The 144,179-nt window shown below is 38.8% G+C and overlaps 4 protein-coding genes across 9 annotated transcripts in view; 2 read left to right on the plus strand and 2 right to left on the minus strand.

Moving 5' to 3' along the window:
* Nucleotides 1-396: 396 nt before the first annotated feature.
* LOC137657695 (glucose dehydrogenase [FAD, quinone]-like) lies at nucleotides 397-52,548 on the plus strand. 4 transcript variants are annotated; one of them, XM_068392097.1, is made up of 13 exons: nucleotides 397-549; nucleotides 1,256-1,458; nucleotides 2,859-3,048; nucleotides 9,026-9,160; nucleotides 11,707-11,828; nucleotides 12,036-12,092; nucleotides 12,327-12,440; nucleotides 19,124-19,280; nucleotides 28,097-28,254; nucleotides 31,913-32,090; nucleotides 37,106-37,179; nucleotides 45,988-46,139; nucleotides 51,252-52,548. In XM_068392097.1, exons 1-13 carry the CDS (start codon nucleotides 417-419, stop codon nucleotides 51,400-51,402), a joined length of 1,824 nt encoding a protein of 607 aa, XP_068248198.1. In that variant the 5' UTR covers nucleotides 397-416; the 3' UTR covers nucleotides 51,403-52,548. The 4 variants fall into 4 exon arrangements, with proteins under 4 accessions (XP_068248198.1, XP_068248199.1, XP_068248201.1 ...); XM_068392098.1 differs by lacking the exons at nucleotides 397-549; nucleotides 1,256-1,458; nucleotides 2,859-3,048 and adding an exon at nucleotides 4,150-4,221; XM_068392100.1 differs by lacking the exons at nucleotides 397-549; nucleotides 1,256-1,458; nucleotides 2,859-3,048 and adding an exon at nucleotides 4,394-4,449.
* Nucleotides 52,549-57,262: 4,714 nt separating this feature from the next.
* Nucleotides 57,263-81,977, minus strand: Cyt-c1 (Cytochrome c1). The gene is made up of 7 exons (XM_068392102.1): nucleotides 81,841-81,977; nucleotides 75,150-75,200; nucleotides 68,497-68,664; nucleotides 66,390-66,503; nucleotides 65,932-66,096; nucleotides 58,349-58,477; nucleotides 57,263-57,863 (listed from the first exon to the last, which is right to left on the minus strand). The coding sequence occupies exons 1-7, from the start codon at nucleotides 81,910-81,912 to the stop codon at nucleotides 57,639-57,641; spliced, it is 924 nt and encodes a 307-aa protein (XP_068248203.1). The 5' UTR covers nucleotides 81,913-81,977; the 3' UTR covers nucleotides 57,263-57,638.
* A 953-nt stretch (nucleotides 81,978-82,930) lies between these two features.
* Nucleotides 82,931-105,678, plus strand: tral (trailer hitch). 3 transcript variants are annotated; one of them, XM_068392103.1, is made up of 7 exons: nucleotides 82,931-83,156; nucleotides 92,325-92,497; nucleotides 97,593-97,923; nucleotides 102,412-102,550; nucleotides 103,053-103,532; nucleotides 104,078-104,230; nucleotides 104,357-105,678. In XM_068392103.1, the coding sequence occupies exons 1-7, from the start codon at nucleotides 83,036-83,038 to the stop codon at nucleotides 104,472-104,474; spliced, it is 1,515 nt and encodes a 504-aa protein (XP_068248204.1). In that variant the 5' UTR covers nucleotides 82,931-83,035; the 3' UTR covers nucleotides 104,475-105,678. The 3 variants fall into 3 exon arrangements, with proteins under 3 accessions (XP_068248204.1, XP_068248206.1, XP_068248207.1); XM_068392105.1 differs by having other exon boundaries at nucleotides 97,593-97,767; XM_068392106.1 differs by having other exon boundaries at nucleotides 97,593-97,665.
* Nucleotides 105,679-108,965: 3,287 nt separating this feature from the next.
* Nucleotides 108,966-144,179, minus strand: part of LOC137657699 (alpha-mannosidase 2C1-like) — a 45,155-nt gene continuing 9,941 nt past the window's right edge. Inside the window, exons 7-18 of the mRNA XM_068392107.1 lie at nucleotides 144,058-144,179; nucleotides 141,495-141,643; nucleotides 131,079-131,234; nucleotides 129,754-129,987; nucleotides 129,440-129,609; nucleotides 128,732-128,938; nucleotides 127,571-127,809; nucleotides 126,853-127,157; nucleotides 123,485-123,660; nucleotides 119,677-119,758; nucleotides 114,210-114,341; nucleotides 108,966-109,508 (exon numbers count right to left, since the gene is read on the minus strand). The exon at nucleotides 144,058-144,179 is cut by the window's right edge and continues 136 nt beyond it. Coding sequence (XP_068248208.1) covers nucleotides 109,331-109,508; nucleotides 114,210-114,341; nucleotides 119,677-119,758; nucleotides 123,485-123,660; nucleotides 126,853-127,157; nucleotides 127,571-127,809; nucleotides 128,732-128,938; nucleotides 129,440-129,609; nucleotides 129,754-129,987; nucleotides 131,079-131,234; nucleotides 141,495-141,643; nucleotides 144,058-144,179 — 2,150 coding nt within the window. The 3' untranslated portion in view covers nucleotides 108,966-109,330. The remainder of the gene's footprint in view (nucleotides 109,509-114,209; nucleotides 114,342-119,676; nucleotides 119,759-123,484; nucleotides 123,661-126,852; nucleotides 127,158-127,570; nucleotides 127,810-128,731; nucleotides 128,939-129,439; nucleotides 129,610-129,753; nucleotides 129,988-131,078; nucleotides 131,235-141,494; nucleotides 141,644-144,057) is intronic.

Raw genomic sequence — 144,179 nt, forward strand, 5'->3', positions numbered from 1 at the left:
AATGGAATATGTAAGGTTTTTTTTTTTTTTTTTTTTTTTTTTACATTAAGAATGTTGAGAATGATCGTTTTCATTTTTTTTTCTTTTTTGTTGAAAAAAAATCATGTTTTATTAATGCCTATTTTATTAAATAAAAATTTCCATTCCAAGTTTTTCCTATTATATTTTTTCTCTGCAAAAGGAGTGGCAAGCATTACTTTCACTTTCACTCAAAAAAATGCAAAACGGAAAAATTCGTTTATACATATACAACCTTTATTCTTTAGTTACTTCTTCCAATAAAAAACAAGTTTTCTTATCTCTTCCTTTTTTTTTACAATTTACTTTCCCGTTTGTTACAGGAAAGCCAGTGATACCGCTGAGCAGATAATAAGAGAGAGATAACTATTTCGAGACGCATCGAAGGAACCAAAACAATGACTTCCAGCATCCTGCGATTGATCCCCATTTATCTCATGAGGATCCTCTTGGCCGCCATCTTGAAAGACACCGGCACACATGATTATGATGCGTCGAACTACTTAGCCTCCCAGTACGATTTTATAATAGGTGAGGAGATTTATACTGCTTCTGAATTCCATTTTGGAGCATCCTGCTTCTCAAACTAGGGTTGTAGCTTAGCTACTACTACTACTACTACTACTACTACTACTACTACTACTACTACTACTAATAATAATAATAATAATAATAATAATAATAATAATAATAATAATAATAATAATAATAATAATAATAATAATAATAATAATCGTCATCTTGTTATCAATCCTTTTCCGTAGATGGTTAGTCTTAGGTGCTACTTTCCTATTTATTATTATTATTATTATTATTATTATTATTAGTAGTAGTAGTAGTAGTAGTAGTAGTAGTAGTAGTAGTAGTAGTAGTAGTAGTGCTGCTATTTTTATAATCATAATTTTGTAGTTGTTGTGGTGGTGGTGGTGGATTTTGTTGTAGTTTTGTGGCTGTTTTTTGTTACTATTAATACCATCCTATTATTTGATTTTAACTCATGAAATTTTATAAATATGTCACTGCACTGACTTAATGTCCTTGACTTCATATCCCTCTGCAAACTTATGTTAACAGCGTAACTCCATAGGCCTATTCTCTTCCTTCGCTTTACCAAAGCTTTCCTTCCAACAATCCTTTCTCCTATCGATACTTGTGCTGATTATTTCTTCTTATCCTTCCTCCAACTCCTAAAAGTCCTCCTGACCCAAATATTATTACATTAAACTTAACATTCCAGTTGGGTCTGGAGCGGGCGGGGGCGTCTTGGCCTCCCGCCTATCAGAAGTGGCCGGATGGAAAGTTCTCCTGCTGGAGGCTGGAGGAGTCCCGCCCGCCGAAAGTTATGTCCCTGCCCTTAACCTAGCCCTGATTAACGGGGAGGCCGATTGGAACTATTTGACTACGCCGCAGAAATATTCGTTGAAAGGGTTTAAGAATAATGTGAGTATTGAAGGTTGGGGGAAAGTGTGAACTATGAATATGATCAAGTTTGTTACTTTTTATAAGAAAGGTATTTAGAATATTGTCTTCAAATATGAATATTAATATAGAAAACACTAAGAATAACAGAATCAGTAGAACTTCAAAAGTTCAAAGTTGGAGCAAATGCTTTTTTGTTGACCAGGCGGATATGAGTCTTTTTATAGTTTATATATGACATATTTGTTTTGACGTTGTTAATAGTTTATATATGACATGTCTGTTTTGTCATTGTTACTTATTTTAGAATGATTTATTGTTAATTTGTTCTCTTCATTTATTTATATCCTTATTTCCTTTCCTCACTGGGCTATTTTTCCCTGTTGGAGCCCCTGGGCTTATAGCATCTTGCTTTTCCAACTAGGGTTGTAGCTTGGATAGTAATAATAATAATAATAATAATGGGTCCCTGGAGATTGCAAAAGAATCTGGGTAAGGAAGAAAAGACGATGGATTGACGAACTTAGAATATTTGTGGGTATAAACTGGCATAGAAAGAACATAAACAGACGCAAGTGGGAGGACATGTCTGAGGCCCTTGTCCTGCAGTGGAATAGTAACGGCTGATGATGATGGCGATTAATATTGATTTATATATTACATCACATATCAATGTGCTTGAATTTAAGGCAGACACAGAAGTCAAAAACAGATGTACAGTAGACATAAAAGAGCAATGATGGAACAGCGAAGTTAGGACCATTGTCTTTCACAGGTATTAAAATTATTTTACAAAATTTTAGTATTTTGATATTTTGCGTTATTCACAAAGGAAGCATTTTGCTTTTTAGCTAATCAAGTAATTCCTACAGATCATGTATTTTCTATAAATGATACACAGAGAAATTCCCATTTATTTCAAGACCTCTTGCTTTTTTTCAACCTTATGGAGTTTTGAAAATTAAAATAAAATAATTTACGTCAGTAGGAAACAAAATCACGTTCATTTTCATTGTCAAAAAAAAAAAAAAAAAAAAAAAAGCTTGTATCCCGCTAGTTTAGATTAATTTAGGTGTTATATTTATTTTCTATCTTTGGATAATTCTGCTATCTTCACTACGACCCAATAATTAATATCCCTGCAGTGATTAGCATTTCAAAATTAATTAATTTGTATTGTCAGTCGATTTATTCAGTTTTCACAACCTTTCTTTTGCAACATTTATTGTTATTTCCAACCCCGACTTCTGTTTTATTCCAATAGTAATCATAACCATGTACTTGCCATGCGTGAATTTTCATACATACTTCATTTTATCTTTCTCATGTACCAGTTTTATTCCAAACGTAATCGTAGCCATATACATGCAATACGTAAATTTCCCTACACACTTCTTTTTTTATCTTTTTTCATGTACCAGGCCGCCCCGTTTCCCCTTGGGCGTGCACTGGGTGGAGGTACAACGATAAATTTCATGATGTACGTTCGAGGGAACAGGAGAGACTACGACAACTGGGAGGCTCTGGGCAATCCCGGATGGGGTTACGATGTCGCCTTGAAGTATTTTAAAAAGGCTGAGGACTACAGAGGCACTCGAAACAAGGACACTGGTAACGTATATTTTTAACTATTATCACAAAAGGCTTTTATTTTCTCAGAACTTTTGTAAAGAGAGAGAGAGAGAGAGAGAGAGAGAGAGAGAGAGAGAGAGAGAGAGAGAGAGAGAGAGAGAGAGAGAGAGAGAGAGTTTACTTTTACTTTCCACAAACTTTAAAAAAAAATATTCCAAAGCAAAAAAAAAATATGTTGGCTTATACGAAATAGTCCGTTGTTTTTTACAACCCTCAGAAAAGTATAAAAACGATTAGCTCTTTTTTTCTTAAATACGGATTCAGTCAGAAATAAAATCTGGAAAAAAATGTAGTGAAATTCATTGATCGGCAACAGGTACTTTGGTAAATATGAAGGTCCCTTAAATTGGATAACGCAGTCGAACTATTCAAGCTGTGATGTGCAATTATAAATAGACCTCTAGATATAAAAGGGTAGGCCTATTTAATCTTGCAACACAACGGATTATAAAAAAAATCCTCATTGCTACCATTCTTTTTTCCTCTAGTATTCAATGAAATAATTTTAATCCTATTCTGGTTAGTTTATAATAAATTACCCCCGTAGTGGTTTTTTATATTTATTTTCAACATTTAATTACCTTTCATTTTTACAATTTCTGCTATACTTAAAATTATTGGGACTGCTTTATTTTTAGTTGCTTTGTCGGAATTATAGTAATGGGTCATATCCTATAACAAAATATACTTAAAATTATAAGGAATGATTGATCATACAGCGGCTTAATACAATATGATCATACATTATAATATTTGAATAATGAAAGCCGTTTCCACTCACATCAGAAATTTCAGACGCACGAATCAATTTCAAGATTAAGATAAAAATTAATACAAGTGAAAATAAAAACGGAAAATTGTCCGGAGTACACGAATATATCGCTGGGTCTTGGCCATGCTCGGAACTTGACCTTTTTGACCTTTTGTTGAACCATCCTTGATTCGTGACGCGTGGGTAACACCAAACCTGTTTAGAGTCCTTGATTCATGACGTGTAAATTCAGTGTTGCCAGATATAGAGATTCATCCCTATATTTAGGGATTTTGGGTGTCTGATTGGGATATTCTGTACATATTTCTATGAAGAAGAAACAAAGATGAGTAAACCTTTATATTGTTGCAATAAGTTTGCTTGCACTTACATGAAGTATAGTGAGTAATTTCTACATTAGTAAAACCGACAGGATCAGAATAAAATGTATTTCTGGAAATTGGGATTTATTAGTTGTTTTGGGGATTTTTTATCATGAGATTTGGGGATTTTTACACTAACCCATCTGGCAACACTAATTCTAGTTGTGTGACTTCACTGAAAAGGAATTAAGGTATTTACTAAGGTTACTTCACTTGTATCTTGGGAGCTATGCGTGTTTCAGTTAAGTATGTTTGTATTCAGTTATTTTTTTCAGTCTTAGCACAGTATTAGTTAATTGTATTGCTGAAGAATGCTTAAAGCATGGTTGCAAGATAGACAGGTGATCTTTTCGACTTTCAAACTTGCTCCATCGATAGGGTAGTAGGGTACCTGATCTGCCTAAACCTGCAAGGTTACCTTGACCCAGATGTCAGTGGACCCTCTGTTATTCACTTTCATTAGATCTAAAAATAGCTGCTGAGAGATCCTTCAGATTTGCGTGATGTTGGCGTTAAATGGTACTTTAATTCCTAGCCAAATGCCTAAACTTTTCCTACTCGCAATCTTTTGTTGTATGCACTTTCTGACGATGATTGGGGCTAAACACCTGTTTGAGTTTTAGGACAATTATTGGGGAACCCAGGCGGAAGCCGGCTTTTTTGGGGGGAAATAGCAAAAAACGAATGATTTGCAGCAATACTAGTGTTCAGAAATCAAAATGAACGTAAGGTAACCAGTTGGAAAAAATATTTGGTTCATGTAAGTGGATAAAAATTATCACAAAATTCTGATTCGCTTCATGTCTTTCTAATGGGGTTTGCTCCGTTGTGGCTTGCTTCGCTCGCAGATCAATGTAATCTCTTTGCTCCAATGTTCTGACAAGCGGTACATGGATGTGTTGCGCACGCCAACCCCGTGGGTCACTATTTCGACGATTTTTTTTTTTACTTTCACATGAGCAACAATAGAACTAGTGAACAGGTTTCTGCTTGAACATTCAGTGCTTCCAAAAAGTGTAAAATGTTCCAAGGTAAGTGCCATGGCAGTATTATTACGCCAAAATACTCGCTCACGTGGTGAAACGGTCTGTTGCCAGAACATAGAAGTAATAAGATATTGTTTAATCGCAAGCTAAGCGAGCATACGGTAGAGCAAAAACCAATAAATCATCAGCGCAATCTAGTAAGGAGGTATTTGTAATATGCATACTGCTACGAAATAGTATAAAAAAATAAAAAATTGTTTTCTGTGTGTGGAAGTCTGGCTAACTAAAGATCCACGTTTCATTACTATTACTCGATTTTGATTACTAACCTTATTACAATGACTGGAATATTTAGGTTAGAAAACTAATCTTGTTTTACCCGTTTTTTTGCATTCTCCCACCCAAAAACCCTGATTTCTCACTGGAATTTGATTTTTGTAGTTATCCAGGGGGCACTGTATCTCTAAATCTGATTTGTGGCAGAATTATAGGTCGAATTCGTTGAAAACACGCCATTTAGTTAAAAAAATATATTTTTATATCAAATGTCTGAGATTGGCAGAAACTGTAATTTTACCATTCTTTGTTCATGTTGCTATTATCACGATGAGTATCTCTTAGTTTTTATGTTTTTTTTCCTACGTTAGTTAACTCCTCCCCTTTGCACACTGACAATGTTCACCTAAATGCACAGTAGGTCCACCTACTGAGCTCAGTGCTTCAATGGAAATATTGTACATACTGTACTCCAAATGCATGACTATTGGCTTCTTAGAATTTGGCAGGCTTTTTACATGATTCGTATGTCCATAACATGCATGTGTACCAATTCCTAATGCTTCTCTTTCCCGTTTTGACCAATCTTTACTTCAAATTTTCCATTCAGAATCCAGATGTATTTCAATTACTCCTTTTAGTTGTTTTTTTTTCTTGAAATTCGTTAATCAGTGCACTTTAGTGGTTGATTTTCAAATTAAATATCTTCAAATTATGGCCTCATTTTGCAATAGCTGTGAATATATCCCCACACAAAGCCATTAGACTATTTTTAACTACTGTTTAGTAACGATGAAGAAACTTTGATATTTCTACATAATCACGGAATGATTCCATCAGAAAGGCTTCCAAATCATGCAGTCTATGTACAGATCGACATTACTGTACTTGCAGTATCACAGTATGTACAGATCGACATTACTGTACTTGCAGTATCACATTATGTGCAGATCGACATTACTGTACTTGCAGTATCACATTATGTGCAGATCGACATTACTGTACTTGCAGTATCACATTATGTGCAGATCGACATTACTGTACTTGCAGTATCACATTATGTGCAGATCGACATTACTGTACTTGCAGTATCACATTATGTGCAGATCGACATTACTGTACTTGCAGTATCACAGTAAAGTTAGAAAGCCCAAAACTAAGAAGCATGACCAGTGCACTTTCTCTGTGAGTGATTAGAAGGATACTTTTGTGGATATGTACCATTTTGACACAGAAATCATTTTTGCGACCTTATGGCTACAGAAAAGTTTTACACAATAGGACATTTCCTGGAACATACATTTGGGTTCTGAAGTGACTGTTAATTGGAGGAGTTTTTGTTCTGAGGGAATTGAAAATTTTTGGAAAAATGAGCAACCAATCAGAGGTCCGAACATTGTGTAGAAATTGATGAGTCAATGTTTGGCAAGTCTAAGTACAGATGTGGCAGGGAAATTTCTGATGTGTATGTTTTTGGATTACTCAGACTATTAATATTAGACAATACGGCTAAGGATACGGCTTTCCAAAGGGGGGGTTGCAGTAGGGCAAAGCCTCCCCCCCCCCCATGTTAGTTAAGGATGTGCCTCTTCTATTAGGTTAGGTGGCATTCTTGATTTTGTTTCCCCTTTTTAAATCTTACCATGTAAAAGATTGAGCTGTCTTTATTCAAAAGAAAACAAAGCTTAAAAGACGGACATAGATACTGTACAAGTAAGCCTCACTTATAGCTACAAGTTTTTCTATTGCATTATTGAATAGAAATGTTCATTCCACTTCCTCTATACAAGGGGGGGGGGATGGATGTTTTCAGGCAAACACTTTTATTTGTATATGCCTTACTTGACACCTGCTTGCGATTATCTTTAGCAATATCCTTGGTTGCCTAGCTTGTGAATCCGGTAGTACTATCAACCCTGGATCACGATGTGTCTAGGATGCTATTTTCCGCACCTAATCAGGTGTGAACTTAGCTCTCCCTGAATTTTAGCCAGCCAGTTTGGTAATAGGGGCTCCCTTCCACTTATAAATGAGCCTCCCATTAAAGGACAAAGGTTTGTACTGTAACAAATCACAAATTTGAAGCAGAATTTTTCTTAACTATACAAACCTGAATCCTTTAACAGGACTTCCTACCTTCACCTCCCCCAAAAGACCCAGCTGCAATCAGCGTAACTGTTCAGTGCACTGGCAAGGGGAACCAGAGCTTCCCCACCACCTGCTGGTAGTTAATTACCGGCCACTGCTGACACCTTGTTATAAGTTTTAACTGCAGAGTTCTATAGCTGTACCAAGTCATTCTCCTACTAAGGGACTCTGGTATTTGTTTTATTCTTGAATATTTAGTGCTTTTGACACATTATACAACATTAACACCACATATCTTCCAAATCTTTCCTTTTTCATCCGGGGCTCCTTCCTCCTCCCCAAAAATCTTAATGAATCTAACAACAGATACAAGATTTAGTACGAGGTTCTATCTCGCAGCACATCAAGTATTTTTGATTGGCAACGAAGTAAAGTACTGTGGTTTTTACCATGGTTAGTGTAAACCACTAATCATGATATTTACTGACATGCTCCTAACAATAATGGCCAACCTCAGTGAGAAAGTAGAGTTTTCTATTAGGAATACTGAAAAGTTAATCTTAACAAGAATGGTGAAATATGTTAAGGGCAGGGGAAGCATTAGAAAGAATTTAGTTGCTATAATTGCTATTTGGTCATCACGGCTATTTTAGATAAATTACAAGACATTTCCTGTATAAACACATTAGCTCTTGACAAAAGCTAATCTGAATTAGGAGATGGAGGATATTGCTTGCTCTGTTACCCTTTAATTTTTGTCAAAAAGTAATCCAGTATATTTCAATTGATATTTCTAACCTAAACAAATCTCTTGCTCTTCATCCTACTGATGTAAGTAAATATCGTGATCATATAAGAAAGCTAAAGTAATACCGAATGATTTATGTACAGTAGGTTTAATTAAATGGAGGAGTTGAAGGTGTAATCTGTTTTTGTACAGTTGTTTTAAAGTACATAAGTATTTTGGGCTCTTAACCTCCATCTGGTGCTTAATTCATCATTTTACTTTCCAAAGGTATGATACATGTATATGTAGCCTACTGGATTTCAAGTTAGAATATAACGTGGAATATGCCTATTTTCCCATTACAGTATAAGTTAGGTAACAAGTTATATAAGATATTACAAATTCACTATTTTAAATCTCAATTCCTTGTGATTGGGCACTACTCCTTCACTGTATGATGGGAACATGGTAGAATGGTTATGCGAGAGGACAAATTTAATTTTGTAACTTTAATTGAAGTTGTGAAGTTGACACTTTTTAATTGAAAGCATAGATTTCAGTTCAAAAATCCTGTTCGTCCTAATGATGCAGCAATGTTAGAAATACTGTATTAGAAAAGTTTATGACATTAGCTGTGTTTTAATACTGTAATGTATTTTACTTGTCACTTTTACTGGATGATTGAAATTTTAATAAGAAACTGTTGCTTTTAATGTATATAGAGCTGTTATTTTTTTTTCTGCAGTGGACTACCATGGAAAAGGAGGCCCTCTTGTTGTGGATGATAAAAGATGGTGGACTCCCCTGCTAAATGGGTTCTTGAAAGCTGGCCAGCATCTAGGTTACAATATAATTGATCCAAATGGACCCGAACAGATAGGTAAATTCTTGGACTTTTGTTTTCTTTACTGATTTGTTCCTATGTAGCATACAAACCCCTGTTCTTGAATTAGGGAGAGTGATTTACCACGAACTGGAGTTGGTCATTAAAGTTGGATAATAAGCCTTTTCCAGCTGATGAAGGTGTGGAGCAAGTAACCCCACCCCATTTCCAGCCGGAGAACCTTCACTTTTGATTCCACCACTGTTGTGAATGTATGTACTGACAGCGCCTGTCAAAAAATTTCCTATTTTCAGGAAGTGAATGGTGATTGTTAGTGATTGAATGGAAACAAAATGTTTTTTGGGCAGAGGAAGATGATAAACTGTTGTAGTTCAACTCCCCCCCCCCCCTTGTATCATTTGTAGAGAGGGCAGGACTGTTCGTTGACATCCCAGTACGTTGAGTGTTGGTCTTAGCCTCCTGTGTAGTGGCAGTCGTATGCCCTGAAGGGGAAGCAGCATACAAAGCTTACATCGGTATCCGACTGGGCAACGCCCAAGAAGAGACAGGAAGTCTTTCACTGCTTCACTCGATAGGTGGTGAGACTGCTGCTGCTACCCCTGTGCATACGACCTTAAGATTGGTCCTTGGTCAGCACGCTTCAGGAGGTTGGAACCTTTAGATCTAAAATAGCAAGCTTTTCAGGTTTCGCTGGTGTGTGGGACACCTACAGTTTGTCGAACAGCTTCGGAGGCAGGAAACTTCACCCATGACCATGCAGGCTGTTGATGATGAGTTTGACCTGAGGAACTCAGGTCTTTCTTGGGTCTTTAAGCTACGCTCTCCATGACTTCATTAAGGGAGTTGGTAGGTAGGGCTACTTCTCCCAAGGTAGCCCCTGTGCAAGTGTCTCGACTGTCCCCGGTGACCCCAGTGGTGAGGAGTGTCGGGGTTCCCCAGTGTCAGGAAATGCGGTGGTTCCCCCCTAAGCCTAAGAAGGCAGGTAAGACTAGTAAGGTAGCTCTTGGCGTGACAGCTAAGTCTATTAAGGTAGCTCCCGGCCCAGCAGGTAAGAGGGTGGCATCGTGAGCCGTGGCCCCCCACAGGTGACTGGAAAGGGGAAAAAAAGTAAAGGTGAGTGTTACCATTCTCCTTGTGGTTACCCTGATCCCTGGCAGAGACCCAGTGATTCCCACCCTTTCCCTTGTCTGTCTCCCAGACCCTTTTTCCAGGGCATCCGTAGATGGTTCCTTCTCCCTCAGTATCAGTGATTGCGCCTCCGGTCCTGTTTGTTGTGGGGCCTTATGAGTGTGCCTTCCCCTCACTCTGTGGCGGTGTGCCCTGTTGAAGTGGGTCTTGTAGCAACCTGTAGGGTTTCTACCCCTGGTGGGAGCAATGTCGTCAATAGTCACTCAGACCTTCTGACAGCTCTGCTTTCAGAGACACGAAGAGAAAAAAATGCATCCTCCTCCTCCTCCTCGGGAAGTGTTTTCCACATAGAACCCAGAGCAGTTACCTGTCCGATATGTCATCGCTTGTGTGGTTACCCTAGGTGGAAAGTGACACTAACCAATTGAGTAAGACCTTCTATCAAGTGGTCTGGCGGATACATGCCATTTTCTTCCCTCCTCCTTCCCTCCTCCAATTAATGACCCCTTTTCATCCAGTCAATGACCTAAGGACATCTAGGGTTTTTTTTTAGGTCTTCACCCAAGCAAGAAGCAGCTTACCAGTTGAGACTAACAGAAATATTGGTGTGTGGTACGTGGAACACTTATTTTCACCTCGGAAAGCAAGGAGGTTGGACACCTGACAAACCCATTTATGATAAATTGGCCTAGAAGGATGGCACCTTCCAAGCCCCAAGGATTCCTCTCTTTCAAGGGGGTAGCCTGTGCAGAGGTACATCTAGTTAGCTGACAAGGATAACTCCTTGTTAAGAATTCCCTAGTTGGATAGCCTGTGTCGAGACATTTCATTCTCGCTTTTCTCTTGAATGACTGAGAATAGATGCCAGGAGAGTAGGCTTTTCCTTAGTGTTCCTTCTCAAGGCCTGGTGTCTAGTAGGATTCCCCCCACCTCCTTTCTATTTGTCTCCCATTGAAAAGGACGAGGGTTTGTATTCGTATCGGAACAAATCGGAAATTTTAATGTGATTTTTCTTAAGTTTGAGTCCATTTAAGGTTTACTGCCCACCTCATCTTCCCTGCAAACCCTAGGCTGGGACTTTCAGAAGCCGATTTGGGCTATGCTGGAGAACGGCCTAATCCCCCTTCTCTCTCACACTCACAGAGGATGCTTTGTTTTTCTTCCAGCTGGGTCAGTGGAGCTGGACTTGATCATATTTAAAATTAAGTATTATTCCACTTTTGATCTATTTCACAACTGTAAATGAAATAAAGAATATACTGATAATTTTAACAAATTATCAAGTAAAATATTAAGCAATTTATGCCTCGTGGAAGAATTGAAAGGTAATGAGGTATGTTATGACAGAATCACCTGGTATTTCCAAAATTTGTCAAGCTTGATACCCATATAGATTTCCGATTCCCGTATATTTAAACACTAAGCCTCTTTTTAACCACCACTATTATTTACAGGTTTCTCAGTGGCAGACATTACTCACAGAGATGGAATAAGAGGATCTGTAGCAGTATCCTACATTAGACCTGCTTCCAATAGACCAAACTTACATGTGGCATTTAATGCCTATGTCACTCAGGTAAGATAGTACTGTACAGTATTTTAAGATATGTTTTTTTGTAATTTTAAGGTTTATTTTGAGATTATCAATTCCTGGGTAACTATTAGAGGGAAATGGCCTAGTGTAGAAAAAAAAAAAAATTAAATTGAAGATTTTGAGAAATCTACCATTATGTAGCATATTCGTGTATATTTGGATGAACTTCAACATCTCTCATATTCATAGGTCCTGTTTGATGAGAATAAAAGAGCAATTGGAGTCCGCTTTGAACAAAATGGAAAGGTGAGTGAGATTCATTCTAATTAAGGCAGGAGGTTTTGACTAACATCTCCCCTGTATCTTTAAATTTTGTTTGCATCAGTTGTATTCCTGACTTTTCAAGACAGTGAGATAAATGTATTTGTCAATAAAAGTTTTGGAACTTAAAACTGGAATTCAGCTCTTTTTACTATGTTTGGTTTATAAATAGGGTTTGATTTACAATTTGATGAATGTTCTTGAAAAACCATCCAACAGCTTCGTACTGTTCTTGCTCGCCGAGAAGTGATTTTATCTGCTGGAGCTGTTGCGTCGCCTCATATATTGCTGCTGTCAGGGGTGGGCCCAATTAAGCATCTAAGAGAGCATAAGGTTTGTTGAAGCTCCCTTGAATTTAAACACAGTATACTGTACATTCTGTAAAATTATAACCACAATTGATATAGTGTGCTTTTGTGCATATTTTGAAATTTTATATTTGACAAATTTGTATTTTTAAATATTTAACTTAGCCGGTGAATATATAATAGCTGCAACTCTGCGGCTCGACAGAAAACACACTCAAAAAACTCGCGAGTGATCGCTATGAAGGTTGCGGGTGTGCCCACCAGCGCCAACTGTCGGCCAGATACCACTCTTGCATGTAAACAAACCCTTCAATTCTTCTCTGTCGACGTTGACGACAAGACGTATTCGTACTCGCTGTAGAACCTGGAGTTTTCTCAACATATTTGGTGAAGTACTTTATTTTGGTTTGAGCTTTCGCAGTGCAGGTGTTTTTTCCTCAACATAAGCTCTTGAACTCTTTATTGAATCAGATTATTTGTCGATGACTTGGATTGTTTTTGGAATTTTCTTTTGACTAATTCAAAATGGCTGACCCTTCTCAAGTACCTAGATTTCGGAAGTGTAATGCTAGGGACTGTAATAGGCGTCTTCCAAAGGCTTCTCTCGACCCACATACTGTTTGTTCCAATTGTCGGGGTAAAACCTGTCAATTGGGAGATCGGTGTGAGGAATGCGTGGGCCTTTCGGAATTCGATTGGCTCGAATACGATAAATATGCACGTAGGCTAGAGAGAGATAGGGTAAGGAGGAGTTCATCTAGGTCTGTAGATTTTTCCTCTCCACATGCCCCTGAACCTAATCCTTCCCCTGTAGTGGTTGTTCCTAACCCCCCTTCTAGCACTCAGGAACCATCTATGCAAGACATGTTACGTGCTATTCATGCCTTGGGGGAAAGAGTTGAAGCGTTAGCAACTGATCGTAATCAACTCATGGCTGACGTGAAGGAACTTAAGTGTCATAGTGCCACGGCGGAAAGTGGGAAAGTGATTAGTGCGCAAAGTGTTGTGAACAGTGTTGCGACCGAGGGTTCGTTTGTTCGTGCCTGTCGTTCACCTAGTCCGGGACCTCTTGCAAGCTCCCAAGCCCAGGGGAGAAGTAATGTCGTACGACTTATGGGTTCGAGAGGCCTTGATCAGCGAACAGACGTTCCCTCTATGGTATCAGGCGTATCTCACCAAGATCGCCCCTACCATAAGACGAGAGAGCCTATTTTCTCCTCGTCTTCCGAAGGCTTTTCCCGCAAGAAACCGTGAAGCAAGGTTTCAAGGCCTCTTAAACGGAAGTCAGTCCCTTCAGGACAGGTCCAACGTCCTGGATGTAGTCATTGGGACAGTTCGGACCCGTTGCAGTCATCGGATGACTGCTCACCGCCTAAGCAAGGCAAAGTTGTGCCGTCTCAGACGCTAACCCCGTCGGTTACCGCACCCATTCCCGTGGACCCAAAATGGGTTATACTGCAGGACATGCAGTCTAAGCTTGCCTCCCTTATGGAAGACTACAATGCCGATAAGGTTTCCGTTGAGCCTAGCCGTTTATCTCATCGAGATCCTGGCCTTCAGCCACCCAAACGTTCATTTGTGCGTCCTGTTGACGCTGGTGTAGCCAAGTCACGTCAAGCAGTTGGTTTAGAACCACACTCGATGCGGTCTCGTGTGGATTTTCAGCCGCATTTGGACGTTAGGCAACTTGCTGATGCGCCTGTTGACGTTCAGGACGTTCGCCAACCATCGGAGTTGACTTGTTTTGACGCTGAGCGTCAACATCCGCAGTCTAGAGTTGTTTTGACTGCTCAGACTAGGCGGTCTATGCAGTCTCGGGTGGACGCTGTGCGTCCTCACGCACCTGTTGTTGTTGACAGTTCACAGACTGTCATGCAGTTACAGGACGCTGCGTCCTGGTCCGCCACTTATGCACCAGTGCGGGTGGACGCTGCGTGTCAAGCATTGCCAACCCCTTTGCTTGTTTCTCATCAGTTGTCAGATGAGGAACCTTCGGATGAAGACGTTGCTGACCCTCAGCCTGAGGATCATCCTTCAGATATTGATGAACCAAGAACAGTTCCGCCATCTATGGACTTTAAGAAAGTCATGCTAATTTTTAAAGAGTTGTTTCCCGAACCCTTCGTCTCTGTTGCTCCTCGTTCGCCGCCGTCTGAGTTTGTTTTAGGCGTACCTGCTGACATGCCAGCCTTTACAAAACTTGTACTCTCTCGCTCGTCCAAGAGAGCTTTACGGCTTTTAGGCGATTGGTTGGAAACCAAGAGGAGTTTGGGGAAGACGGCCTTTGCCTTCCCCCATCTAAACTCTCGTCTAGATCGAGCGTCTGGTATGCCACGGGAGAAGTTCTCGGCTTGGGAGTCCCTGCCTCTGCCCAGGGCGACTTCTCAAGCCTTGTAGACTCTCCCCGCCGTCTAGCCATGAGACGCTCGAAGATTAGTTGGTCATCCTCGGACCTTGACCATCTGCTGAAAGGCATTTTTAGAGCTTTTGAAGTTTTCAACTTCCTTGACTGGTGTTTGGGAGCCTTAAGTAGGAAAATCTCATCGGCTGATAGAGATGTCTCCTTACTCATTATGTCCTGCATGGATAAAGCCATCCGCGATGGATCCAATGAGCTCTCCTCTTTTACTTCAGGAGTCCTTAAGAAGCGAGAGTCTCTTTGCTCTTTTCTGTCGGCAGGAGTTACTCCCTGTCAAAGATCTGAGCTACTCTTTGCTCCCTTATCGAAGTTTTTGTTCCCTGAACTTTTGGTTAAGGACATAGCTTTGTCACTCGTGCAGAAGGACACCCATGACTTGGTAGCGTCCTCTGCTCGCAAAGGGACTCCTTCGACTTCCTTTTCTGCAAGACCAAGGATAGACACTCCGGCGTCCAGGTTTATTCCGCCCTTTCGTGGCAGAGCTCCCAGCAGGGGAAGTACTCGTGCCGAGGGAAAGAGAGGAAAGAGGAAAGGAGCCAAGTCCTCATGTGGCAGTCTGATTGCCCGCAGCTTCAGACAGCAGTAGGTGCCAGACTCAAGAACTTCTGGCGAGCCTGGGAGAAGAGAGGCGCAGACCAACAGTCTCTGAGGTTGCTCAGAGAGGGGTACAAAATTCCATTTGTACACAAACCTCCTCTAGCGACTTCCCCCATCGATCTCTCTCCCAATTACCGAGAGGAATCAAAGAGACAAGCCCTGAAACTAGAAGTGTCTCTTTTGCTAGAGAAGGGAGCGGTGGTGAAAGTCTCGGACCTTCAATCACCGGGGTTTTACAACCGCCTCTTCCTAGTACCGAAGAAGACAGGAGGTTGGAGACCGGTGCTAGACGTCAGTGCTCTGAACGTCTTTGTCACAAAGACAAAGTTTACCATGGAGACCACGAAATCAGTCTTAGCAGCGGTCAGAAAGGGAGACTGGATGGTCTCTCTCGACCTAAGAGACGCATACTTCCATATCCCCATTCACTCAGATTCCCAACCTTTTCTGAGGTTTGTTTTCGACAATGTGGTGTACCAGTTTCGGGCCCTGTGCTTTGGCCTAAGTCCTGCTCCTCTCGTGTTTACGAGGCTTATGAGGAATGTGGCAAAATTCCTCCATTTATCGGGAATCCGAGCCTCCCTGTACTTGGACGACTGGCTTCTCAGAGCCTCGTCCAGTCATCGCTGTCTGAAGGATCTGCATTGGACATTGGATCTGACCAAGGAATTGGGACTTTTGGTCAACATGGAAAAGTCCCAGCTGATTCCATCCCAAACTATACTGTATTTAGGGATGGAGATTCGCAGTCCAGTTTTTCGGGCTTTTCCGTCTGCCCCCCGAATAGATGAAGCCCTGCTCGTAATCCAACGGATGTTGAAGAGAGAACGTTGCTCAGTCAGGAATTGGATGAGTCTAGTAGGAACTCTATCATCCCTGGAGCAGTTTGTCTCGCTAGGAAGGCTACACCTTCGACCTCTCCAGTTCCATCTAGCTTTTCACTGGAAAAAGGACATGACGCTAGAGGCGGTCTCAATCCCGATTTCCGAAACAGTAAAGGCATGCCTGAATTGGTGGAAAGACAATATCAGTCTAAGAGAGGGACTTTCCCTAGCAGTTCAGAACCCAAACCACGTTCTATTCTCAGACGCATCGGATTTGGGTTGGGGTGCGACCCTGGACGGTCGGGAATGCTCAGGTCTGTGGACCTCAAGTCAGAGGAGCATGCACATCAACGGCAAGAAGCTTTTGGCAGTCCACCTGGCCTTGATGAACTTCGAGAGTCTCCTTCGAAACAAAGTGGTGGAGATCAACTCGGACAATACCACAGCCTTGGCATACATTTCCAAGCAAGGAGGCACCCACTCCCTGACACTGTACGAGATCGCAAGGGACCTGCTCATTTGGTCAAGAGATCGAGGCATCTCCCTGGTAACGAGGTTTATCCAGGGCGACTTGAACGTCTTAGCAGATTGCCTCAGTCGAAAGGGTCAGGTAATCCCTACAGAATGGACCCTCCACAAGGACGTGTGCAAGAGGCTTTGGGCGACTTGGGGTTAACCCACCATAGACCTCTTTGCAACCTCGATGACCAAGAGGCTTCCAATCTATTGCTCTCCAGTCCCAGACCCAGCAGCAATACATATAGACGCTTTTCTTCTAGATTGGTCTCATCTAGACCTATATGCATTCCCACCATTCAAGATTGTCAACAAGGTACTGCAGAAGTTCGCCTCTCACGAAGGGACAAGGTTGACGTTAGTTGCTCCCCTCTGGCCCGCGAGAGAATGGTTCACCGAGGTACTTCGATGGCTGGTAGACTTTCCAAGAAGTCTTTCTCTAAGAGTAGACATGTTACGTCAGCCCCACGTAAAAAAGGTACACCAAGGCCTCCACGCTCTTCGTCTGACTGCCTTCAGACTATCGAAAGACACTCTAGGGCTAGAGGCTTTTCGAAGGAGGCAGCCAGTGCGATTGCAAGAGCGAGGAGAGCTTCTACCATTAGAGTATACCAATCGAAGTGGGAAATCTTCCGAGACTGGTGCAAGTCAGTATCTGTATCCTCGTCCAGTACCTCTGTAGCCCAAATCGCTGATTTTCTCTTATACCTGAGAAAGGTTCGCTCCCTTTCAGCTTCCACGATCAAGGGCTACAGGAGCATGTTGGCTTCGGTCTTCCGGCATAGAGGCTTAGATCTTTCCAACGATAAAGATCTACAAGATCTCCTCAAGTCTTTTGAGACTTCTAAGGAACGTCGTTTGGCTACTCCTGGATGGAACTTAGACGTGGTCCTAAGGTTCCTCATGTCAGACAGGTTTGAGCCTTTACATTCAGCCTCCCTGAAGGATCTCACTCTTAAGACTCTTTTCCTGGTGTGCTTGGCCTCGGCTAAAAGAGTCAGTGAGCTTCATGCCTTCAGCAAGAACATCGGTTTTTCGACAGAAAAAGCCACTTGTTCTCTTCAACTTGGTTTCCTGGCCAAGAATGAACTGCCTTCTCGTCCTTGGCCTAAATCTTTTGATATTCCTTGCTTATCAGAGATCGTAGGCAACGAACTAGAGAGAGTATTATGTCCCGTTAGAGCTCTTAAGTTCTATTTAGCTCGTACTAAGCCTTTACGAGGTAAATCTTAAGCGTTATGGCGTTCGGTTAAGAAACCATCCTTACCTATGTCAAAGAATGCTTTGTCACATTTTATCAGATTTTTAATACGAGAAGCCCATTCCCACTTGAGTGAGGAAGACCGATCTTTGCTTAAGGTTAAGACACACGAGATTAGAGCTATAGCAACCTCCGTGGCCTTCAAGCAAAATAGATCTCTGCAAAGTATCATGGACGCGACCTTTTGGAGAAGCAAGTCAGTGTTCGCGTCATTTTACTTGAAAGATGTCCAGACTCTTTACGAGGACTGCTACACAGTGGGTCCATTCGTAGCAGCGAGTGCAGTAGTGGGTGAGGGTTCTACCACTACACTTCCCTAATTCCAATATCATTTTTAATCTGTCTCTTGAAATGTTTTTAATATTGTTTTATGGGTTGTACTGAAGGCTAAGAAGCCTTTCACATCCTGGTTGATTTGGCGGGTGGTCAGTCATTTCTTGAGAGCGCCCAGATTAGGGGTTTGATGAGGTCCTGTTGTATGGGTTGCAGCCCTTGATACTTCAGCTCCTGGGAGTCTTTCAGCATCCTAAGAGGATCGCTGGGCTCCGTGAGGAAGACAGACTTACAAGGCAGAGTAATCGTCTAAGTCAACTTCCTTACCAGGTACCTATATATTTTGGTTTTGTTATATTGATAACTGTCAAAAAAACTCTTAGCTTATACGCTGTAAACTTAATTAACTCTGGTCTCTACCCACCGCCTTGGGTGTGAATCAGCTATTATATATTCACCGGCTAAGTTAAATATTTAAAAATGATATTTTAATTATAAAATAAATTTTTGAATATACTTACCCGGTGAATATATGAATTAAAGACCCTCCCTTCCTCCCCAATAGAGACGCAGCGGGACGAGAAGAATTGAAGGGTTTGTTTACATGCAAGAGTGGTATCTGGCCGACAGTTGGCGCTGGTGGGCACACCCGCAACCTTCATAGCGATCGCTCGCGAGTTTTTTGAGTGTGTTTTCTGTCGAGCCGCAGAGTTGCAGATATATATTCACCGGGTAAGTATATTCAAAAATTTATTTTATAATTAAAATATCATATTGAAAAAAAAGTGACAATAAAAAGCTTTCATAATTAATTTCAGATACCAGTTGTTGTAGATCTTCCAGGCGTTGGTCAAAATTTTCAGGACCACCCATCTGTGTATGGACTAACATGGACCGTTTCAAAGTCAGCTTCCTCTAGTTTCTTCAACCTTATTAATCCAGCACATGTTCTGCAATATTTTCAGGACAAACAAGGTATGTACACATTTTTTTACACATAGGCACGTGAGTAATTTGAGAACAGTTTCAAGTAGTAGCGGCTTGTGTATAGGCACTGTGGAACTGCAGCGCCCCCTATTTTTATAAAAGAAAAAAAATTCTTTACTTCTCTCCCTATACTGGCAAATTACTTTATCCTTAAAGGGACTGTCCACTAAGCTATTTGACATAACTTTAAAAAATCGAAAATTATTTTGTTTCTATGTATGCAGAAATATATCGTACATGCTCTTCAGAAGTTTCAGCCTATTATTTTTACAAATAATGAAGATAGAGCAGTCTTTAGATTATGTCATCCTTACTGCGTCGTCTGCGTGACTGAATTCGACATAATCATCTTTGTGGGTTTATTTTTGCATATATTTAGTGATTTTTTTCCCTTATGTTTCGAAATATCGTAACGTCTGGCTGAAGGTATTGGTAGAGGGTAGGCGAACGCAAAATACGATCTACGAGAAGACCAACCAGAGTTTCCAAAGGCATATAGGAATTAAGATGCATTTGTGCTTGTTTACTTGCAGTTCATATGTACATTGTTTTCACAATGTCCTCGTTGACTTTATAGCAAGGCCAATGTTACCCAAGGTCAAAGAAAGAACAAAAAGTAAGCAGAGAGCAACAAAAAAGAACCAAGAAGAGAGGGAAACATGAAAAAGAATACAAAGCTGGAACATTCTAACTATAACTCTGGCAACAATCAGAGGCCACTGGCAACTCATGACACTTTTACACCAAGTGTATTTGTAAACTTAGGGTTTCAATACCTCGTTTAGCGAGCCCTCGTGTAGGAATAAACAATTATTAAGTACAAAGTAAGGGTATCATGTTTTGTTTTTGGTTTTTTTCTTTTTGAGAAAAAAACGCAAAAATTTATAGCAAATCTTTGAGAGGCCATAACTCATAAACATACTTATTCACACTTGGGTACATTTTTCTTACTTATTTAATTGTTCAATTTTAGAGAGAAAGAAATAATTGAGGATTAAAAATCCCACAATTTTGTGTAATAGGATTTTTGTTTTTCTCTTTTTTCATGGTTATTTTACATTAGACAAAGAAAATAAAGAAAAAATTCATTAAAAAAAAAGAAAAAGGAAAATCTGTCGCACACAATTATTCAATTTATAAAGAAGTTTTGATGATATGATTTTCAATACAATTAGTGTTATATTAGTGGAGAAAAATGTACCAGAATTTTTTTTTAAAAAATCATGATTTTTGCTAGTAAATCAGTTTTGGTCAAATAACTTGAAATTTTTATATGATGAAGGTATTATATACATCTAAAAAATATAGAAAATGTGTATTTTGAATCATTAGAAAAAAAATAAGCATAGTGGACAGTCCCTTTAAGCTTAATATCAGTAGCCATCCTTCATTTTACAGTATATAAAATAAAAAAAAATAAAATCTTTGCATGGAACTGTGCACTTCATAGTTCCAGCTGGGCGGGGTTTAGCTGTTGAGCACATGCGCACAGGAAGCTGTACTACTTGAGGCTGAGAGGGAGGGAGAGCACTGTTGACCCCACAGTGTTAATCTAAGTGCGTCTAAAAGGTATTCTTTTTTATTCCACGGGGTTTGTGCTAGAAAGCCATATACCATATTCTTGAATGTGATAAAATGTGGAATTAGGTTATTATCCTACTTCCACCTATTCTATTTTGATAATTTTTTTTAGTTTTTATTCCATTATTTTGATAATTCCCATGACTACATCCGAAGCAGAACGCTGCATTTCAACACTGAAACCAACCAAAAAAATTTCTAATAAACACTTGAATTCGGAAAGACAAAATGCATTAGCATCGCTTTCAATGAGTAAAAAAAAAATTCCTCTTTTCATCCAGAGGTTGAAAAGAAAATAATTAATCTTTTTCCTGCAAATTAAAATAAGGAGGATGGATTTAATTTTTAGATGAATTTATCAAGCATGTACTAATGATTTAAGTTATAGTAATTTTAAAGTTTTTTTCTTTTAGGATTCTATAAATTTTGAATGAATTTTCCTAATTTTTTTTTTTTTACACACACACACACACACACACACTTAAAATAAGGCTACAAATTTTCTGGAGCAGCACCCCCACTCATTTTAGTCTTGAGCTGCCACTAGTACCAAAGTTTTTAAAGGGTCCATATCAAATAAAAATTCTAAAATGTGTAGAAAGATACCATAATCTAATCCAATAGAATATATGGAAAACTTATCCTAGAGGTGAAAACCTGTATGAGATCAGGAAAATTTCACAGCATTGATTAGAAGGTAATAAAGTCATTGAGCTGGAAGATGATAAATTCTAGCCATTTTACCATACATGAACAAGGCATATTTTTTCTTTTATAATGTACTTTCTATCCAATTTTATTTTTATTAGACTTGCTAATATTTATTTTTAGATTTTTAAATATTAAACTTAGCCGGTGAATATATACATAGCTTACGTCTCCGACGGTCGACAGATTCCAAAAACTCGCGAGCGATCGCCATGATGGTTGCTGGGTGTGACCACCAGCGCCGACTATCGGCCAGATACCGCATATATTTCTCCAGGAATTCAGTTCTTCTCTGTCGAGTGAAATGACAACATTGATTCCGCTCGCACTTAGCCTCAAAGTTTTCAACTAATTTGTGAAGTACTTTTTTCATGGTTTTATGGCTTTCGCTGTGTTGGATTATTCTCAAGCAATACGATCTTCAAAAGGAAATTCTTTTGAAAGGAGAGAAATTTTTTTTTTTTTTTACCCTTGCTTTTTTAATCTCTGGATTTTCCATAGAGAGAAGATGGTTGACCCTTCCCTCAGTGTACGGAAGTGTGTTAAAGGCTTTTAGTTTTTAGTAATTATTTTATCACTTTATAAATTATTGTTGATATTTATAGATTTACCTCTATTTTTTTATATCTCACCCGCCTTTATTAGGCCTCTTCGATTCTCTTTCCATTTATACTCGACACCGTGATAAATTTTATATTTTTTTTCATAAGCGACCTATGCCTATTCTTTGTAGGCGGTACTGTCTTGGAAAACTAAGTTAAACAACGTTGAGCCCATTCAACTTTTATATTTTATATTTGTTTAGATTGATGAGAAAGTGCGAAAAACATGTTCAGTGTTGCGGAGAGTTCGTCTGTTCGTGCTTGTCGCTTGCCTAGTCCGAGACCTCTTTCAGGCTCCCCTACCCATGGGAGAAGGAATGTCGTAGGACCTAAAGGAGCGAGAGGCTTTAACCAACGAACAGACGTTCCCTCAAAGGTATCAGACGTTGCTCCTCAAGCACGTCTTTGCCATAAGACAGGAGAGACTATGTTCTCCTCGTCTTCCGATGACTCGTTTTTTAAAAAAAATCTTGGCATAAGGTTTCGAAACCGTTGAAACGTAAATTAGTTCCTTCAGAACAAGATCAACGTCCTAGCTGTAGTCATCATGAGAGTCCCGTTCATAGCGATGACGTTCATGTACAGACGTTCCTCACATCACGATCTATTCCGAGTGCGGTTGATCCGAAGTTAAGTGTTTTGCAAGATATGCAGTTAAAGCTTTGTTCTTTAATGAAAGCTTACGATCCTGTTCCTGTGCGAAAGGATCCTTTGCTTGTTGCACGTCACGGTTCTGGAATACGTGATTCAGGTCTTCAACCTTCTAAACGAGATTTGTTACGTCACGCTGACGTTATCCCTAGTGTCAGCTATGCTGTTAAACGAGATGCAGAGCATAAATCTCAATGTAACTTTGATTGGCAGTCAGTTATGTCGAGTCATAACTTTGATCAGCAGTCACTGCAGTTCCGCCGAGTCATAACTTTGATCAGCAGTCACTGCAGTTCCGCCGAGACTTTGAACGTCAGCCACCGCAGTCACAACGTGACGTTGAGCTACAGACACTGCAGACACGACGTGACGTTGAGCGGCAGACACCGCAGACACGACGTGACGTCGAGCGTCAGTCACCGAAGTCACGATATAGCATCGAACAGCAGTCACCGCTGTTACTACGTGACATTGAACGTCGGTCACTTCAGTCACGACGTATAGTAGAATAACATTCTCTGCAGTCACAACGTGACATCGACCCTCCAACTTTAACTTCTGTTCATATACAAGTTGATGTAGCCTGTCAGGCTTTACCTTCACGTCATTCTGAATATAAATCTCCTTCTCGCAAGCCTTTAGATTTATCAGATGATGTGCCTTGTGAAGAAGTTGATGACCCTCTTTCAACTATTGTACCTTTGGAGATTCATTCAGAAGAGGAGGACCCTTGGGTTGTCCAACAATCCCTTGTTTAAAAAAAAAAAAAAAAAAAATTATGAATTTCTTTAAGGAAATTTTTTTTTCCTAATCATTTTGTAACGGCTGCTCCACGTTCTCTGCCGTCTGAGTTTACTCTTGGCATGACTTTCTTCAACTCCTACATATACGAAGTTAGTTCTCTCTCGTTCTTCAAGAGACCCATGCACTTACTGGGAAACTGGTTGGAATCCAGAAGTTTAGGAAAGTCTGCTTTTGCTTTTCCTCCTTCTAAATTAGCTTCTCGCTCGAGCGTCTGGTATGACACAGGAGAAGTTCTCGGCTTGGGAGTACCTGCCTCTTCCCAGGAAGACTTCTCAAGCCTAGTGGACTCGCCTCGTCGTCTAGCCATGAGACGCTCCAAGATTTTATGGTCTTCTTCAGAGCTAGACCATCTCCTGAAAGGAGTTTTTTCGAGTGTTTGAAGTATTTAATTTTTTGGATTGGTCCCTGGGAGCCTTAAGTAAGAAGGTCTCTCCAGCGGACAATGATATTGCTGTACAAATTATGTCATGCATGAACAACGCCATAAAGGATGGCTCCAATGAACTGGCAGCCACGTTCACTGCAGGAATACTTAAGATGTAAGTGCACTCAATGTGTTCATTGTCAAGACAAAGTTCACGACGGAGACTACCAAATCTGTCTTGGCAGCAGTAAGGGAAGGCGACTGGATGGTCTCTCTCGACCTTCAGGATGCATACTTCCACATCGCGATTCATCCAAACTTTCAACAATATCTGAGGTTTGTGGACGGGAAAGTAGTGTACCCATTCCGAGCACTGTGCTTCGGCCTCAGTCCTGCTCCTCTTGTTTTTACAAGGCTCATGCGAAATGTAGCAAGCTTTCTACATTTTTCAGGGATCAGAGCCTCCTTTTATTTTGACGATTGGCTAATCCGGGTGCCGTCTTTAAATCGCTGTCTGGAGAACCTCAAATGGACATTAGACCTAACCAAGGAGCTAGATCTCATAGTGAACGTAGAGAAGTCGTAACTTACTCCATCCCAGACTATTCTTTATTTGGGGATGGAGATAGTGTCGAATTTTTCGGGCTTTTTCGTCTCCCACAAGAATGGAACAAGCTCTGTTAAAAGTCCGTCACTTGCAAGAGAAAAACAGTTGCTCAGTAAGAGTTTGAACGAGCCTCGTGGGAACTCTTTCATCGCTGGAGCAGTTTATCTCTCTGGGGAGACTCAACCTTTGCCCTCTCCAATTTCACATAAACCATTGGAACAATGAGAAGGGCTTAGAGAGTATCTCTATCCCAATCTCCAACTCTGTCAAGCCATGTCTGACTTGGTGGGACAGCAACGTCAGACTTCGAGACGGTCTTTCTCTTGTGATCAAGAACCCAAACCATGTGTTGTATTCAGATACATCGGATTTGGGTTGGGGAGCGCCACTGGACAATCTGGAATGCTCGGGTCTTTGGTCCACGGATCAGAAGAAACTCCATATAAGGCAAGAAACATCTCTCTTTTGACGAGATTCGTGCTAGGAGAAATGAATGTCTTAGCGGACTGCCTCAGCAGAAGAGGACAAGTCATCTCCATGGAGTGGACATTGCACAAGACTGTGTACGAGAAGCTATGGATGACATGGGGTCAACCCACCATAGATCTATTTGCGACTTCACTGACAAAGGGGCTTCCAACTTACTGCTCTCCAGTTCCAGATCCAGACGCAGCCCACATAGACGCTTTCCTGCTGGACTGGTCTCGCCTAGACATCTATGCCTTCCCACCATTCAAGATCCTAGACAAGGTTCTTCAGAAGTTCGCTTCTCACGAAGGGACCAGGTTGACGTTGGTTGCTCCCCTCTTACCGTCGAGAGAATGGTTCACAGAGGTTCTTCTATGGCCGGTGGACATTCCAAGAAGTTTACCGTTACGGATGGATCTCCTGCGTCAGCCTCTTGTAAAAAGATTTCATCAAAGCCTCCTCGCGCTTCGTCTAACTGCCTTCATTCTATCGAAAGACTCTCTAGAGCTCGTGGGTTTTCGAAGGAGGCAGCTAGAGCGATCGCAAGAGCTAGAAGGTCCTCTACCATCAGGATCTACCAATCCAAATGGGAGGTATTTAGAGACTGGTGCAAGTCCTCCTCTATTTCCTCTTCCAATACCACTGTAGCACAGATTGCAGACTTTCTACTTTATCTTAGAAATGATCGCATCCTTTCTGCCTCAACTATTAAAGGCTACAGAAGCATTTTAGCTTCAGTTTTTAGACATAGAAATTTAGATCTGTCTGATAATAAAGATCTTCAAGACCTTCTCAAGTCTTTTGAGACTTCCAAGGAGCGTCAGATCACTACTCCTGCTTGGAATTTGGACGTGGTCCTTAAGTTCCTTATGTCTGAAAGGTTTGAGCCGTTGAATTCAACATCACTCAAAGATCTTACACTCAAAACTCTCTTTTTAGTGAGCTTGGCTACCGCAAAGAGTTAGTGAAGTATATGCCTTCAGCATAAATATCGGCTTCTGCTCTAATAAAGCAGTATGCTCGCTTCAACTTGGTTTTTTAGCCAAAAGAGAACGGCCATCTCGTCCATGGCCTAAGTAGTTTGAACTTCCCAGTCTATCTGAAATTGTTGGGAATGAAATTGAAAGAGTCCTGTGCCCTGTAAGAGCTCTTAAATTTTATTTAAATAGAACCAAAACGCTGCGAGGCAATTCAGAGGCTTTATGGTGGTCGGTTAAAAAAGACCACCTTACCGATGTCGAAAAATGCGTTGTCATATTCTATTAGACTTTTAATTAGTGAGGCTCATTCCCATTTAAGTGATAATGAAGTTAGAGCGGTGGCAACTTCAATAGCGTTCAAACAAAATAGATCCCTTAGAAGCATTATGGACGCAACCTTATGGAGGAGTAAATCTGTGTTCGCTTCACATTATTTAAAAAATGTCCAGACTCTTTATGAGGACTGCTACATGTTGGGACCATTCGTAGCAGCGAGTGCAGTAGTGGGTAAAGGTTCTGCCACTACATTCCCTTAATCTTAATACTGTATCCTTTTTCTTCTCTTGAAACTTTTAATTTTTTGGGTTGTATGTGGAGACTAAGAAGTCTTCCGCAATCTTTTGATTTGGCGGGTGGTCAAACTTGTTTCTTGAGAGCGCCCAGATCAAGGGTATTGATGATGTCCTGTTATAGGGGTGTTCACCCTGATTATAACAGCTCCTAGAAGTCTTTCAGCATCCTGAGAGGATCTCTGGGCTTCGTAAGGCTAGCGGACTAATGAGGCAGAGTATTCATCAGAGTCAGCTTCCTTATCAGGTACCTATACTTAAGTTTGTTTTTTGAATATTTGTCAAAAACTCTTGAACATATACTCCTTTAATGTTTTCATACTGGTCTCTACCCTCCACCATGGGTGTGAATCGGCTATATATATAATCACCGGCTAAGTTTAATATTTAAAAATGATATTTTTTATTTAAAATAAATTTTTGAATATACTTATTCGGTGAATATATATAATTAAAGGCCCCCCATTCCTCCCCGATAGAGACCCTACGGGCTGAGAAGAACTGAATTCCTGGAGAAATATATGCGGTATCTGGCCGATAGTCGGCGCTGGTGGTCACATCCAGCAACCATCATGGCGATCGCTCGCGAGTTTTTGGAATCTGTCGACCGTCGGAGACGTAAGCTATATATATATTCACCGGGTAAGTATATTAAAAAATTTACCTTAAATTGAAAATATCATTTTAATGTTTTTGTAAAATGGAGCAGTAACTTTGTCACCAAGTTAAGTTGAAGTGTATGCCGTATGTAGTACAGGTTAAATGTTGTGCTTATAACACATTTATCGTTCACATGACCATTTTCTGACCTGAGAAAGCATTGGCGTTCAATTCTTATTCCTAGTTTAAATCTTTACCATTTCCTTCAATTCCTAGTGTGCCATAGTCTTGTACAGTACTGTCTTGAGTTATGAGTCTCTTGCTTTAGGGTAAACTGTCGCACTATTCTACGTATACTTTGTGTGTATATATATATACTGTATGTATGTGTATGTATATATATACTGTGTATGTATGTTTCTTTTGTTACTCAGGGGGAGGGAGTAGCCATTCCCTGATGAGCGAAGGTACCCAGAGAGGTACATTCAGGAACCACTCATGCCACTAATTCCTGAACCAGCAGGTTGTAGTTAGGAAAGGGGGAGGGAGTGGGAAGTGTCGAAACTGCGTGCATGTGTTTGCATTAACATCAAAATAAATATTTGTAAATAGTTTTTTATGGCTCAAGCACACTAGTATTAATAATAAGTCATGTAAAATACAAAAGCTTTCAAATGTAAATACAGTAATTAGAATATTTAATCAGACCACTTAATTAAAATCTTTCTTCAGAAATGATTATACAGTATAAAGAAATTTACTATTTGCTTGTACAGTACGTCATAGTGATATTAAACTAATTGGTATATAGTACTGTGCTGTATGTGCAATTCTGTATAGCTGTAGTGTAATAGAATTCCAATTTTGCAGGTCCTTTTACAACTCCTTTTGGCGTTGAAGGTAATGCTTGGAGTCTAGCAGAAGAAGGGGATCCTCACTGGCCAGACCTTCAGTATTTACTCATCTCTGGTACCCCAGGCATAGACTACGGCACTTTTCTTGGTGATCTCATTGGCTTCAGAAAAGAGGTGCAAATTATGTTTATGCCTACATGTAGATATTTCTCTAAACCTCCCATGATGCTTATACTGTAATGCTGGTTCTCCAGAAGTTTACCCCCAAATTTGTGAACAAAATTTCTTCAAAAGATACATGCCCCCAGTCAAGTTATGAAATAAGATAGGGGTCAATGGTAAATAGCACGTTGAGTTTTCTTGCTTGAGGGTACACTCGGGCACATTATTCTATCTAATTTCTCTTCTCATTTTGTTAAAAATTTTATTTTTTATATAGGAAATATTTATTTTAGTGTTACTGTCCTTAAAATATTTTATTTTATCCATGTTTCCTTTCCTCACTGAGCTATTTTCCCTGTTGGGGCCCCCTGGGCTTATAGCAACTTGCTTTTCCAACTAGGGTTATAGCGTAGCAAGTAGTAGTATTAATAATAATAAGTTTCCTGTTCTTCAGTTTTTCCATCGCAGTGGCTTAGTCCAGATTGTGGTAGTACTAATTATGTTTTAAGTTGACTTATTTGCTGGATTACTTGGCAAAGGGAAAGCACTGGTGTTGTGAATAAAGTAACTAGTAGGTAGTAGGTTGGCCAGGGCACCAGCAGCCCATTGAGATACTACCGCTAGAGTGTTGAGGTCCTTTGACTGGTCAGACAGTACTACAGTGGATCCTTCTCTCTGGTTACAGTCCTTTCCCTTTGCCTACACATACACCGAATAGTCTGGCCTATTCTTTTCATATTTTCCTCTATTACCAAACAATTTTTCTTCACCCAAGGGGTTAACTACTGCACTGTAATTGTTCAGTGGTTACTTTCCTCTTGGTAAGGGTAGAAGAGACTCTTTAGCTATGGTAAGCACTTCTTCTTGGAGAAAGACACTTCAAAATCAAACCATTGTTCTCTAGTCTTGGGTAGTGCCATAGCCTCTGTACCATGGTCTTCCACTGTCTTGGGTTTGAGATCTCTTGCTTGAGGGTACACCCAGGCATACTTCTATCTAATTTCTCTTCCTCTTGTTTTGTTAAAGATTTTATAGTTTATATAGGAAATATTTATTTTAATGTTGTTACTGTTCTTAAGATATTTTATTTTTCCTTGTTTGCTTTCCTCACTGGGATATTTTCCCCTGGTCTTATAGCATTCTGCTCTTCCAACTAGGGTTGTAGCTAAGTAAATAATAATAATAATGATAATAATAATAATAACTGTTGTGAGGAGTACAATGTCTCATGATTCTACTTGGAAAGCGTTTATTGAACTGTATTATACAGAATGAGCCATTTGGTTTTAAGGGCAGATTAGAAGTCAATTTTTAATTAAAGGATTTTTTTTTTTTTTTGCATAGTTAATTTCTGGGTCGACCTGTGGCGCACGGTGAAAAGAGTCCTTCTTATATATCTTTTCTGATAAAACCTTCCAATTATACCAGAGAAAGATAAAAGCATGGAATGCTGAGGTTACTACCCTCATGCGAGCACCTTTTGGGTGTCGTGTATAAAGCAAAGGCGCGTGAAAACCACTATTCACAGGTTGTCTTCCATTTAGTTAATTCCTTCGTCAAAGGGATGGGCCGATACAAAGGCCCTAGCCAACCACCCATAATGAGCCTTTGTAGAGCTTAATTTATTGAACTTTGTTTTGATATTCTCAGGAAGCCATTGAGCCTTCTCTTGTGGGCGGGAAGTCTGACTTGCCTGCCCGGTTGCTTAGACTAACCCAACTTCTAAAGTCTGGTCTAGTGGTCATATTCCCTGGTGGTTCTCCTTGCTCTCTTACTATTGTTATTAGTCACTAGATCAGAGAAAGTCTTTACCTCTGAAGAATTGCCTCTTTTCAAGCCAGCCACACTATCCTAAATGATTCTTGATTGATCCCTTCCTTTAACTTTTAGTGATTAGATCGCCATGAGAGGAAGAAATTTACCTATTTAACTTCACCGAGACTACCTCCCTCCTAAGGAAAACTCCCCTTTAAATGACTCCATTTGTATCTGCATAGGAATAAACTGCAAATTTCAAGTAATTGGTAGTTTTCCTAACTATACAAACCAGAGTCATTTACCAAAGGTCCTGCCTCAAGCTGCGCCGTAAGTCTTTGACCAGGTGAGTGTTGTGAAGAGAGGCTGTGAGCAACCTTCTGCTTGCACATGTGTTGTTGTTACTCAGCACAAAGCATGATGCAATCAACCAAAATTTGGTTGACCAGTCGTAGGTTTGTATTGCTAGGAAAAATCATCATCTCATCCTACGCCTATTGAAGCTAAGGGCCTCAGTTAGATTTTACCAGTCGTTTCTATCTTAAGCTTTTAATTCACAACTTCTCCACTCATCATCTCCCACTTCATGTTTCATAGTTCTCAGCCATGTAAGCCTGGGTCTTCCAACTCTTCTAGTGCCTTGTGGAGCCCAGTTAAATGTTTAGTGAATTAATCTCTTGGAGTGTGGAAAGCATGCTCAAACCATCTCTATCTACCGTTCACCATGATCGCATCCACATATGGCACTCTTGCAATGATTCGTTTATAATCCTGTCCTGCCATTTAACTCCCAATATTCTTCTGAGGGCTTGTTCTCAAATCTACTAAATCTATTGGAGATTGTTTCATTGTCATACCACAATTCATGTCCATACAGTAACACAATCTCACTAAACGGATATAAAGCCTGATTTTTTAAAAGTAATTTCAGGCAATTTGATTACCAAATTTTACCTAACCTGGTTATTGTTTGAGTTGCTTTTTTCATTCTCACTAAATTCTAATGACCCTGTATTGGAGATCATAGTTCCAAAGTACATGAATGATTTCTACCTCATTAATCCTTTCTCTTTCGAATGATATTTCATCTTCGATTGCATATTCAGTTATCATCTATCTATCTTCTATTTATCTTGAATCCAACCTAGTGTGATATTTCAGGCATTGTAGTAAGGAAGCATTGCAAATCCTGTGGTGTTTTGTTAAAAAGGACAGCATCATCAACATATTCTAGGTCAGCTAATTTCCTATTACCAATCCAGTCCAATCTTTGTCCATCTCTGTTCTACGCATTACAAAATACATGAGGATAAACAACATAGGCGACAACACATTCTCTTGGAGTACTCCGCTGTTCACTGGAAATTCATTTGATGGGACTCCATTTACATAAACTTTGCACCCAATCAAATTTACATATTTAAGTGGAATTCTATAATAAAGCAGGACTCTCCACAAAATTGGCTTGTGCGCACTATCATAGGAAAATACAAATTATGTAAAATTAGTAGTATTGTTTCATTACTTTATTATGGCATTTTTGAAAGGAAAGACAATTGAAATATTTTTTTCTTTTTTTGATTTTGAGGGTAAAGTAAGCTTCTGGAGAAGCAATATGAATATCAGGGTGTATAGAAATGAAAAATATAATTATTTTCTCTTTTTTTAACAAAAATATTAAACATAGCTTTCTATTTTCTACAATATTAAATTTTACTTTCCATATATTTATATTAATTTTTTTGTTTTTATATTCTAAAGTATAGTAGCCTTTTCAAAGTATGAATAATTTAGCAGTATATATGCATAAGGTGAGAACTAATGAGTATTTATGAACTGCTGTATTAGGGATATTTATTTTTTTATTCAATTACCATACTGTTTCATAATTCTCCATATCTATATATTTTCACAGCTTTATGATGAATATTATCGGCCTGTATTAGGTGTAGATGGATTTTGTATTGGACCCATGTTAACACGAGCAAAAAGCAGAGGGTCAATTACTTTGGCCTCAAATGATCCCAGGGTTCCCCCTAATATTGATCCAAACTACTTCAGTCATCCTGATGATGTCAGAACTTTTATAAGAGGTAAGAATTATTTTGGTCGTTTACTTCATTGCAGATAAAAATAAGTTTCTAGGACACTTAAGAATGAAAATTTAATTCTGCTCCTAATATTTACCATTTAGAAATATTGAATTAGAAAAGGAGTATTAGAAAAATGTATGAAAGAATTATGAATTGTTTCAAGTTGCTTATTTTAGATATATTATTGAAGAAATATTTGTTTAGTGTGTTACATGATAGATTTACATATTTTTAGTCCTCTTTTTTAGCAGATATTTTAGGTTTTTGGGTGTGGAATGAAGATCGGAAACTAGTTCATATCTGCTGTGTCTAAATTAAAAAGAATTTAGGAGAGAGAGAGAGAGAGAGAGAGAGAGAGAGAGAGAGAGAGAGAGAGAGAGAGAGAGAGAGAGAGAGAGAGAGAGAGAGAGACTGTGTGTGTGTGTGTGTGTGTGTGTGTGTGTGTGTGTATTAATAAAATAGATGCAATAGGGGGAATCCCTTAAATTTGTGAAAAAAGCCCCTTGGAGTTCAAGCAGTCGGCACATACTGTACTTCATTGACGAAGAAATATAGGATAGTTTTTTTGCATATTATGCGGGCAATCTCAAGACTTGAATTCTCCTTCAGGAGGCCAGATTTTGACCTAAAGAAAAAAAAATAGATACTGTAGTTTACCCTAAAGGTAGGGTAAATGTGAATCAAGAAAGTTATTTAAAAATTCGTTAACATCATATTCCATTGAATCATTCATGTCAGAGTAAGAATGTAAAAGTCTTGAAGTTACTTCTAATTCTGTAGTCTGGTTTTTGAAGTTAATAAAAATTATTATGTAAAAAATAACTTTTTGAGGCCTGAACATAATTTATATATAAAATTATAGATATTTGGTGGCTGTCAATAAAGATGGCCAGGGGTCCCCCCTCCGTTCCTGTGAAAATTGACAAATTGATGGTCTAGACTTCAACCCCTTGGATGTATTCAATTTATACTATCTAGATAATACGATCTGTTGAAAGCTTGATAGGGACTAATGGCATAAGTAACAGATGCATTGGAGAAAAGTACCTTCTCTGGGCTTATAGCATCCTGATTTTCCAACTAGGGTTGTAGCTTAGCAAGTAATAATAATAATAATAATAATAATAATAATAATAATAATAATAATAATAATAATAATAATACCCTTGAATAAAATTTTCAACCAGGCCCCAATGGGAAATTAGTTATCTACGTACTGAAAGTACAGTAAATGGTTGATGAAAAAGAAAATTCCCTTAAACATTCCTAATGTTAACTAAAATAAATTTCTTGTGACAATTTGTGCACCTTATACAAAAATTCTACTTCTTACCCTTTAGTTTTGAATCTATATTGTAAATAACTGGAATATAGTAGACTTGATACCAGAAAGCGGACTTTGTGCAATAATAAATTAAAAATAAGCTTCAAGAGACTCTTGAATTGCTTATAAGCTCACGACTATATACCTAAACTCGTTAGAACTGTAGCAAAATCAAAGGTAGGCTGGAGTGACATGTATTTTGACGAAGGAATTAACTAAATGGAAGACAACCTGTGAATAGTGGATTTCACACGCCTTTGCTTTATACACGACACCCAAAAGGTGCTTGCGCGAGGGTTGTAACCTCAGCATTCCATGCTTTTATCTTTCTCTGGTATAATTGGAAGGTTTTATCTGAAAAGATATATAAGAAGGTCTCTTTTCACCGGGCGCCACAGGTCTCTCCCCAGAAATAGATTTTTCCTTCGTCAAAATCCCTTTAATATCAACTAGCCTAGTCTTCTCTGGACTTCCCTTTGAACTATAAACAAGCTTTCATTTACTTTATTTGGATCGACAGCTTTTAAACAAGGCTTCACACCTCGCAAATTTCCAAATTATATTACACGCAGTGTTTTTTAGTCGGTAGCTTCCCTTAGTCTTATTGTTTACTAGAGGATTTAAGTTATATTTGAAGGAAAGGTAACTGGTAATTTTTTTAATTTTTAAGGGCTAACATCAATATACCAAAGTTTACAGAGATGAAACCAATATGATCATCAGGGGAGGTTCATAGAAATATAATACAATAAACAGATAAAAAGGTTTTATTAGCAGGACTATGGTTGATTTATGCAGGCCATAGAAATTCCACTGATGTGCATCAGAGATGCTAGAAAGATGTTGGTTCTGAGCAGTATGGCATGGTAGAATTGCAATGGGAAAACTACTTCTACACAAGTAAAATACTCTATAATTATCTGATCATTTTCTCATCCCCTTCTATCTCGACTGCTATTTCCTGTCTTCAAATTACAGTAATCGCTTTCATTTAATTTGAAGGTATTACGGTAGACAAAAATTCCATTTGGATAAGTAGGTAGTAGGTTGGCCTGGGCACCAGCCACATGTAGAGATACTACTGCTTGAGTTATTGGGGCCTTTGACTGGCCTGTCAATACTACATTGGATCCCTCTCTCTGGTTACGGCTCAGTTTTCCTTTGCCTACACATACCCCAAATAGTCTAACCTATTCTTTCCACATTCTCCTGTGTTCTCATATCCTCATACACCTGACAACTTTGAGATTACCTAACAGTTCTTCACTCAAAGGGTTAACTACTGCAAAGTAATTGCTCAGTGGCTACTCTCCTCTTGGTAAGGGTAGAAGAGACTTTTTAGCTATGGTAAGCAGCTCTTCTAAGAGGACACACTAAAATCAAACCATTGTTCTCTAGTCAGGTAGTGCCGTAGCCTCTTTACCTTGGTCTTTCACTATCTTTGGGTAGAGTTCTCTTGCTTGAGGGTACACTCATTCACACTATTCTATCATACTTCTCTTCCTCAAATTTTTTTTGCAGTTTTTATAGTTTATATATGAATTATTTTAAATTTGTTACTGTTCTTAAAATATTTTTAGATGTGCATTACTACTTAGTTTATTTAATTCCTTATTTCCTGTCTGCCTTGGGTTATTTTTCCCTTTTGGGGTTCTTGGGCTTATAGTATTCTCAGTTTCCAACTAGGTTTATAGCTTAGCAAGTAGTAGTAATAATAATTATAATTATAATGTCTCAGAAAGCAAAGAATGCTGAACAATTCTAAAACAGTCTTTATATCCTAGTTTTCAACCCACACATTATCAAGTTGAGATTAAATTGGAATATAATATTTAGGCTAGAGGCCAGGCACGGGACCAATGATGTCATTCTGCATAGTCAAGAATGTTCAATTTTTTCAAAATAAATTCTGATAAAAACTCAGATTCAAGTTTATTCACACAATGGCATACCAGTCAGAAGTATATACAAAAAAAATCTATTGTAAATATTCATTCCTTGCAAATAGGCAATTAGGGATCTACATAAATTTTGTTGAATTACTCGATGGTTACTATTTATTTTGCTAAGATATTTATTTAACATACCACTTCGACAAGCATTATAAAAGAAAAAAGGGATTTTGACGAAGGAAAAATCTATTTCTGGGGAGATACCTGTGACGTCCGGTGAAAAGGGTCCTTCTTTACACTTTTCTAATATAAATCTTCCAAATATACTAGAGAAAGATAAAAGCATGGAATGCAGAGGTTACTACCCTCGCGCGATCACCTTGTGGGTGTCGTGTATTTAACAAGGGCGTGTGAAAACCACTATTCACAGGCTGTCTTCCATTTAGATAATCCATTCATCAAAGGGGAGGGCCGTGACAGGCCCTAGAGAATACAGTTGGGCTACCCCACCGACACCTACTACTCGCGCTCTCCAGGTCATCCTTCTGCAAGAACATATGGCTTGGCAAGGAAAGGGTGGGTCCATACAAAAATAACTGGGAAGGGTTTCACCGGGCGTCACAGGTCTCTCCCCAGAAATAGATTTTTCCTTCGTCAAAATCCCTTTTCTGGGTCGATCTGTGACGGCTGGTGAAAATGTACCAGAGAATGCCTTCCAAGCCCAATAAAGTAATAACATAATGCGGAGAATACGATCACCATGTACGACAATAATATAATATAATAATGTAAGAAACGTCTAATTACCAACTAGCCAAATGACATAGGGAGCGTAAGGTTAAATAACTAAGACGACAAGGAATCAACTGAGTGTCGAATCGCAAAAGGCATCAAACCTTACATGTCTAAGCATATCTAAACCTTAAAGGAACGGTAACTACAATAACAGTTAAACCATAGGAATTAAACATGGCAAATATCATAGGGCTAACGAACTACCCAGGAGAGTGGCGACGTGGTGTGAGTGGCGGGTAGGAGGGAGAAGAGATGAGATGGAAGAAAGGAAGAAGCAGAGATTAATGGAGAGGGAAAAGGCTCCCCGCTGCCATCGTCGGGTATCTAAGGGCCTGTAAGATCTTTAGATAGTGGCGTTTGACAACCGTAGGGGATTTCCAACCCGTATATTTTTTAAAAAATCAAAAAAACCTGTTTGGATAAAATTTGGTAACAAGATAGTATGGAATCTTATATTTAGCCAGATTCTTACTCCTTCCAATTATCATGAAGCATTTTCAAGTCTTTACTAAATTATTTGTTGTCTTTAAAAAAACCAAAGGCTAGTATCATGGCTATATTACATTATTATTTTTTATGAGTTTTCTTTTTCTATTGATGGAACTATTTGGATATGAAATAAGGTTATCAGTTTGAACAACCATTGGCTATATTACATCATTTATATCAAGAGTTTTATTTGTTGATGGAACTTTGGATATGAAATGAATGAGGGTTTTGCCAAACCATTTTGGCTAAGGTCCTGTCATTATCAAGTATTTTTGGTACTCTACTTGATATTCTTGCATTTATATATTCATAGTACAGTAGTACTTATCATTCATGTATGAATAAACAAACACTTGCTCCAAAGGGAACCTTACCAAAATCACTAAGGTGATGTGACAACACCTATTTCATTTTAATTTAGCTACATTAAAACCTTACATTGATTTTAAACTGTTTTATTGTTTCTACAAGAAAATGTTTTTGATGTAACAAACTACAGATTGCTAAATTTGCAGGTATTAAATTTGCCCTGAAAATTGGTGCCTCTCCAAGTTTGAAAGATGAGCTTGGAGCCAGATTTCATGATAAGGTATGTTCTTCGCCCTTTTAAAATTCTTTTATAAAATTATCTAGAATTGTGGCTTCATTAAAAATGTTAAAAACAGTTTTGGAGCATTCTTTGGAAACAAATAATTGGGGTTTTGGTATTTTGTCACATGAAAGAACAGCAGGTATGTCAGTTTTTTTGAAGGTCAATTGCAATGAGAAACTACTCAAGCACTGGAATCCATGAAATTAGGCTTGATGGTAATATTGTGAATGCTGTTTAGCAGTAATTAAATAGTGATTACAGGCTACTACAGTGGTGCATTTGAAATAGATTGTTTGTATTCTTTAATTTCTTCAGCAAAAGTTATGTAATATTTCTATAATTTTCAATGAAACCTCAATACCGTACACTACTTGATAGCCTCTTTAGTTTATAAAAAAACCTAACAAACAAATACAATTACATTAACCAGTAATGATTCAACTTCCTTTACTTTTCAAGATAGTGCCAACCTAATATCAAGACCACCATCTTCATGAAACCTAATTTCACTGAAAACAACTGGCTATAAGAAATTTAAACTATATAAATGTATAGATAAATGTTGCTGGCTTTTCTGGGTCGAACCTGTGGCGCCGGGCGAAAAGTCCTTCTTGAATACCTTTTCTGATAAAAACCTTCCAATTATACCAGAGAAAGATAAAAGCATGGAATGCTGAGGTTACAACCCTCGCGCGAGCACCTTTTGGGTGTCGTGTATAAAGCAAAGGCGCGTGAAATCCACTATTCACAGGTTGTCTTCCATTTAGTTAATTCCTTCGCCAAAGGGATGGGCCGATACAGAGGCCCTAGACACATCCCCATCGCCGCACCACCCACGCCACGACGCGAGCGCCATCTGAACAACATCCTTCTTTTTGGAATTCAAAGTATTGAATGTTTTCGTTGTGCTTTCGGTCTTTTTTATCTATCGTGGATTTATTTTGTCATGTCCGAAGCTCCATCTTCACACATTCCAATGTTAAGTACCATAGTTTGTTTTGACAGTATTTTATTGTACCGGGCTTGTGTTTTATATCCAGTATAGTCTGTTTTATTATTCCCGTCTGGCCTGTCATGGCGGCCATTGTTTGTCCACTTGTTTGGGAATTCATCTTTATCTGCCCGTTTAGTACTCTGTCACTTAGGTTCTTGGTCAAGTCCCTGGCCTTATGCCTTTAGAACCGTTATTATTTTTATTTTTATTTTTTTTTTTGTGTATTTATGCTCATGGTACTTTTTGCAAGTAAGTCCAGCCTACGATCGAGATAGCGATTTAGCTTTGTTTTTGTTTAGTAACCGCCCGAGGCGTTCGTCACTCGACTCGGTTAAAGGAACAGTGCTATTTATTTTAAGTTTTACGGATGCTATTCTTCGATCGTAGTATTATATGGATGTACATTTTTATTTTATACGTTTATAATAGTGTTTTGTGATTTTTAGTCCTGTTTTTGTGTCCAAGAGAGCGGGAGATTGGGGTCCCCGTTTTCTGTTCGCAGTCACGAGTTACCCCTTTCTCTCGTTTTCTTTCTTAGCTCCGGTGGGGGAGCGGATTTCCCGTTTTCCGTTTTGTGCGTTCAGCGGGTTCTCCCTCCCTCACCTCTCCCCCTCTGGGTGGATGATAACTTACGAGTTATTTATTTTTCGTGACTTTTCAATTGTTAGCGTTATTTTGGTCCGTGTTTCGTCCTCTCCCCGTTACGGCTCGGGAGTAGTTATGAACGTTATCCACTCCGCCTTGAGTTATACTCCGCCACGAGGGATTCTCAATAACTTTCGTTCTATTGTTATATTTATATTGTTTACTACATGGGACGGGCTTCATATTGTTTAGATAAGACCCTCCGGTGGCCCTTACTTCGGTCTCAGGCCACGGCCATATCCACAATAGCCTTTGTTATTACAACTGTGTTGTTATTCACAATAATTATTCAGGACCTTTCTTCTCCCTCCGGCCTCACCGGAGATCGTAAATACGCTTTACTATAATCTAAGCTTTAGTCTTTAGCTACGACTTAGCTTTTTATCTTTCACAATTGAATTATTAGCCACAATTGAATTATTCAGGGCATCTCATTATCCTCCGGCGTCACCGGAGGTCGCCCAAACACTTAACACTTAAAGTTGCCTTAGCTAATTAGCTAAGGCTCCTTTATTCAGGACATTTCATTACGATCCGGCCTCACCGGAGCTCCGGCTTCACCGGAGGTCGCCCATACACTTCACACTTATATTTGCCTTGCCTTTAGCTAAGGCTGGTGTTTGTATTTATTTTAAGGGCATGTCACTGCTTCCCCGACCCTTGGAGGTCGGCGGATTACTTTAAGCTTATTATCCTTATGTCATTAACAGACATTGGGTGCATTACAAATATACAGACAATTGAATTTTAAAGTGCCAACAATGGTATGGGGCAGTATCAACTTAAAGTTAATAGTTAGTTGTTTGGTCAATGCAATATGGGTGCTTAGGTAATTCAGTGAGTGCCAGAACTCTAAAATAATAGGTTTTTATCCCTTATCAGAGTTTCAAGCATCACCAGACTCATGTCTCCTTTCTTTTACAGAAGGCCCGTTGTACTGCTGAAGGATGCTCTGCCTCGTTCAGCGACCCCGTTGGGCATGACCTCTGCCGGTCTCATGCTCACTGCTCCATTCCCTTTATCCAGGAACCGGGACAGGCCCAATACCCAGTGTGGTTCCCGGATTTGTGCTCGTTCTGTTACGAGTTGTCGTCAGTTCTGCTGAATGATGATGTAAGTGGGTTTTCCCTTTGTTCCTTATTTCTCGTTGGCAGACACTAATATAGACATGAATATGATATACACAGTATATTTAGGAGGGCAAACCCCCTCCTCCATCACTAATCACTGCAAATCTTACAGGCCGATGATGTCTCTCTTCGGTCAGCAAGGGCTACTCTTCGGCCGTGGGTGTCGGGCTTTGGCAGGAATGCCCCGTCTGGCGCTCCCTATCTCCTCGATGGGGATATGGCCTCCCGTCTCTTCCCAGGCTCGACTACTGCTGCAGTCTCTCCTGATCTTGCTGCCCCTTTAATTGAAGAAGTCAGGGCTACCATTTCCGTGGAGGACGAAACCCTCGTACCGATGGACATGGCTGGTCTGGATATAGACGTAGAACCCAGGGACGAGCAGGTAAGTGGTGCCGAGTTGGTGGAAACCCTTTTCTCTCCTACTCCCTCTTCTACCTCTTCCTTTCTAGGTTTTGATAACTCTAAGGCTTCTCCTCGGGATCCCTCTGCCTCCGTACGACCCAAGGTGAAGCCACTTCGAACTTATAAGACTTCAGCTTTGCCAGTATCAACGTCACCGGTCCCCGGACCCTCGACAGCTCCTGATATTCATATTGCTCCTCGTAAAACCACTACTCCTAAGAAGTCTAAGTCTACCAAATCCAAGAAAAAACCAACGGGTGACTTTCAGGTACCCTGGGCTGATCTCCTCCCCATCCAACTGATCAAAGGATTGGTCAGGGATCAAGTTCAACATCACTCTGGTGCAATAACAGAGATTAAGGATATGATGGCTACTCTGATCCGCGCCGGAACTCAGTTCCCTCCCCCTTCTGCCCCAGACGCATCGAAGCTGCCGCCCTTCGATAAAAACAATCCTTGGCGGTTTGCTTTGCATGCTCCATTCGTAGATGGCTCCCTAACTCTGGAGGGCATGGGCACCTGCCCTCTAGAGGACCTGGAGTTCTATCCCCCGGGCCTAGCATTCCCGTTCAATGGTTTTGTACGGTTAAAGGAACATGCATTGGTCCGTATGGACAAGGTACCGAAGGAAACGGTCATATTTCCAAAAGAGCAGGCCCAGGCTATCTGGGCCAGAACACTATCAGAGTGGGGGTGTATTAACTCCAAGCTCACCCCTCACAAGGGTTCCTACACTATTTTTACGACAGCGGCCTCCATCTCTTTGCCGCTCATAGACAAAGTCACAGAGCTGACTATACAGGCCATCAAAGAAGGCTCTTCCATGCCGGCTCTCAAGGAGACGGACCCCACCTCTTTGCTTATTCCGGGTTCCTCGGCAGCCTGGGATGCTGCGGCCTCTACCTTCACGGTGGGGAAACTAGACCCGGACTGTGCCTCTACTCTTTTCTCTGAGAAGCTTCCCAGATTAATAGAGAGTCTTCTCAAAACTGAGTTCGAGACCCGTACTAGACTTGCTAGGTCCCTCCAATCCATCACCTCCATGGAGTCCCTTGCATCTCTTTACCCAGAGGAAACGCTGTTCAGAGTCGCCACAAAGAACCAGCTGCTATCCTACCAAATAGATCTCCATGACTTCTGGTCAGCACGGGTTAGTTGCAGGAAGTTCGTTCTGTCGGAGGCCACCATCAGGCATGAGCCGAACAGACTGATAGCTTCCTCCTGCTGGGGTAAGACCCTCTTCCCTCAGACCGAGGTGGATAAGGTTCTTCAGGACGCAGCGAGGGCAAACCAGAATTTGCAGGTAAGGTGGGGTCTCTCAGCCAAAAAGAGGTTCGAACCCCAGAGACACACATTCTTCAAGAAGAAGCTGAGGTTTAGTCCTTACAAAGCGGCCCGGGGTACCTCGTCCCCACAGCCTTCCGCGGCCTCGACTTCTCGACAACAGGCGCCTCCTCAGCAGGTAGTCTACCTCGCTGCTCCCCCTGGTACACAGCCCAACCCCTCTTGGATGCCCTCACCTGCATACAACCCTGCCTACGAACCCTCCGGTTCCTTTCGTGGATACCAAAGAGGGAGTTCCAGAGGTAGAGGACAGTTCCGCCAACGCGGCGGGCCCAGAGCAAGGGGTTCCCGTGGAGGGAGGGGCCCTAAGTTCACTCCCTCCCAATGATGTGATGCCGGTAGGAGGGAGACTTTATCACTTCCGGGATCATTGGACCTTCAGTCCATGGGCTCACAGCATAATATCAAGGGGCTTGGGTTGGAAATGGTCACAGGGATCCCCTCCTCCACCGGTGACCTTCTTCCAGAGACCCACTCCCATCCTGGAAGAGTACACTGCGGAGTTACTCAAGAAGAGAGCAATCAAGCGGGTTCGATCCCTGAAGTTCCAAGGCCGCCTGTTTACAGTCCCGAAGAAAGACTCGTCGGCGTTGAGGGTAGTTCTGGACTTGTCGAAGCTCAACTCTTACATCCTTTGCGACAAGTTCCGTATGCTGACTATCTCTCAGGTACGGACCTTACTTCCCCGTGGGGCCGTCACCACCTCTATCGATCTTACCGACGCCTATTATCATGTCCCAGTAGCTCGAAACTTCTCTCCTTATCTAGGCTTCCGTCTCGGCAAGAGAGCCTTCGCATTCAAAGTCATGCCCTTCGGTCTCAGCATTGCCCCCAGGGTATTCACGAAACTGGGGGAGACGGTGCTCGAGCAACTCAGACACCAAGGGATACAAATCGTCGCCTATCTGGACGATTGGCTCATTTGGGCCCAGTCGCACCAGGAATGCAAAAGAGCTACGTCGAAGGTACTCCATTTTCTCGCCAAACTGGGCTTCCAAGTCAACCTCCGGAAGTCCCGCCTACAACCATCAAGCCTCTTCGAATGGTTAGGCATCCGTTGGGACCTCTCAAAGCACAAGCTCTCCCTTCCTCCCAAGAAGGTGAGGGAGATAGCTTCCAAGGTCAGGAACTTTCTCAAACACAAACAGGTGTCCAGAAGAGCTTTAGAACGGGTCCTCGGCCTACTCCAGTTTGCCTCTCTGACCGATCTCCTATTAAAAGCCAAACTCAAAGACATCAATCGAGTTTGGAGAAAGAGGGCGACAATACCTTTAAGAGACAAGACCTCGAAGATCCCCTCTGTCTTGAAAATGAGACTACAACCATGGTCCGATCGGAGGAACCTCTCCAAGTCGGTTCCTCTACAGTTCCCCTCTCCACAAGTGACAATTCATACCGACGCGTCTCTGAGTGGTTGGGGGGGTTACTCCCAACATCAGATGTGTCAGGGCTCTTGGTCACCCGCCATGAGACAGTTCCATATCAATGTTCTCGAAGCCATGGCGGTGTTCTTGACCCTGAAGAGAATCTCCCCTCCGAGGTCGACCCACATCAAAGTAGTCTCAGACAGCACGGCCGTAGTCCACTGCCTCAACAGGGGGGGGTCCAAATCACCCAACCTGAATCAGATCCTGGTCACTATCTTCACCTTGGCAGCCGACAAAGACTGGTTCCTGTCAGCAACTCACCTAGCAGGAGTCCAGAATGTGATAGCAGACGCATTATCCAGGACGAGCCCACTGGAATCGGAGTGGTCCCTGGACATGCACTCCTTCCGGTGGATACTCAGGCTGGTTCCAGGTCTCCAGGTAGATCTATTCGCGACCCGACTCAATCACAAACTCCCGTGTTATGTGACACCGAACCTGGACCCTCAGGCTTATGCCATGGACGCATTAACCCTGGATTGGAACCATTGGCAGAAGATCTTCTTATTCCCTCCAGTGAATCTTCTACTGAAAGTCTTGCACAAACTCCGCTCCTTCAACGGGGTAGTAGCTTTAGTGGCACCTCACTGGCCAAAGAGCAGTTGGTTTCCTCTCCTCCTCGAGTTGAAACTCCGTCCCTTCCGGATCCCATTCCCCAAACTGACCCAGGTGGTCCAAACACGGACTGTGTCAGATTCCTCAAGGATAGCCAAAACCCTAACTTTGTGGATTTCATGAAGTTTGCGGCACGTAGGGACGCAAACATCGACCCAGATAATGTCCTCTTTATAGAATCAGACAAAAGGGACTCAACGATTCGCCAATATGATTCGGCGGTTAAGAAACTAGCGGATTTCTTAAGGACTTCAGACCATTCGGTTATGACTCCTAATTTAGCCATCTCCTTCTTTAGGTCCATTTTTGACAAAGGCCTAGCAGCTAGCACTATAACCACCATTAAGTCAGCTCTGAGGAAAGTCTTCCTGGTTGGGTTTAACATTAACCTGGCGGAGTCTTATTTCTCATCTATTCCAAAAGCATGTGCTAGGATTCGACCTTCGGTCCGTCCTCAAAAGGTCTCTTGGTCTCTAAATGATGTCCTCAAACTGGCCTCCGACACGGACAACGAATCCTGCTCTTATATCACTCTTCTTAGGAAGACTTTATTTCTAACAGCTTTGGCCTCGGGTTCCAGAATCTCAGAACTAGCAGCTCTCTCACGAAACTCAGAGAACATGGATTTCCTCCCTTCAGGTGAGGTACTTCTTTCACCAGACAGGGCGTTCCTAGCTAAGAACGAGGACCCCCAAAATAGGTGGTCCCCTTGGAAGATTATTCCTCTTCTCCAAGATACTTCTCTATGTCCGGTCACCACTCTCAGGGCCTTTTTAGCCAGGACTGCTACCCGATCGTCTGGCCCCCTGTTTATCAGAGAACAAGGAGGTACCATTTCCATACGTGGCATTAGGCAACAGATCCTATACTTCATTAAACAAGCCAATCCGGGATCATTTCCCCATGCTCATGATATCCGATCGATAGCTACCTCCATCAACTATTTCCAGAGTATGGACTTTGATAACCTTAAGAAGTACACGGGTTGGAAATCTCCTATGGTCTTCAAACGCCACTATCTAAAGAACTTACAGGCTCTTAAATATCCAACGGTTGCAGCTGGGAGCCTTATCTCTCCCCATTGATCTTTTGTTCTTCCTTTCATCCATCTCTTCTCTTCTCCCTCCTACCCGCCACTCGCACCACGACGCCGCTTCCTTGGTGGTTCGTTAGCCCTAAGTGTATTACATATTAGGTTAATATGATTGTAACTATTATTGTTTTCCCTTGTTATTAAGTTGGGATATTCTTAGCCATGTCAGTTTTGTTGCATGTTTTCCTCTGATACTCAGAGGTTTCCTTGTTATCATGTTTGTTTATCCTTACTCTCACTATGCCCTGTGGCTAGTTTATATTTTATGCCTACTTACCTGAATTATATATGATTTTCTTTACATGGTGTTGTTTCTCTCCCCTTATTAAATTAGTAGTTATTGTTGGGCTTGGAAGGCATTCTCTGGTACATTTTCGCCCGGCGCCACAGGTTCGACCCAGAAAAGGGATTTTGACGAAGGAAAAATCTATTTCTGGGGAGAGACCTGTGGCGCCCGGCGAAACCCTTCCCCTTATTTTACACGATCCCACCCTTTCCTTTCCAAGCCATCATGGTCAATACAGAAGGATGTTGTTCAGATGGCGCTCGCGTCGTGGCGTGGGTGGTGCGGCGATGGGGATGTGTCTAGGGCCTCTGTATCGGCCCATCCCTTTGGCGAAGGAATTAACTAAATGGAAGACAACCTGTGAATAGTGGATTTCACACGCCTTTGCTTTATACACGACACCCAAAAGGTGCTCGCGCGAGGGTTGTAACCTCAGCATTCCATGCTTTTATCTTTCTCTGGTATAATTGGAAGGTTTTTATCAGAAAAGGTATTCAAGAAGGACTTTTCGCCGGGCGCCACAGGTCTCTCCCCAGAAATAGATTTTTCCTTCGTCAAAATCCCTTTATTGAAGTGATGATATTCAAGTTAATACCTATGCCAGTGCACATTCAAAATTCAAATGTGTGTAGGCCTACTTAAATACTGTAATGAAAGTTTTTTAACTCTTTTTGTCTTCCATGAATACTGCTACAGCCTTTGCCCAATATATAAATGTATAGATAAATGTTGCTGGCTTTATTGAAGTGATGATATTCAAGTTAATACCTATGCCAGTGCACATTCAAAATTCAAATGTGTGTAGGCCTACTTGAATACTGTAATGAAAGTTTTTTAACTCTTTTTCTCTTCCATGAATACTGCTACAGCCTTTGCCTGGATGTGAACACCTTATCATTGAATCTGATGAATATTGGGCATGCTTTGTTGCACACATGTCAACCACAACTTATCATCCTGCCGGGACTTGTAAAATGGCACCGCCTTCAGATCCATATGGAGTTGTGGATCACAGATTAAAGTAAGTTGAGCGTGACACTATTTTAAGATTAACCCTTTTACCCCAGGGGTATTTGGAAATTTCCAACCCCTAACCCCCAGGGGGTTATTTTTTTCCTAGCATATTTTGCAATATATTTTTTTTAAATTGCTCTAACAGCCTTAATTTTTGTCATGGAGAGGTCAGGTTGGTCTCATTCTCTTGGAAAATGACTGAACTTTCTCAAAAACATTATCATAAAATAGGAAAAACTAATTTTTATAGCATTTTTTTGCAAGGACGTTCCGGTACGACCATGGGGGTAAAGGGATGGCTTTTGTGAATCGTACCAGTACGTCCTTTGGGGGTGAAAGGGTTAATATTCTCTACATCTCTTATATTCCAGATGTTTGGATACTTTAATTTATTATTTAAATTTCTGGAATTGTGCTGTTCCTTCTTTAATGAACATTAAAGCTTTAATCAATGTTGAAAATAAAATTTACAATGTATATAAAACCCTATGTTCTGGTTAAAGATAGCACTAGTTAAGAGCAGTTGTATAATTGTCCCATTCCAACTGCCATCATCTTGAAATTAGATTTATTGTTTATGGTGCAATATTTTATTTTAATGGCATATCAAAGTTGGTGTTTCATCCCTGTTGATGATGGACGAATTTTGTAGTCTTTACAGTTACGACGCTTGAAAACAAAGCTTAGGAAATTATTGACTTTTCTTACAATTCTCTTGGTAGTGTTTGTGAAATTTAATTCAACTTTTCATATACTGAAAAAGGTACAGGTACTTCGCAACTTACAACCACATTGGCTGATGTGGTCATAAGTTTGCCAATGGTTAATTCTTCTTCTTCGACTAAAGCTTTTCCCGCTATGTCTTGAAAGCCGTTTCCAATTTCTTCTGTCTCCGATATTCTCCACTGTGCGATCTTTCTCCTCCATATCCACAGTTACATACTCCATCTACCTTCATTTTGGTCTCCCCCCCCTTCCTCCTGCCTGGAATATTCATCTCCAAAAACCTCCTCCCAACATACTCTGGTTAATTACCTTTTATATTGTGCTGTCAGAATGCTGTAATTGCCTAAGTCATATTTTTTATCCCAAAATACCTTGGTTTCCTTAAAAAGCATCAGTTAATTATGACAATAAAATTTTTCGCTGCCTAAATCCACTTTGGTTGTGATCAGCTGACCTTAAGCTGCCGCTACTCTCATCAAATATGTGCACGTATCATTAAAAAAAAAAGTTAGACTTAATTAATTTATTTAAAACTTCTTCAAAATGAATATTACATAGACACCAATATGTTGAGAGTATCATAGCTATTACATACTATACACAAAATAAACTATACGTTGCTTAAATGTACAATATGTGAGATAGTAGGCTGTGCTTAAAACACTGCATTTCAATTTAGTCAGCTGAACTTTAGTTTGTCGACATGATGTGATCTGAATGGAGTCTTAAAATAATAGTGGTTTTCAATGCGAACTGGGCGGTTTTCTATGTTAACGGGGCTTTGTTTAAGAATTTTTGTCTATCTTTTTTAAATATTTGACGTTGGCCAAGTTAAAATGACAGTATCAAGGATATCCTCGCATATAGTTAACAGTATTATTGATATAATTTCTTAACTTATAGGGTATTATTTGCAGATTTCTAATGCTAAATTTTACATTTTGTTTTACTTACGTTCTTGACCTATTGTTAATGCGGTGCTGTGAGATATTGTTTGCTGATTACTAATGCTAAATTACAGGTTTTGACTTGCCCTTATAACATGAGCTATATTTGGCAATTTTTAACTAAATGTTACACCTTGATTAATGTTCTTCTGGAAATTTTTGGTACAGTATTATTAACAGATTTAAAATACTAAATTTCATGTTTTGACTTTTACTTTTTCACATCACAATTTATAACTCCAGATCTCTGGGTTTTGCAAACGTCTTAACCCCACAGTGTCACCAGACGTACCAGTCGTGATTATAAAATCAATCAATCATATGTTGGAAGTTGATAAGTATTTGTATAAAGTAATTTAATATGTTGTACAGTACATGTATTCTCTTACAATAAGAAAGAAAACCGCTATTGTTGCTTGAATCGGTTGTTCATGACAAAGCAGCTGTCTATCATTAATCAATTTTGGTTTTCTAACTTATTGAAATACTGTATAAGTTGGGATAAAGAGTGAAGGAGTAGTTTAGTATATTATCATTTAGTCTCAAAAATGGAACTCGCATGATACATAAGATTAATGATAAAGTAAGTTTTTATTGGTGAATATTTGGGAGATCATAAGTGTTACATGAATATATGTGGCATTACTGTAATTTGCTTTATTTATTGAGGGCCAAAAATCACTACTGTATATATAACCAAAAATTAAAGTATGAATATGAAACTTGGTCTGCCCCCATAAGCTCACAATATAGATTTGCATTTATAAATCTGCGATGTACCGAGGTGAACTGCAATATGGTGATGGATTACCTGTAAAATAGTTGAACACTTGCATACTAGTCCCAAAAAGAGAATTGTTTGGTGTTATTCAAATGAAGATTCAAAGATCCTCCCGTACCAGTTTCTTCTAAGATGGCTACACCACGAGGTGGTGCAATAAATTTTCTCCCTATAACAGTATTCGTTGCAACACCTTATAGGATATTACATACAAGAGTCTTGTATCCTACCTATGATGTATCATATTCCCAAAGTGCTCAAAATGTTTGGTTTATTCTTGTTAGCGAACATGTGTAAGACAGTTTCTATTTCCTTTGTTTCCCACACTTTTTATTCTTTTGGAGATTTATTTTTTCCCTTAACCATTCCTGTGGCCTTATAAACTGTTTAATATGCATTTGTTAGGAAGTAGGTTGGCCAGTGTACCAGCCAGCCGTTGAGATACTACCACTAGTGTTACAGCATCTTTTGACTAGCCAGACAGTACTACATTGGATCCTTCTCTTTCTCGTTATGGTTCATTTCATCTTTGCCTACACATGAACCGAATAGTCTGGCATATTCTTTACATATTCTCCTGTCCTCATACACCTGACAACACTGAGATTACCAAACAATTCTTCACTCAAGGGGTTATCTACTACACTGTAATTGTCCAGTGGCTACTTTCCTCTTGGTAAGGGTAATAGAGACTCTTTAGCTATGGTAAGCAGCTCTTCTAGGAGAAGGACACTCAAAGATCAAACCATTGCTCTCTAGTCTTGGGTAGTGCCATAGCCTCTGTACCATGGCCTTCCACTGTCTTGGTTAGAGTTCTCTTGCTTGAGGGTACACTCGGGCACACTATTCTATCTAGTTTCTCTTCCTCTTGTTTTGTTAAAGTTTATATAGTTTACATTGGAGATGTTTATCTTAATGTTACTGCTCAAATATTATATTTTTCTTTTTTTCCTTTCCTCACTGCTCAAATATTTTATTATTACTTTTTTCCTTTCCTCATTTGGCTATTTTCCCCCTTGGAGCCCCTGCCCTTATAGCATCCTGCTTTTCCAACTAGAGTTGTAGCTTAGCAAAAAATTATTAATAGTAATAATACCGGGTATAAAAAACCCACATTCAGTTTGTTGTCATTTAGGAGGATTTCAGCTTTTGATTTTAAAAACAACTTTGAATTGTAAGTGCTTTTCTGAATTTGAGACTAAATCTATAACCTATCCACTATGAAGATGATAAAACCGAGGGATAAAACCCAGTCGTGGAAGAGGCTACTTTTGCTGGTTTGAAAGAATTAGAAACTACCCAGTTTCCCTTAACTCAATTTACTAGGGTATTTCTCAGAAATAAGGTTACATGTTTGAAAAGAACATACTGTAATTCCTCATTTTCAAAGTTGCCTCCGTGTTTCTCTCAATACAAGTGCTAAAGTAAATGTGCTGATAGTTCTAGGGAAAAGCCATGACAGGCTAGGCTATTTATTATAGCAGGGGTGACAATGGTAATTACTTTTCCACCTTTGAATAATTCACAATTGGCCAACTTTTCATAGTGATGAACTTCATAAGATCTCTGGCTTTCTTTGTTGATAATATGTAACCTGTAATGTACTGTAGATAGAAGGGAGGGAAAATAGGCCGATTTCCTTAATTTTTTTTTCTTTTTTTTCACAACTTCAGTAAATTCAGGTGATGCTGCGCATGCACACGGAGGTTTCTTTAGTGTATGTACTAGTGCCTACATTTCCCTGCTACAATTAACCTGTGATGATTTAGTGGCCAAGCTTGCAAGCGAATAGAGGACAAAGCCAAACTAAACATGCTGCAAACAGTAGTTTAGTTGACTTGGTAACTAAAGAAATTGAGGTTCTGCTAGAGGCTTTTACATCTGTGATGCACAGTGGACTTTCAGAACATTTACTGAAAGAAACATTGTAACATTGAACTCAACTGAGGGAGTTTAGTTATCAACAAAGAAAGCCAGAGATCTTATGAAGTTCATCACAATGAAAAGTTGGCCAATTGTGAATTATTCAAAGGTGGAGGAGTAATTACCACTGTCACCCCTTGGAACATAATTTTCCATTAGAGATTCTGTGAGAAACACCCTTTTCATGAGGGTTATTTAAATCGCAGTATTACCCCGACACAATATATAAAGGAAATGCAGAAAAGCGAACTCCAATTCTATGCACACAATGCAGTAATTGCTTAGAACACCAGGGGAAGACATCTTGAAGCGCTAATAAGGAAACTATTAGGTCTGATCAGTATCACATTACTGAAGAAACTGCAATATGGACATCAGTTGAAAATTAATTTTAAAACCTTTTTCCTTTTCAACAAAGAATTATTAGTGATGAAAACTGAATTTTTATGAGGTAGTTAGTCCTTTTGCAACAAATCTTATGTAAATGTTAGGGCAACATATCTTTTTACAATGCTTTGTAAATAGAAATGTTCATGCATAATTATTAAATATGAACTGGTACACTACAGCTTAACAAATAATCCAACTAAAAACTTACAGGTAATCCATAGTAGAAAGTATTTGAAATAAGTTATAACACATGTGATTTGCTCATTAGAATGAAGTGTTTAGAGTTTTGCTAAGGAATTATTCCTCTTTTCCCCATTAATTAATGTCTTGTGATTGAATTTTTCTCATACAGGGTACGAGGCACACATGGCTTGAGAGTGGTGGATGCGTCAATAATGCCTCTGATTGTTTCGGGTAATCTTAATGCTCCAGTGATCATGATAGGAGAACGTGCGGCTGACCTTATAAAGGAAGACTGGGGTATTCCTATCACTCCATTATGAACAAGTAGATTTATTGATGGACTTTATTAGTGCAGTGATTCCTTGGCATGCAATTTACAGACTTATTTACAGCATTGATGACACTTTGCTGTGATATACCTATAAACATGCCAATGGTTCTCAAGTAATAGGTGCCATGGAATTTTTGGTAAAATCTTCTGGCTTCATTTCCAAATGTCTAAAGATTAGTGGAAAATTTTATTTGCTTTTTTATATGTACTTGGATGTTATAAATGATAGAGATCTTTGATGGTTAAATGATAAAAGTAAAAAAATTTAATTACTGGATACAGAACTTCATTCCTGTAATTAAATTAGTCATTAGTTCTGTCGAGGGCAACATTTTTTATTGCTTAAATTACCACCAGGGCATTATTAGAAAAGCAGTTCAAATGTTGACGTTAGATAGCTGTGACCACAATTTAAGAAGTTATTTTCACAAAAACCATTACCTTACTGAAACCTTAGTCTACATTTAGTATAAAGTATCATTTTAAGAAGTTAGAGATAATCTTCTAGCATTCAAAGTACTGTACCATAAATTTTCTTTCAATCATTATATTTCATGCATAGTCTTCTTACATTTCCAATTTTTTTTTTTTATGGATTGTTTACATTTTCTTATCAATTGCGATCCAGAAACGGCTTTTTGCAACATTGGCTGTACTACTTATTTTCACTTAGCTTAGTAGAGTCTAAAGAAAAGACTAAAAATGATGCAAGTTCACTTAATATAGTTTCTTTACAAGTTATTATAAACATACAGTACTGTATTTCATGGAATGAGCCATAGTACATACATTTCTGGTACTTTGGTAAGTTTTACAATAAAGAAAACCCAGTGAAGCCTTAATAATTAATCTTGTTTACTCTGGCATGCCATACAAAAACTAGTAAAATGTAGGCAGAAATTGGAGCACCTTATTCTAGCTTATTGAATATCTTGACCGGATTGTTTAATTCTTTCATTCATCTATGAAGAGAATAAGTGTTGTTTTGGAAAGAAATGAAGAGAGTAAGGAAGGCTGGTTCAAGAATTGAAGAGACAGTGAAAGATGGAAATGAAAGGTTGTTAAAAGGCGAGGGGGCAAGGAAAAGGTGGGTGGAATAATTTGAAAGTTTACTGAATGTCGAGGAAAATAGGGAGGCAGATATAATTGCTGTTGCAGGTGTTGAGGTGCCGGTGATGGAAGATGAGAATGAAAGAGATTACAAGAGAGGAAGTGAGGAGGGCACTAGATGAAATGAGAGTAGGAAAAGCCCCTGGTATGGATGGTGTGAGAACTTGAGATGTTGAAGGAAGGGGGTGTGACTGTACTTGAATGGATGGTGAGATTGTTTAATATGTTTTGTGTTGTCAGTGATACCAGTAGATAGGGTTTGTCCATGTATTATACCATTAAATATGGGTTAGGGATATGTATTAGTGTTGTAAATCATTCAAGGGGTATTGGTTTGTCGAGTTGGTTGAAAAAGTGTATTGGTAGAGTACTGATTAATAGGATGAAGGATAAAACAGAATGCAATCTTAGAAATACAGGGTAGTTTCAGAAGAGGTAGGGGGATGTATGAATCAGGTTTTTACAGTTAGGCAGATATGAGAGAAATATTTAGCAAAAGGTAAGGTGATGTGTGTTGCATTTGTGGAACTGGAAAAAGCATATGATAGAGTTGATAGGGAAGCGATGTGGAATCTGAAGAAGTTAATAGAATTGGTGTAAGGTTGTTGCAAGCGGTGAAAAGTTTCTACAAAGGTAGTAAACCGTATGTTAGTATAGGAAATTAAGTAAGCGATTGGTTTCCGGTGAGTGGGGCTGAGACAGGGATGTATGATGTTGCCATGGATGTTAAACTTGTATGTTGATGAAGTGGTGAGAGAGGTGAATGATCAAGTGCTTGGACGAGGATTGAAACTGGTAGACGAGAATGATCATGAATACAGTAAGAGGTAAATCCGTTGTTGTTTGCTGATAATACTGTACTGGTTGCAGACGCGGAAGAGAAGCTTGGACGATTAGAGACAGATTTTGGAAGGGTATGTGAGAGAAGGAAGTTGAGATTTAATGTGGGTAATAGTAAGGTTATGAGATGTACGAGAAGGGAAGGTGGTGCAAGGTTGAATTTCATGTTGAAAGTTGAGTTACTTGAGGAGGTCGATTAGTTTAAGTACTTGGTCTTGTTGCAGCAAATGGTGGAGTGGAAGCAGATATAGTGAATGAAGGATGCAAGGTGTTGGGGGGCAGTGAAGGGAGTGGTAAAGAATAGAGGGTTGGGCATGAATGTAAGAGAGTTCTGCATGAGAAAGTGATTGTACCAACTGTGGTGCATGGATCGGAGTTGTGGGGAATGAAAGTGACAGACAGAAATTGAATGTGTTTGAGATGAAGTGTCTAAGGAGTATGGCTGGTGTATCTCGAGTAGATAGGGTTAGGAACTAAGTAGTAAGGGTGAAAACGAGTGTAAGAAATTAGTTATCAGCCAGAGCGGATATGAATGTGATGAGGTGGTTTGGCAATGTTGAGAGGATGGAAAATGGCTGTCTGCTAAAGATGGTGATGAATGCAAGAGCTAATGGGAGAAGTACAAGAGGAAGGCCAAGGTTTGGGTGGATGGATGGAGTGAAGAAAGCTCTGGGTGAAATGAGGATAGATGTGAGAGGCAAGAGAGCATGCTAGAAATGGGAGTGAATGGTGGGGTTTGCAACGCATTTCCGGTAGGCCCTGCTGCTTCCTCCGGTGGCCTAGCATGACCACAGAGGTGGTAGCAGTAAGAATTCAGCATTATGAAGCTTCATCTGTGGTGGATAACAGGGGAGGGTGGGCTGTGGCACCTTTAGCAGTACCAGCCAAACTCGGTCGAGTCCCTTGTAAGGGTGGGAGGAACGTAGAGAGGAAAGGTCCCCTTTTTTTCTATCATTTGTTTGATGTCGGCTATCCCCCAAAAATGGAGTTAGTGCCTTGGTATATGTATTCATTCATCTTTAAAAACAAAGTTAACACTTGTTCTATAGCTTCAGTAAAAAAATCCTATGATGAATTTTGGATTAGTCTTAGTTATACAAACCATTTCAGTTAAATGCTCTAATTCATGCTGATCAAGTAGTAATCTTAACAGTTTATAACTTTACCATTTATATAAATGCCTACATCTTGCACTTCAAATTGTACTTGACTAGTACTTGTGTACTTATTAATAATTTATCTCTTGCTTTTTGTACATCTCAGGAATTTACCAATTGTTTCATTGACTTGGTAGTATTAAAATATCTTGCAAACTTTTTATTTCTTCTAGTTTATATTTTGGGTTAAATCTACGTTCTCATTACTTGACAAATTATTTTAAGTGACTTCATATGCCCGTTTTAAGCAGATCATTACTTGTCTAGGAGGGAATGTTTTTTTATTACATAAATCAAAACGGTTCCACAGTCTTTGTAAACAAATTCTTTTGAAATTTGAAAAACTTAAAACACCAGACGCGAATAAAACTTTTTACAATGGGAAGGTCTCTTTCTGAAGATAGCCAATTAGAATTTTCAAATGTTAATAGTTTTTATTGTAATACAAGTTTTTATGGTTTTGTAAAGCAATGGTTTGTAACCAAATTCAAAACTAAGGAATATGCATGAAGTTACTTACTGTTGCTTAGGTTTATAAAAGGTAGTATTCCCTGTAAGTAATGCTATTATTTGGTTTCAGATGTTTTCATGTATCACAATTTTCTTGAGGATTACTGCAAATCTTGTTAGGTTCTGAATATAATGTAAATCTAATGTACTTGCAACTATTTTTATTACAATACATTCCCGTACCATTTTCTATAACTTTTCAATATTCTGGAAGTTAACTTCATGAATTGAGTCTTTCCAACAGAAAGCTGTGAAAGGAAGGGGTTGAAAACAGAAAGGAAGGAAGGATTAATTGTAGATGCAATTATTGAGTGTTTGTATTTAAATATGGAGCACATGGATATATACTTCAAAGATGCAAGCACCAACAAAGTCATGAGTGGGCTTCATAGATTAAAATCTACAAGCTGACTACAGAACTAAGCTTAAGTCAAGTCATACAACAGAATCTTTGCCAAACACAACACTAAGCCTTTAACAGGGATCTAACGATTTACTGGCTCAGATGTTGAAAACCATTAAAAATATCCATTGACATAATCAAAGCTGCTGTAAGAAACCCACTTAAAAGGCAGTCAACTCCTAATAGTTAACAAACTGAAAAATTCTCAGGAAGACAGTGGCCAAGATGAGATCAACTGATAAGAGGTTCTGCAACATTGTCAGCATGGCTTTTGGATAAATTCTGCATGCTGGATAACTTCCAGGATGCTAAAGGCAAAGGAGTTTATTCCAGGAGAATCACATTTCCCACCACTGGGACTTGTTGTGAAGGCAATTCAGCACATTGCATTCGGCATTGGAAATTAATCCTTCAAAACAGTTATTGCCCTGATTATGCATTAGCTGTGGGAAATTAATCTCTCTGACTACACCCAGCTGTGACAATTTTATAGGATGCAAAACCCACACTTGAGTATATGAATACTATCGCAGTGTTTACAAACGTGGCTTACTTTTAGTGCAAGAAAGAAACTAACGTATTTGCCCCCCCCCCCCCCCCCCCCCCATTCAGACCTTGAGGGATGACATACTTAAAATATAGGGTTTTTGCCATAGATAACCATTCTGTTGAAATCTGCAAAGCTCTAGCAGTACTTAATTTAATGTGAATTTACTTCATTTTGGATTCCACCTTCCAGTGCACCATTTTAAAGTTGGATAAATCTTGACAGCGTATCAGAACTCAATATATGTGGGACAATAGCCTGCCAAGATTGTATGTGAGCAATAAAGTGTTGCCAGAAAACGAATTACCAAGATCCCTTTCTTAAAAGGTCAGGCTAGTTGAATATACACCTACATAGCAGTGACATGGCATAACTGCTCTTCATGGACTTATGTAAACTGACCTGATGTCTTCAATCATCAATTATGCAAATGTCATGCTAGTGGTTTTGCATGGAAACTGCCAAGCTGAGCATGTGTTGAATACTAAAGTTTAACCTCAAGCCTATGCATCTAGTGAATACTTGACGGATCACAGAGGCTGAAGCTAAACAAGTACAAAAAGGAAAAACTTCTCGATCACATGGACTTCAGAGAATAATAAATGTGCGTCCTGCACTGGTATTGTCCGAGGTGCTACATACCAATGTGTAACCTCCAACGCCTTTTGAAAGAAGGTAGGGGGAGTCTGCAGTCTAGTAACATTTGGTAATAGTCTGAAGTAGTCAAAATTCCCAGATATTTTTATCATAGTCAACCTGTTAGTTTGTAAATAGGACAAAGGACAGCAATACGAAACTTCCAACAGCAATACTGTGAACTTCAGGAATTTGATAGCTAAATCCCTGTTCTTTGCCATCGCACTTATTATAATAACTGGTACAGCTTTCAATACTTAAGGTACAGCATTAGTTAGGCATGATAAAACAATGTCAGGCTTGATTTGGATGTACCTACACTATGTTAAAGCTATAACATAGTTTCATTGTAGATGATCTATGTCAAATTAAACTCTCCAGTCCACTCTGAAACATAACCTTCAGACCAGACTTACTGTAGATTTTAAAGTAGAAATAAAGTAAATGAATGACATGAAGATTTTAAAAACTTTGGATTAATGTATCCTGGGGAAAAGAAGAATTATAAAACACTAAGATTCATGTGGATAATGTATTCTGTACTTTCTACTATACAATTTATTAAATAAAGTCACATCAACCGATGACTTCTAATTTCCCTCTATATTAAGACTAAACTTTGACATTCTGGAGAGTAAAAAGTAAATTCTTGATAGTTTATATTTCTGTATGGTAATTTACATGAATTTCTTCAGGCAACCCTTATGAGGTTTTTTGCTTATAAATATCTATTTACACTGGTCAACCTACCCAAGGTAAGTTCCATTTGTCAGAAACATATTAGTCAACCTTCCTACACAGTAGAAACCTCATTCCATTATATAGGTAATTACTTTAACAGTCAATAGTTGACTACAATGGACACTACGGAAATTGTGGAATTAAAAAATATTTAAAATTAAAAAAACAATTACACGGTAGAAAACTTAACTTGCCATAAAATTTCAAACAATGGTTTCTTACCAGGGACAATAAAATCCATATATCTGATCCAAAGGTTACTTCTTAGGGTTGTCATTAACCTATCGAACTGGCTTGTATGCCATCTTCCTACTCTTGAGCACACTCCACTTGTGTCTCTTGATGTAGTAGGTAATGGCCGTCAGAAGTGAAAACATCATGATACATTTCAAGGCCATTAGCTTGCGTTGATCGTGCTCGGGCTCTGATGCCCACTTCAAGAATACAGCTACATCCTTGGCCATTTGAGATGCAGTGGCTGGAGTTCCATCACTGTATTCCATAACCTATGGAAAAAATAATTATAGGAGCAAAAATCCTACTTAATCCATATCGATCGATAAAAGGATATCCATAATTTTAAACATGTTATCTATAATTTTAAACATGTTGAGAGCAATTTCTCAAAACTCCTGTACCATAAGAGCTACAGTACTCTGTGATATTTGTATTCTCATGCTCGGCTTACAAATGGTTTATTACCATATGATATATAATTTTCCAACCCTACTAAAATTTAAGTACAATTGATACATTAAAATTCCACTTAAAACTCAACCATATACAGTATATCTGGGGTGATAAATCAGATCAACTTTGCCCTTGCTAGACTAACAAATGGATTCATAACTTCCTTTCAATAATGCAATTTTCTTTCACATTTATGACGAAAAAATTGAAATATGAATCAATTCAAAGGTATATTGAGATTAATAATAATCATGTACACTATTTTCCATCCTAAAAAAGAAATAAAAAGATTAAAACTTACCTCATTGTATAGAGCCTGAGCCATGCCAATAGCTCCTCCAACAAAGTAAGGATTGTAATATAAGCCCTCTCTAAGGGTAACGCCAGCAGGAGGATCACAATATCCCGTCAACAGGGAGAAAATGTAATTCTGAAAATTGGGGAAAAAAAATATCTTATAAAAGACTTATAAATTTCTATAAAAGAAAAGATGCATTAACAAGTAGATTTACCTGGATTTAAATATACAGTACAGTGATACACACACACACACACAGCGCGAGAGAGAGAGAGAGTACTTTCTCGTATAAACATGATCCGCTTTATCTAAGTTGGTATTTTCCTTTATTGATAATATATGGTATCCATTTTCTGTAAGAAAAGTTTTAATATCTGTCGAGTTCGTTTAAGTTTGGCGACGTCATATTACTGGTGGAAAGTGAGCAGGCAATTTTACAAAGTATTTTGTAGGTCTGAATTGGTTGTTATGAGTTCTACCTTGCATAAATTTGCCTCTAAGCTTATTTCCTTTCATCTCTGATAATATTTGATATTAAGTCCATTAATAGGACAAATATTTTCTTAGAAATAATATATTTACTTTTAAATCATAAAAATGAAATAGTTTTGCTTAGTAAGTAATATTTTCTTACAATTCTTGCAAAAAAAAAAAAAGGGTTTTACATATTTTGCAGCACATTCTATGTCAAGTTCACATCACATGTCCAGAGACGTTATATTTCTGGCGGAAGGCGCAGGCAAACTGAATAATTTCCTTTCGGTGTGTTAACGAGAAATTATTATTCCCATCATTATTATTATTATTATTACTATCCAAGCTACAACCCTAGTTGGAAAAGCAAGATGCTATAAGCCCAGGGGCTCCAACAGGGAAAAATAGCCCAGTGAGGAAAGGAAATAAGGAAATAAATAAATGAAGAGAACAAATTAACAATAAATCATTCTAAAAACAATAACAACGTCAAAACAGACATGTCACATATAAACTATTAACAACATCAAAAACAAATATGTCATAAATAAACTATAAAAGACTCATGTCCGCCTGGTCAACAAAAAAGCATTTGCTCCAACTTTGAACTTTTGAAGTTCTACTGATTCAACCACCCGATTAGGAAGATCATTCCACATTTTGGTAACAGCTGGAATAAAACTTCTAGAGTACTGTGTAGTATTGAGCCTCGTGATGGAGAAGGCCTGGCTATTAGAATTAACTGCCTGCCTAGTATTACGAACAGGATAGAATTGTCCAGGAAGATCTGAATGTAAAGGATGGTCAGAATTATGAAAAATCTTATGCAACATGCATAATGAACTAATTGAACGACGGTGCCAGAGATTAATATCTAGATCAGGAATAAGAAATTTAATAGACTGTAAGTTTCTGTCCAACAAATTAAGATGAGAATCAGCAGCTGAAGACCAGACAGGAGAACAATACTCAAAACAAGGTAGAATGAAAGAATTAAAACACTTCTTCAGAATAGATTGATCACCGAAAATCTTGAAAGACTTTCTCAATAAGCCTATTCTTTGTGCAATTGAAGAAGAGACAGACCTTATATGTTTCTCAAAAGTAAATTTACTGTCGAGAATCACACCTAAAATTTTGAAAGAGTCATACACATTTAGAGAAACATTATCAATACTGAGATCCGGATTTTGAGGAGCCACCGTCCTTGACCTACTTACAATCATACTTTGAGTTTTGTTAGGATTCAACTTCATACCCCATAATTTGCACCATGCACTAATTCTAGCTAAATCTCTATTAAGGGATTCACCAACCCTAGATCTACATTCAGGGGATGGAATTGATGCAAAGAGAGTAGCATCATCTGCATATGCAACAAGCTTGTTTTCTAGGCCAAACCACATGTCATGTGTATATAGTATGAAAAGTAATGGGCCAAGAACACTACCCTGTGGAACACCGGATATCACATTCCTATAATCACTATGGTGCCCATCAACAACAACTCTTTGAGATCTATTACTTAAAAAATCAATAATAATGCTAAGAAACGACCCACCCACTCCCAACTGTTTCAGTTTGAAAACAAGGGCCTCATGATTAACACGGTCAAAGGCAGCACTAAAATCAAGGCCAATCATACAAACTTCCTGACCACAATCAAGGGATTTCTGTACAGCATTGGAGATTGTAAGAAGGGCATCACATGCTCCAAGGCCTTTACGAAAACCAAATTGCAAACTAGGGAGTAGATGATTACCTTAAGCAAACCTATTAAGACGTTTTGCCAGAAGACGTTCAAAAACTTTAGATAATATAGGAGTTATGGAAATTGGGCGGTAATCAGTGGGACCTGAGCTACCACAAACACATTTACATAGAGGAGTAACATTACCAATTCTCCAACTAGTGCTAAAAGCTCCTCTTCTTGCTAACTTGCGCAAAATAACATAACTTTGGAGCTAAGAAATCTGCTGTCTTTATAAAAAAACAAAGGAAAAATACCATTTGGGTCTACACCTCCATAAGCATCAAGGTCCATCAACAGAGCTTTAATCTCACGAGATCGAAAAGCTAAACTAGTTAGTTTAGCCTCAGGAAAACAGGAATGAGGAAGTTCAAGTTTTTCATTACTCTGTTTACTGTCAAAAACATCAGCCAAAAGGGTTGCCTTTTCCTTTGGACAGTGAGTGACTGAGCCATCTGGTTTAAGTAAAGGAGGAACTGTTACATCTACACCAAAGAGTGCAGATTTAAGGGTAGACCACCATTTATGTTCCTGAGTTGTACCAGAAAGTGTTTCTTTTATGGTTAAATTGTACTCCTTTTTAGTTGAGGCATAAACTCTCTGAGCAAAAGCTCGAAGCTGAGTATAGTTGTTCCAGGTCAAATCTGATCTGTTACCCTTCCAAAGATGATAGGCCTCCTGTTTCTCCAAATAAGCACGTCTACAATCATCATTGAACCACGGTTTGTCCTTCACTCGGTACCTTAGCACACGACAAGGGATACGCCTATCAATTATGTTGACTAGATTCTCATTCAAAGGGACAACAGGATCTACACTATTATATAATTGTGACCAATTCAAGCACAAAAGATCATGTAAAATCCCATTCCAGTCTGCTTGGGATTGCATATAAATTTTACAAGAATATGATATATCAGGGACAGGCTGCTCAGTCTTAATAATAATGAAATCAAGGCATGATCAGATGTCCCGACTGGAGAACCAACCTTACTAGTTATAACGCCAGGGGAGTCAGTGTATACGAGGTCCAAGCAATTACCAGACCTGTGAGTAGCTTCATTTATGATTTGCTCACAGCCTGATTCAGAGGCAAAGTCTAAAGCTCTTAAGCCATGGCGATCGGTAGGAGAGATAGAACTTAACCACTCCCTATGGTGAGCATTAAAATCACCAACAAAGACAAAAGAAGCCTTTCTATCATCTTCTTGTATCTTAGCCATAATGGTAAGAAAACAATCGAAGATAGAATCATCTATGTCTGGATTCCGGTAGATCGAACACAAATAAAAGTTGTTATGCCTGCCACAAACTTTTATTACCTGAATTTCATGACATCCACATTGATAGCAGGACTTATGAGAAGCAGGGTACTCGGTCCTAATATACACCGCCATTCCCCTGGCCCTAGGGATGGCATCACGTTTCAACATTATTGGCTTCTTAAAACCTGTTATAAGGAGCTCAGATGAGTGCCTCATATTAGAAACCAAAGTTTCTGAGCACAAAAGAATATCATACTGTCTGGACGCAACTGTAAGGTCTTGGATATTTGCATGAAGACCACGAATATTGCAATACAGAAGACGACATTGACGAAATCTAGGACGTACTGGTCCCGGATTTCGCTCCATGTCTCCAGACAGCATAAGAATTAATAGAAATAAAGAGACAGCATACTTAAAAACTAGATTACCAAGAATTATAACAAAAACAATACGTACAGAATTATAAACAAAGTGATTGATGATACCCATAGACTATAGTAAAAAGTCGGAAAAACTGGTCAACATGGAGGAGCCGATACACCATGCAAGGCTAAATACCCTTCAGGATAGCCACTTCAACTGAAGGGAGGACAGTAAGGATGGTTTTGAGAAGAAAAATAACCAGAAAAAGGAAAAGACAACCTCTTGATAAACCACCAGGCATCCATGGCCCTTCTATTAAGCCTGCCCAACACACCATTTCAAAAAAACAAGAGGAAGAAAATAAAAAATAAGATAGAATAGTGTGCCTGAGTGTACCCTCAAGCAAGAGAACTCCAACCCAAGACAGTGGAAGACCATGGTACAGAGGCTATGGCACTACCCAAGACTAGAGAACAGTGGTTTAATTTTGGAGTGTCCTTCTCCTAGAAGAGTTGCTTACCACAGCTAAAGAGTCTCTTCTACCCTTACCAAGAGGAAAGTACACTGAACAAATTGCAGTAGAGTAATTAACCCCTTGGGTGAAGAAGTGTCAAGTATCTCATTGTTGTCAGATGTATGAGGAAAGACGAGAATATGTAAATAATAGGCCAAACTATTCTGTGTAAGTGTAGGCAAAGAAAAAATAAGCCGTGACCAGAGAGAGGGATCCAATGCATTACTGTCTGGCCAGTCAAAGGATCCAATACCTCTCTAGTGGTAGTATCTCAACGGGCGGCTGGTGGCCTGGCCAACCTATCATCATCAAAACATAGAGTAACGATATCTAGTGTTTTAATCATATGTATCTGTTGTTATGAGAATAGTACTACTTACCGTAAATTTAAGTAAAGCAGTCTCAAGGCATCATTTCTGGCGAAAGGCCGAGTGGCAAATCAAGTGATTTCCTTTTGATGTGTTACCGAGTAATATTAGTATTCCCATAATCGAAATATTGAGTAATGATACCGAGAATTTCTAATAATGTCTAAAGAAATATGAAGATTTAACAGTGAATTAAAATAAAAATATGGAGAGGGAAAGAGAGAGAGACTCATCCCTATGATGACTATGGAACAATACGGTAACATGACCTTGCGATCAGCTGATACCTATCAAAAGTAAAGACCTTGCGATCAGCTGATGCCTATCAAAAGTAAAAACAAAAGTAATTGTAGATTATTGCAATGCTCCCGAAACTGAAAAATAGAATACAAATATGCTTTAATAAACCACAATTAAACATCTAATGAAATATGAAGGCTTAATAATGAACTAAAAATTAAATACTTTATCAAACTTTAAAAATTAACTATCCGTACATGCGCATAGAAAGAGATAGAATATATCCGTATGAAAACTAAAATAATAATGGTTATAAACGTACTGTAAGAAAACTATGATATCCTGTACTATATTGGTGCTTATGTAATATTCTGATATTTTGATTAAATTGAGTAATATAAACGAGGTGATAGCCATTGGTTAATACTTCAAAAGAAGTTTGTCAACCTAGGTGAAGCCGTTGATTAATATTTCATAGTTCGTCATCAAATAAGGGGATACCTGTTGGTCAATATTTCGAAGATCAAGTAGGTTTGCCAAGTTACGAAAAAGAAAGCAGTAATATGAGTAAAAGCATAATGAATGTTTTTAAAAAAAACGACAAGGAATCCAGTAACTGCACAAGAACAAAAACTTGATTAACCTTAATATGAAAATTTGTAATTTACTCCTTGACTGGCAACACAAATGGCAATTTATTCACGTAACCAAGAAATATCACACTGCAAGGTCTTTTAAGGGTAACTGCCTATTTTAAAATTCATAAAATAAAACTATTGTCCCTCAAAACTACTACAAATCGATATTACAATTAAAAATTTTAGCCAAGCCAGTTTAAGATATTTTCAGGGCTGGCCCAAAACAATTTATCTCCATTGACCTATTCATACTAATTTATATTAGTTTAAAATTTAATATATATTGTAAAAACATTAGCATAAAATTCTTTTATGCTACTTTGCCTTATGTTCACATTGCTTCTCACAGGAAGCTTGCTTCTATCAACGTTAACCCCTTAAAACCAAAGTTTCCAAGTTTTTCCGTCGATAGGCTCAGGTTTATAGTATTGAGATAATCTGGTGGCTGATGGCAATAACCTTAGCCTGGGGAGGTTATATTGACCTTTGTCTTTCAGTTCCTTAGTTGAAAGTAATCCTTATCCACTTTACAAGTCAGTGGGGAGGAGAGTTGCTATGTATATGAACATCAGGGAAGTATAGAAATAAATTTATTATTATTAAACCTACACTCTGATGGAGCTAGATCATTAAATGAAACATAGACCATCACAGCCCTAAAATAACAAACATGACTATGCAATGAAATAAGCAAATAATTGTAATCTTAATAAACAACTTCACAACACACTAATTAAACACCTTCACACCGCACTAATTCTTATGGTAAACCAAAATACACTTAAAATAAAGAAATACTAAAAGACTTATCTCAGTAAAACTATCTCTATTTGAAGAGAAGCGTACACCTGATTCTAAGTCTATTGAGATAACGTAATCATGAAATATATCGAGATATATTTCACAGTAAATTTTTTCTATGCATATACACACACCTACAACCAAAAACTATTCTAAAATTGTACAAATGGTATTTCTGGATAATTGCACAAGTAATATTTCTGGAAATAGGAAAGGCAAAACACAAGATGTAACCTCAATGTACTATCCTCTTAGTAAGGATGTCTCCAAATGCATATTCTCTCTTATCTAGCCATTTTATAATAATGACTGGAAATGCTGTATCAGAGTCATTACTTTCTCTTTCAGCTCATAATACATCGTATCCACTTCAACATCATGTGGATAATGTTAAACTTCTATGCTATTGCTACTTAACATCTGAATGTTAGGAAATGTTAGGAACATGCAGACAGCATACCAGACAGGCTATCTTTGTATGCTTTTACAGCTGAAGACAAAGGGTAACTAGTGCCAGACATTACAATTCTAATGCATGAGTAAGGTTGCACATTAGTATAATAAATTATTATGTTGCCATACAGCCCCAAAAAATTCTAACTCTTGTCTCATAGAAACTGCACACATGTCAATAGAAGCTTATCACTGACCTGATGTGTGGAGGGTTATGTGCACATCTATACTGTAGATACTTTCGTCACATAGGGGTTGACACAACTTTAGACAAATATGCCTCTTTCTAATTTCACCATATACGTACAGAAAAAAATGGAATCTCCAGCAAATTTGATCTATGAAATTGGGCTATATTGTATATCCTAGTGCTAGGGCCTGCGAGGCCTTTCAGCACCCAAACAAAAAGGAGAAAACCCTACACTACAACTATGAAGTAAAACTTTGAAAACGTTTACACAGTAAGAGGGAAAGAAGGAAATAAAATATGAAGCAAGCAAAGTTTGGGGTCGTTGGGACACTGCAAAGACACTTAGTAATAACCACAGTGTACAGTGTCATACCAAGCACTGGGACCAATTTCATTAAGACAATGAAGGAGAAGGTGCGTAAAACAAAGTGGAATACTTAAATAAATACAATGTTGATAAGAAAATAAAGACCTAAGGAGCTAAAAGCCAAATAAAGTTACTGTATTACTTAGAAATGAGAACTTACCTCCCCGCCGTGGCGAGCTGATGTAATGTAAGAAAGATCGGGAGGTAAAGCACCATTATTGGCTGAACGAGCGGCATTGTCATTAGCGTATGGACTGGGAAAGTAATCAGACAGTTTTCCAGGTCTTTCAAACATATTTCCTTCATCGTCAGGGCCATCTCTAATCTGCAAAAAATTAGATAAATAAAATTTCTTGCAACAGTATAGGTCCTTCATTCAACTACAATATTGCATCCATATACCCTCAAATATTTTTGGGGAAAAAAAAAAACCTTACAAAAATTTTACTTCTATTAAATAAAAACATAAGATTTCAAACTCATCATATTTTCTTCTTTTAAAATAGAGAAAAATAACTTGAATGGAATTTTAAAAAATTACTTAATATTCCACCCCTTTTTGTAGACTGACACCAACACTCATATTGACAAACTAGAAAAAAAATAAAACCTACTAACCTGCACACCTTCTGCTTCAGCCTTAGCTTCTTCCTCTGTATGCGACACTCCTATTAAGTTACGGAAAGCAATGTACTTCATGGAATGGCATGCAGCACAAACATTCTTGTACACCTGCAAAAAATAATCTTATAAAAATACATCTCTTCTTTCAACTAGCAATAAACTGCTTACCGTATATAAATTGTAATTGATTTTTGTTTGGAGAGTTAGTATAAAGTCACAAGTGCCTACCGGATTTTACCTTTAAAATTTATGCTCTATATGCCAAGGCACTTCCCCCAATTATGGGGGGGGGAGGCCAACATCAAACAAATAAGAAAAAAGGGGGACCTTTCCTTACTATGCTCCTCCCAGCCCGACGAGGGACTCAACCGAGTTCGGCTGGTACTGCTGGGGTGCCACAGCCCACCCTCCCCCGTTATCCACCACAGATGAAGCTTCCTAACACTGAATCCCCTACTGCTCCTACCTCCGCGGTCATCCAAGGCGACCGGAGGGAGCAGCAGGGACTACCGGAACTGCGTCACAATCGCTCACCATTCATCCCTATTTCTAGCACGCTCTCTTGCCTCTCTCACTTCTAACCTCCTATCACCCAGAGGTTTCTTCACTCAATCCATCCACCCAAACCTTGGCCTTCCTCTTGTACTGCTCCCATCATTTTCCCTTCACTCAACATGGCCAAATCAACTTAACACATTCATATCCACTCTAGCTGCTAACTCATTTCTTACACCCGTTCTCAACCTCACTACTTCGTTTCTAACCCTATCTACTCAAGACACCAGCCATACTCCTCAGACAATTAATCTCAAACACAATTTCTGTCTCTCCATCACTTTCATTCCCCACAACTTCAATCCATACATCACAGTTGGTACGATCACTTTCTCATACAGAACTCTCTTTATATTCATGCCTAAACCTCTATTCTTTACCATTCCCTTCACTGTGCCCAAAACACTTTGCATCCTTTATTCACTCCCTGACATACATCTGCTTCCACTCCACCATTTGCTGCAACAGCAGATCCCTAGTACTTAAAATGATTTACTTCAAGTAACTCTCCATTCAACATGACATTCAACCTCACACCACCTTCCCTTCTCGTACATCTCATAACTTTACTCTTACCCACATTAACTCTAAACTTCCTTCTCTCGCTTACCTTTCCAAATTCTCTCACTAACTAGCCAAGCTTCTCTTCAGAGTCTGCAACCAGTAGAGTATCATCCGCAAACAACTGATTTACCTACCATTCATGATCATTCTCGTCTATCAGTTTCAATCCTCGTACAAGCACTCGAGCATTCACCTCTCTCACCACTCCAACAACATACAAGTTAAACAACCATGGGGACATCACACATCCCTGTCTCAGTCCACTCACTGGAAACCAATCGCTCACTTCATTTCCTATCCTAACACACGCTATACTACCTTTGTAGAAACTTTTCACTGCTTGCAACGTACACAACCTACCTTTGGCTACATATTTCTCGCATATCTAACTGTAAAAATCTGATTCATACACCCCCTACCTCTTCTAAAACCACAGTGTATTTCTAAGATTACATTCTCTATTTTATTCTTAATCCTATTAATCAGTAATCAACTATATACTTTTCCAACCACACCCAAACTGTTTAATTTATGCAACAAGAAATAATAAAGAATTTCCAAAAATAACTTAATTACACTATATCATTGTACCTCTACATCTGAATGTTTTGCTTATACACTTACTCAAATTTTTATCATTTCTCCTTAAAATGGTTGACTGAAGATTCAAACATTGGTTCTACATTCTTGGGATATAAGGTTCCTAGCCCTTGAAATACAATATCCTTGCTTTATATTTCAATAACAATAATCAGGGAATGATCAGTGGCCAAGACATTTATCACTTACACTACTGGTAACAATGGCGAACAGATGCAAGCTTTTAAATTAAAGCATTTTAATTATCCTTAAACTTAATATTGCTGGCCATAGTTAACTGAATTCTTTAGACAGTTGATGAGACAACTGTATCAATATAGCTCTCAAACAAAGTCCTTCCAATTCAGAAAATTTTACCATAGCAAAAGGTTCCAACATTTACCTCATAACCTCGACGGATTGAGGCATGGTCAAATGAGGAGAAAATTCCACTGTGAGGCCATGGAAATTCAGAAGTATGAAGTGTAAGATCTGATGCCTTCACAGACTCGTTGAGAGCATATGCCAAGCCTGCAGCACTGCCTCCTACTACACCCACTGCAGCCAACAGCTGAAAAACAAAAATAAATTAAAGTACCAGTAATAAAATCTCAAACCTTCAAAGACGTATTTCCACTCATACTACAAAAAGATTGAACATTATCTCAGATTAACAGTGCAGAGCTACTGTGAACCACAGATCCTTTGCAACATTCACACAGCTATCCAATCTAACCTCTACTATTCTTCTCTCCAGTTATTAACAAATATGTAAACATATCAGTCCAGAATGGCAAATTCAACCAATATACAATATTAAATCACTAAATTAAATTCTTAAAGCAAAATTAACTATTTCAATGCTTACATACAGTAATTTCCTAAAACCAAAAAATTTTAAGGTCAATTGAAAACATACAACCACCAAATCTTTTGTCGGCATGACAATCCACCAACAACGATTAAAAAATCAAAGGGGGATTTGTTCCTACACAAACCCACACACTTGTCCTTTAATAGGAGTATGATTTCAGTGAGGCTGGAAACTCGGCTGTTGAAATGTAGTTGAAATGTATAACGAGGAGTCAGTAGTTGTGGCAGGAAAACTATGCCCCCTGCCATTTCATTGAGTAGCCACTTTAACTTCAACCATCATGTAGTATGGATATACTCTTACTGAAAAAACTTGGCTGCATTGATTTTATTTCAATCTTTTCATATGGATGTGTCATTGTTTTCGTTAAGAGACCACATGCAGGCATGTAGTCTGGTCAGGGTGTATAGGTTTGTAAGTGCGGCACTTCATGCACAGTATCTCCATTCTTTGTGTCCTTTTTGCAGAGGCGACGACTGCAGTGGCTGAGTACGGCAAGACGATTAAGAATTGGAGATTCCTCCCCTTCCACTAGACCTCTACTCAACTCTTCTGGTACTTGAGCTTCTGAACCTTCACGATAAGCTTCAAGTGGGCTCAGAGAGCCAGGTATGCCGCTGTTGCTCTCCTCAGATTGAGCCAAATATATTTTCAGATGGCAATGCTGCTACGGACACTCTGGCCTTCTCCATATCCTCGTACAGGGAAGCAGCCAATAATCCTATTTACTTCTTTGCCCCATGATGGCATTAATACTGTAAATGAGGATGACAACCCTTCAAACTGCAGCTCCAAAACCTGTTCACCAGCACAGTAAGCTGTAAAAAGATCTCCGCGAACACCATCTCCTTACAGCTTTGCAAGACAATAACGGTTGCACAAATCCCAACAGCAGAACTAGAAGAGGCTGCTCATGCACGGGCTCACAAAGTTAAAAGTGAGAAAGCAATATTAGCCTTCAGGAAGAACCTGTCAGTTGGGTAAGTCTTGAAGGCAGGAGTCTGGAAAAAGCTGAAAACCTTCACAGTCCACTATCCGTGGGAATGTACCCACAAGTTCTTTTTATAAGTTTTTCCAAAGGACCTGCGATAGCTGCTCAGCAGGTCGTGTGGCAGACCTAGCTCCCTCACAGGTTGATAGGTGGATTAGAGTCAACACACTTATACCTATCCAAGCCTGATTGCCCTAATATTCTGGAATTAAACATATTTTCTCTCTTATGAATAAATCTCCTATTAAAAGATGAGGGTTTATAATTGTATAGGAACTCAAATATTCAAAGAACCTTGTAGTTTTCCTAACCAAAAACCTGAGCCCTCTAAGTAAATTAATTCACATTCCTACCTCATCCTAGGTGAAGGTCAAAGTGGTTACATAATGAGCAAGCGAGGGGTGAGAGTTTTCCAACCACTGCCAGTAACTACCAGTACTAACTACCATTACTGTTATAAAATCTTGAAACAAGTAAGTTTCCAGCTTTGATGAAATCATACTCCAAAGTCATCAGAACAGTGGTAATGTGTTTGCCCCGCATTCGCATGGCAGCAAATTGATCCCTGCCTCGGAGTGTAAGCTGTTTACTGGGAAAGCCACTGCTCTGTTTGGGCTTGCCCTGCTGACGTTCTGGTGAACATCTATTCTGATGAAACGAACTGAAACCAGACACCTGTAACGTATATATAGGGGACACCACCACCATTGAAAAGTCATATTTGGCTTCCAGATAGCACACAAAACAGTGCTCCTATATGATCCTGGCATACCAAGGACCACAAAATTTTTATAAAATCGGGCATCAAAAGGTCCACAGCGGACTTTTAAGTAAAGTAGGCGTGGCATTTAAATATCTGTATGTTCATTTTTGTTTACGGATTTATTTTAGCAGCACAGTATAAAAACAGTGATGTGAAGTTTCCAGCTACGCATTTGTTAAAGACTTCTCCATGCTTTTTCGTTAATTTTGATATGCCATTTGTTAGCAAGAGAAAGCTTTACTTACAAGCTTTCATTAATATAGCCAAGACATTCTAGATACAATGAAGCACCCCTGGAAATTCCAGCAACTGAAAGAGAAACAGCAACAGTCAGCAGCCACGAGGGTTGGTATTCGGCATTCTCAAGGACCAATGCTACATTGCCTCACCTCCCACAACTTCAGCTGCTTATGCAAGAAGATTGGATTGAAAATTATAGAAATTAAGAAAATAAAGCAGTAAACAAAAATAAACAGGTATTTAAATGCCACATCTTGAATGGAGTCTCATTACCGGTCTCCAGTTCCCCGTTGAATAAAGTTTTATTTATGTAAGCAGATTGTAGGAGTCTGTGAATCTTCTTGGAAGCACTCATGCTACTGTTGTTACTGCTAGTAGTAGGCAAATTTTGGTAGATGACATTTGTGATATCAGCAAGCAGACTTAGAACACTGTTACCGAGTTGCGAAACATCATTACTGTCATGTTGAAATCCCTGAAATTTGTGATCCTTTTTACCTTGCCTTACCAGGAAGGCTAGGTTGAGGGTGAAAGGTCAGAGTGCTATCACCGCCATTCTAGGGGAGGCAGAGCCTACAGGAGCAGATTGGAAATGTTGCAGGAGTTTCTCATATCAGTTAGTAGTCAGGGTGTGATGGGGGATCTTGCAATAGTTATCCTTGAAGGGCCTGGACTGTTAATGGTAACTGATCAAAGAAAGGCGCAGCCTGTTTGTGCCTTCTTCCACTATTGTCAGCTTCCTTCATGAGAACCAGCATGGATTACGAATGGGCCCAAGGCGCAACTAAATGGTGAGTCATCAAGGCTTTATTCTTGGCGTTGGACCAGATCAAGTCCATGTACTTCCTCCTCCCTCTGGCTACAAGCCCTGGGTCATAGTGGAGCAGGTGACTGTGACCGCCAGCGATCGAACCTCGATGTAGCTTGGCAGCTAGCCATGGAAGTAGCTTTCACGGTGGCTGACTCAGTGGTCAAAACGCTGTGTTTTCATACTAGCCTCCATCACTATCGTTACCATCAGTGTGGATTCTGCTGGTTCGATCCATTGGGGAGGATATCTGCAAAAGCCAAAGAACCAAGATCCTAGTGATCATTAGTGAAAGAAATTCCATAGCTCTGAATTGCCATATCAAGTCCCGATTTGCTGTCACCAATTGCAGGATACACAATAGCAGCTAACCATCGCAGAGTTCGCGATAGGGGTTAACTATCGCAGCGGTCAAACATCGCAGGGAGCAAGATCGCGTTGAAGTATCACAGGCTTCGCGATCGAGTCAACAATAGCAAGGTTCCCGTTTGTGGAAAGCTATTGTTAAGTTTACCAATAGCCTCGCTTCCCCTACTCTTCCTCGCCCGTGTTGCTGGTCACATGGAACGCAGATTGTGGAGAACAAGAAGACTTGTCTTGCAGTAACCAAACAATACCAGGCCGTTCAACAAGGAAAAATACAAAGGGGGAAGGGCACAAGAAAAAATTGGCAAATGTGATACTTAAATTGCATAGCCCATAGAGAGATAACAACAGCCATAGATTGCTCTCCTACCATATCATGTTATGGAAGAGCAAGAACGAAGTAGATGCCAGAATTTCCGTGACAGGAAAGTTATTGAATATACGTGAAGTATCTGATCACACAGCATCAACCAAGGGCAGTGAACACACATGTACCTTGTACCAAAATGTATTCTCAGGAAGAATATTTTTATTCTCTTGCCCTACATATAAGGCAAGATCTTGCTGTACTAGGTGTCCTACTTACTCCGGTTGGTGAGGGCCCTTTCTCCAAATTTAGAAGCCGATCTCATGCTAGACCAAGTGCTAGAAAAAGGAGTAACTACTTGTATCACGAACTTAGCACTGAGAACGATCTCGGTACACTGTCTTCACATACTCAAAGAGTTCATTGGAGGTACAGCTTAGTTAATCAAACCTTTTAATGAGGGCACTGCATTCAGTATGAAACCAACCACGGTTGCAAAACTGCATGTGCCATGTCTATTACCGAAGGGACAACTCAATATGCATCTTTTCCACTCTCCTCTCCTCAAAGTGACGGAGGATCTTCCAAGTAAGGGGGAGAATGGCAAGGCCCTTACTCCTACCAGTAGTAAGAGCATTCGTTTCAGCAAGAAAAGAGTACTGTACCACACACAATTTGGTATTTCAACGATAGGAACATTTCCCCTCCGTATACTATTGCCTTGCGAACTTAGAACGAAAGTTTCTAGCCTTACTAGAACATGAGTGTAGAGGTGAGGGGACAAGCAAACGTGGAAGGCTACAGCAGGAGAAAGCGCAAGCAAATAACAGGACCACTTTCTAGGCCATGCAAACAAGTACGGGTACTCTGAACACAACCATCTATCCTTCCTTCTGCAGGAGCATGTGCACAAACAGGAGAAAACTATCGGGCGCAAGCTTTAGCAAGCATCCAATGGGACAAGAATAGGTAAGAGCTTGCTCCTGCAAGAGTACATAAAATTGCTAACAAGTGAAAGGAGCGCACGATCCGTTAACAATCTCTCCCACGGGTTGAGAAACAATAAGTCGCGCAAGCTTGACCCCGAACGATAGGGCTTAAGAACTTAGCCATCGATAAAAAGGGGAAAAGAGCAAAGCCGATTCGTCTCAACCAGTAGTATGAGGAGACAAAGTACTCTATGTCCTCTTGTCTATCAGGGCCCTTCGACTTGAGTGAAGGGAGTCATGGGGACTACTGGGGCACCACATTTTCCCACAGGGAGAGAATGGTAGGAGTCATATATAACTTAACAGTTGGTCTTCTAGGAATTTGTTGTCCTTAAAGAAGAAAAGAGCGAAGTCTTCCCATCCCCACTGGCAGCGTATAAATAGAAATGAGAGGTAAAATCTGGGGCTAAACTTGAAGTTTCCATAGTGTGGCTTCCAGGCTGCCAGTATTACTCCAACCAGAAAAGATATCCTAGGAATTCTACAAGTAAAAAGAATCGTTTGGTGCCTTTCCAGTCACGGGAAGATGCTGACGAGAAGATAAGCGACAACCCTTCACCTTATTGGCAACAGACACTCCTTCCCACTCATGAGGAAATGAACAGAAACAAGAATGCTGTCCAATATCTTTTGCACACATCTAACTGCCAAATATAACCAAGACAAAAAAAAAAAATTCAAACAGCCAGCTGAAAATGCCAAGGGTACGTCTGTACTCTCAGACAGCTGAAAATATAGAGGCTACTCGGTGCGTGTGCGGGGAAGAGAGCCCCTACCAGCTGCCAGTAACTACCAACACTTATAAATTATACCACCGGAGTTCCAACTATGCTGAAAGCATACTCTAACAGATGACAAATTTAGTTTGGTGTAGGAACAAAAATTCTTCATGAAAAATAGCATTGATAACCTTGATGCAACAGAAAATTTATATTTGTGTAAGAACAAAAATACCAATGAAAAATAGCATCAATTCACCCTTTGTAAAAGACTGAAAATCATAACCAAATTTCCTCAGATATTGATATTTTCTTGCGATTACAATCATGGTTGTATATATAGTACTAAAGTATTAGAAGTTACATTTCATGAATACAGAATTAAAATCATGGTTGTTTATATAGTACTAACTATTATAAATTATAATGAATACCATGTGCCCAGCTCATGAGTTGAGAAAAACCAAGTATTTCTCTTGGATGAATACAAAAAAAAATGAGTACCTGAATCTGTAAACCGCATTCACTTGTCTCTTTATAACTGTTATTAATCCTCCCCTATAATTCAACATAAACAAATCATGTGCCAAACTTAAATCTACTCTAATGGGCTATACTTCTCAGGGAAGACAAATCATTCATGGAGCTCTGAAAAAAGACCTTTCTGCAGTATACTATAAATACATTATATACAGTAGAAGACTGGATGCCTAAATAAAAAACAAAAGACGACAATGTGCATTTCATATCTACCATATTTTTGTTACCACAAGAAAAAACTCAATAGATCCATTAACATATTTGTGACAAGAGAACCGAGCTTTAATTATTCAACAAAGCAGCAACATTAGACTAGAACATCACAAGCAGAATGACTTTATGGAATAAACCATAAGCATTACTACTAAGACAATTTACAGTGTTCCTTGCACAAATATTCAAAGATTTTGATCTTTCAACTTTCTAAAAATTGAAATGCTAGTAAAATATTATACTTACAGCCTTTCTTCCATTAACCGCATCTCGCAATGTTGAAAGCTTAGCCGTCCTCTGAAAATGGAAAATAAAAAGGTCATAAATAACAAGATGACCTATGCCTTTTATATTTCATTCAAACCATCAAAACCCACAATTTAGTCATAAAATATCTATAGGTTAACATTGCACTGTTGCCAAACTATAAATCTTTTTAATTTGCATGATCCCATAATGTTCTGTTCTAAAAGTCTTTATCTTTATAATCTAATCTAACAGCAAGTACAGTATACAGATGATGACATTACAGTACCTTATCTTACCAATAATATTAGATTAAAAAACACAGTATAGCGTTATTTTAAAAACTATATAATTAGCATGGTCTAGACATGTAAGACAAAGAAAAAAAATCTATATTAAGCACCTGACCTTACCTAAACAAAATTCCTTCCGGCCCTGTATTATACTGTATAAGGGTAAACTATATCTCGAAGGGGTAATAAAGTTCCCAACCTGCTTAACCTTGAATGATTTCTTCAATTTCAAAGGTGTAGCAGAGTACTGCACCAGGTAAAAATACGACTTGGACAGTTGTCGCAAAGTCAAGTTATGGTATTAGTTCAAGACATGGAATGGATGTCACAAAGTCTCAGTTTCCCAATCATGATTTTGACTTTATAATGTGGACTATTATTATCATTATTACCAGCCAAGCTACAACCCTAGTTAGAAAAGCAGGATGCCATAAGCCTAAGGGCTCCAATAGGGAGAAATAAGCCAGTGAAGAAGGTCATAGTTGGAATAAAACTTCTAGAATACTTGAGCCTCATGATGGAGAAGGCCTGGCTATTAGAATTAACTGCATACCTAGAATTCAAACAGGGTGGTACTGTCCTGGAATATCTGACTGTAAAGGATGGTCAGATTTATGAAAAATCTTATGCAACATGCATAATGAACTAATTGAACGAAGGTGCCAGAGATTAATATCTTATTCATGTATAAGACATTTAATAGACTAAGTTCCAGTCCAACAAATTGAGATGGGAATCAGCAGCTGACAGCCAGGAGAACCATACTCAAACCAAAGTAGAATGAAAGAATTGAAGCTCTTCTTCAGAATAGACTGATCGCCAAAAATCTTAAAAGACCTTCTCAATAAGCCAATTTTGTGTGCAATTTTGAAGAGACCTAATGTGTTACTCAAAAGTAAATTTGACATTGAGAATCACACCTAAAATTTCATGTGTCATATATTATTAAAAAACATTATCAAAGCCGAGATGTTACTTAAATAAGCTAAATGGCTTGATTTCCAGTTTCAATACTTCTGCATCATTTAAATGGGTCATTCTTTGTAAAGTTATGAACAGAATTCAAAACAATTTCAGTGATGGCATGTTAGAACTGCTGATTCCATACCAAAGCACTTGGTCCATGCAACTTAAGAATTTCTTTTGTTTAATTCATGCATACAACATGACATTATACTTCAAAGTTCTATCATATACCACTACCCTGCAAATTACAGTTGCTTTAACACATGTATTTTAATCTTTTACTGTATTCATTTGTATTGTGACGAGCAATCAACTGAGTTCACAACCCTCTCTCGGCCCGTCACATTGGTGACCTCGGAGTGACCAATGTGACGGGCCGAGAGAGGGTTGTGAACTCAGTTGATTGCATCCTGCCTTTGAGTTCACAACCCTCTCTCGGCCCGTCACAGTATCTAGGGACAACCTTTTTCCCTCCCTCACACCTTATAGGCAAGAAAGGAAGTGTTTGCCTGTGAACTGGGGACCCATAAGTTTCAACATTCTTTCCCTATACTATAACCCTTCCATAAGGTCACAACAAATTCTTATATTGCCTTCGTTACAATAGTTCCCTCCTGCTTTCACACTTTATTCAACACTCCCTTTTTTATTTCTTTCTTCATATGGTAATATATTTTACCATGTTACTTCATCTTATACCATTTACCCTGAACTTGCCACATTCTAGAACAACAACTGAATAATAATATAATACAGATCCATATTTTTCTGTGGATATTGTTGATAAACTTTCATGAGATCGGGCTGAGTCAACATGGTGGGATTGGTGGGCAGGAGTGAGTTGGCAAGGTTTCTTCACCTTCGAGGATAACCCCAAAGGTGAAAAATACCTCTTAGCCTTCTTCTTGCACTTTACATATCTCTACCATTGGGTGGGAGGCCACTTCCTGCACACAATGCATGGAGACTCCTGCTATCAAGTGTACGCAGAACAAGGGGGAAGGCACACAGATACTGAATAATAGTTAAAAGGATAAATTCAAAATGTTAGGCCCGTCAATTGTAAAATCGGTTTGTAAACAGAGCGCGGAGGAGAGCAGACAACGTTCATTCTCTCCCGAGCCGAAATACGAAGTGGAGTGGGTTGGCTGCTTAGTATGTGAGCAGGGAGGAGGCTCTGCCTCCCACCAACCCCCTGGCCAGTGTGGAGAGTACCACATAGCTTCAAGTTTTACAGCTACAGTTTCAGCTGTCGCTGAAATGTATCTTCATAATAAAGAGCTGAAATGTTTGCATTTGGTGCTGGAACAAACTTATAAGACAAAAGAATATATAAGGGATTTTGACGAAGGAAAAATCTATTTCTGGGCTCAACCTGTGTCGCCCAGTAAAATGCTTCTCTAGCACCATTTCTAAGGCATAGTTATTGCTAAATATACCAGAGAAAACAGGATGCATGGAATGCCAGGAATAAACCCAGCTCGCTCACTCTAATAGAGTGTTGGTATAGTAACTGGGGCGTGTTAGAGCCACTACCAGAGGTCCCTTACCAAAGAATATATAGTACAGTACCAGTAAGGTAAATTTAAGATGAAAAAAAGTAATACGAGAGTCCAATTAAATGTCATACTTTTCTTGCCAAGACAAGTTATCTACTTGAGCACTTAATTCTAGGAAGTAGCCAACATAAAATAAAGGGGGGGGGGAATTTTTCTTCTCATTGTTCCTCCCTGCCTGTCAAGGGACTGTCGAGTTTGATTGGTACTGCTATTGTGCCACAGCCCACCCTTCCCTGCTATCCACCACAAATAAAGCTTCATATGTCCTACTCCCCCAATCCTGCTACCTCAGTAGTCACAAAGGTGACCCAAGGTCGCAGCAAGGCCTATCAGAACTGCATCACAATTGCTGCCCTTCCATTCCTATTTATAGCATGCTCTTTCTCTTTTCCCTCTTTTACATCTATCCTCCTGTCACCTAGGGCTTTCCTCACTCCATCCATCTACCCAAACCTTGGCTTTCCTCTTGTACTTCTCCCACCAACTCCTGCATTCATCACCTTATGCAGATGGCCCTTTTCCATCCCCTACATGGCTAAACCACCTCAACACCTTCATACACACTGTCAAATGTAGTACCAGCTTGGTTTTAATAATTTCTGATCTGGAGAGCTTCAGTAGTCTTAATCTATGCACACAAGATTTATATCAAGATACTGTACTGTATATTGAAACCAAGCTAGATGCATAACTAAGTTTGTAGAACATCGGGACATATCCAGTAATTTCACAATTATTACTCATACTTTATAAACAAAGGTCAAGTAGGGAACGAGTCACTATATGTTAATAAAGCTGCAGCCAACTCATATGCTCGCACAATACACAGGACCCTTTCTTATGAATTTTCCTGATGGTTAAATGTGTACAATGTCAGGTCATTTGCATGTAAAAATTTAAACAAAAAATCAGCAATTAATTTCAATACAGGCTTGACATTTAAGCTATGATTACATCAAGAGTTGTTAAGCGAGATTGAAATTGTTATCTGTTCAAACTTATGAAGTTTACAAAAGCCCACTGCTATTGTACAGTATATATTCTCTTACCCCTGGGTTAAGTTACTAGAACATTGGAACCTTCCCTGTAATTGTACAACCATCAAAAAATCTATACAGTATTTACAAGCATAGGTTAGGTAAAGGTATCTGCTTTCAGTTTCATCAGATAAGATGCTCACCAGAACATCAGCCGGGCAATCCCAACACCCCCCTTGTGGTGGACATCCACAGTGGTGGCCTCCCCAGTAAAGAGCTTAAACTCAGTCCCGGACCGGGATCGATATGCTGTCATGCAAATGCTAGGCAAACATGTTACCACTGTACTTGACAGGAGGCAAGAAAATTACAAAGGTAGAAGAATATTTATCAAAATTCAAATGATATAGTCATGGCCTACTTGTCTGTGGCCGAGTCTGCAAGCCTTTAAGCCTATTTTCACCAGCTTCGGAACTTAAAAACTAACCAATCATAATCATTTACATGGGAGACCTTAGGTTGTTTTAATGCATAAAACCTTTCGTACAATGGCCTTGAAGATGAAAGGACATAGCAAGAGTAGTTTAACTTCGAGACCTACAGGATTCGAGTTTGTAGGCAAGTGTAAAATTTATTTAAAATAAGATTTTATTTTTTATGTGATTTTACTCAACCCTTACGAATTCTTTAAATAATCGCTCTTAAGGGAGCTTAACGGTATTTGTTGATCACGTGTTCTAATTTTTTTCAATGTAATTAAATGAATTTACTAGCACCAATGCAGCTCAATATTTCCTTCTGCTAGCCAAAACTCATCTACTGAAGACATTCACCTCCACCCAAGACCCTTTCAAGCGACACGCTTCCCAACACCAATCACCAATGTTAGAAAGGCTCAAACTGCAAGAACCAGTGGAGTTCAGACTCATCAACTTCAAGTAAGGTAATAATGATTAAAATAACGTTGGGTTGACATTTAAATAAATTTAGTTGTTGCTTTTATCAGGGAAAATATATAACGGGGAAGTTGCTTGGACGCAGAATTCTTTTATTTTGCGTTTATTCGGAAGTTCCCTTGAATGCAGAATCCTTTTATTTTGCGTTTGTTCGGAAAAATTTCAAATTCACTGTTTATCCATAAACTATGTTCACTATTGTGTTACTGGCTGTGAAAGAGAAAACAGAAAAGGGAGTTCGGGGGTGGGCGGAGCTCAAATAACATTAACATTAATTAGATATATAAAAGGGGGTCTGGGGGTGGAAGGGTGGAGCCCCAAAAACATCGACATTAATTAGATATGTTTCTACAACACATAAAAAAATTAAGAAATGTACGTTCTTTTCATGTGGCGATTGTTCAGTATGTAGAAAAGTGGGTCATTCATTAATTGAACGCATCATTATTCAAAATGTTTATTTCAAATATAAAATGGATTAATGATGTAATAATTGACGTTTCTAGCAAATACAAGTGTTTCTCTTATTCTCAAGTGTTCAGTGTAGAATGACCCCTTCCTTAACCAAACAGAAGAGTTTCAAGTCATATCTTGAAGGTTAAAAACAATAGGGGCGTATATAAGATAACGGCCACCTGTATGAATGATAATGGCCACCTGTATGCATGATGACGGCCCCTTATTTATAACTCGGAAACTGATATAAAATAATTGTTCAAAATCTTCTGACTATCCCGGGTAAGTACTTAAGAGATACAAATACTGTACAGTTTTGAAAACCAAAATTATGAAATTTATACATCAAATGTGCTATGTACCCCGACACTCAGTTTCTCACTCCCTTGGTCCCTAGAATTCACAGCAGATATTTTGATTAATTCAACTGCGCTTTAACGGTGATAACGGCAGTCGCAGAATTTAGAAATGACCCAATTAGGCCCCACTTGGTTTGGGAAATTGCCAGAAGGCGTTATTTTATCCAATTTTCTATGCACACGGGAGGACATGACCGCTGTGCTTTGAAGGCTTCCAATAATATATACATATCTCGATTTTACAGGATTCATTTTGCTTTATTACCAATGTCCCAAACATAAGGTTTCATTATTAGTTAGTGGATAAAAGGAAATAGAGGATGTATCCGTCACCTAACACCCCCAAATAACAAGAGTTGTACAAAGTGCTATACAACTTGATCAGGGAAACATTCAGATAGTTCTAAATACAATTTAGAAAACTATTAAGGAAAGCATTCTAGAATAGGGTAGGGGAAGGTGACATGACTAATTTTACTAGTGCCAACATATGGGATGAAGATTACCTGTATTTTCGTTCAGTAAGAACATTGATCTTCTCAAACTAGTGAACCCATTTCCTAATGATTATAGGACTTTATTATTGAAGACATAAACATAGGAAAACCAAAGCTTGTAACTCGGGATTTGTAAGGAACTACTGAACGAAACAATTTGCCTACCATTATCTAATGAGGTGACTTACCCATGATTAAAATTGAGTTAGTCGTCAGTTAAACTGAATGGGGTAATATTTAAAAGCAAGATACCTCAATCAGCAATTCCTGTACTGCAACTGGGTAATTTTTTATTGTCTATGCAACTGTATCAATCCCCGTATATACGTAACGACAATTACGCAATCTACCGACCCCTAATATGTAACCTACCCTGGAGTATGATCGTAACCAAATTCAGTACAACATTACAAGACATTTAGTCAAAAAACCACATTCCCGTAGACATCCTAAACAAAATACAGAGCTACGATAACCCAATTATGAAATTCGGCCCTATTATTGGTTCGTACCCAACCGGGTTACGAAATCGTCTCATATCTTTCACTTTACACCAGTAACTCCCGTAAGAATCTTAACACAGCAAGCAGATGAAACACAGGGTTAAAATATATACTCGAATATTCACCTGGAGATTAATACCAGAGGCAGGAAGCTTCAAAATACCCGATCGGGCCACTCGGGTCGCCGTCGCTGCCATTCTCCCAATGAGCAATACGCAATCGTCGTTGGGCGAAAGTAATCCACATCAGTCCATCAGCAAAATGTGTTTTCGTAATCAGCTTTTATGATACGGCGTAGTCACAGATTAATAAATATAATCCTGAAATCATTCTAGTGGTCTAGGATATATTTTAAAATGGAATAGAGTCATCATGAGCGTTAAATTAAGGCGAAAATGGGTGAAAGTCTTGATTTTTCGATTACTCTTGCCATGTTGCTCAGAGAAAAATGTCAGCTGTTTAGTTGAAAATCTTTGGAGAATTTCCTATGTAGGGTAATGTAATATATTTTAGTTACATAATTACTATATATAACAAATACATTATCAAAAGTACATAGCATAACATTTTAACCATCAGTATTATGAACAAGGCACATATTTTTAAGATAAATTTCATCCAAACCATAAATCTAAATCTATACAATTATCAAATAATTTTCTGAGTCTTTAATGAAGGTTTAAATTAAACTTTTTTTTAATAATTTTATGAAAATATTTCACGTATTTATCAACTTTCTAAAAGAAGGAGATTATTGGAACTTCACGCATTAACGTTGCAACCTCCGGAAGACTTTGCAAAGCGTCCGAATGCGAAGTTCCTCTCTTATCCGCGCCATATAGTTAAATAAATCCTTAATTAATAGAAATATATTTCAAATAGGATATATTTCACCTTTCTAAATTAATCAGAACCAAAAAAATAATCCTTTCCTCCGGTGCTTGACCTGTGACGTCACAGACCGGTAACCTTCGTCCAGGGTTGCCATTCATACGATAATTATCCTACATGTACGGTTATTCTAGGTCCAGTACGATGTACGATACATACCTTAGGTATATACATATGTGTTTAATTAAACAATTATACTAAAATATTTTGAATTAAGCCAATCATGTAACTCCTTAATAATTATATTGAAACTGTGTATGATAATTTTGGTTGAAAAACGACAATTCTAAGGCTCATGTACGATAATCCAGTCGAAATAATTCGGGCAACCCTGCCTTCGTCGGTACACAATGACTGGAGATCTGTTCAAATCGTAGCAAATATCGTGAGACATCGACGTTAGTTTGTGCCAGCGAAGTGACCGCCACCATGAGTGGGCCTATCCCATTTCTGGGGAGTAAAATAAGCCTAATATCGAAATCGGAAATCCGCTATGAAGGGATTTTATACACGATCGACGCTCAGGAGTCGATTATCGCTTTGGCCAAGGGTAAGAGATTTTTGTTTGTTTACTATTTGGGGGAAGACGCCAAGTGTCAAAAGGGTCGGGGAAAGACAAACCTTCGTTTTAGGGTTTGATTTCGTTTCCTTTCTGGTCTAGACTATGAATATATTCTATTTTTGTTTTTCCTTTTTTAGTTTTTTGCCTGAATTTTCAGAAATGACGTCTGGACTAACGGTGTAATTTGATAGGCCTATTTGGGGGAAGAACCTTCGTTTTAAGGTTTGATTTCGTTTCCTTTGTGGTCTAGACTATGAATATATTCTATTTTTGTTTTTCCTTTTTTACCTTATTTAGTTTTTTTGCCTGATTTTTCAGAAATGACGTCTGGACTAACGGTGTAATTTGATAGGCCTTTTTCCCGTTGGGTCTATTGCGATGCTAGTTACGTCTAGGGATAATCTAACCCGGAAGTTGAATTTCTATTAATTATTTCTATTTATGCATCTTTATATTTGCTTTATCTAATAATAGAAATTTGTACGATACAGAGGTCCGTACGTATTAGGACTAGGTTAGTCTTGCACAGACCAAGCCACAGCAGACTGTTGGCTTTGCGTTTAATTGGAATAAATTAATATCTTAAAATTTAGTTTGATTTTCAAGATGCAATTGCAGGATGACTTATTTTTGACAGTTCGTTTATTATAGGACACCAAACTACTATTTTCCATAGATTTCCCAATGATGCTTTGAGTAGGCCTAAGTTAGGTACTTAAGTTAGGTACTTTTGGTAGGTCTAGGTTAGGGAATGTAAGCTTATCTTGTATGTATCTCAATATAATGCATTTACAGAGTCTAAAATTGAGGAATAGATGATTGATGAGTGAGAACAAAGACTTCCTGATTTATTAGTTTTTTTTTTGGGGGGGGGGCTGTCTGCGTAAAGGCTAAGCCGCCTGTTGAGCAACGGCATGTCAAACCAAGTTAAGCGAACCACAAACATTTTAGGTATATCGAATTTATCTCTTTCAAAGGTAATGGTATTGTGTAGGAAAGTATATCTTGGTATGTTTTATGTTTTCAAATCACTTCTAATCCAGAGTAAAACTTTCGGTAATTTTGTATTGTATTACATGGTGCGGTGTCATTGTAGTGTACACCTAAAACCCCGAGTTCCCAAAGGGGGTCCCCCATTATCGGAGGATATAGATGTATATATATTACTGAAACTATTCATTTGCGACGGGAACGAGTGTTATTTTCGAAGGGAGCGTAATTTTTCCTTTAAGGTTGCATTAACATGTAATACTCAACAATGAAACCTAACTTTCAACATTAGCTAAACCTCCAAGTAAACCATAGGGTTTCAATGCTGGTTCACCGAATCGGAAGATAAATGTAACTTGTAAATTCGCTTAAACTTCCTTACATCGGTGTTCTTTGCTCCTCCCCCATTTGTTTACTGGGACTAGTTGGTAGGTGTGTCTGCAGCTCAATAAGCCTTATAATTTGACACATGCCTATGTAAAGGGTCAAGGATGTTGATTAGTTATGTAAGACTAGTTTGTAATTTGATAGGCCTTTTTCCGTTGGTCTATTACGATGCTAGTTACGTCTAGGGGTAATGAAGCCCGGAAGTTAAATTTCTATTATTTTATTTAAATATTTATATATTTATATTTACTCAATCTAATAATAGCAATTTGCACAATGCAGATTCATAGTTGTTTGGTCTGTTGGTCTTGCATGATTGCACGGCAGACTCTTGGTTTTGTGTTTAATTGGTATTAATTTATTTAAAAATAGTTTCATTTTCAAGACTTTAATTGCAGGATGACGTATTTTGACAGTTTGTTTATTGAAGGACGCTGAATTTTGTTTTCCATAATTTCCCAATGATGCCTTGAGTAGGCCTAGGTTAAGGAATGTAAACCTATCTTGTATGTACAGTATCTCAAACTTAATGCATTTACCGAGTCTTAAATTAATGTACAAATGCTTGATGAGTGAGAACAAAGCCTTACCGTTACATTAGGTGTTTTTGGGGAGTTGGGTCTGCGTATAGGCTAAGCAACCTGATGGGCATGCTAAACTAGGTTAAATAAATCCTAAACATTTTAGGTATAATTGAATCTTGATTTAGTGTAATGGTTTTGTTTAGAGAAGCGGGTTTTATGTTGTCAAATCACTTATAGCTCGGAGTAAAACTTTCAACATGAGCTAAGCCTCCTTGAATAGTGAGTTTTCAATCCTATCTCACCGAATCGGAAGTTAGACGTAACCTAAATACTCTCCTAACCTTGCTTACATTGGTGTCCTTTGCCCCTCCCTCATTTATCTTTGTGACTAGTTGGCGAGTGTCCGCAGCTTTATAAGCCATATACTTTGACACGTGCTAATTTAAAGGGTTAAGGATGTTAGATTAGTACGGTAGACTTGACTTGCCTGTGTATGGAACTTTGTTTTGCTCAAGAGATTATAAATTTGATAATGATCCAAACATGATTTTGGCTATGGCCAATGCATAAGGACTGCATTTTGCTATATAGGTCTAGTTTATGCATTTTCAGGCACAGCTTGTTCTCTCGTGTTATAGTTTTGCCATGATACTTTTCCTGGAAATGCCTTGTGCATAGATACTGTATATACCAGTGTAATAGTCCACATAATGTTCGGCCCCATTTTTGATTGCCAAGTTTGTTTGGATTTTAAAATGTCTCCGATCTAATGTTCTAGTCTTGATTTTGAAATACTTCTATGCTAAGTTTCTATATATGATATTTGGAATACAAATATGGTAGGCTCTACTAGAAAATAGTAATCTTCCATTATAAAAGGATGGCTATTAAAAGCTAATAAGAGTATTCCTATATAATGCCTGTATAATTTCAAATAATGAAAATCGCTAGTATCTGGCAAACTGAAGGAAGAATGTTTAGCTCAAATAGTGGTGTCATTATTACTTAAATAATGCAAAGTATCCAATATATCTAGCAAACTGTTTGGCCTAATAATCATAGTTTATCCAATTCTACTATTTTTATGAATATCTATTGTACTGTTATTAATGTTATATCCAAAGTTACGTTGACTTCCATTGTTTGGAAATCAAAAGTCAAGGCTTAGCTGTCCCAGTATATTTCACTTCAACAAAACTATACCCCATATACAGTACTGGTCTACCACAGATTTAGAATTCGATTGTCTTCTTACCATTATGGCTAAGATACAAGATGATAGAAAGGCTTCTTTTGTCTTTGTTGGTGATTTTAATGCTCACCATAGGGAGTGGTTAAGTTCTGTCTCTCCTACCGATCGCCATGGCTTAAGAGCTTTAGACTTTGCCTCTGAATCAGGCTGTGAGCAAATCATAAATGAAGCTACTCACAGGTCTGGTAATTGCTTGGACCTCGTATACACAGACTCCTCTGGCGTTATAACTAGTAAGGTTGGTTCTCCAGTCGGGACATCTGATCATGCCTTGATTTCATTATTAGTGAAGACTGAGCAGCCTGTCCCTGATATATCATATTCTTGTAAAATTTATATGAAATCCCAAGCAGACTGGAATGGGATTTTACATGATCTTTTGTGCTTGAACTGGTCACAATTATATAAGTGTAGATCCTGTTGTCCCTTTGAATGAGAATCTAGTCGACATAATAGATAGGCGTATCCCTTCTAGTGTGCAAAGGTACCGAGTGAAGGACAAACCGTGGTTCAATGATGATTGTAGACGTGCTTTTTTGGAGAAGCAGGAGGCCTATCAACTTTGGAAGGGTAACAGATCAGATTTGACTTGAAACAACTATACTCGGCTTCGAGCTTTTGCTCAGAGAGTTTATGCCTCAACTGAAAAGGAGTACAATTTAACCATAAAAGAAACTCTTTCTGGTACAACTCAGGAACATAAATGGTGGTCTACCCTTAAATCTGCATTCTTCGGTGTAGATGCATGGCTGTCACTCACTGTCCAAAGGAAAAGGCAACCCTTTTGGCTGATGTTTTTGACAGTAAACAGAGTAATGAAAAACTTTAACTTCTCATTCCTGTTTTTCTGAGGCTAAACTAACTAGTTTAGCTTTTCGATCTCGTGAGATTAAAGCTCTGTTGGTGGACCTTGATGCTTTTGGAGGTGTAGACCCAAATGGTACTTTTCCTTTGTTTTTATTATAAAGACAGCATATTTCTTAGCTCCAAAGTTATCTGTTATTTTGCGCAAGTTAGCAAGAAGAGAAGCTTTTAGCACTAGTTGGAGAATTGGTAATGTTACTCCTCTATGTAAATGTTTGTGGTAGCTCGAGTCCCACTGATTACCGCCCAATTTCCATAACTCCCATATTATCTAAAAGTTTTTGAACGTCTTCTGGCAAAACATCTTAATAGGTTTGCTGAAGGTAATCATCTATTCCCTAGTTTGCAATTTGGTTTTCGTAAGGCCTTGGAGCATGTGATGCCCTTCTTACAATCTCCAATGCTGTACAGAAATCCCCTGATTGTGGTCGGGAAGTTCGTATGATTGGCATTGATTTTAGTGCTGCCTTTGACAGTGTTAATCATGAGGCCCTTGTTTTCAAATTGAAACATTTGGGAGTGGGTGGGTCGTTTCTTAGCATTATCATTTATTTTTCTAAGTAATAGATCTCAGAGTTGTTGTTGATGGGCACCATAGGGATTATAGGAATGTGATATCCGGTGTTCCACAAGGTAGTGTTCTTGGCCCATTACTTTTCATACTATATACACATGACATGTGGTTTGGCCTAGAAAACAAGCTTGTTGCATATGCAGATGGTGCTACTCTCTTTGCATCAATTCCATCCCCTGAATGTAGAGCTAGGGTTGGTGAATCCCTTAATAGAGATTTAGCTAGAATTAGTGCATGGTGCAAATTATGGGTTATGAAGTTGAATCCTAACAAAACTCAAAGTATGATTGTAAGTAGGTTAAGGATGGTGGCTCCTCAACATCCGGATCTCAGTATAGATAATGTTTCTTTAAATATGTATGACACTTTCAAAATTTTAGGTGTTTTGAGAAACATATAAGGGCTGTCTTCTTCAATTGCACTAAAAATAGGCTTATTGAGAAAGTCTTTCAAGATTTTCAGTGATCAATCTATTCTGAAGTAGTGTTTTAATTCTTTCATTCTACCTTGTTTTGAGTATTGTTCTCCTGTCTGGTGTTCAGCTGCTGATTCTCATCTTAATTTGTTGGACAGAAACTTACGGTCTATTAAATTTTTTATTCCTAATCTAGATATTAATCTCTGGCACAGTCGTTCAATTAGTTCATTATGCATGTTGCATAAGATTTTTCATAACTCTGACCATCCTTTACAGTCGGATCTCCCTGGACAATTCTATCCTGTTCGTAATACTAGGCAGCCAGTTAATTCTAATAGCCAGGCCTTCTCCATCATGAGGCTCAATACTACGCAGTACTCGAAGTTTTATTCCAGCTGTGACCAAGTTGTGGAATGATCTTCCTAATCGGGTGGTTGAATCGGTAGAACTTCGAAAGTTCAAAGTTGGAGCAAATGCTTTTTTGTTGACCAAACGGACATGAGTCTTATTATAGTTTATTTATGACATATTTGTTTTTGATGTTAATAGTTTATATTTGAAGTTATTACTTATTTTAGAATGATTTATTGTTGATTTGTTCTCTTAATTTATTTATTTCCTTATTTCCTTTCCTCACTGGGCTATTTTTCCCTGTTGGAGCCCCTGGGCTTATAGCATCTTGCTTTTCCAACTAGGGTTGTAGCTTGGATAGTAATAATGAAAATAAGAATTATCTTCAAATATTGGACATTACATACGCATATGTTTCTTTTTACTTGACCCCCGTATGTTAACCAATTGTGAATGAATTTGGTTTGCAAGTGTAAAGAATTTGTGAAAATTGTTTACAATGGGAAGGAAGGGGTAAAATTAAGATGAAAGGTTAAGGTATTTCAAGCTGCCCCCCCCTCCCCTCCCTCACTCCTCTCCCATAATTGACACTATTTATGTCAGGTTAAATCAGCTGTTTTTAGTTAGTACATACAGTATCTCCTAGATTCCCTGAAAGTATGTATATACAGTATATATATTTATATTATATATGTATATTTTATATTTGTATGTATATTAATATATGTATGATTGGTATTGTATATGACATCTACTTCAATTTCAACAGCTTTCTAAAATCGTAAAATAACTCTACTGTACACCTAATCCTCCCACTGAACTTCTATCCTCCTTGGTCCTGTCTATTTCTGATGTACAGTGTGCTCTAAAATGCCTTTTCACATATTCTGAAAGTTAATTGCTTAGTTATAAGTACATTTAATACCTATCTACCTAAAATTGCTTTGTAAATATGTATAGTCTAGTACTAGTTTTAATCATATGTGTCAGTCGGGTTGTTGCCAGGTGTGTAATGAGAGATAATTAATTTCATACATTGATCTTTGTTCCAATACAAATAAAAGTGAGTCTTCAATTACTAGTAAGATTGGCTCTGCTGACCCCGGTGGGAGAAGCAAAGGCATTATTTATAAGATTAGAGAGTGTGAGGGACAAGGGGCTATTAACCTGTTCTGCATGGCAAAATTCGCCTTCTAGGGTTGGCGTGGCCCATGTGGTAACGTGCCAGACCTTGGGGGTAGAGTCGCTCTCAAACTCGTTAGTTTCTTTGATCACTGCAAATTCGTGAATCTTGTGAGCTAATGATGGGGGTTTAGAAGAGCCTGTAGGTTTGTCATCCTTGTGAGGTAAGGAGGGGGACTTTGGAAGAGCTTTAGGTCTATCTGCTGAGTCATCAGCAGTCATTGCCTGGCCCTCCTTGTTCCTAGCTTTGGGGGGAGAGAGGCTTGAGAGCTTATCATTTTAGATTTCCATAACCCTATAGGGGATAGTGCCAGTATTTTACCTTAACTTTGCTGCAACATAGCAGGAGGGTACATGACTTGGAAAATACTTCATGGCAAGATGGCTGTTTTTAATCATCCCAGGCTTTAGCCAAGTGTTCATTCTGCAAGTTGGAAATAAGTTACTTACTGGCACTAAGAATGCAATGATCACGATTGAATTAGCAAAATTATGTACCCTAGTTTTGACTACTATCAGCAGTTGTAAGATTGAAGATAATCTGGTAGTCTTCGTCTTGTCAATTGCAACGTTTGGAAAATTTGAAACTGAATGCATATGGGAAGCCGTTGGTAGTTATTAATTTACTCTTCAAAATGCTTTCCGGCTGCATAAGAAATTCCATTAACTCAAAAGGTAGCCATAGAAGTAAGGGGAAAATAATTTTTCAGTACTAGATAGGTGGAGGAACAGATTTTAACTTGATATTTGGAAATAGCAGTAAGGATTCATGAGGTGGGAGGACTGTGGATGCCATCTTTATAGTAAGGCAGCTAGAGGGCGACTTGCTTTAATGTGCTTTTGTAGATTTAGAGAAGGCATATGGTAGAAAACCAAGACACGTGATATTTTGGTCCTTGAAGTGAAAGTCCCCAGGGAAGTTGTTTAGAATGGTACAGATGGTTTACAAAACAAAAGGGACAAAAGTAATAACGGCTGTAGGAGAAACTGAAACCTTTTGAAGTTGGTCTGATTACACCAGGGGTCATTTTAAGCCTGTTAATTGTGTTGGTCTTGGCTGTGTTCAGTAAAGAGATCAGAAATAAGAGGTGGGAAAGTTTTATATGCAGGTGATTTGGTGGTTACTGCTGAAAACTAATTACAGAGAAGTGGTAGTGGCAAAACACTTTGGAAAGAGGTGGCTTGTAAGTAAATGTGGATAACACAAGCCATGGTGAGCAGTACGGAAGGTAGGGACAGGATAGCCATACATGAAAGAGGGATTCAGTTAAAAAACTTAACAATTTAAATGCTTGGGATCTACCATAAATCAGAAGGGAAGATGCAAGGCTGAAATTAATAGGATAAAAGCAGGATGGGGAAAGTCGAGGGAGGTAGGAGTGGTATGTAACGAGAAAATGCCAATCAAGGTAAGAGTAAAGACTATTGCACAGTAATAAGGTCGATGTTAATTATGGATCAGAAACTTGGGCGCCAAGACGAAAGGAGGAAGCTAAGCTTGAGAGAACAGATGGGAATGCTGAGGTGTATTATGGGAATATCACTTGTTGAAAGATTGGAAAAGGATGAAATAAGTGTGACAGATATAGTAAAGATTACAGAAATAAGAGTAAAAACTGAAACGGTGTGGTCATGTATTGAGAATGGATGGTGGGGAGGGAGTGATGTGGGTTTGGATGGAACCTGTTAGGAGAGATTAGGAGGGAGGCAGAGAATTAGGTGAGATAAAGGTGAAGGATGATATGGAATGAAGGTTTGGGTGGAAGAGGCAGCGTTTAATAGCAGGCGAAGGGGGTCTGTCGGGTAACACACCTTAATGTAGGAATAAGGTTGAAGTCATTTTGATAAACCTAGGAATTTACGTCCAAACACATTGAGTAGCAGAATAACATCAACCACTATTGTAGAATGTGAAATTAATAGGATTTAAGCGATAAAAAATCTCTATCCTTAACCGGAAGGGGTATATTGGTGTTTGGGAACCTCACACTTTGCCCTGTAAGCATTATTCCAGGATCTTTACAGAATCTCTTATGGCCCTTTATCAGACCCATTGTTTAGCGTTTTCAGGGGTTAATTTCGTAGTGCTGCATCAGCGTTTTATTCTATAACACTACCACACTGAATGGCCTAATGATGCCCATTGATTGGTCTATGGTCTAGGATAAAATAAGTCCATTAGAACAAGAGTAAAAGAAACTTGGTTTTTAAATGAGTCTTTTCATCAGAAATTCTGTTGTACCTGCTCCAGACATTACGGATAAAGAATTTAGGAAACCTTTACTCTTGCTTCCTGTTTGATGTTACTACACACAAAGCTGATGTAGAAAATATATGCCTTGTATTCACGAGCCTTTATTTTATCCTAGTGCGTGCCATTCACTTTGCCTCGTCAAATTTAAAGTGCTGTAACATAATTATCCTTGTACTGTAATGAATTTTAATCTGTTTAACTTGGATAAACATTTAAAGAATAGTAAATGTGTATCCATTTAAAAAAATCTGTTTATTACTAATCTAAAATTTCAATTTGTCAACTGCTTGTATAAGTTTTTACTAGTAATTTTTTCACTTTTAAAATAGTTTCTGAAAGTTCTTCACTTTGTTTTTACAGTCAGATCATTTGGGACGGAGGATCGGCCAACGGAGATGCCAGTCCCAGCTCGGGATGAAGTTTATGAATACATTATCTTCAGAGGGACGGACATAAAAAAGATTGAAGTATGTGATACTCCCAAACAGCCAACACTTCCAGGTGGCCTACACAATGATCCTGCAATTGTTCAGGTAAGATACACAGGTAGACTTGAAGGAATGTTAAGATTATGCTAATACACAAGTTAATGGGTTTGTTCTTACAAGAATGCAAACAACAGTCCTTTAGTAGTAGTATGACTTCAGCAAAGCTGTAACGCCCATCAACATTTGACTTGGTCTGGGGACCATGACTTCTAGCTTCCTCACAAATTTTGGCTGCTTCTAATTTTTCTGTCAGTGTAGAGTAAATGGCTTTTGCATACTTATTGTTGCATTCAGATAAAACGCAAATAATGTATAAAGAACAGACCTAAACTTGGAAGGTGTCACTGTACAGGCGTTTACATTTGTTCTTTAATGGTGCTCTTTTGTCTGGAAAGAGCACACGTGCTGCTGATGAAGAAATTTCCCCCTTTTCGGAATGCAGTACCTTAAGAGGGTTTACAGCTCCTGCTATCTGTTCAGTTTCTTTTACAGGCTTTGGAACCAACCTTTGATCTGCTCACTTTTATGAGCAACTAGGTATTCTCGGTAAGCATAAGAAATATGATTTTTATAAGCTGGCAGTATACAGTAAAGGTTCTCTGCCTGCCGGGTTGCTGTAGGTTCTCCTACGTCCTCGTGCAGTTGGAAAATGGAATCTTATCGTAAAGTCTTGTTTAGGGGCGAGTCCCACACGCCCGAGATTTTCCTCTCTCATAAGTGACCGGACGCAAGAACAGGTTACTGTAGAGGACCATTGTTAGTGTTTTAAATCTAAGAGTGCTTAATGTTTTGATATGTATTTGGTCTGCAACAAGGTTTTTCTCCAAGTGAACTGCCCAAGTCACTTGCCAACACTTCAGAGACTGAAAATACACTACTTTAGGTTGACGTATGCAGTGTGCTGTAAGGAATTGTTACTGAAGGATGAGCATATTGCAGATCAGGCTCCTTAAAATTTTGCCTCCCCTACTATTAGGAAGAATCGAATTTACCAAAGGGTGCAACTCCGTATCCTCTTCCTGTTTATCCTGCAGTAATGACTAAGATGGTGAGATTACCTGTGGAGAGACTTGGAAAGCTAGTCTTTTGGCCTATTGTGTACGGTCATGGAATGCTTATCTATGACCAACCTGGAATTGCCTGTGTTGCAGTGCAATTGACCACCTAGCCATTGAATTGCCAGTAACCAAGGGAACAACCTAGTTCTGAAAAAGTAGGGAACTAGTCTTTTCTCAAATTCTATGGGCAAGTTGGACTGAGAAATGCTCAGTGCTATAGACTGTTTTTCCTTGGAAAGCTGTAGAAGCAATGTTGGAGAGGAATGCTAGCCATGACTCGTGTGGTGGCTGCCTTAAAGGGTCTGGCCCCTTGAAGACAGCTGTGGTGAGACTTGTCAAGATTGGCATTGCAGAAAGCTCCAGCTGCCTTCAAACTCCAATCAGGACCCATGGGTACTTTTTCTTGCCAATGACAGCGTTCCACCCTTGTGACCAATGCTAAAGGGGTGGTAGAGATAAAAAGGAATAGGATAATGATGTCTGTACTCCCTTCCTGCTGCTGTTAGGTAGGAGAGGCCTTTCATGCCATTGGCCAAGGTGGCTGCAATAGAGCAAAACTGTTGTAAGTCCTTCAGGACTGATTCCACCTACCCTTGGAAGATCTTGCCGCCCTATCCCTTACCAACAGTGGAGTTTCCCCGCTGAAATAGTTAGAAATTCTGGTCTTAGCAACAGAGGTGAACCTTATGTATAGCGAGGTCAAAGCAGTATTGGATCTTTCCACAGATTTCTTCAAGCGTCTCTTTCTGATGGAGAAATTGGCCACTTGCTGCTGGACAAGTTTGCTCAGTAAACTTCATGAATGCTGCAAGTACCGTATTGTCTGTCATTTGAAAAGAAGATTTCTGCTTCAGTGGGTAAAGTTTATTTCAAAATACCCATTCTTTTAATCCTAAAGAAAGCACCTTCCCTTCATCCTCTATTAAGTAGTGTACCTCTTCAGTATTTAGTTTTATTCCACTCTTAATGGAATAAGTTTTTTGTTTTTAAATGATTATTCTTTAATAGGGACATGGGAAGCGAAGGAAGTTTGAATCACTAGTTTCACACCCAAGCAATGGTTGAAATTTCTTGGTATGCTGACACAGCAACAACTAACCACCTTTTCTAATGATTGCATAAACTGCCCCATAGATATAGTGCAACACTTATTGAGAAAACTTGTCTTGGTAATTTGTTGACAAGCTAGGAGGGAATTGCTGAAGACTGAAGACAACTGCTGTTGTGTGTATGTCTACAAGCAAGCACAGAATTATATGTGCAGTATTTGCAAATTGAAGGCAGGTGCACATTTGGGTAGTGGATTGTTCGTAAATCTGTCTGGAATTCACTAGTAGAAAAGAATAATTGGAAAGGGGTAGGTTTACGCTCTAAATGGTCCCTTAATCCTCTTTGGGTTGAAAGATATTTGTCTTTAACCTGTTTCAGAAACTAAGTGTTCTGGGAAGTTCTTAAAGCCCCCTGGGTTAATCTGAATGCTCGTGCCTTTTCTCCAACATTAAGTTTATTTGCTAGTTGATCAACACGACGATGTAACTGGTGGCTCCCAGATGACCATAAGACTAATGGGATCTGTATCTATAGCTCCTAGAAAATCTTTCGATAGAACTAACCTGTGGAATGCTACCCTGCCATCAGCACTTAAAGATGCCTCCAATCCTGGAATTTTACAAAATTGAAAGGCTTTTCCCGAGGTACTGCTCGGGGTACCTGTAACTGTTCTACACTGCTGGCTGCCAAGGAAAGTGAACCAATATCTTGACAGCTGTAAAAGACATATCACCCCAGACTTAACCAGAGGCGTTTGAGCAGTCTTTCCCACCTTGGGACCTCAGCCTCCAGAGTCAGATGTGACCAGTGTTCTCAGAGCTAGTGTGTGTGCGCCCCGTACAAGCTTTTTGAGCCAAGTCTTTGGCATAGCAAGTTACAGTAGTGAGCTTTTGGCATTTAACGTGTCGCTGGTCATCACTAAGGATGGAAGTAGGTCTCCTTTAGTTAGAATTTGAGTTTGGGGGTTAAGTCCCAAGATGTAGAAGCCTAGAAAACCAGGTTAGATTCTTTCCCCTCTAAGGAGACTTCCAATGGGCATCAGAATGACAGGGCAGTCATTCTGTCCTGCATGGCCGCAGTGGTTGAGTCTTATGATGCAACTACCATCCCTACTTTTAATTAGATTTATTAGACAATTTGTTGTGCCTATACCTCCTCCAGCAAGAGAATTGCAGGTTCAACTCTGTAGGTCTCGTGAAGTTAGACGTAGCTCTCTGGAAGAACATGTCGGTTGTTTTGGGTATTGTCTGCCAACACCAGTAGTCTTTACTTCTCGCTACTTGGTGTATGCTCAAGTCCTTGGATACTTTTACTGTTGGGGTTGCGGCAACTGCGTGACACTTTTTGTAGCCAGCCAAGCTCTCGGGAGAATAGTTAGATCTCTTCTTAGGAAGTTAGATTGACTGGCATTCTTTACCCTTCTTTCTTCTCCCTCTTAGGGGTAGGTGATCTCTTAAAAATTTAGGTTGACTGCCATTCTATACCCTTCTTTCCTCTCTTTCAGCGGCAGATCTTAGTAAGTTGGATTGACTGGCATTCTATACTCTTCTTTCTCCTCCCTCTTGTGGGTGCAGCAGTCTTGACCGCATGAGCTGGCCTGGACGTTGGTCGATGGCAACTCTTGTAACGATAGTTTGTATTAATTTAGGAACAAATCCCAAAACTTTATGCAATTGTTTTTCCAAACTGTAGGATAGTCTTTTCTGCTTTAACCTCCCTGAAAGTTCCAGCCCGGAATTCATGAGTACTCTTTGACAGGTGGGGAAGAGCTTTCTACCATGTGCTAGTAGTTATAACTACAGTACTTCATTAAATGTTTGACCGGCATTCCAGCTTTGTTGTAGTCACATGACTTACAGGGACAGTCTGTTTTTTGTATTTTTAGATTTATCAAAATCATTGATTTTTTAAAAAAAATAGGTAATGTCTTCTCATGACAACAATTCATAAAACAGAATTTTCTTTGTTTAAATGCAAAAGCATCGCTTAAAGGAAAATAAAGATTCGCGCACAATTATAGGATTTTTATTCTTCCAATGATATTTGTCTAGAATTGAACAATGAATAACCGAGAAACTGCTACTGATATGCAAATTAGTATGTTTTTGAGTTATATACCAAAGATTTGGTATAATTTTTTGTCCCTTAGAAAAGTCAAAACATTATTATAACCTTTGTACTTTTATTGTTTATTCCTACATGAAGGCTCCCTAAACGAGGTATTTAAACCCCAAGTGTACTAATACAATTGGTGTAAGGGTGAGTTGCCAGCAGCTTCTCATTGTTGCCAGAGTTTTAGTTAGAATTATCCTGCTTTGTACTTTCATGTTTTATTATTTTTATTTTTACCTAGGGTAACTTATGTCTTGCTATAAAGTTCACAAGGACGTTGTAAAAACACATTGTACATACGAACTGCAAGTAAGCAAATGCATACATCATAACTTCTATACAATTTAGGAGATACTGGCTGGTCATCTCGTTGCTCATAGTTGGCCTACCCTCCCAATGCCATCAATCTCTGCCAGACGTTAGAGATTTCAAAACGGTGAAAAAATCGTTGTGTATATGGGAAAAGTAAACGCTTAGACTATTCTGTCAATCTGTCATGCAGATGACGCTGTTATGTTGTCATAATTTATTTGTAGAAAGTGAAACTTCTGGGGAGCATGTACGACATGTTTCTGCATACATAGAAACAATAACTTTATTTTTTATTTCAACTTGTTATATTATCCACCATAATGAATGGTCCCCTTAAAGGACTCTCGTTTGTATAGTTAGGGAAATTACTGTTAAGTGGTGAATTTGTTTATTATGGAAGTCTTAAAAATTTCAAGTATTGTCGTAATAGAATGTCATCAGCATTGTTTTAAAGGTTGTGGATAATCTTTAATGTAAAGTATTATTTAAGCATAGTTTCTTCTAATATTGCCTAATAGAAAGCAGTTTAATTCCATGGTTTTAAGATTTTTATATATATATATATTTTAATGTAAGCAAGAGTTTTATTTTGCTTTCTTATTTTCCAGCATTCTGCTCCAACTGTTCCATCGTCCTTCCAAGCAGCGCCCTTCTCCCGACAGTCTCTTGGCCCCATTGGAGGTGGGTTGGGTGGCATTTCATACGGTGCCTATGGACAATCAATGACTCAGCAGGGATTACCTGGAACCGGTGGTTTCCAGATGGCCTCAACATCACAGCCCAGTGAGTTGAATACTGTGGCTGGTGGTAGTGGGGTGGGTAACCTCGATCAGCAGTCTAACACGGCCCCAGGGGGGCCAGTGCCTGGTCCTATAGGTGCCCCACCCCAGTCAGGTACAACTGCACTCCAGTCTGGTACTCCTGCACGCCATCAGGCAGGTAGGAACAAGTGCCATTTATGCATTCAAGCTTAGCTCTTGACGAGGCTGCTGCTGTACTGGCTGCTTTTGATAGGTGCATCATACCAGCTTTAAAATGACTTCAGTGTCTGACTTCACTTGGCATTTGTTCCTAGTAGTTCAGTAGTGATGGTAGTAAGTTAGGATGATAGTGACTGCATAGATCTTGGCCTGCTAGAAACCCTGCTGGTGCTTGATCCAGCTTTTTAAAGGAAGTTTCTAATTTTGGGTAGGATTGAAAGTATTGGTAGTGTAAAGCATTTCATGAAAGAAAATGTGTAGAAATTTGAAGGGATTTTACGGAGTAGTTTGAATTGCGGAACCTGTAGTTGTGTACCGCGTATCTTTAGTTTGTGCGGTAAGGTAGAATTTAGTGAAAAGTCCAAAATGATTTTTACTAATTGTAAAGCTAGAAAGTAATTACTAATATACTGTAGCTATTCAGGGTACCATTTTATTACTGTAAGTTGTAATTACTGTAGCTATTGATATGAAATGGTTACAATTTTTATACACATTTACTTATATTTATAGTAGAGAACTTAGTTTAGCATAAGTTTCAATCATAGCAGAGGACACTATAATCCTTAAGGATACGTAACTAGCTTAACCTTGTAGGCTCAAACTCCAGTAAGGTAAAGGAATTCTTTATCAATTATGCTCGCTTGCAGAATGCTGTCCCGTACTGTGTTTTAAAGAAATTTTTTCTTTTAGCTGAAAATATTCATTAATGAATGCCCAATTGCAGGGATTTTTAATAGTATTATTTGGGGAACGGGTATAATCTTGATAAGATAAGATTTACAACATAGAAATTTCCCTGAACTTATAAGTTGAATGCTCTTGAATTTGCTTTATTGCATTAAGCTTTAGGAGATAAACAAATGGCCTTTTCAATCATGGAGCCATGGAAGTACGTTCCTGGTTGCAACTTTTATAGCTATATCTAAGAAAGGCTTTATTTCAATGGTGATTAAATAAGTTTCCCACTGAGGAATTGGTGTAATCCTTTTGGATAACTTCCTAAGAGTTTCTTGACTTCAACTGCAGATCCATCGCCTCCATGTGTCGGTCTGATGCAAAAGACTTTTCAAAGTAGGTTTTTACAAAGCTTTGTGGCACGGGAATAATCTTCCACAGTTTATTAATATTAAGAGTGAGAGACGCGAATAGTTATCTTATCGGTCATAACATAGTGCATTTTTACTTTTTCAATTTTTCGTAGTGTGTACCAAGTACTTGAATGAATTTCCCTTCAATTGCAAAGGGGTTACAGGTAGAGAAGTTGATGTAACTAAAAATAAATTTAGTCATGGTAGTTAAGTAGTCTTGACCCAAATACAGCACTACAGTATTCTGCCTCGGTATTTAATTACTGTTTTATGGAAGATTTTATTTCTTCACTTTTAGGCCTTTAAAATGTTTTACAGCCCAAGTAAGGTGGTAGTGCTGTTAGTGCAACACTTGCACTACTAGAAAGGTCATAGGAGTGACTTCTCGGTTCCAAGAGTGTTTTGGCGTTTTAGCCTATACTTCTGTTCCCACTTTTCTTTAATTATCTTTAGCCTCACCAGGGCCTTTCTTGCAAGTTTTACAGGGACAATGAATGCCCATCCAGGCCTGCTCTAGGCGTTCTGTTCCAGATCTGTAAATTTTATCCAAATGGTGATCAAGGTGAGAATACAGGAGTTTTTTCTTGTGTAACCCTTGAAAGAAAGAGCATCGTTAAAACTTTTACAATGGCATCTTGTTAGGTTCGTTAAACTTTTCCTGTATAGATATTTGTTTGAGGCTCGAGGTGAGGGTGGCAGGTTCATCCTTGCCAAGAATCTTGGAAATGTGTCCTACCATGCAAGTGGCATTTTTATATTTCTTTCAGAAGCAGGTCTTCTGAAAAATATTTAACTTTTATGACATTCAATTTTTATGATTTTAATTGGGTACTCTTTAATTTTTTATTTTTGTATACATAAATTAAATGTTACTGGCATCAATGACCTTAGATGTCAGGATGCCTGAAAACTTTAAATCATTCATTCCTGTATGACCATTGTTAGCATGGCTCTTGGTGCTGGCTTCTTTACTCCTCGATAAGGTGCCATATTTTTTCTTCAAACTGTTTTCCTACTCAAGCTCCAGGTTTTAGGCATTTTATGCCTGTCAGACCACTTGCCTAATACTGTACTTAATGGATTGGTCAAGGTATTTAATAAATGTTAAGTGTAAGAATTTTTCCTGTCTCTTTTATTTTCAGTACTTTAACTTTTCTTTTAGAGGTAGATCTGCCTACTCCATGGTAGAACCCAGCATTTCATATTTTCCATGGTATGTTTATTTTTTACTTTGATGTTTACTTTTATTTTTTTGTATTAAAGGAGATATTACTTTTTGTGAGTAACCTAATAATGGAAATTCTACGAAAGTTATATGTAATTTTTTACGTATTTAAGCTGTGAAGTTCTATAAAGTATATAGTTAAGATTATCGTAAATCCTGTTAAGGTTTTCATTCCGAAAGTACCATATATAAAGCTAGTGTTTATGTTGAAATGTGTTAGATCCCGGTATATAAAACCATTAAAGGGTATGACGAAGCTGCAGTTGCTATGGCTTGGTGAAAATACTGCACATAAAATGTTCCCGTAAGTGCTGTTTTACTCTTGAAAAATTTGTCTGATGAATATTAGGCATTGCAGAACAACAATCTGAAACAAATTTAGTGAATATTGGTGCTTAATCCAACTTTTTATTTAAACGATGGGTAGCTGATAACATTTGCAAGTTAAATTGGTATCTGAAAAGTAAACCTTGCAAATAAACTTTCTCTTGTTATCAAGTGGTAACATAAGTTATTGGTAGCTGGTTGTTGAAGAATTAATAATTGGCAAAATAATTTAAAATAAACTATTAGAGCATGGATGAACATAATTTACTCCCTTCAGTGTCATATGACATAAGTCTAGTAATTGCCCAATTTTTCTTAGTTATATATGAAAAATAAATGATTGTCGAGGAAATTCAATCATACAATGATGATGTGAAGTTATATTGTGTAAAGTGTTAATGCCCCCCAAAAAGGGAGCCCTGCGGCTAGTGTCAAATCGGTTAGGAGAGGCTACGGCACAGTTTTAATATTTTTTTCTAAGTTAAGGTTTAACCATTTTGCCCAGCCATACAAGAGTTTGATTTTATTGTTATCGAATAAAGCAATTAATTTAAATAGTTCCTCGAATTGTCAGGTACCATGACAAGTTTTTTCTTTTAGTGAGAAGATAGTTTACTTATATATGAGAAGTTTGTGCCCTTTTAAGGAAGGGTGCTACAGTCCTTCTAGTTGCATATTAGATTAGATGAAAATCACAAGATTTTTAGGAATATTGGTTGTCGACCAATACAAAGTTGCATTCAACGTCTTGTTGACGTGCTCAAATCGGTTGCAGATTTGAGAAAGTTTAAACATTGAGGATGGACAGGTAGGTGGAATGTAAGGCCCAGACCAATGCTATTTCTTAGGGGGTAAGATGGAACACTGCTAGGAGCCTCTAGAAAACTCAATGTTGCACTGCTGACATTCAAATTGCACCCTTTGAAAGATTTGCATGGTGATAACTGAAGTGGTTTTCTCTGCTTTGGTACTTGGGAAGCTACTGGATGGAACAATATTTTTTAATGAATTAGGATATTGCCTGAATTTTTCCTTTGAAGATCAAGGTGATCTTAAATTTTGTATATTACTATAGATCAATGCACTTTAAACCTCTAGTTCCCATTTAATTTAAAAGTTCCTTCTGTCCGATATAGCTACCATTGTAATGCTGCTTTACGGGTTTCCCCCAGTTTCATCAGGAGTAATGACAGTACATGGCCCAATTTGTAAATGTAATCCCAACTGCAAATTGTGTGAATTATTGAAAATTCAGAGCCATCCTTAGTTCCCCTTAAGTAAAGTTAGTTTGGCTTGGACTGTTGAGTAATTGAAAGTTGGATCCATACAATCTCATATATTGGGAAATGTCTAAGACAAAATCTTTTAGTAATGACGAGATGGAAAAGTCTTCCTCCCGAATCCCTGCGAAGGGCTGGTAATTATATACAGTACAGCCACTGCAGGGGAATAATTTAAAAACCTGTTAACTCATGCCATCAGTCTGTCCCGCAGCCTGAAAAGTGTACCCGATTTAAGTTTTCTTCCCACCCCTTTTAGTGTACCTTGTACCTGGCTAATCTAGCGTAATCCTCATCTAGCCTTGGCTAACCCCTCTCCTCCTTCCTATCCTTTATTTACTGTAGTATATAAAATTAAGAGGCTGCCACAAGTTTATTTTCAATTTGTTACTCTGGGCAGTATTGTTTGTTTGTAGTGTAGAAGTGTAGATCCTCAAGATTAGAAGAAATCCAACCATGCTTGGTGACCATGGCAATGACTGAAAGGATTGAAATAAGTAGTCCCCTTTTTTTTTTTATTTCAGAAATTATAGTTGGGTCGCGCTCTTCTACCCCAACTGCCCGAAAGTCTCCTGTGTCTGATGCAGGTGTCCAAGTATCTCCGCCGCCAAGAGACGACAAAAAGAAATCTCCACAAGGACAGAGACCAATTCAACAAGAAGGGTAGGTCACCCCTTTTGTGCAGAGGATTGCAAGCATTTGGTAAAACTAGAAATAATTTCAAAAGTTAAATTGCTCGCTCTCACAACAGCTTTACTTTATGATGGTTGGTTGATGTAATTGGTGGAGAAGCTATAAGGTATTATTGAATATTAGTGATTAGCACTGTTTTGTACGTGATCGGGGAATATGGGTTAATTTCTACAGTCTAGAATTGCATTTCGAAAAATATTTTTTAGAAATTCATTAAACCTTGAAAGAGGGAAATGTTTTTGTTATCATTGCTTCTAGTGTGAATTTGTCATATTGATGATTAAATTTAGAATTTGCAGATTACTTCTAAGAAATGTGTCCAGGCTGTGGAACTTGTGTTTAATACTGTAGAGTTTTGTATGTGAAGGTCTTAAAGCATATTTTTAAGTGGAATTGGTTGATAATCTAATCAGGAATATACATAAGTGTTGCAGTTTTAACAGTGAATTCCTAAATTACTTTTATTTTCTAGAGCTCAAAGAAACAATAATCAAGTAGGATCCAACAGAAAGAATAGCCACCCCCAACAACAGTCCCAACAAATGCAGCATAATGCTGGTCAAAATCAGTATCATAACTATTATCCCTACCATCATCATCCAATGCATTACCAAGGCAGAGGTGGTGGAATGGGTCGTGGCCGTGGGACAAGAAGACCAACTGGTGCTAGAGGAAGGGGTCAAGGTTTCAACCAAGTGAACAGACAGCGACAGTTCCAGGATCAACAGATCTTTGAGCAAGAATATGATTTTGAACAAGCTAATGAAGAGTTTGAGGAATTGAGAAATCAATTGTCAAAGACGAAGATAGTAGAGAATGGGGAGAAGAAAGACGATTCAGGCCATGAAACTGGTACCGGTGATGAATCCACTGAAGATCACTCTGCTTTCTATGACAAGAGTAAATCTTTCTTTGATAGCATCTCCTGTGAAGCTATTGAACGAAGTAAAGGGTGAGTCATTTTGGGGTTTTTATTAGAAATTTGATATGGGAACTATACTTATATTTGGAGAACAATATTCAATGGATTCTTAGATAAATTTTTTGTATCTTACACCAATGTATTCTACAAATTCCATTTTGCCAAGTGAACTGGTGCAGGCGAGGCTAGGGTTTTGTCATGATATGTGTGATTTTATTAAATTGCCTGCACTTCACTTTAAAAACTGAAATGGCTGTAATCAGGCTGTTTTGTGAAACCTATTAAAAGTTGAAATTACAGTAGCGCAACCAAATTAAAAGGGAAAAATATAACTTTTCAAGATTGTTGTCAGTGCACAAATTTAAACTACTTGAATTCTTTATTAGAAGATCTGACAAACTGTGATTGTTTATGATTTAGGTTTCAAATTAGTGTTCTGTGTAATAGACATAATTTTTTACATTCCAACTAGAGAAAGTCTTAAGATTCCCAACAGCATTAATTTTACTGTTCTGGTTCCTAAAGTAATTTGTTTTAATCTGATTTATGTTCCTCAATATTACACATTTTTTCAGGAAAAGTCAACGTCCAGATTGGAGGCTTGAAAGAAAGATAAATGTAGAGACATTTGGTGTTAGCTCGGCAAGAAGAGGCTACTTTCCAAGAGGCAGAGGGGGTTATTATCGTGGTGGATATCGTAATTATAACTACAACCAAGGATTTTACAGGTTAGTGATCTTGGATGATAGGGTAGCTGTGCACTCTTTAACTTTGAAATTTTTGGTGCTTAACTTTGAAATTTTTGGTGTCTTAAGTTCTTAAAAGTTTTGTACTTGATATTATTCTACTTTCAGGGGGGGTGGTGGCGGTGGAAATACTGGTTACCGTGGCGGGAGAGGTGTACCCAGAGGCGGTGTAAATGGAGTGTCACAACGAGGAGGGGCAGTCAGGAATTCTACCCCAACGAAGTAGTTGTAAATAGAAAGCTGCACCAAAAGATAATCTAAATTCAATTTTTTATTTTAGTTTTTAAGGATTCATGAAAAAGATTAATTTGTTTATTTAAAAGGATATATTCAAAGCTTTAAAAGATGTAGCAATTGGACACTTATGGGAATTTGGTGAATTAACTACTTGATACAGTTCATGCAATATTGTAATAGAGGTGCAGTATTATTGATGAAGACGAAAGTTCTAAAGTGTTAGAATTATGCAAATAAGCTCTTTTTGTTATAAAGGAACCTCAGTTTTTTTTTTTCTTTGGAAGAGGAAATACAAATTGAGATTTTATTTATGAATGTTGTGCATATGATGTGGATAGGGTATCTGGAGTCAGATATTGTACAGTTTGATCAAAGAGTTTAAAATGGAAACTAGCCCCTGTTCAAATTGGAGAGAAGTGACTGTAATGGAGGATTTAGGTATGATAATGGATACGGAATATGTTGGCTTATAAAGGGATGTGGACCAGATAGTTTGGAAACGGGAGAGAGATCTGTATATATTGGAGGCAGTGAACAGGAATGTTTTCAGAATTTTTTTTTTCTTTTAAATAGAGCGATGAGCACTTTTCATTATATTGAGGTACAAGAACCTTCATCAGTCCATCCAAGGGTTGTGGAGAGTAGAGGAAGCCCATCAGATTACAGTTCCTTTTATTTTGTATGGAATATGGTTTGTAAAACAATGTACAAATACTTGTAACCTGGTGTTTGGAAATTGATAGTGCTTCATGAAGCTCTGCAGCCTGCCACCGCATTAATGGAATGTTGTAACAGTATTTATGTCAGGGGTGGGAAGATTAACAGTATTTTATTCATGCTACATTTCGATAAAATGACTGCAGGTGAAGTTTTAATAAATACCCCCTTCTTTTGATATGGGCAGGCAGCGATTGCTCCAGGACAAGATGAAATTTAATCATTTGGGTAGGTGTTAAGAACTGAATGTAGCTAATTTCAAGGTTTTAAATTTATTGTGGTTTGCAGTTGTTGTGGCCACACTTTCTGTCCCTGTTTTTTCATTGGTAAAGCATCTGGCAGCATTGGATTAATATTATAACGGGGATAGTTATTGGACGTCCCACCTTAAGTCCAAAGATTTTGTGGTTATCACCTTCCACATTAAAAGAAGTGCTTTGAACATCTATTTTTACAATAAACCGGAAAGCACCAGATTTTGTATTTTTTTGTTTCCCTAAGGTGTGGTGTGATATGGTTATTAATTTTAGATAAAGCAAAAAATAAATTAAGGTAAACCTGCGATTGTAACTACCCGTAATTTTTTCCCAACCTCTCTCTCTCTTTCTCTCTCTATCATTGCATTTAACTGTGCCTCTACCCATTCATGTGCAATTAATATAACAACCTAAAGTAGTTTCCATACACCGAAGGATTGGATTTATGAAATTGGTCCATAGACCCTGACACCTGGTCTAATCTTCCTTCCATCTTGCATTTCTCATATTGAAGAAGCCTGTGAAAATTTTCCTTCTCCCAGAGATATTTCCTGGAATACCGAAATTTAAAGTGTAAACTGCACTTTAGCTCCTTGCATGGTGGAAGACAAACTTACAGTTTCAAGACAGTAATGGTGCATACACAAAACCAGGCAGTAAATGGTGTGCCTACCAGCAAAGCTTGTTTCTTGACTGTGAACAAATAAATGCAGCAGTAAGATAGTTTGCTTCCAATAAAATCGATGCCCAATATTTTCTGGTTTTGTTTGCCAGGTCATTTATGTACCTTGGGTAATTCTATTACCAGCTAATTGCTTCCCACATAGTGTCTTGGGTCATTGTATGGCTACAGAACTTGCTTTGATAACAGACCCTCATTTTAGCATCTTGCAATTAATGCTTTAAGGACAGCCATAATCTACGATAGTGCTGTGCAGTACTTATTCTCAATGATCCTAGACTTGAAAGTGAAAAATGTTAGTTACATTTTGGTAGTTTATAAGCTGTGTAGCAGCTTGAGGAAAGTTAAAAATTTGATCTACAAATAGATCTCTTTAATGGCTTCCCTTAGATTGAAATATTACGAGCTTGTCACAAGAAGTCTGTTGAGTATTTAAGATTGATTGATTTATTTGAGATTTTCTGGCAGCTTGACAGTTTTCCATTTTGATTTCAATGATGACCAAGGATTTGATGAAAAATAATCTACCAGGGTAGGAGCTGAGCATCTTATTGTACTTTTCTACTTAATAACAGAAGTAAGTTCATTATAACGCGGATATTAGTCTCATACCATTTTACTTGTGTACTTTGAGGAGTTTGAGTGACTTGTCCTGTAGACGACGATAGTTTTAATTGTTTTTATTTTATTTTTCTGTTGGCTTCCCTCTCCATCCATAGTATTTGCACTGTCCCTGCAGTTTTGACTTGAGTTTACACAAGTCGGTTTATCCTTTAACCCTAGGAGCAGGTGACTTGACCATACCCTACTTCATTTTTGTTTAATAAGCTGCTTCTGTCTTCTTCACTGTCATCAGTGCTGGTAACTTCTTACTACAAATAGCATTGTCAGACAAGAAGGGTTAGCGAAGTGAAACTTCATGTGGATTTGACATTTCGGTGAGTATATTATGCTTTTAAATATCTAGATAGTGTCTATACAAAAGTACCCAATCAACACATACCTTGTGTTTATAGTGCCATACCCTCAGTACCAAGGTTTTCCACTTTCTTGGGTTAGTTCTCTTACTTGAGGGTACAATTGGGCGCACTATTCAATCTTTCTTTTCCTCTTGTTACAAAAGAAGAGTTTATTCAAATATTCATTGAATATTTTTACTGTTCTTAAGAAATTTTATTTTTCCTTGATTCCTTTCCTCACTGGGCTATTTTCCCTGTTGGAGGCCTGGGCTTATAGCATCCTGCTTTTCCAACTAGGGTTGTAGCTTAGTAGTAATAATTAAAAATAACTTATCTGCTGTCTAAAATTATATTTTAGTTCCAACACCAATGCAAACCATTGTCCTATGATAGAAGTACAGTTAGACTAACGAGTTTTAGTTGCAGGTTTTGGCAAGGGCAAGCCCTCGTACCAGACAGTCCGCATAAGTCCTGCTTGTTTTAATTTTACTTTTAGATTTCAAAAATGTGCTTGCAGATCATTATTTGCGTGGTGAAATTCATTAAAGGAATGCTTGCACAGGTATTTGCATGATAGTTTGTGCAGTTTTCTGTGCAACCCTGCAGTAATCCACAAGATACTGTACTTGGTCCTGTTGGACGGCATGTAGATTTGTCATTAAACCGCTAGTGTACCTGTAAGATAACTTAAACCTAAAAGTTATCTTTTAACCCAAATGCTATTTGGAAATTTCCATCCCTTAACCCCCAGGCATTTTTTTTTTTCAAGCACGTTTTGCAATATTTTTTTTTTAGATTGCGCAGACAGCCTCGATTTTCTTTAGAGAGGTCTGGTTGGTCTCATTATTTTGGAAAATGCCTTGTTTGTTATTAAAAAAATGCAAATAGCAGTTTTTTGCAAGGACGTACCAGTACGTCCATGGGGGTTAAGGGATGAGTTTTGTGAAACTTACCAGTATGCCCATTAGTGGTGGAAGAGTTAACATTCCTTAAACATTGGTAGTGCTCAGTTGGAGGAAGGTAGTTTCACTGCCATTAGGACATGCCTTTCTATCTCTTCTCGATCCCTGGGATGCACTAAAGACTTATATCCTAGTAGTGTTCTCTGTTCTACATACATATACCCAGGCACTTCCCCCAATTTTGGGGGGTAGCCGACACCAACAATGAAACAAAACAAAACAAAAAAGGGGACCTCTACTCTCTACGTTCCTTCAGCCTAACCAGGGACTCGGCCGAGTTCAGCTGGTACTGCTAGGGTGCCACAGCCCAACCTCCCACATTTCCACCACAGATGAAGCTTCATACTGCTGCTACCTCCGCGGTCATCTAAGGCACCGGAGGAAGCAGCAGGGCCTACCGGAACTGCGTCACAATCGCTCGCCATTCATTCCTATTTCTAGCACGCTCTCTTGCCTCTCTCACATCTATCCTCCTATCACCCAGTGCTTTCTTCACACCATCCATCCACCCAAACCTTGGCCTTCCTCTTGTACTTCTCCCATCAACTCTTGCATTCAACTCTGTTCTAGAGTCTCCTATTGCCATTACCCCCTTGGTCAAGGTTTCATTGGCTCACACAAGCCTGTAGAAGGCTAATTTAAAGTTTCTCCTCTGCCTCATATTAGATCATTCAGATGACTTATTTCCCACCCGCCTACAACTACCTCATTGAAAGTTGTCAGCCATTCCAGCTTGTTTCAAATCATACCCCTATTAAAGGACTTAAGTTTATTAGGACAAATATAAATTACTTTAAAAATGCTTTACACATCTGAGAAGAGGCTCAAATATATTCAAGTAACTTAACATCTGGGCATGCTATTTAAATGCAAAAGAACCAGTAATGGAAATAGTGAGTGAAATTAGAATTAAATACTTTTATTTAGGTTTGTACAATATTTGAAAGGTAATAGAATACAGTATTTTGATATTCTTGACAATGTTTAGTAATTTAATCTTAGCATAAACTTATTAATTATTGTTTATCAAATTATTGTTTATCAACAATTTTAAGTACAGTAATACCATCGAAAACTTTCTTCTGCAGACTCTACTAAATGGATTTATCATATCCTAGGATTGGGTAATATCATATTCTAGGATTGGTTACCCAAAGCATAATCTATCCTTAATTAGCTCATTCAGACATCATAAAAAAATATGACTAATTAATCTGACAGTTGAAACTATTTGTTCACTTATCAAGATTTCATAAATAGAACTTTCACTAATCATGCCCTCTAGCAACTGAGCCAGGTGTCAATCTCAATGCTTTGATGGAAAAGGGTGTAAAGCTAAGTGGTACAAATGTAACACCCGCTTCTTCAAAGAAAGGAACCTCGACCCCTGACTCCTCCATTCCATTGCTTGCTTTGACTGAGGCTATAGCCATTGACAGCTTCACTCTGAAATTAAAAAGAAAGATTTTTTTTGTGTACAAAATTTAAGAATAACTGTAACCAGGATATATTTAAAGTCAAACTTCAAATATGAGTACAAATTGAAGATTCTAGCATTTAAATTCGTAATTTTATTCAGTACTTGCACACACTGTCAGCTATATTATAAGGAATTACTATAAATGCCATTATATATATAAAAAAAAAAAAGTACAGAAGAAACTACTAACCGCTATTGAACTTTAGTACCTATTGTTAAAAAAAATTGCTGGTAAATCACCAGTAAATCTCAAAACTGTTCATTTTTTAAATCATGCCCCGTTACAAAACCACTCGATAGTGTAGGCTAATGTATATTAGTTGATTAAAGTAAGGGAGTGTTGCTAAAAATTTTCTCCCATTCTTTCCTCTACTATTGTCTCGGGCCATAGCCTTATTCTTTCCTCTAATATTGTCTAAGGCCATTAGCCTTACTCCATTTGTTACTTCACAAAATACAAACCCTAAGTTCTTTACCTAGGAGAGTCTGGTGCAAGCTGATATGCGGCTATAAACTTGAAACTGATTGTTACCAGTGGTAGTGGGGAGAAGCATTAACACCCATACCTTCTTTACATAAGTCTCGGCTAAGGTTGAAGACCGATTTTCCACATTTGCTGGCTTTAGCAAAATGAAACTTTTACTCTTGGTTTTATTTCAGTATTGCACTTCGGCATCTTGGATGTTGTCCTGGAGTTTGAGACTACTGAAGCATTAATATCATGGCTCCTTTAACTCTAAAGGTAACACTTCACTTTACCGGACTTCCCCTTGTCTTAGGATTGAAGAACCTCTACTAAGAAGCTTGCAGCGAGCAACACTCATCCTAGCGAGTGCTCTCCATTCAATGTTTGCAACCTCTAATTGGAAGCAGTTGTTTTGAGATATAAAGTTACTTCTCGGTGCACACAAGTGTAAGCTAGGTTTTCGCTTGAGATGCGCTTTGTCTTTTTCGCCCTCAAAGTTCGCCGACCTTATAGGGTTTTTTGGTGGATACAGTCGCTACCGAGAGCTACTGTCCTAGCCTGGTAGTTCTTCTATCCAGGTGGCTTGGAAGCATCCTCACATTTCTGATGAGAGAACGCTCTAGCTCTTCAGAGCTCCTAGATGATCTTGGTAGCTATTAGTGGCTGATGACATCAAAGGCAAAAAGCTATCTTTTTAGCGCACACTCAATGCCTGACGGGCAAACCTCGCGAGCGATGCAATCAAAGTTCATACCAAGCCTGGAGCATGAGATGCAAGCTATCTTTTCACCCATTTTGCTTGAAGTATGCAATGTTTCAACACCAAGCAATAAGATCCAAGCTCAAAGCACGCTTGGCTTGTGGTGCCTAGTGTGAAAGGTATCCTTTCACCCGAGAGGTTTACTTGAAACAACTGATCTCGTTGCCTCGCAATCCTGGATCGGGGTGCTTAAAGGTGAAAGTTATCCTTTTTGCCTTGGTTTAGCTTGTATTAGCAATCTCTTGGCACATCAAAATCCTGGCACAGAATGCAATTCAAGCTCTCAGCTAGCCTGGATCGTGGTGTCAAAAGTGAAAACTTCTTTCGCACATGTGTGTTGCTTGAAACGGCGATCTCTCGACTTACAGATTCAGGATCGCAGCACAATCCAGGCTCTAGCAGCTCTCGACTATTCATGGCAGTATCCGCTAGGTCACCTGGCTTGTACTTTACCTCAGTCTGAATGGCAAAGTAGGCAACCTTTGTTAGAAGTGTCAATGAATTCTTGACTTTTTAAGGAAAACTGCTCTCTGTGGTAAACAGTATCTCTCAACCTTAAACCAAGCCAAGTTTTTACACTGAAAGGGGTTGGTGTTAACTCTTCGGTAGAGCTGTTATGCTCATACGGAATTTGAAAAGGCTTGCCCTCACTCAGAAGTGAAACTACCACAGAACGTTGTCCAAGTTCTTTGTTACCAAAAAAAATCCTTATCAAACTCTGATAACCGTTTTTCTTCTGGCTTTAACCTCCGCTAAGAGGGTTAGCGAGTTGTATGGTCTCTCAGATGATATCGCCCATTCTATGAGATCGGTCTCTCCGACGATATATGAGATGGGGTAAAGTTACTTTCGGCTTCGTCCATAGGTTTGTTGCCAAGACAATTATTGCGAACCGATAATCCAGATCGGCTGTTTTGACATTAGCCAAATCAACTCTCCCACAGTTGAAGCACTTGTTTGTCAGCACGGGCAGGGTCGATCGACCGTGCCATTCATCCTTACCGTCTAAGAAAGCAAGGGGTATGAAACAGAGCTCATGTCATCATAGGTTTAAGTACGCCCCCGGGCTGTAAAGAACTTTTTTGAGATGCAGGTACTGCAAACGTGTATAAGGAAGAGACAATTTACCTTCACTACCCACAAGATGTAACTAGTTCCTAGGTATGTTTTTGATAACCAGAATGGTAGCTGTACAACAAGTGGTATAGCTACCGTAGCTCCTCACGCGACTATTTGCAGTCATTCAAGAGCAGAGGTTATGGTGTTGAGGCCGTCCAACAACCGGGCCTGATCAGCGGACCTCCCCTCTGATGGACAAACCGTCAAAGTGCCCGATGGTCTAGTAGCAAAATCACCATGGTGGTGCCCAATGGCTTAAGCTTTGACCCTGGCAGACATTTGTTAACATGCTGTAACCATAGCAGGCTTGTCCTCCACACACTATATTCCATTCTTTTTCATCAAACAAAACAATTATCATGCAATACAATATCATCATCTTTGCAGTAGGCACCATGTTAATCGTACCGCCTTGAACACACTACTGTACTAGCATCGTCAGGCACGCCCACCTCTTTGACACTCGTGTGGACAACATTCTTGGATAAGCCCGTCAACCCTGGAGCACACCGATCATGCCCGCTAATGTGAACAGGCCTTTAGTTTGGGATGAATGAAAAGGCAAGGACTGGCCTTTTCTTCATCTTCCCCTCATTTGGGGCATGCATCCTAAGACCCTGTCAGCTGGAACTCTTCGACTTGCAGGTATGCCTTGTATTAATTATAGTTAGAGTATGTCTGGTCCTCATTGTGTATATTACAAAACCGTTGATTATACATATCCTATAACTGTTACGTTCTTACATTCCTAATCACTTTTGCATGGGCCGTCAACCCATTGGTATTGCCAGGTCACTGGTTTAATAGTATCGGAATGCTCATCCTTCTCGTTATCATACTCGGATGCAGCGATCCCAGGGCAAAACTTTCAGCTAGATTAAGGGACTTCCACCATAGGATAGGTCTCCTAGGTAAAGAACATAAAATTTCTATTTTGTTTAGGAACAAATGACATTTGTAATATTTCCCTAAAAATGTGCAATTCTTAACACAATTTACCAGCCATCATCTATCCTTGGCGAGAGTCCTGACTGCAATTAAATTGAAGAAAATGTGAGTGAACAGAAAGGGGGGGGAGCAGTGATTTTGCCCACTACCACTAGTAACGACCAGAATGGTTGACACTTCATTGAAAAAATTCTAGCCGTAACTTGGCTTTCATTGATTTCTTCTAGGTAAAGAACTACAGGTTTTTATTAAGAAAAATTAAAAACTACTTCTAAATCTGTCATTTTTTTCAGTAATTTTATCTTAATTCTACCAATTTTACTTGATGCAGAATTTATAGACTAACTAATTCATAAAAAAATTCCCCAAAGGTATCTAAAAGAAAATTCTTAGTCTCGACGAAATACTTTAAAACATAAGTTTAACAATATCTTAAACATGATAACCTGAAACATGTTCAGCGCTCATTACCAAAACTTTAATTACAGTAAAGTGTTCGTATAACAAAATCCCTTAGTCAGAACTGTGCTAAAAAAAAACGCTTGACATGGTCATTAACTTTAACAAACTAATGACTGTAAAGGAAATTGACATTTCAGCTTGACTCTAGTTTAATTTGCACATGGAATATTACTATTTCATAAATTTAAACATATAATGAAATCCTTTTAACTTGAATTCCTAAAACTTCACTTTTACTTCAGAGAACTTTGGGATCTTTTCATATCGCTGCTCACATTACAACAATTTTATTTTATCATTTATTTTATCAGATATTACTTAACTACGATATATATAGAACTTCATTTTTAAAGCCTCTTTTTATTATTTTCATTAGTTACCGGTATATCTTTATAACATGGGTATTATCTAACAATGACGTTGTGATGATCAAGTTATTGTGCATACAATATTTGTTTCTATTCTTTTAATATTATACAAAACAATATCCATATATTACTTTGGGCAATATACTCGTAAAGTATACAGCACTTTCAAGTTTTAATACTGCAGTTTAGTGTGGTACACCAAATTAAAATGCTTATACATATACGAAAGATATTGAACTATATCATTACAGAACAGATTTTTGACTTGCATATTGCATTTTACATAATTACTTTATTCAATTAATATTTACTTGTGAAAAAAAAAATCTTTAATTTATATTTCCTAATAACAGCAGAATTACGCAACCAGGTGGTTTCTCAGAATGTAACGACAGCGGATAAAGTTTTCATTAAAAACATGAATTCCTAATAAAGTTATCATAAAAAAAAGTCAACCGAGTCATTTTAAGAAAATGAGTTAACATTAAAACAAATTCAAGTCTTACGAGGTACTTTTAAAATAAATCATGAAAAGGTAACTTACTTGACTTTCGATTTACAGCCACAGCTTTCGAACATACGAATGATTATATCTCCTGATCCATCATCAGCTGGTTTCACTGTGTGAAGGACTGCCCCATCATCCTCTACACTTACCCATGAATCTTCAGTAACCCTGTATGAATTATTCAATGGTTGAATTAAAGAACATAACCTAATGTTTTGTTATTATACCATGTCCAAGTCCAGTTTTACTTTGAAATCAAATAAAATCATATAGGAAGGAAATCCTGTAATATTGCTTTTTAAAATAATTTTGATTTTTCCTAACATTATACAAAGCTGATTCCTTTAGTATGATTATGATTTAAGTTTTGCTGGAATTCGTCTGTTAAATTTTTAACGAGGGGTTGTTAGTTACTGGCAGAAGCTCCACCCCCTCAACAGCACACTGAGATGCCACTTTGACCTTCACCTAGGGGTTGCTGGGTGGTTGAGGCAAGTGAAACTTTCAAGAACTCGTGTTTGTCCATCCATCCATATACCAAGGCACTTCCCCCAATTTTGGGGGGTAGCCGACACCAACAATGAAACAAAACAAAAAGGGGGCCTCTACTCTCTATGTTCCTTCAGCCTAATCGGGGACTCAACCGAGTTCAGCTGGTACTGCTAGGGTGCCACAGCCCAACCTCCCACATTTCCACCACAGTGTTTGTATACAGGAAAAATACAAAAATTACTTCTGAAATTTGCAATTTGTTCCTAAACGCACATAAAGCCTCATCCTTTAGTAGGAAACTCGTCATTAGGTAGAAAGGAGTTTCTATAACCAATCTGGCTGATTTAAAATGTCAAGGCACTAGGACCGTACAAGGTGCAGGATAGCCAATGAGCGAAATAATTACCCTTACCATACAGTTGTCAGCATCGTGCTCCAGCCACTTTTCACAATGCCTTGCTAGGAATCGCCTCACTTGTGGCAGTCTGAGTAGGGGACTGGTAGCTGCAGTGCCCACTGGTTCCTCTCTTGGTTTGCCCTTAATGCGGGTAGAAAGGTAGGGGCGGTATCTATCTGCAGAAAGACAGGCAGTGTGGAACTCGGCCTGGATCTTGGCCCCACCCAAGGGTTTCTAAGGGCAGATTTCAACGTACCCGGTGCCAATGCTCCAACACTCTAATGGGATGTGCAGGAGCCTTGGAAGGCCGCTGCTAGTTGGAAAAGGGAGTCCTAACTTGTCTTCCTCCACATTTCTACCCCATTATCAACTTCTTGGGAGGGAGCAGAGCCTGGCTTTGTTTAACTGCCACAGTGCAAAGTGTTGAGGCTTCTTAATGCCTTAACCTTTTCCCTAGCTCTGAGACAACTGTGTCTGCACTTGAGTACCCAGTTCGCCCACTGGTTGGTGAACTAGTGTGCCAAAAATGGTGACTGCTTTGGCCCCCTAATAACACTAAATCCATGAACTTCTTCTCGGGATCACTAAGGTTTTGAGAAGTAAAAAATGATACGGTGCCAGACCAGTAGTCCAGTGTAGGGCTGGCAATGGAGGTGGCTTTCATAACAGTTGATTCAGATGAAGAAAAGATACCAGGGGTCAGTGTTAAGATACCCACATTAACAAGTTGGGGTAGAAGCGCTTGATCCTTTTGGAATATATAACCTCTGACAAGAGAGGGCAAGAGGGATAAGATCCTATTGGACCTACTTGCTCTCACAGAGTTTTAGTCCCCGAGATCTGGTCGTTGATGCTGTCAATCGCTTCTTCGGTCAATTCTGACCAAGGAAGCTCGGGTAACCGAAGTGCCTATTAATGGGTTTTGCAATCCTTCCCCTAGGCTTTTTTGCTCTGATCATGGCTAAGACCTTCACAAAGGTAGACTATCTCCAGTTTCTCTGGTTCTGCTGGTATGGACCCTTGGTCTCAGGTTGTAGGGTTTATGGTCTCTCGATTTCTCACTTCTTCCCATCACGGAGACCATCTTTCATAGTGCTTTCTGTAAACTCCCAATTTCCTAGTCCAGAGGGCTTCCCTAGGTCTAACATTTTCCTTGGGTGACTGAGCTATCCGTTGGAAGGACCCTCGAACTGACTTCGTACTGTACAATGGTTATCTGAAGAATGCCTTCGAGAGATGATGAGAGGAAATGTAATATGCTTGGCTATTATGTCCCTGTAATGACTACCTACTTTGTGGAGATCTCCGTCTTCAAAGTGAGTTACCTCGATTGAGGCGTGCGCGCACAGTTCACGGTCCTGAATGGGTGAATAGATATTCTTGTAGAAGCAATCTCTGGTTGAGAATGAGAGTGCATATGAGCGCATTCTTGAAGAAGAATCTTCTTGTCCTGTTGACCTTTCTAATGGTCAAACGTGAATGTGATGGGGACTAGGTGACCCACCGTGTGTATCCTTATCTATTAGAGGATGTGCACAAATTGTTTGTCCTGACTGAAGGGTGGACCTGCCCTTGATGAGTGCCAACGCTCCTTCGAACTTATCTTGAGAGAAGTGCTTACGCATGAAGGGTGAGTGCATATCATATGAAGAGCGTTCACTAGGCGGGGGAGTGTGCATCATGGGGCAAGTCTGCAGGAGAATGCCTACACATTGTTACACATTGTGGACTGTTACTGATCATTAAAAGATTCCCCTATTGCAGGAGCACAAACTCTTAAAGAGCTAGCAAGCACCATTTGTGAAAACAGGTGATCATAATATTGTTCTTCTCTGAGAGCAAGAGGAAATTGAAGGCATGCAATGGGGAGAGTGCCATGTATGGCCATGAACTGTTGAGTGGTCATGACCAAGTGAGTGCAAAAATGAGAGTGTAACGAGTTGGTAGATCTAATTATGAACATATATTCAGGTGATTGGAACTTGTGGTATGAACGCACATGGATGGCAACTGATCGCTTTCGCTATCAATCCCTTCGCAAGCTATCCACAATTACTTAAGTGGTGGCAGTGTGCGATCCATAAAACGCACTCTATGAGAGCAAGATGGTGAACGCAATGAGTAGTCACACATAGGATTGGGATGATTGAGCATATAGCACAGTTACTGGAGAGCACGACCATGATGGCAGCTTGTATTCTGGAGAATGCTGTGACTACGAATGTAGCAGTGAGCACCTGTAGTGATGAGCACAACCGTAGAAGTGAGAGTGATGAACGCGATGAGCCTTTCACTAAGGGTGAGTGCGAGAGAGTGTGAAGGTTGGCAAACTCTGTTCAAGATTGTCAGCATGCGCGAGGTCTCGCATTGTATTCCGCTATGTTTGCTAATGCTATATAGGTTAACTCACAACAGGTGTATTAGTTGAATGGATTGGACTATTCGGTCTTGGTATTACATACAGACAAGGAACGGGGCTTACATCGGGCATTTCTTCCACCGCGCTGGTACGGCAAGTGGAAAAAAGATCCCGGCTTGTTACCCAGAGCTTGTAGCAATTTGTGTTAAGGGAGCACTTTCTTCCATGACTAAGGAGGGCCAGAGTGTCCTTATGGCACTCTGAGCAGTTTCCTGTGGCTCATTAAGAGGAAGGAGTCGCTGCTTCTCATAGAGAAGCCACTACCACTGTTTCTTTCATAGCTTGCTTTTCCTGAGAGCAATATCTCTATCATTGTTATCCTTCACCGTCACTGCCTGGAGGAGGGAGAATTTTGTATCTTGCCTAATGGCAGTATTACTATCATTGTTATCTTACTTCCTAACAGCCCGGAGGAGGGATACTGAGAAGGGTAGGAAGCCACATTACCTGAAGAGGGAAGAGCAAAAACAGATTTCCTTGATTCTGAGGATGATCCTAACTGCAAACAATCTCTTTTTGGCTTATTCCTTTTCTTCACATGTTCCAACTACTGCGCTGATGAGCAATTTATACACTTGTTGTAGGGGTGGGAAGACCGAGATCAGTCATGGTCTCTACAAGAGTTCGACAAAGAATGGGGATCCACTTGAATCCTGCTCATGAAAGTGCTACACTTCTGTTCCATGAATTCCAAGGCAGGACCACATGTCTAATCGTCATTTCTCCATCATATAAACATACAAAAATGGTTAAGCAGCCAAGGGGGGGAAAACCGCAAGTACATCTGTACAGCTTGGCAGCAGAAGAAAACAGTAAGTACATCTGTACACCTTGGCAGCAGAAGAAAACTGCAAGTACATCTGTACACCTTGGCAGCAGAAGAAAACCGCAAGTACATCTGTACACCTTGGCAGCAGAAGAAAACCGCAAGTACATCTGTACACCTTGGCAGCAGAAGAAAACCGCAAGTACATCTGTACACCTTGGCAGCAGAAGTCAAAGTGACATCTCAGTATGGCTGCCAGTAACCATCGATACACCTCATTAAAATTTCAACAGCCAAATTCCAGCCGAGCTAAAATCATACAGTACATTATTTCTATAAAAGGACAAGCGTTTGTTTTCCTTGAGATAAAGCTAGCAACCTAAAAAGAATAATACTGGTCTGCAAATAAAATAACCTACTTTAATGATCAGCAAGGATGTGTACCTTTTACTGCAGAAAAAAATTTAGTTGCTGATTAAACTGCTGTTAATTACATCTGCTTATATCTCTAGATTTGGAACAACAGTAACTTACTGCTAAATTTACTATTATGAAAAGTTTTAAACTGCTTAGTACCGTACCTGGGGATCCTGGACAACTGCATTAAACAATATTGGAGAGAGAGAGAATTTTATATACTGAACATTGTAGTATATAGAAAAATTATGACAAGATTAGTAACAATGCTAAAATAGATAGGTCATACATAAATCTATCAAATGATATTTACACCTGTTCAAAAACGTATTTGAAACAAGTATGACCTTACAGTGTGTTAGGTTTAACCACCAGATTAGAAAGATCATTCCACACTTGGAATACAACTTATAAAATTCTGTGTAGTATTGAGCCTGATAATGCAGAAGGTAACACTGCTAGAATTAACTAGCCTATCTACAGGTTGGTTTAGTCAAGGGCAATCTGAACTTCAAAGATTTTTCAAAATTCTGAAAAATTACTCTACCAGAGATTAATATCCAGATTGAATATGAAATTATATTCCCTCTTCAATTTATTTGGGCCAGCTCTGTAAGCATCAAACATGACTAATATAGCTAGTTAATCTTTCCATACTCTTCTAGAGGTAGTGTATGGTGGAAGGAGTATGGCTCCTCATGGTTTCTAACAATCCCAGTCCAAGTGACCTGTTTTCCTCGGTCAAATGTTAGTTCTAACAAAGTCATACTACTGCCGAGCTTAAACTGAAATATGATGGTGTTGATCAAGCCCAGTCAACTTGCTTCAAGAATATTCTTATATAAAACTCTAATAGATATGAATTTCTTTTATCTCTAAAAATTGATTTTTTTATGAATACTCTACTGATAACTATACTAAAATTGATCCTACCATATTTTAGTTTAAATTTAATTGATGACAAAAGATATATCACTAATAACAAGTAATCATGATACAGTACAGTACATACCCCTCCAGTGGCAAATCACATTTCAAGAGAGGGTTGTTAAACTCGTAAGCCCGCTGCACAACTTGAGCTTCTTGCAAAGTACCTGAAAGCAATAACATAAAATCAGGACTGGATACCAGGGGAGTTTTAGCACCACATTAATAATAGCTTGGTGGATGCAAATTTACACCATTTTCTATAAATAAAAATCTCAGAGAAAAACATCTAACTCCCAATGGTCCCATCCCACCAATAAATCCTAAATGCACATTTAGGTCAGAACAGGTATTATTATTATTATTATTATTATTATTATTATTATTATTATTATTATTATTATTATTATTATTATTACTATCCAAGCTACAACCCTAGTTGGAAAAGCAAGATGCTATAAGCCCAGGGGCTCCAACAGGGAAAAATAGCCCAGTGAGGAAAGGAAATAAGTATATTTGGCACTAATTATAATTAGTGCCAAACACCATTAAAGGTTCAAAATCCCACAACTAAGATTTGTAGGAATAAATGAAAAATGCAGTTTGTTTTGTAATCCAAGAAAATCTAACCAAATTTAGGGATTGAAAATTGCCCCATTGATAGGTATGACTTCGCATTTGAACTGTCTTGCATGGGAGGGTTTAACCCCAGTTACAAATTAAGAATAAAATTCAAAATTATTTAATTTGATAAAGGGAAATATAGTAGTAGGTATTTTAGTCTTTCCATGCAGTTTCACGACAAAACCAACGAGAGTTGTGAAGGCTACTAATTTACTTTTATATGATGTCGAGAGAGTGACCATTGGACACTGATTCTAGATTATTTCTAGGATTAACCTATGGATTTTTTCATGAAAAAAATAAACGAGAATTTGAGAACAATGAAGTTAAGATGCTGGACAGTCAGGTGGGAATGGCTGAAAAATGGGAGGTAATAACAGCCTTCAGCAAAATGGATGCTTCACCTAAGCCCCAGGCTCTGAAACATGGGGACAAAATTCCATAATTCAATCTAAAAGGGAAACAGAAAAGAACTCCTGAAAACCTATCCATTATATTGTATAAATACATAATAGCAACAAACAAGTTTCATAATGAAAGGTAAAAGGAAGATTAAATAGAATCATAAGAATTAAAACATAGATATAAAAAAGGGCACATTAAAACAGTACGGTAATCCCTTGGTTATACATTAGTGCGTGCTATGTTCCAGCCCCATCCCACTGTATATATTTTTTTCAATTTTTCATATCTTTTATTGCTTTTATAAACTCTCTCAACACTCTTCATTAATACTTTCTACATTTTCAAACACTTATTAAACAAAAACTTAGTTTTACTGTCAACAAATTCTTATGAATGTAAATGGGAACACTCGCCAGTTGAGATACATAAAAACTTGACAGATTACAATGATGATGATGATTTAGCTGTGCAGTACTGAACTATAGAGTTGATGAGGGTTATGAGATAAATTTACTGCACAGCAAAGAAGAGCATTGCTGCTCTTCTAAAAGTACCACTGCAGCAGGCACTCACTCAGGTGGCGCAATTTCTTCATCGTCTGTTTCTGCTGACAAAGCACCCTTCGTTTTTCTTTGTGGGTGAGAAACATAGTGATCGGCAATTGCTGACATATTTTCATATGGATAAGAAGGTTATTAAGTTCCCATAGCTCCGTCGATTGCATTTCTGAACTACAATGCATGAATCATCAGCTGGTCCCAATAATCAGCAATGGCTTGAACTTATTTTGCAGTCTTAGCTAGAGTTGAGAGGCCTTCTAGTGAAAGGCTGACTTTCTCTTCTTCCCCTGGATCCTCATACTCTTCTTCTTTGTCATCTATGTCACATCATGAATTAATGAATTTGAGTGGACCTCAATCAGGTTATTTGTCGTCAGTAATCATATCGGTGAAGCCTCACTGCCTTTTCTACTACCGAGTGGTGGATTTTGTCTGGAGAGAACCCTTTATAGTCATTAACTACTTCTAGCCACAATTTCTTCCAGCAAACAATGAGCACTTCTTTCTTCATCTCTTTATGGCCTTCTGAATATTTTGGAGATATACTGAAATGGTGTACCCATGCCAGTAGTGCAGTACTCCTTCAGAAAAAATAAATCATCTGAGTCCATGATCACAAGTAGGTACTACATGGCGTTTCACCGTAGAGTGCCTTGAAAGCATGAATGATGCGCTGATCTACAGGCTGAATCAGCAATGTTGTCTTCAACGGTAAGAATTCAATCAATAGGCCCTTATAATACAGGTTGATCATGTGGCCTTTCTTTGGCAAGATAAAGCTAGACTTTGAGGATAAATACAATCCAATATTAGTGCTATTTTATCCATGCCTTTCAGTTGTGCACTCAATGCTCTGACAGTAGGATTTTTTGAGGGACCCTGGATTTTGGACAAATAAATAAGTACTGGCTCCAGGGCCTCTGGCCTCCTCCTTCATATTGAAAGTACACTACAGCATCTATTTCCAAAAGAGGCCAGGTCTCATCCATATGGAAAACTTGTTCATGCAAAAAACCCCCTTTATCAATGGTGGTCTAAAACGCATTGTTTATGTACTCATCAGTAACCAGTTTGTGTGCAGAAGCAGCTTATCCATGCAGGAATATACTTTTCAGGTTGCACCTCCTTTGAAATTTGTCAAAAAAGCCCTTGCTGGCATTATTTGGTTAGTTTGGTGGGAAATGTTGCAGATGATCCAGGTTCTGGACAAACATCCATAAACTTGTCAAAGATCTGCCTGGCCTTCTAGTGTATGGTGTTGGCATCCAATGTAATGTTCTTCCTACAGTCACAAATCCAGAGGACTAATGTAGATTCCATCTTTATGATTGCCTTATTGGGGGACGTTACCACAATTTTCGTAGTCTTATTGAAAGGGACATTTGCTGTCCTCTTTAACTGTGCCTCCTGCTGCCAAACACCAGCATATGGCATTTTATCCTTGGCATATGAGCTTTTCTTACTGAGCAAGGTTTCGTTGCTGACATGAGCTTATGCTTTAAAATTTGTTTATGAAGTCAGAAATTACATACAGAGGAAAATGCAATTTATTTATTTCAAAGCAATGAGTTATGGAATGCTTTACTAATATTACAGACCATCTTATGTAGAAAGTAGTCTCTGACCTGGAATTGTGTAGCAACATACACCAGAAGGAAATTTTCAACTCGCTGGAATATATAGATATAGGGGACGAGTTTTATACATCTAGTAAGAGGAAGGGATTTGTAGATGGAACAGTACTAAATATGGTAGGTGGGAATAGGACACTTGATCACCTAATTGCTCACCAGTCTGTTTTCCCTTTAGGACAGGGACAAGAAAGTGGGGTGGGTTTGAGACAGGATTATTAAAAAATTACTTGGGTTCCAATTCTAAGAAAAGCAAAATCATCCCACAGATTTGTGATATATTCCTAAGAGGAACAATTACTCATCATCTATGTGAAAACACTCCTTAAACAGGAGGTACTGACAATGAACAGCTTAGTATATTCATTCCTACCTTTTGTCCTCTAGTTTCAAGCCCTTTGTAGCCTATTACTTTACATCCATTTCTGGTTTCTTTTTCATATCTTACTGTCCAACCTCTTAAGTTTAACCTCACAGAGCAAATGTGTGGTTTTCCCCTATTTGCATCTTGGCGCTTAATGACCCGCAAAGTTCTGCCGAGTGCTAAGACCCAAAAACTGTTTATAAGGATGATACCAAAAATGTTCATGATGATGATTATACAGAATTTGCATTTTGCAATATTCATTCATGAAAAGTATGAAAAAAAAAAAAAATACCGAACACAACTTACCTCTGTGAGGCATAACAGCATACTTGAAGAAATGATCTTTCATGTCTGCTGTGTAATCAGGAGCTTTAGGAGATCGTAACAGGGAGAGGGATACTTGATGACCACGAGCCATCCAACCATACTTGCTCTCATTCAGAACAGCAAAACCCCAGTCAGGTTCAGAAATATCAGCCCACCTAATCGGGAAAAAAATCAAAGTAATGCAGTACTACTATACATGAGTGCCAAAACACTAATATAAACTATACCATTATCATTAATTTAGCTAATTGTCATTCATTTATAATCAGGTCTTTATACAGTACATTTATGACAACTAAGAGTCCTCTGTTTGCCTCATATCAGAACTTTGTTCTACTTCCTCTTTTTTATGTAATTTGATACATACATATACCAAAGGCACTTCCCCCAATTTTGGGGGGTAGCCGACATCAACAAAGAAACAAAACAAAAACAAAACAAAAAAGGGGACCTCTACTCTCTACGTTCCTCCAGCCTAACCAGGGACTCAGCCGAGTTCAGCTGGTACTGCTAGGGTGCCACAGCCCAACCTCTCACATTTCCACCACAGATGAAGCTTCATACTGCTGAGTCCCCTACTGCTGCTACCTCCGCGGTCATCTAAGGCACCGGAGGAAGCAGCAGGGCCTACCGGAACTGCGTCACAATCGCTTGCCATTCATTCCTATTTCTAGCACGCTCTCTTGCCTCTCTCACATCTATCCTCCTATCACTGTATATAATTTCTGAGAAATCTTGTTACATGTATACTGTATGTAATAACTTTGGCATTCTCATTTTCATTATTTTGTTAATATATCCAGATTTATCTACATAAATTCTATTAATGCACTGATCATATAATTAGTCCTACTGCTTTTACCAATAAAAATACAAATGAAAATTTCTATATTGAAATCATATGTCAGTCTTTATTCCTTTCCACATTTTAAGTATGGGAGCTTTAATAGATTCTTTCCTCATTATTCAATAACCCTGGATGTTATCTTTATCAAAAAACTTGCTCTACTTGCAATTGTTGTTTTTATAATATACTTATAATCATACTTATTTTAAGTTTTCTGACTATACTACTACTTCAGTATTTTGATTCCCCTTTAATAAGCTTGACATACCTTTTAGGGTGTTTATTTTTCAGCTATAACTAAGACCAAATACTCAATGCATATGAGAATGAATTAAAGTTTTCTTATTCCAAGAATGAAACTGTTTGTTTCATCTGAAAAAGAATTAGAGAGTATCAAACAGCTCTAATAATGAATAGTAACATCCTATCTCATTTTTAGGAAGAGATGTTACTGGGATTAATTTTGAGAGGAGATTTTCCTCCGCCTCTAGATATCTCTAAGTTATATCCATTTTTAATTTAGGAGCAGATAAAAATAAAACATTTAGAAGTTATTTGCACTTTTCTTGGGAAAGCAATTACCGTGAGTGGACACTGACCAAATGCCTCATAGTCTAAGATTAGAAGAGATTGTGCTGCATTACATAATTCTCTTGAAAATCTCCTCAGCTTTGCACTGCAGATGCTAGTAAAGGGTCTTGGTAGCATACCTTAAACAATAATTTCACCCACTATTTAGTAACCTATTTTACATACCTTCACACTTCCTTTTTTCCACCTTGCTCTCCCCCAACCAATGAACTCTTAATTCATAGTACAACAGTAGTTTTCCCCAAAGGTATACTTTAGTATTACCTCAGCCTTGAATGGCCTCTTCAACCAAAGTGCTGGGCCATAAGGCTTAAATTTCATGAATTATCATTATCATAAATATTTTCTTGAAGGTGAATTAGAAGAAAAAAAACAAGTAGTCCCCTTCAAATATGTCTATAAATAAGTGGAAGATCATTCCTTTGAAGGTCAAAAGATCATGAAAAAGAAATCCTTATCTGAGGGAAAAAAAATCCCAATGTTTAGCTTGTGACAAGATTCAATAAACTTTCATTAAATTCACTCTGATGAGTTAAAGACCAAGGACGCAGTTGATATTGTTATTGTGCCTAACCAAGAGTTCAAAGTAGCTAAATATCCACTAATGCTTCAATTTTTACAGCTGACTTAACGACCATGAGAAAAGCCTAACAACTTTAGAACAAAACAAAATCTCAAGAGATCTTATTATTTTTTCAGCTTCCTTTTGTATCATTAATTACAATATCACATGCAACCCTTCTGAAAATCTAGAATAACTCTGCTTGCTTAAGTCCCATTAAAAGTAAGTCCTGCTCCGCTGAATGCCGGGCAAAGCTGGTAATAAGGCGGACATGAGTCTTTTTGTAGTTTATTCATGACATATTTGTTTTTGATGTTGTTAATAGTTTATATATGGCATGTCTGTTTTGTCGTTGTTACTTATTTTAGAATGATTTATTGTTAATTTGTTCTCTTCATTTATTTATTTCCTTTTTTCCTTTCTTCACTGGGCTGTTTTTCCCTGTTGGAGCCCCTGGGCTTATAGCATCTTGCTTTTCCAACTAGGGTTGTAGCTTGGATCATACATACATATACCAAAGGCACTTCCCCCAATTTTGGGGGGTAGCCGACATCAACAAGAAACAAAACAAAAACAAAACAAAAAAGGGGACCTCTACTCTCTACGTTCCTCCAGCCTAATCAGGGACTCAGCCGAGTTCAGCTGGTACTGCTAGGGTGCCACAGCCCAACCTCCCACATTTCCACCACAGATGAAGCTTCATACTGCTGAGTCCCCTACTGCTGCTACCTCCACGGTCATCTAAGGCACCGGAGGAAGCAGCAGGGCCTACCGGAACTGCGTCACAATCGCTCGCCATTCACTCTTATTTCTAGCACGCTCTCTTGCCTCTCTCACATCTATCCTCCTATCACCCAGATAGTAATAATAATAATAAAGAGCTTTTCTTGAAGCTCTCCTACATTGCCTTCAAGTCCTCCCTTTCTTATTCTAAAATATATTTTTTCTTAATTCTATGTTGATATTGTACAATCTTAGTATAATTTTAGCACAGTACAACATGTCTTTAGTTTGTGTACATACTGTAGATGAAGACAAAGTTTTTCTTCTATTAAAAAGTTTTTGTGAGCATTCATATAAAATTTGTATATAACATAACTTCAATCTGATTTTCTCTTTCATTCAATGCATTTTTACTCTCTGGTTATTGTATATTTATGGTATGTTCATTGTTGAGAGCTGTGTACCTCTTTTTAACAAGAAATTCAGTCATGTTAAAGAATCCTACACAGTGTTCCTGCAAAGAAGCAACATGGAAATATTTCCTTTCTTAGTGAAAGTCCTACGAATCAAATTTTACACTGAAATGCTAGTTTTATAATGGGTTATTATACGTAAAGTACTTACTTGTGTCCACAGACTTCATATCTGGCAGTATCCCATGAAGTATTCATATGAGTAGGCCTTTGCAAATGACCAAACTGAATATCAAAATTTGCTTTGTTGGTCTGAATATTTGTATCAAAAACTGTCTTGAGGATCTTGTGGTCCTCATGCCAGGAGACAGAAGTGCTGAAGGTGAGGTAAGCAGCAGCAGCAGCAAGTTCTATGTCTTGAGTAAATGAAGATTTCCCGAATTCAACACCCCATCGGAGTTTCACCAGAAGTGGGCCACTCTCCACAACTGTTACAGGTGTAATTGTGTATTTGCTCTGTGAAAAAAAAATGTATAATTACTGTATACATATCTGGTTAAAAAAAAAAATATTTAGATAAATACTTTAACTCACCCTCCTGTTAAAGCTAAAATATGAGAAATCTTTGATAAAAAATTATTCTGCGAGTTTAACTTCAAGATTCACACTGTTTTATTTTCCACGCTCATTAATTACTGTACTTTACAAAACCAAAATAAAAAAAATATATACTGTATATTTCTTTTATCTAGAATGAAGCTTCATTGTAATTCAGAGTATGTTTTGACTATTCTCAATGTTTTTAAATTTCTATATTCCCAATGGTCAAGATCTTTGCTATTGAAAAATTTGCAAGTACAGTATACATATTATCTATGAATAAACTACCATGTGATATTGGAACAGAGATTGACAAAAAATAAACTTACATCTTTGGCATTGATAACTTCTGGAGTTTCTAGATGATAGTCCATGACATCCCATGCATCCCAATAAAGAGGCTCATCGTCAAAGATTGTAATTTGATTCCCAGCTAATTGTGTACCATCTCCATGACGGAAAACATCACGGTCATCTCCAGAAACTTTTAGACTAATCAGCTGTCCCGTGGAGGTAATTTCAGCTTGCACAAAACCATTGTCCAGTACAAATACTTCATTTACTTCATCTGTGAAAGACAATATATAAGAAAATTCAGACCAACTAATATACCAGTACTGTACTTTAGATCAGGGAGTTCTCAAAGTGGGGTCCGCGGACCTCCGGGGATTCGTGGGACTTTAACAGGGGGTTCGCAAAATTTAACGAATTTAACAGTGAAAGTTTTTAAACACTTAGTCTTTGGATTGTACATTATTTGAATTGTTGTCCTATGTTTTGATATCAGAATTACTAAGTAAAGATGGAATTTTATGTATTTCTTAGTCAGTGTGTATATATTTACAGCTTTCCATGATTGTTTATATTATGCAGTGTGTATGTATGTGTGTGTAAACTTTGTGTCGAATAAATTTTTCATTTGCGTGTTTATCTGTCCATATGACCTATATGGATATCAAATTGTGAAAAACCAGCATAATATTGATTTTATTTTTGGTAAAACATGTGAAGGGATCCTCAGTTTATTTTCTGTTATAAAAGGGGTCCTTTGTTGAAAAAAGTTGGAGAACCCTTGCCTTAGATAGCACAGTACTGTATATTCTTTATTCTGTTTATTAAAAGTTGAAGCAAAGCCTTCATTGGACACTATCATTTCTCATCTCAGTTACTGCATCATTTCTTGTTTGCTCTCACTGAGATGGGTAAGTAATCCAGAGATATGACATTAAAGCATTAACTTCCATTATTTTCCATTTGTAGTACTTTACAGCATTTCTAGATGATAAAAAAAAAAATAATTTGGAGTTTAAAACTCCTCTCTAACTAAAATGTTTCCATCAGACCATACACATTTTTAACATATAATGCTCACAGGAATTCAATCTACCGCTACTTTACTCTCTACTAACCTCTGTTTTGGGCTTAATAAGATTCCAGTTTCCTTGATAAAGTAGAACAGAATGGAAGAAATTAATCTGTCACATACTTACTGACAGTTACAGGGAAGGGAGGCGTTCCTGCTAAAACCAGTGCATAGCCCATAGGAGGAGCAGAAACTAAGACATACTCTTCAGCACCACCTTCTGTTTTTTGGGTGTTAGATCCAGGTTTCACAGCTCCAGCAGTCACCTTAATCACCTCATCCCTCGGCCATTGTAAACTATTTATCACCACTTGTGATTTTGTCCCAATATCTCCTGCAGTATGAAAAAAAAAAGTTTAAGTACAAAATACATACTTCACACTAAATAATACTAATTTAACGGTAATTAGCAAGGTCTTCAGGATATAAGATCTTGTACTGGGGCTTGCGAGACCATTCACCACCGAGATATAACGGAGGGGAAAACTCTTGACTTGCACTCTTACGTAAAAGTTAAGAAAGTTGTAGTGCAAGATAGATGGATGGAAGCTGGATTAGAGGTATATCAGAGAGCTAAATAGTGAGTGCAGATAACTGAAGGGATACTGCAAAGACCTTTAATAAAAGGAAAAAAAGCTTATCATAAATAAGTTAAAAAAAATATAAAGTTTATTGGATAGAAGAACTCACAAAATAAATAATAAGATATCTTATTTTTTGTATTTATCATATAAAATTGTGGTAAATATTCATAAAACTTTACATCACATTTGTTATACGGTATGTCTCCATTTGAAGGCTAAAACATGGAATTGCTTCCTGGTTCTTTTCATACCAAATATTGCCTTAATGGCTTCATCTCTGACGGTTGCAGCAACTAACAGTGCCTCATTGTATAGCTCTTCAGCTTGAGGGTATACAATTTCAATTGAAGACCCTGGTATTACATCATGGAACTGGTTGAGAAGCACTTTCTTCCAGCTTATTTCCAGGTCTGTCAGTGATCTGGAAAGATAATCATAAGAAATTTACATTACTATTTTAACATATGATTATGCTTTTTACCAAGGGATCTGAAACTTTATTAAAAGCATATATCCATCTGTTACTAGATATTTGTGAAACACAAGTTGATTGATATTAACTTACTGTTTAAGTAATGGCAAAGTAGCTGAAATTCCAAGCAAACCAATGGCCATTGACAGATAGAATTCTGCATCTCTCAAGGCAAATTCTACCTTACGACACAATCTCTTCATGGCAGCTTGTGTTGTGTATGTTCCATTGTGAAGTTCAAGGAATAACTCTCCTACCCATCGGCAAAAGTTGTGTTGTTGTGATTCTAACCTCTCAAACATCTGATCTGGAGTCATCATCTCCATCCTGGTAGACAATAATTACTGTACTAAAATCCTAACAACAACTGCTGAATTATAATTTTAATTACTTAATTATCATGAGCTAAGGCTACTCAATTGTTGTTAGCTTTCAATTTTAGGACAAAGCTCCTGCAAAAAATATTAAGTGTAAAGCTGTATATCAGATCAAGAACAGTTTGTAGTCCCAGTGAATGATCAACATGGTTATCAGTAAGAGTACATAATTACAAATAGTAGTAGTAGGTTGGCCAGGGCACCAGCCACCCGTTGAGATACTACCGCTAGAGAGTTATGGGGTCCTTTGACTGACCACAGTACTACATTGGATCCTTCTCTCTGGTTACAGTTCATTTTTCCTTTGCCTACACACACACACACACACCAAATAGTCTGGCATATTCTTACATATTCTCCTGTGTCCTCATACACTAGACAACACTGAGATTACCAAATAATTCTTCTTCACCTAAAGGGTTACTGCACTGTAATTGTTCAGAGGCCACTTTCCTCTTTGTAAGGGTAGAAGGTACTCTTTAGCTATGGTAAGCAGCTCTTCTAGGAGAAGGTCACCCCAAAATCAAACCATTGTTCTCTATTCTTGGGTAGTGTCATACCCTCTGTCCCATGGTCTTCCACTGTCTTGAGTTAGTGTTCTCTTGCTTGAGGGTACACTCGGGCACATTAACTTAATTTTCTTCTTATTTTGTTAAAATTTTCAGTTTACATAGAAGATATTTATTCTAATGTTACTGTTTTTAAAACATTTAATTTTTCCTTGTTTCCTTTCCTCAATGGGCTATTTTCCCTGTTGGAGCCCTTGCAAGGGCTTATAGCATCCTGTTTTTCCAACTAGGGTTGTAGCTTAGCAAGTAATGATAATAATAATACAACAGTCATACAGTAGTTATAAAATTGATGGAAAACCACATAAAACTATAATCATAAAATCCCTTCATGCAAAAGAGACTAGAAAAGGTAAGCTCTGGTTGGTTCTAGTATGCATATATTGACTTTGGATGATTTAAGACTGTGTAAATTTAAATGGTCAGAGTAAACAGGAATTATAGCTTTGAAAAACAAAAAATTTATATTCACTTTGGGCAACCATCAGTGTCAGCTAATCTCCTGCGTCTTTCCATCATTTCCTGAGTTGGGCCTCCACCTCCATCACCATAACCGAAAAGAAAAGCGGAAATTCCTGCTCTGCCCTTGTCTTGCAAGTTTTCCTGAGTCCAAATGGCCTCATCAACCCTGCAAAACAAGTTAATACCTACATAAAAAAACCACTATTAGCATTTCACAGGAACAAAAGGTAACCTTCACACTAAATTATTGGTCACTACACTCTACTTAAAATACAAGTAATTTATGAAAAAAAATACAGTACTAGTTTTATCACAACACCAAGTGCAGTAACATCAGCAACTAAAGTGGAATTCCTTGATATAGTCAAAGAAGCCTAAATAAAAAGTGGTTAAACTAATCTACGGAAATGCAATTTGGGTCCTGAAATAATGTGTTAAACCTTTAATGAATGTACAATATTGTATACTGTAATAGGTTAATGTATGACAAAATTTCTTAGATGAGAAAAATAGTAGCAATTGACAAATGATGAGGATTGTGGCATTTACTTTACTTAAACACACACTGTATTTACTGTACTAGTTAATTTACAAAGGCTTTGTAAATTTATCAAGTTCCCATTTGATCACTTTAGTGTCGTCCAGTATCATTCTGATTTCCACGACTTTCTCAAATATAATACTGTACATGCATGGTGTATTTATTTCTATGAACCTTCCCAGGCATTCTTAGTGCTTCTCTCTAAAAGCTGGTTAATGACAACATCTACCCTGAAGCAAAAAAATTTGTTTTCTTTCCTTGTAACACTCCTGCCTCCCTAATATAGTTCTAGGATTGTATGGTGGTGTATGGCAATACTACCATTTGGGAAAGCCATATATCCCTTGTCTTTGTTTCCTTGTTGTTGCATTTGGGGATGTCTTCTTCTAGCTTAACTTTAAGTGAAGGTTGTTCAAGGGATTCATTGCTGGGTGATAATGATCCTTATTCTCTTTTGTCATGTGCCAGGGACAACAGTGTGATAGGAATAAATGTTATGGGGAATATACTGTAGTTCCATCACAGTACTTCTTATGAAGGATGGTTTTCAGTTAGTAGCTGCCCTTGTACAAGATTAAAGTTGTAAAATAAAATTCACCTTTCAGAACACCAGGCTAGTTGATTACCATGGAAGTGAGGTTGCTGATGTTGTGCCAGTTATTACCAAGCTAACGGGGATTAACAGCAATGAGCTTCATAAGCTCCTTGCTAATTTTCCTATGTTTGTAGAATATCAAAAGGCCAGTGAGCCTTATGGCAAAGACAGTGATCCTAGCCTAACCTATCTCATTTTGATTCCTTGGCTAACTCCTTAAGTAGTGCCTAGCAAGCCTCACTTTCCCAGATTATTTCAGGTTCTTTTATTACAAAACCCTCACATTTCTATGATCTGGTCAGCTGTATACAACCATAGGATTCCAACATAAAACATTGAGCTGGCACTATGAATCCTAATTCACTTTTGGAGACATCTTCTTGTGACTGTAGTCAAGCTGAAAACTGAAGGGAAGGTGGAAAAAAATGGTTGTTGTAAATCAATATCTGGGGGAACTTGTGCATAAATATTTGGAAACTCTTAATTGGTTAAAAAGGCCAGGTAATTATTACGTTAAACAAAAACAGAATAGCTGGCAAAAGCAAATAGAAACAATGCATGCCAATAACACACCACCAGTCTCCTAAATGTAAACAATGAACTTGAAGTTAGAAATACAGTAGACTTCACATTTTAATTAACCGATATGTAAGTCATTATGGCCCAACCATCATTAAACGTATAAGAGAAATGATATTTTCAATTTAAAATAAATTTTTGAATATACTTACCCGGTGAATATATATATAGCTTACGTCTCCGACGGTCGACAGATTCCAAAAACTCGCGAGCGATCGCCATGAAGGTTGCTGGGTGTGCCCACCAGCGCCGACTATCGGCCAGATACCGCAAATACTTCTCCACAAGTTCAGTTCTTCTCAGTCTGTAGGGTCTCTATCGGGGAGGAAGGGAGGGCCTTCAATTATATATATTCACCGGGTAAGTATATTAAAAAATTTATTTTAAATAGAAAATATCATTTTTAAATATTAAACTTAGCCGGTGAATATATATATATGTATATATAGCTGATTCACACCCATGGTGGTGGGTAGAGACCAGTATTAAAACAATAAAGGCATATATGCTCAAGAGTTTTTGACAAATATTCAAAAAACAAACTTAAGTATAGGTACCTAATAAGGAAGCTGACTCTGATGATTACTCTGCCTCATTAGTCCGCTATCCTTACGAAGCCCAGCGATCCTCTCAGGATGCTGAAAGACTCCCAGGAGCTGTTATAATCAGGGTGAACACCCCTACAACAGGACCTCATCAATACCCTTAATCTGGGCGCTCTCAAGAAACAATATTTTGACCACCCGCCAAATCAAAAGATTGCGGAAGACTTCTTAGTCTCCACATACAACCCAAAACAAGATTAAAAACTTCAAGAGAAGATTAAAAAGGATATTGGGATTAAGGTAATGTAGTGGTAGAACCTTCACCCACTACTGCACTCGCTGCTACGAATGGTCCCAACGTGTAGCAGTCCTCATAAAGAGTCTGGACATCTTTCAAGTAATATGAAGCGAACACCGACTTGCTTCTCCAAAAGGTCGCGTCCATAATACTTCTAAGGGATCTATTTTGCTTAAACGCTACTGAAGTTGCTACTGCTCTAACTTCATGAGCCTTAACTTTAAGCAAATTACGATACTTCTCACTTAAATGAGAGTGCGCCTCTCTAATTAACAGTCTAATAAAATAAGACAACGCATTCTTCGACATAGGCAAAGAGGGCTTTTTAGCGGAGCACCATAAAGCCTCTGAAAAACCTCGCAGCGGTTTAGTTCTAGTTAAATAAAATTTAAGAGCTCTAACGGGGCACAGCACTCTTTCAACTTCATTCCCAACAATCTCAGATAGACTGGGAAGTTCAAACGATTTAGGCCATGGACGAGACGGAAGTTCATTTTTGGCCAAAAAACCAAGCTGAAGAGAGCATACTTTATTAGCGGAGAAGCCGATATTCTTGCCAAAAGCATGTATCTCACTAACCCTTTTCGCAGAAGCCAAGCTCACCAAGAAAAGTCTTGAGGGTAAGATCCTTCAGGGAGGCCAAATTTAATGGCTCAAACCTGTCTGACATAAGGAACTGCAGGACCACGTCCAAGTTCCAAGCAGGAGTAGAAATATGACGCTCCTTGGAAGTCTCGAAAGACTTAAGAAGGTCTTGAAGATCTTTGTTATTAGATAGATCCAAATTTCTATGCCTGAAAACAGAAGCTAACATGCTTCTGTAGCCTTTAATGGTAGATGCAGAAAGGGAGCGATCATTTCTCAGATAAAGCAGAAAACCTGCAATCTGCGCTACAGAGGTACTGGAAGAGGATATAGAGGAGGACTTACACCTGTCTCTAAATACCTCCCATTTAGATTGATAAATCCTGATGGTAGAGGATCTTCTAGCCCTTGCGATCGCTCTAGCTGCCTCCTTCGAAAACCCTCGAGCTCTAGAGAGTCTTTCGATAGTCTGAAGGCAGTTAGACGAGGCTTTGATGAAATCTCTTTACGTGAGGCTGACGCAGGAGATCCATCCGCAACGGTAGACTTCTTGGAATGTCTACCAGCCATAGAAGTACCCCTGTGAACCACTCTCTCGCGGACCAGAGGGGAGCAACCAACGTCAACCTGGTCCCTTCGTGAGAAGCGAACTTCTGAAGCACCTTGTTTAGGATCTTGAACGGTGAAAAGGCATAGATGTCTATGTGAGACCAGTCCAGAAAGAAAGCGTCTATGTGGGCCGCCTCTGGATCTTGGACAGGAGAGCAATAAGTCGGGAGCCTCTTTGTCAAAGAGGTCGCAAAGAGATCGATGGTGGGTCCACCCCATGTCATCCATAGTCTCTCGCACACATCCTTGTGCAGCGTCCACTCCGTTGGAATCACCTGTCCTCTTCGGCTGAGACAGTCTGCTAAGACATTCAACTCCCCTTGGACGAATCTCGTCAAATGAGAGATGTTTCGATCTTTTGACCAAGTGAGAAGGTCCCTTGCAATGACAAAAAGGGAGTGGGAGTGAGTGCCTCCTTGCTTCGAGATGTATGCCAAGGCCGTGGTATTGTCTGCATTCACCTCCACTACTTTGTTTCGAACCAGACTCTCGAAACTCCTTAATGCTAGATGGACTGCTAAAAGCTCTTTGCAGTTTATGTGAAGACTCTTCTGGTCTGCGGACCAAAGACCCGAGCATTCCAGATTGTCCAGAGTCGCTCCCCCACCCAAATCCGATGCGTCTGAAAACAACACATGGTTTGGGTTCTTGATTGCAAGAGAAAGACCTTCCCGAAGTCTTATGTTGCTGTCCCACCAAGCTAGGCAGGTCTTGACTGAATAGGAGATTGGAATTGAGATCGTCTCTAAGCCCTTCTCCTTGTTCCAATGGTGGTTTGGGTGAAACTGGAAAGGGCGCAGGTTGAGTCTCCCTAGAGAGATAAACTGCTCCAGCGACGAAAGAGTCCCTAGGAGACTCATCCAAACTCTCACAGAGCAACTGCTTTACTCTTGCAAGAGACGGACTTTTAGCAAAGCCTGCTCCGTCCTGGTGGAAGACAGAAAAGCCCGAAAAACTCGACTCCGTATCTCCATCCCCAAATAAAGAATGGTCTGGGACGGAATCAGTTGCGACTTCTCCATGTTCACTAGGAGACCTAACTCTTTGGTCAGGTCCAAAGTCCATTTGAGGTCCTCCAGACAGCGATGAAGGGACGACGCCCTGAGTAACCAGTCGTCCAAATAAAAGGAGGCTCTGATCCCCGACAAATGTAGAAACTTTGCTACATTTCGCATGAGCCTTGTAAAAATAAGAGGAGCAGGGCTGAGGCCGAAGCACAGTGCTCGGAATTGATACACCACCTTCCTGTACACAAACCTCAGATAATGTTGAGAGTTTGGATGTATCGGAATGTGGAAGTACGCATCCTGCAGGTCGAGAGAGACCATCCAGTCGCCCTCTCTTACCGCTGCTAAAACAGATTTTGTGGTCTCCAAGGTGAATTTTGTTTTTACAACAAACACGTTGAGAGCACTTACATCCAGCACTGGCCTCCAACCTCCTGTGTTCTTCGGAACCAGGAAGAGACGGTTGTAAAAACCTGGGGATTGAAGGTCCGAGACTTTCACCACAACAGAGAAACTTGATGATGTAACGCCTGTCTCTTTGTCTCCTCTCGATACCTGGGAGAGAGGTCTATCGGAATTCTCACTAGCGGAGGTCTTCGTACAAAAGGAATTTTGTAACCCTCCTTCAGCAACAAAACAGACTCCCGGTCTGCACCCCTCTTCTCTCAGGCCTGCCAGAAGTTCGTCAATCTGGCCCCTACGCTGTCTGAAGACGTGGGCAGTCAGACTCTGCAACGCGAGGATTTGGATCCTCTCTTCTTACCTCGTTTGCTATCGGAACCAGAACTTCCCCAACTGGGGGCTCTGCCACGAAAAGGCGGGATAAACCTTGCCGCTGGCGTGTCAAACTTGGGTCTGCTCACATGAGAAGAAGAAGGCAAAACCTTACAAGCAGTCTTGGCCACTAAATCGTGAGTGTCCTTCTGAACAAGAGATGCCGCGATATCTTTAATAAGATGTTGAGGGAACAAAGTCGAAGATAAGGGAGCAAAAAGAAGTTCTGACTTCTGAAAGGGAGTAACCCCTACAGAAAGAAAAGAACACAGAGCTTCTCTTTTCTTAAGAACTCCTGCTGTGAACGTAGCCACCAGTTCATTAGAGCCATCCCTTATTGCCTTGTCCATGCAAGACATTATCTGAATAGAGACATCATTGTACGATGAAGAGACCTTCTTACCTAAGGCTCCCAGGGACCAATCCAAAAAATTAAAAACCTCGAATGCACGGAAAATTCCTTTAAGGAGATGATCCAGCTCTGTGGAGGACCAGCAAACCTTCGAGCGTCTCATGGCTAGACAACGAGGAGAGTCTACAAGGCTTGAGAAGTCTCCCTGGGCAGAGGCAGGAACTTCCAAGCCGAGAACTTCTCCCGTGTCATACCAGATGCTCGCACAAGAAACCAATTTGAAAGGGGGAAAGGCAAAAGAAGACTTCCCTAAACTTCTTCTGGTTACTAACCAGTCTCTCAACAAACGCAAGGCTCTCTTAGAAGAGCGAGAGAGAACCAACTTCATAAACGACAGAGTCGATGAAGTCATGCCTAAAGTAAATTCAGACGGCGGCGAACGTGGAGCCGCAGTAACAAAATGATCGGGAAAAACATCCCTAAAGATAAGCATAATCTTTTTAAAGTCAAGGGATTGCTGGACAACCCTAGGCTCCTCCCCATCTGATTGGATCCCCAAAGGAACATTAGCTGGAAGGGGATCATCAACTTCCTCATCCTAAGGAACATCACCCGACAAAGGTAAAGTCTTGCGACCCGGGGAAAACCCAGCATGCCGAGGTGGCAAAGCTTGACAGGCTACATCAACATGCAAAGGAGCCACAGCAAAAGTCAAGGGGACGACGTCACGTCGAGACTGCAAAGACTGATGGTCTTGAGGTTGAGAGTCAAAACGAGATTGCGGCAACTGACGGTCGACATCACGTCGGGACAACGGCGTCGGCCGATGAACGTCATGTCGGGACTGCGGCGACTGCAGCTCAAAGTCACGCTCCGACTGCGGAAACTGAAATTCAACGTCACGTGACTGACGAGAAACACGATCTGAATCACGTTTAACCGCACAGCTGACATTAGCGATAATGTCAGAACGACGAGACAAATCTCGCTTAGGAGGTTGAAGACCTGAATCACGCTTTCCGGAATGACGAACCGCAAGCAAAGGTTCCTTACAAACCGGGACATGATCGTAAACTTCCATTAAGGATGACAGTTTTAACTGCATGCCTTGTAAGACACTTAACTTAGGGTCAACAGGACTCAAAACGGATCGTGACGTCGGCAACGTCTGCGCATGCAAGTCATCGCACCGAACGGGACCCTCGAATTCAACGTCACGTTTGCGCTTAACAGGAGAACAATCGTCCGATGACTGAATACGGTCGGAGCTGTCCCAATGACTACAGCCAGGACACTGGACCTGTCCTGAAGGGACTGACTTGCGCTTCAACGGTCTTGAAACCTTACACCAAGGTTTCTTAAGAGACGAATCATCGGAAGACGAGGAGAACTTCGTCTCTCCTGTCTTATGGTAAGCACGTGCTTGAAGAGCAACGTCTGATACCTTTGAGGGAACGTCTGTTCGTTGGTTTACACCTCTCACTCCCTTAGGTCCTACGACATTCCTTCTCCCTGGGGTAGGGGAGCTTGAAAGAGGTCTCGGACTAGGCAAGCGACAAGCACGAACAGACGAACCCTCCGGCAAAACACTAAACACATTTGTTGCACTTTTCACTTTATCACTTTGACCCTTTAAAATTTTAACGTCGGACATAAGCCGATTTCTGTCCGAGGCCAACGATTCGACCTTCTCACCCAACGCTTGAATGGCCAATAACATATCACGCATAGAAGGTTCATTAGTGCCAATAGGGGGTTCTGAAACTACCACTACAAGAGAAGGATTAGGTTCAGGGGCATGGGAAGAGAAAAAATCTAGAGATCTAGAAGAGCTTCTTCTAACCCTATCTCTTTCGAGTTTCCGAGTATATTTATCATACTCCAACCACTCGAATTCAGATAAAACAATACATTCCTCACATCGATCCCCTAACTGACAAGATTTACCTCGGCAATTAACACAAATAGTATGAGGATCAATGGAAGCTTTAGGAAGATGTTTATTACAGTCTTTCGCACATTTACGATAGACAGAAAGGTCAGCCATTGTGAAAATTTCAAAGAAAATCCAAAAAGAAAGCCAAGTTCAGCAACAATAATAATAAAAAAAAGGGATTTAAGAGTTTTATCGAAGATAACCAACGCAGCGAAAGCAATAAAACCATGAACAAGTACTTCACCAATCGGTAGAAACTTGAGGTTAAGCGCGAGCGGAACCACCGACAGAGAAGAACTGAACTTGTGGAGAAGTATATGCGGTATCTGGCTGATAGTCGGCGCTGGTGGGCACACCCAGCAACCTTCATGGCGATCGCTCGCGAGTTTTTGGAATCTGTCGACCGTCGGAGACGTAAGCTATATATATATTCACCGGCTAAGTTTAATATTTAAAAAAATACTATACTAGTCAGCACCCATCTATTTCTTATAGCAAATTCCAGTTTTACTAGTAATTAAGCAGTAAGTTCATGTATTTGTGTCTCAGAGGTAAAGAAAATTGATGCAATATATACAAACATTCATACTGCTTCTTTTAAATAGTTGCTATATGAATGCAGTGAGGCAATTATGCTGAATGTTACAACTTTATATTAAAAGAGAGAGACAATGGTGGCAAGTTCAATGCATGCACGGAACTTAATTATCCTCACTGAAATTGAGGATTGTAGATATAAAGTTGGGTTTTTTTTATTGGTGTTTTCATTCTGATATAAAGTGAAACTTTGAAGGTGTAGTGGCTAATCAATAAGATTAGTATTAAGGTTAGTTTAAAGTATTATTGAAGGAAAATCTGTATTATTCCAAGTGAATGTATGTTTGTAGACAGTTGAATAAAGTTGAGAATAAGTAGAGTTATGTTCGACTCTAGATCATATTGGCTCAAACCCACTACAGCTGTATTTAATGAGTAGAAAATCGATTTAATTACTTCTATATTGGGTCCCTTATTAGGTCTAGATAGGATTGATCATGTGGTAGCTCTGAGGTCTATTTCATTAAGGAATTCTTAGTCTCCTTACCATTCAGTGGCAACTTTTCAAGATTCTGTTTCTATCCCCCTACGGAGTCTTCAAAACAATACTAGGCCTTTGGAATTTTGCCATAACAGAAGACTCCTTGATATAACAGAACACAATAGCGTTCCTTTCCTAGAGATCCTGGTATGGAGAAAACTCTCCCATTTTCAGCAGAATAGGTACACACTTCACCCTGATCATTGGGTCCTAAGCCTATGCATAGTAAAAGAAGGGTATCAAATTTCTCTATCCTTCAATCTTCCTTGTCAAAGAAATCTCTTCTATTTACAGTTTATCAAAAAAAAAAAATCAGTGAGAGCTCATCTTTTGAACAGAGACAACAAAACATATAAAGAAACATTGTGGAGGAGGTTCCCAGAGTTTTACAAGTGGTTCCTACTACCCAAAATGGAGAGAAGTCTTACCCATGGGGTAGTACAGTATTGAAATAAAATGCCGTATATTTTAAATAATACAATAGAAGGGCAAGGTTATTGCAAGGAAAGAAAATAGCAGGAATTTTGTTTAGTTTTAGGGTAGATGTTGAAATTTAACTAGATTAGTAAGGGAGAAGTAATATGAATACCAGAGGAGTATATAAGTAACTAATTCTATTACCAAAATTTAATTTTTCTTTAATTTTTACTATTTTCTATGCAATTATATAGTCTTATATTATTGCTTTATGTTGACTACAGAAGTTTAATACTGTACTGAAAAATAGGAGCCAAACAGCTGCTTTCATGCTAATAAGGCCCACAGAAATGAGGTATGGAAAATGAGGTCACTAAGCATCATTTGACATACCCGGTACATCTAAAAAGGGATTTTGACGAAGGAAAAATCTATTTCTGGGAAGAGACCTGTGACGCCCGGTGAAAAGAAGTCCTTCTTTACACTTTTCAAATATAAATCTTCCAAATATACTAGAGAAAGATAAAAGCATGGAATGCAGAGGTTACTACCCTCGCGCGATCACCTTGTGGGTGTCGTGTATACAACAGAGGCGTGTGAAAACCACTATTCACAGGCTGTCTTCCATTTAGATAATCCCTTCATCAAAGGGGAGGGCCGTGACAGGCCCTAGAGAACACAGTTGGACTACCCCACCGACACCTACTACACATACCCGGTACATCTAAAATAGACGAAAGCTATGAACAGAACTTTAGGGAGAAATTGCCTCCCTAGTTTAGAGGGCTCTCTCCCACCTTCCAATCAGTTATATAATAGGTTTTTATGTAAATGCAACCATATGTAATTTGCCATGCTATAGCCAGTACAGTACCAAATAATCTGATGAATCTCTTAACCTACTTTTCTATGACTGCCTTCCCTTTCTCTAAGTTTCTTATTATTATTACTTTTAATTTAATACTATATCAGACAATACAATATACATAAGCCATATATTGCTCTTAATACTACTAAATGGTTCACCCTAAAAAAGTTATATCTATATATAGATATATATATATCATTATTAACTACCACTTGCAATCACCAAAATACACGTAAACTTACGTCAGATTCATATGGTATGAATCTCCTGGAGGGAAATGAGCTAGAACAGTGCTTCCATCTATGCCCTCCCACACGAAGTTGTGATGGGGAAATTTATTCACCAAGCTCCAACTCATCTTCTGAGTCAAGAACCGTTCCAAGCCAACATGCTTCAAAAGAATGAATTCATATTCTGTTAATATACACTTCACAAATACAAAGAAGAAATACTATTTTATTACATTCACTGAAAAAAATTGGAAAGCAGAGTTCAAAATTGTTAATATGATAATTTTTAGTCCCTTATTTCTTTTGGGTTTTGCAGTCTAGCTTAATACCAACTGCTCAAACTTATTACTTCTTTCATGCATAAGTTGAGAGAATAAGCTACACAAGGTCATTATCTATCCCAACCTAAAGGAAAGTGAAAAGTATGGGTTTGAAGCTTGCAGAAATTAATATGTTGTAGAATGGAATCAGGGCAATACTTTCAGTTTGGCTAAAGACAGAAAAGTTACTATATTAAGAAGATTATAAATATACGCAATTCACAAAGTAAATGTATTATGGATAAAAGTTTAAGAACAGAAAAAATCTCAGAGGAAGGTTACCCAAAACTGGAGCAAATATAACATTCTTTAATTTGCAGTTCCCTAGCTATACAAATTTGAGTCCTTTGATATAGGGATACATCTTCAGCAGTGCTGGGGCGACTATTGAATCGTTAACAAAATAAAGCAGTTGGTTAACAACCGGTGGAACAAAGGAGAAGCCCATTCCACACACCTGCCTACTGTTGTCTTCAGACCTACGTCTGATTGGGGCGGAAATCTAATTTAAAATACTACGGATTGTATGGCTAGGAAAAATTTAAATTACTGTACATTTAAAATTTGAATTTTTGTTCCTATACATATATGTGTTACTCTATGGACACGAGTCATGGTATGTCAATGAAACAATCTCCAATAGATTTAGTAGATTTGAGAATAAAGCCTTCAAAAGAATATTGGGAGTTAAATTGCAGGACAGAATTAGAAATGAAACTATAGGAGAAACTGTACAAAAAGTACTCCGACATGTAAGTCTGCAGCATCAGATGTTAAAACAGTATATAAGGGTTTTAGTAGCTGCATCCCCTAGAAACCACGAACAACAAACAGGTGAGCCAAATGTGTTACCTTTGACAGGAGGCATACTAAATACCATGAGGGAGCTGGGAGTACTATACAACTATTGAGCATCCACATCAGGATCCATAGAAAAGGGGTCCAAGAGTCTTAGGGAAAAGTCCATAAGGTTCAGAGAGACAAAGGTGGCCCAATACCCTCCAACTCACAATCAGTTCTAGGTGTGGCAACAGGTAAACCGGAGGTCTACAGTCAGGGCTTGGATTTTGAGTTCTTATATGAGGTGCTAGAGGCATACTCTGACATAAGTCGCATCAGTAAGCAAACAGCCTCAAGCCTGAACAAACAGTGTCTGGGCACTTTCTTCTTGTTTCTGCTTAGGACAGTGAAAAGGCTGCGGCACTCGCACAAGGCACGTCAAGTTGCCCTCAGGCAGCACTAAAGTAATCTGACATGACACCAGGTAAATTCGTGCCAATTTACATGGAGAGACATGTTCGAGAAGGTTCCAGACAAAGACAGGTATTCAAGACAGACAGACAACACGAATTATCTGAAACTTTTCTACTCTTGTTGATGCAGAGAACAGAGAGTCTTAACGATACCCTCCTCAGGTTAGCAGTAGGCACGTGAGCCATAGCCCGGAAGACATGAACCCTGGGAACCAAGTAAGAGGATAGGCAAGACTATACTGTACTAAGCTTCCTTTGAGCATTAACCAATTCCCTGATGAGGAGGGAGACATACAATACAGAGGAGCCTTTTCTTCTCCAATTTTCTTGCCGAAGCAGATAAGATATATAGTCTTGATGGGAAGACCCAATGATGTCTTCCCCAGGTTAGCAGGAGGGGATCAGAAAGGTGGAAACGAACGCATACTCCTTTACCTGGATTGTGAAAGGTCTTGATCCCTGGAGGGAGCGTTACTTTCTACCACTATATTCAAAGTATTTGCCATACAGCACCAGGTTCACACCCTTGCTGATCGAGCCTTAGGGAAACAGATGCTGGATGAGCTCCATAACCCCCTCCTAGAGGAGAATGGGGCTTCAAGGGTAGCGGATACCCTACAAAGTGAAGATCAAAACACACAAGTTTAAATAAATGCAACATAATAAGAGGCAGTCTGAGTTTATAAAGAAAACCATTCTTGCAGACTCACGAGTAAATTTCTATTGATGGCCATGCATATGCATAGTAGATAGATAAATATGTGTAAATATAGGGATCTGATTATAAATACAGTATCTCCTCCCAGGGAAGTTGGCTAATCAAATTACTAGAGTAAATTTGTATAAAACTGTACCTTTCAAATTAGTATCATATCAACAGAAATTTTAAGTTAATTTTAAACTAAATATGTAAATCTTGGCAATTTTCTAAATCGTAAAATTAAAATTTTTCATCATCATACACTTTGTCAATGTATTTAGACAAATATTTATTATATTAACCTTCATAAGTCCTGGGATTTGTGCTGAGTAACCAAATGTATCAGGAAGCCAAAACTCCTTGCAGGTCATACCCAATTCTTCTCGGTAAAATTTCTGCCCATAAAAGAATTGTCTGACGAATG

This window comes from Palaemon carinicauda, chromosome 18, assembly GCF_036898095.1.
Source record: "Palaemon carinicauda isolate YSFRI2023 chromosome 18, ASM3689809v2, whole genome shotgun sequence".
Taxonomy (NCBI): domain Eukaryota; kingdom Metazoa; phylum Arthropoda; class Malacostraca; order Decapoda; family Palaemonidae; genus Palaemon; species Palaemon carinicauda.

Coding starts and splice junctions, on each gene's coding strand:
- LOC137657695 (XM_068392097.1), top strand. CDS start 417: ATGACTTCCAGCATCCTGCGATTGATCCCCATTTATCTCATGAGGATC. Junction 550..1,255: donor CCAGTACGATTTTATAATAG/GTGAGGAGATTT, acceptor TTAACATTCCAG/TTGGGTCTGGAGCGGGCGGG. Junction 11,829..12,035: donor TTAATGCCTATGTCACTCAG/GTAAGATAGTAC, acceptor TCATATTCATAG/GTCCTGTTTGATGAGAATAA.
- Cyt-c1 (XM_068392102.1), bottom strand. CDS start 81,912: ATGGCAGCGACGGCGACCCGAGTGGCCCGATCGGGTATTTTGAAGCTT. Junction 68,665..75,149: donor CGGTTAATGGAAGAAAGGCT/GTAAGTATAATA, acceptor TTTGTTTTTCAG/CTGTTGGCTGCAGTGGGTGT. Junction 66,504..68,496: donor CAATCCGTCGAGGTTATGAG/GTAAATGTTGGA, acceptor TATTTTTTGCAG/GTGTACAAGAATGTTTGTGC.
- tral (XM_068392103.1), top strand. CDS start 83,036: ATGAGTGGGCCTATCCCATTTCTGGGGAGTAAAATAAGCCTAATATCG. Junction 92,498..97,592: donor ATGATCCTGCAATTGTTCAG/GTAAGATACACA, acceptor CTTATTTTCCAG/CATTCTGCTCCAACTGTTCC. Junction 102,551..103,052: donor AGACCAATTCAACAAGAAGG/GTAGGTCACCCC, acceptor TTTATTTTCTAG/AGCTCAAAGAAACAATAATC.